This window comes from Mustelus asterias, chromosome 4, assembly GCF_964213995.1.
Source record: "Mustelus asterias chromosome 4, sMusAst1.hap1.1, whole genome shotgun sequence".
NCBI classification, from domain to species: domain Eukaryota; kingdom Metazoa; phylum Chordata; class Chondrichthyes; order Carcharhiniformes; family Triakidae; genus Mustelus; species Mustelus asterias.
Window position 1 is genome coordinate 17,009,182 of NC_135804.1, and position 144,179 is coordinate 17,153,360.

General features: G+C 44.8%; 1 protein-coding gene across 1 annotated transcript; it reads right to left on the reverse strand.

Moving 5' to 3' along the window:
• Positions 1 to 10,171: 10,171 nt before the first annotated feature.
• LOC144492511 (hepatocyte nuclear factor 4-beta-like) lies at positions 10,172 to 72,639 on the reverse strand. Its single transcript, XM_078210605.1, has 10 exons — positions 72,274 to 72,639; positions 47,448 to 47,622; positions 35,866 to 35,960; positions 32,105 to 32,211; positions 29,171 to 29,326; positions 26,005 to 26,092; positions 23,213 to 23,365; positions 20,044 to 20,280; positions 14,266 to 14,388; positions 10,172 to 13,293 (listed from the first exon to the last, which is right to left on the reverse strand). The coding sequence occupies exons 1-10, from the start codon at positions 72,386 to 72,388 to the stop codon at positions 13,154 to 13,156; spliced, it is 1,389 nt and encodes a 462-aa protein (XP_078066731.1). The 5' UTR covers positions 72,389 to 72,639; the 3' UTR covers positions 10,172 to 13,153.
• Between the last annotated feature and the right edge of the window lie 71,540 nt (positions 72,640 to 144,179).

The window sequence follows — 144,179 nt, forward strand, 5'->3', positions numbered from 1 at the left end:
TCGGGAGACATTGTGTTGCTTAAGTACTGCAGCCCAGCACAGTCATCAGAGTGGGAATTGGAATTTATTCTATTGTCCCCGCGATGCAGTTCCTGAAATAACGTTGTTATGTTGATGGGAACCGAGATAGTCAGCCTTTCAAAAATATGACAAGTTTAGGTTTTAATATTTGTTATTTACTTTCGGATATTCCTGGATGGAAGAGGGTATTTTAATGAGAAGATGCTGCACTGATTCTTCTTCAATTCTGAAATACTATGGCCGGAATTCTCCCAAAACAAAACTAAGTGTCCACCAGGCAGGAAAACAAGAGTTAATCCTGCCTGTTTTTTGGATGTGCTTACCAGAGTGAATCTCTGACACTCTGAGCAATGCAGAGTGCCTCCGCGTGATTCACTCTGGAAAGCTGGGGACAGGGCCTATTCCCGTTGGAGAGGCCGGCAGCATAGCGCTGAGCAAGCCACTGCGCAAGTGCCGATCTGTCAGTGGAGAGATAGGCACATGCGCACTGCCGCCCCCCGCCCACCCCCCCACCCCCCCCCCCCCCCTCCCCCCCCCACCACCTCCTGAATCGCTGGCCGCCCAATGTCCCCAGAATGTCCCCCCCCCCCTCAATTGCTGGCCTTCCTGACCCCTTCACCCCCCCCTCCCCCGATCGCTTCCATACCGGACCACTTCTCCCATCACCCTGCCCGAGCCAGTCCCAAATCTCCCCCCTCTGATGAACAGCCCCAATCAACCCCCCACCCCACCTCTGATGGCCAGCCCCAATCTACCCCCCTCCTCCAATGACCAGTCCTGACCGCTCCCCACCCCGACTCCCAGACCCAAGCCCCTCCCCCCCCCTCTCAAGTAAAGTAAAGTTTATTTATTCGTCACAAGTAAGGCTTACATTAACGATGAGCTGGTGGGAACCACTCCCGGCTGGGGGAGGGGGTGTTGGTGGCGAGTAGGTGATAGCGGGCCTGGAGAATACCGTCCCAGGCCTGCCAATTATCTGGAAATGTGAATTTCAGTGACATTTCCATATGATGCACAGCTCCGCACCGATTTTCAGCGCGGAGATGACGGCGCAAAAAAAAACGTGCCAGGGAAACTCGCGGCCGGTTGGCTGCTGATTGCAGACCTCACAAAATGGCCCCTGCTGGTGTCTCCCAGCGTGCGCGCTTCTCGAGCGGACCGGGAGAATCCCGGCCTACATCTCAGCTTTAGTGTTAAATCAGGAAAGCCCAATCGTAAATTGCTCTTAAATGTCAGTGCTGACCCTGAATTCACTTGCAATTATATCTCGTTTCATTTACATTTACATCATAAAACACAACTGATTAAGTCTGCATGTATTGGCATACCTAGAATTGAAAATCTGTTGCAAATTAAACTCAGCTTCTCTAATAATATAATGTTATATCAGTTACAATGGACTCAGATGCAGATTTGATTTATAATTAAATTGCACACTCATGGCCTTAATTACAATCCTAATTATTAGCTTTATGTTGGCTGCAGTAACTGTTCAGTATCCTATGATTAAAGGGGCTGTTTACGCAACTTTCTGTCACACGATCATGATCCCTTTGCAAAGCAGCTACTGTGAGAGTAGTTCAACCGACCAGGGCAATTAGGGCAGATTATTCATAGATCATAGAATCAGAGATCCCTACAGTGCAGAAGCAGGCCATTCGGCCCGTCGAGCCTGCACTGACAATAATCACACCCAGCCCCTCTCCCCGCAACCCCACATATCCACCCTGCTGGTCCCCCTGACATGAAGGACCCTATTTTACCATTTTGATTCTAAGTGCTGGGCAGACTTGAATCTGGGAGTGTTTCAGATCTAAAGTTTAGACCATTTCTGAGGCGCCCCCGTACGCACTCTGCCTGCAAAAAATATCAGCGAGTTCGAATCGCGCTGCACAAGCCTGTGGGCGGGGCTTAACGCGCCCAAAAAACTGCAGCTTCCATCGGCGCCTCCAACTGCACAGTAAAAACATGATAGAACGCTGCTCCCCTGCCACATCCCTCCCGGGCTGGATAATGCCTCCCCCGGCCCCACAGACATTGCCCCACCTCCTCAGCATTACTGACCCCATTATCCCCCCAGCCCCTCTGCCACCCAGACCGATTGCAGGCCTCTTCCCCCCCACTGATCTCAGACAGAGTGCAGTGGTCCCCCCTCCCCCCCACTGATCTCAAGCAGAGTGATCCACCCTCCCCCTTCCCCCCCCCCCCCCCACCGATCTCAGGCAGAGAGAATCTGCCCTCCCCCCTCACCCCCACCCCGGACCCTCCCGTACAAGGCCCCCATCTCTTCCGGACTCTGATGGCTGTGTGACACCTTCCTCTCTCTCCCCATCCCCAATCATTGAGGCACTGATCCACCCCCCCTCCCCATCAGCACACCTGCATGTGCTCACTTGCCTTCCCCTCAATGCTAACAAGGAAACTGCATGGAACTTGCTGGAATGCTCTGTCAAACTTCCTGCATCGCAAAAGCCATCTCGTCACTCTGAAGGTAGGGGGGGAGATGGGTTGGAGAGGGAGAGAAACACATATATAGGTTAAGGAATGCTGCTTGCCTCTTGCCCATCGATAGTCACTGTCCATACTGCCCATTCCCCCACTCACATGCTCCCCAGAATCATAGCTCCTTGCAAAGTTGAGAGGCTGCAGCAGTGCAATTTGGAAGGGCTTAGTGCACATCCTTCAGCTGGCAGAGTGCAGAGTGCACTAGGATCCAGCAGCACCGCAAGACCCGAAGTCAGTGCTGAGACCCGGGTCCGTGCTGCAAGTCGGACTTCGGAGACCCTGCTGAGCAACAGACCTCCCCCCACCCCCCAACACACTTACAGCCGCCACCGACCTGAGAAAGAAAATGGCCACAACGAAAGGACGTCCGTAAGCAGCAGAGAGCCGCCAGACGCGGGGCACTTACCTCCTCACTAACCCTCACTGATGGAGCGCCCGAATCGGACTTCTATGGAGCATGTCTGTTTTGCGCCGATTCCGGATTGGCGAACGCAGTGGTAAAGGGGGAAGTGCCGCTAAAGTTGGGCGTCCAGTCAATGAACTTAATTTAAATGCATGCAAATGGCCGTCATGTCCATTTCGGGCACGGTCCCAATCACGGCCATTTTCAGGCCTTGGTAAAGGGGGAAGCGGCGCAGAGGCGGGCGCGGATCACGCTACTTGTCTTACACCCAACTTTATCAAGATTTCACGCCCAAAAACAGGCGCAACTCGATGGTAAATTCGGGCCCTAAGTGTCAATTTAGTGTGGCCAATCATCCTAACCCAATCATCTTTGGAGTGTGAGAGAAAACCTGAGCAACCAGAGGAATCCCACGCACACGGGTAGAACGTGCAAACTCTACACACACAGTCAACCGAGGAAATATTGAACCCAGGTTCCTGGCACTGCGAAGCAAAAGTGCGAACCATTGTGCCACCATGCCTCATTAATTCATCCCTTGATCTGAACACTGTGCTCAGTAATATTCAGAACATGTGGGAAAACGGAGCACTTTTTCCATTCTGTTGACCAGCATCAGCATCAAGCTATTTTTGGTAAGATCAAGCTGATTTTAGTTCTGAACTAGCTCCCAACCAGCCTCAGCGAAAGAACGGAGCCCAACTGCTCGAGACTGCCCCCTGCTGCCCCGGTGTGATGTTGGCAACAGCCTGATGTGAACTTAATACTGCATCTTTTTGAGATATTAATGATGACGCCAGTTCAAGATGTGTGTAGTTCAGGAGGTCTCATGAGGAGGTTTTGTCTTGTCAAGTTTAAGAGTAAGTGTTCTTACTGGTGGCACGGTGGCACAGTGGTTAGCACCGCTGCCTCACAGTGCCAGGGACATGGGTTTGATTCCCGGCTTGGGTCGCTGTTTGTGTGAAGTCCGCACATTCTCCCCATGTCTGTGTGGATTTTCTTCAGATTCTCTGGTTTCTTCCCACAATCCGAAGACGTGGTGGTTAGGTGGATTGGCCATGTTAAAACCTCCTCAGTGTACCCGAACAAGTGCCTGGAGTATGGCGACTAGGGGATTAACCCAGTAACTTCATTGCAGTGTGAATGTAAGCCTAATTGTGACTAATAAATAAACTTTAAACTTTTGAATATTTCCACTTCATATTGAGACTGCTTTGTGTGTGGAATTTCTGTTGAGTTGGAAAGCCAGAGGAAATTCCGCACAATCTTGATTGGGGAAAGCTAGGTGGCATTAAAAGCCCCTTCAGGGATTTCCCCCAGGATTAGGACCTTCCACCCCTCCCCCCACCTTGCTCCCACTGCCCCCTGCCCCCCCTTCGCGGAGCTAACCAGAGTCCTGCAGTTGTTCGTTGCCCGCCGTGCCACCCTGTGAGTGGGATTGCCAGTTTTGTCTTGTAACTCCATGACCATTAGTAGCGGGGATAAGATTGCTAAACATCTTTCACCGTAATATACTTATAACCAACAGAAGAGACTTACGTGGGAAGCATAGAAACTATGTAAATACATGGGGTTATGGGGATAGGACCTGGGTGGGATTGTGATCGATAGGCCGAATGGCCTCCTTCTGCACTGTGAATCCCTGTGGCATGGAGGTCCCCCTTCCCGATGTCAGTTTGAATTTGGTGGCAGGTCAAGACAATCTCCAGGCAGAGGTAGCGATGCATCAAGCAAGTTAAGCAACCGTTCACATTGAAGTATCCTCACAGTCAAATGCATTGATATTTTCACTTCAATTAAAAAGTTTACAGACAGCAAAATAAATAACTGGGCCATAGACTTGGGATTCAGGTAGAAAATATTATTTGATATGTTCTTCCTATCATTATGGAGAAATTTTCCATTCCACAAATTAATATCAGCTTTTCAGGGTGAAAGAAGCTTTTCAGCAATAATTTTGCGCTGTACATCGGTAATTTCATCTCATTTAACAAGTGTAACTTGTGCAAGAGTTTTTATAGTGAGACTAATTACATAAAAGAGCAAGTTTGATCTGCTCAGTGATTCCTACGTGATTGTGATCTGGAGGCAACAACTTCAACAGGACGTGCGTCCAATGAGAAGGTATATGGTCACTGACAGCAATTTCTGGATTTCCATGTTTAACTGCACACCTATAGACTCCAGAACATTCCATCAGTTTCAGAGGAGTAATAACGGTAAGCGCTGGCAGTTTTCCATTATTACATTGGCAAAATCTAGACAGAATCCATGCTACACTGGAGATAAAAGGTAGCCAATTACATCACCCTGTTATTCAATGATTTGGTTTGAAGTGATTTTCGAATCATAGAATCGTTGAATCCTTCCAGTGCAGAAAAATTGTTCATTTATTAGTCACAAGGAGGCCATTCGGCCCATTGAGTCTGCACTGACTCTCTGACAGGGCGACCGGAATTTTACGGCATTCTCCGTTGGCCTCCGGCGGGAGCTTCCGGCGGGCAAGATGGTAAACTTCCGGCAAGCATCTTGCCAAGGCCCAACCCCCTTCCTATCCCCGTAACCTCACTAATCCCCAAACCTACACATCTTGGGACCCGCAATTTACCATGGCCAATCCTTCTGACCTGGAGTGTGTGAGGAAACTGGAGCAGCCGGAGGAAACCCACGCAAACACGGGGAAAACATGCAAACTCCACACTGACTCACCCAAGTCTGGAATCAACCCTGGGTCCCTGGCGCTGTGAGGCGGCAGTGCTAATCACTGTGCCACCCCTGATGTTTTGTTCTGCATGTACTTTATAATGTGCTTTATTCTTTGTGTGCGATATCACACAAATTGAATTCACATACTGAGCTATGTGGTTGACTATTAACTTCCCTCTGAACGGGCCGAGCAAGCCATTCAGTTCAAGGGCAGCGAGTGATAGGCAACGAATGCTGGCCTTTGCACTGACACCCACATCCCATGAAAGAAAAAGAAACTGTTTTCGCCGGGTCTGAGACAGACAGACCTTGAGTGGGTAACAGCGAGATGAGAACTTGTGGTCTCTCTCTCTCTCTATCCATTCTGCAATCACATGCCCTGCCTGTATCTGACCAGCCAAACACCATAAACAGCATCTTCAATGTAAAGTAAATAGTTGCTGACTTCAGAGGAAAGGACAGAGATTGTCCATCAAGATTTTAAATCATAGAAACCCTACAGTACAGAAAGAGGCCATTCAGCCCATCGAGTCTGCACTGACCACAATCCCACCCAGGCCCTACTCCTATATCCCTATATATTTACCCGCTAATCCCTCTAACCGACATATCTCAGGGCACTAAGGGCAATTTTTAGCATGACCAATCAACCTAACCCGCACATCTTTGGACTGTGGGAGGAAACCAGAGCACCCGGAGGAAACCCACGCAGACACGAGGAGAATGTGCAAACTCCACACAGACAGTGACCCAAGCCGGGAATCGAACCCAGGTCCCTGGAGCTGTGAAATCGTCTCCGTGTAGAATCTGGAAAAATCATTGGCTGAAATCAACATATCAACTGAACAGGATTTGTATAAACTATATTAGATATTTCTATTTATACTACTTTTAGTGGGATTTGTATTTGCTTTGGACACTCATAAGCGATTTAATGTATTCCCCCCTCAGAATGTATGTGTGAGTTGGGGCATTTCTATTATTTTCTACCTACCAGTGTTAAGGACAATCAACACTATTTCCTTCAGTTGTGGTTAGAACATAGAATAGTACAGCACAGTACAGGCCCTTCGGCCCTCGATGTTGTGCCGTGCTTTGTCCGAAACCAAGATCAAGCTATTCCACTCCCTATCATTCTGGTGTGCTCCATGTGCCTATCCAATAACCGCTTGAAAGTTCCTAAAGTGTCCGACTCCACTATCACAGCAGGCAGTCTATTCCACACCCCAACCACTCTCTGAGTAAAGAACCTACCTCGGACATCCCTCCTATATCTCCCACCATGAACCTTATAGTTATGCCCCCTAGTAACAGCTACATCAACCCGAGGAAATAGTCTCTGAACGTCCACTCTATCTATCCCGCTCATCATTTTATAAACCTCTATTAAGTCACCTCTCATCCTCCTCCGCTCTAAAGAGAAAAGCCCTAGCTCCCTCAACCTTTCCTCATAAGACCTACCCTCCAAACCAGGCAGCATTCTGGTAAATCTCCTTTGCACTCTTTCCAATGCTTCCATGTCCTTCTTATAGTGATGTGACCAGAACTGCACACAATATTCCAAATGTGGTCTCACCAAGGTCCTGTACAGTTGCAGCATAACCCCATGGCTCTTAAACTCAAACCCTCTGTTAATAATGCTAACACACTATAGGCCTTCTTCACGGCTCTATCTACTTGAGTGGCAACCTTCAGAGATCTGTGGATATGAACCCCAAGATCTCTCTGTTCCTCCACATTCCTCAGAACCCTGCCGTTAACCCTGTAATCCGCATTCAAATTCGTCCTCCCAAAATGAATCACCTCGCACTTATCAGGGTTAAACTCCATCTGCCATTTTTCGGCCCAGCTCTGCATCCTATCAATGCCTCTTTGCAGCCTACAACAGCCCTCCACCTCATCCTCTACTCCACCAATCTTGGTGTCATCAGCAAATTTACTGATCCACCCTTCAGCCCCCTCCTCCAAGTCATTGATAAAAATCACAAAAAGCAGAGGACCCAGCACTGATCCCTGTGGTACACCGCTGGTAACTGGTCTCCAGTCTGAAAATTTTCCATCCACCGCCACCCTCTGTCTTCTATGAGATATGATGTGGAGATGCCGGCGTTGGACTGGGGTAAACACAGTAAGAAGTTTAACAACACCAGGTTAAAGTCCAACAGGTTTATTTGGTAGCAAAAGCCACACAAGCTTTCGAGGCTCTGAGCCCCTTCTTCAGGTGAGTGGGAATTCTGTTCACAAACAGAACTTAAAGACACAGACTCAATTTACATGAATAATGGTTGGAATGCGAATACTTACAACTAATCCAGTCTTTAAGAAACAAAACAATGGGAGTGGAGAGAGCATCAAGACAGGCTAAAAAGATGTGTATTGTCTCCAGACAAGACAGCCAGTGAAACTCTGCAGGTCCACGCAACTGTGGGAGTTACAAATAGTGTGACATAAACCCAATATCCCGGAATGGGCCTCAACCGGGATATTGGGTTTATGTCACACTATTTGTAACTCCCACAGTTGCGTGGACCTGCAGAGTTTCACTGGCTGTCTTGTCTGGAGACAATACACATCTTTTTAGCCTGTCTTGATGCTCTCTCCACTCCCATTGTTTTGTTTCTTAAAGACTGGATTAGTTGTAAGTATTCGCATTCCAACCATTATTCATGTAAATTGAGTCTGTGTCTTTAAGTTCTGTTTGTGAACAGAATTCCCACTCACCTGAAGAAGGGGCTCAGAGCCTCGAAAGCTTGTGTGGCTTTTGCTACCAAATAAACCTGTTGGACTTTAACCTGGTGTTGTTAAACTTCTTTCTATGAGATAGCCAGTTACTTATCCAATCGGCCAAATTTCCCTCTATCCCACACCTCCTTACTTTCTTCATGAGCCGACCATGGGGAGCCTTATCAAACGCCTTACTAAAATCCATGTATACGACACCAACTGCTCTACCTTAATCTACACACTTAGTTACCTCCTCAAAGAATTCAATCAAATTTGTGAGGCAAGACTTCCCCTTCACGAATCCATGTTGACTATCCCGGATTAAGCTGCATCTTTCCAAATGGTCATAAATCCTATCCCTCAGGACCTTTTCCATTAACCTACCGACCACCTAAGTAAGACTAACTGGCCTATAATTGTCAGGGTCATTCCTATTTCCTTTCTTGAACAGAGGAACAACATTCGCCACTCTCCAGTCCTCTGGCACTATCCCCGTGTAAGAAGTTTAACAACACCAGGTTAAAGTCCAACAGGTTTATTTGGTAGCAAAAGCTACCTTCAATGTGAATGTGGTGTGGGGGCTTTTGCTACCAAATAAACCTGTTGGACTTTAACCTGGTGTTGTTAAACTTCTTACTGTGTTTACCCCAGTCCAACGCTGGCATCTCCACATCATGACTATCCTCGTGGACAGTGAGGACCCAAAGATCAAAGCCAAAGGCTCTGCAATCTCATCCCTTGCCTCCCAAAGAATCCTAGGAGATATCCCATCTGGCCCAGGGGACTTATCGACCCTCAGGTTTTTCAAAATTGCTAATACATCTTCCCTCAGAACATCTACCTCTTCCAGCCTATCAGCCTGTGTCTCACACTCCTCCTCAAAAACATGGCCCCTCTCCTTGGTGAACACTGAAGAAAAGTATTAATTCATCGCCTCTCCTATCTCTTCTGACTCCATGCACAAGTTCCCACTACTGTCCTTGACCGACCCTAACCTCACCCTGGTCATTCTTTTATTTCTCACATCAGAGTAAAAAGCCTTGGGGTTTTCCTTGATCTGACCCGCCAAGGACTTCTCATGTCCCCTCCTAGCTCTCCTAAGCCCTTTTTTTTAGCTCATTCCTTGCTAACTTGTACCCCTCAAGCGACCCAACTGAACCTTGTTTTCTCATCCTTACATACGCTTCCTTTTTCCTCTTGACAAGACATTCAACCTCTTTTGTGAACCATGGTTAACAGAGAAGAGGAAAGAGATGGGGAGCTGTTCTATCATATATCACCTGGCCACAACTTCAGGAATGTTTCAATTCAGAGTTTGCTCGGTCAAGATTTAAATAAAGATTTTATCCTGTGACTCTTGCACTATTTTGTTTTCCTCGCAATACTTGGGGCAGTGAGACTATTACTTAAGTAGTGAGCGGCAGGGTGAATTCAAGGCCCTGATCTCAGTGAGAATTTAGATAATACACACTGTGTGTAACACTAAATGGAAACTTCAAGTGAGCTGTATTTTTTTTGTTTAATGACAGATACTTCGTTACCAACTCAAGATATTCTTTTCTGCTCTTGAACCGGGACTCTTTAACTTGGGGGCAGAGCCAGTTTTATGGATGGACATGTATTCAGGTGGAGAGATCAAAGGACAGCTTACAAATTGAGGAAATTTGAATGTATTCTAGTTCTGAACATAACTCACACCCAAAATTCAGTTTAAAGTTTTTTTAAAAGTTTATTCATTAGTCACAAGCAAGGCTTACATTAACAATGCAATGAAGTTACTGTGAAATTCCCCTAGTCACCACACTACTGTTCGGGTCAATATACCTAACTAACACGTCTTTCAGATTGTGGGAGGAAACTGGAGCACCCAAAGGAAACCCACACAGATACGGGGAGATTGTGCAAACTCCACACAGACAGTCACCCAAGCCGGGAATTGAATCTCTGGCGCTGTGAGGCAGCAGTGTTAACCACTGTGCTGCCCATTCTGTAATCAAGCCAGATTATGGCCAAAATTTTCCAGCCTACGTATCTCTCAGTGCAAGTATATAGGGAATTCAAGGCAAATAGTGTGTAAATGTATTCAGCTTTGTTGCATACTTTTGACTTATAAACATCCAGACTAAAAATTGTGATAAAGTCACTGCAAGTTTATTTAAAAATTACAGCTGCTTGCTGGAAAACAGCATGATACAAACAGTCCCTCGCTGTCGGTTCAATACAAAGTAAGTTCGATACACCGTCTCTGAAGATTGCCTTTGAACTAGGCAACTCAATTTACTAATTAGAGAGGGTTTTTCTTCCCCATTTCTTAATTCTTTATCTTCTTTCGCTATCTGATTTTCTTTGTATTTTTCCTGTATGCTCTGACATCTTGCTGACGTAATATTTCGTGGATGCTCTTCATTGTCCAATGACCTGCCCCAGTGAGCTAAGCAATGCCATCTGATCATAAGGTGTTCCTCATCCATGAAACTGTGCTACTCACATCCTTAAGTAACTTGGCCATCTAGAAAGTCCAAGGAAGTCCCTAATGAAATTGTTAAGTACAGGCCCTGTGTACTGTAATGCAGTGTTTTTTAAATGCATTCATGGGATGTGGACATCGCTGTCTTGGCTAGCATTTATTGCCCATCCCTGACTGATCTTGAGAAGGTAGTGATGAGCCTTCTTGAACCGCTACAGTTCATGCGGTGGAGATAGGCCCACAGTGCTGAGCAGTTTGATACAACTGAGTGGCTTTCTGGGCCATTTCAGAAGGTACTTAAGAGTCAACCACATTGCTGTGGATCTGGAGTCTTGTGTAGTCTGGACCAGGTGAAGATTTCAGATTTCCTTCCCTGAAGAGCATTAGTGAACCAGATGAGTTTTAACCACAATCGACAATGATTTCATGATGACCGTTGAGTTTTAATTCCAGATATTTATTGAATTCAAGTTCCACCATCTACTGCAGTGGCATTTGAACATGATTTATGTACAAAATGTTTTTCAATTTTCATTTTAATTAACAGATCACTGAAATATGTTACTGATGAGACATACAATTTCTGCAAACTCTTGGGCAAATTGAACAGTAACGATGACGCGATGCACCACACTCATTCTTACATAGTATAGAAACCCTCGAGTTTTAGATTTCTTGAACAATACAGTATAATGGCCTGGAATTTACTCCATGATCACCATCCAGAAGTTTGACCCAAAAAGGCACCCATTCTGCAATGCTAATTTGCATGCAACTCTCCTGCCAATCCCATTAGAAAATGCCCAAAAGTGAAAATGGGTATAAATTGGCGTAAGCCATCAGCAGCCAGGGAAAGTGTAGAACTCGCACTATAGATTCCTTCCACATTTGAAGATTGAAGTTGCAACTCATTTAAGCATTGGTCATGCACATTCATCACATAGGGTGGGATTTTCCGGCTGCGCTCGCCACAAGACTGGAAAATCCCGCCCAAGGGCAACGGACAATTGCATGGCGCGTGTCCCGCCTGCAATGATTCCAGTGGTGGGCGGGACAGGAAAATTCCGCCCAGGGAATTGTAGCGGGCGGGTGGGGTGGGGGGGGGGAGGGGATTGCGGACCATGCAAAGGTCCATTGACCTTGGGTGGGATTTTCCGATTTTGGAGCCAGCACGGCCGGAAAATCCCGCCCATGGGATTAGGAACATGCAACCGGGAAAGCTTGAGAATTTTTCATGTGGCTTGCCATAAAAATGTATGGAAACAGTAGAAAAATGAAGCTGATCTCAGTGATGATATATTTCGAAACTCTCAAACAATTGCAACAAAAAAACCTAAGTTTCCTGCTGGACCTCAGGAAATCTAGTTGCAGTTGTGAAGGATCTTTTGAATGCAAATATAGAAAACTCACAGACGAAACTCTTTAACTTTAGGGCAGAGCTAATTTTATGGATGGACATTTATTCACAGTACAGTGGCACAGTGGTTGGCACTGCTGCCTCACAGCGCCAGGGACCCGGGTTCAATTCCCAGCTTGGGGCACTGTCTGTGTGGAGTTTGCACATTCTCCCTGTGTCGGCGTGGGTTTCCTCCGGGTGCCCCAGTTTCCTCCCACAGTCCAAAAATATGCGGGTTAAGTGGATTGGCCATGCTAAATTGCCCCTTGGTATCAGGGAGACTAGCTAGGGTAAATGCATGGGGTTATGGGGATAGGGCCTGCATGGGATTGTGGTCAGTGCAGTCTTGATGGGCTGAGTAGCCTCTTTCTGTAGGATTCTATGATTCAAGTGGAGAGATCAAAGGACAGCTGTACAAATTGAGGAGATTTGAGTGGATTCTAGTTCTGAACATAACTCACACCCAAAATTCTGTAATCAAGCCAGGTTATGGCCAAAATGTTCCAGCCTATGTGTCTCTCAGTGCAAGTATAGAGGGAATTCAAGGCAAATAGTGTATAAATGTATTCTGCTTTGTTGCATACTTTTGACTTATAAACATATTTATTGACATAATGTGGATATTAATACCCGACTCTTGATCATTCTCTTTGCAATCACTGCATACGACAGCTCAAACAGCATATTCCTAAGATCATTGTGAGTGTATCTGAACCACTGCAACGGTTCAAGGAGGCAGCTTGCCACTACCTTCTCAAGGTTAATTTTGTACAGGCAACAAATGCTGGCCAAGCGATTTCTATTTCGCTTTGACATGTTAAATGGCAGTAGTGTTTTGCAGAAGTGCTTGCAGCAAATTGTTTGTCTTTTCTGCACAGGGACATAATGGAATTACATTGATTTTCTTTACAATATCTCCCGCTTGAGAATTTTACAATATCTCCTGCTTGGGAACGATGTTTTGAGGCAGCATATGTGCAGAAGGCATCTGGATTTGGGTGGCGGGATGCAGTTTATATTCCTCATTTCCAGAGCCAGAAGATGGAGATGAAAGCGGAGTCTCTGGGGACGCTGCAAGAAACATGAACATTTTCAGATTACAGTGTCATCAAAAACCATGAAATCTACATAGCATTGACCATCCTCAAGCAGCTGTGTTTGCAAGACCCAGAATATAGGTCGGGATCTTACGGCTTCACTCGTCCCAAAACCGTAAAATCCCACCCGAGGTCAATGGACCTTTCCATAGTCCACCCTCACTTGTTCCAATTCCCGTGGCGGATGGGCTGGAAAAGTTCCAGCCATTGTGTCTAATGTTAGATGGACAGCACATGTGGAACAGTCCTGGGTGCACTGAAAATTACACTAACAACCAATTTAAGATAATCAGTCAAGCTCACACTGTAGCTCACTTATGCCTGCTTCTATTCATATGCAGGGGACTTTCCTCTGTAAGCAAAAGGAACATGTCTTGGCATTGCATTTTTAAAAATTAAACAAAAGTTCGGTGAGTCGCTCCCTGGTGTATTCACCATGCCAATGCCTTGACCAATCAGAATCAACTGGCCAACCAATCAGTAACTGCTTCTCATGCTGTACAAAATGTTGCTTCCTTTGAAATTTTGTGTTCTTGCATCTGTCCTGATAAGTGGAAAATGATCAGCTTCAACAGCATGCCTCTTTTTTCCAGCAATACTCATGTTCTGGACTAACAAGTGACTATCAAATAGAAAACAAAGTGTTCAAGTATCGAAAATCTTCAACACAGGTAAAAATATTAGCAGTCATCTACTAATAGCAGCCACTGGAACCCGAGAAAATATTTCAGGTGATGAGCATGGTCACCTTTTCCTCGAAGGAAAAAAACTCGACAAAAGTAGAATTAAAATCTGCCCCAAATTATTAATAAAACGGAACTGCAACATCATTTAAAATAAGCATTAGTGTTCCAGGAAAGAGTTCTTGGCATGCTTAAAATAGGACTTTTAAAAGCAGTTTTCTGGTAAAGTGTGGTTTCAGTCAAACTCAGGTTAGGTAACTTACAGATTTGAACATGATGGATTGTTGAGGACACACCAGCTGGCATCAGTGCATGGCCACTTAAAGGACTGTGGACTAGACCAGAATGTCCAGAATGCGGGTACTGCGTTAACTCGGTTGAGGGTCCTATGACAAGATGAAGGGTATAGAGCAAAATCTGAACTAAAGGCTTAGGTAACATAATGAGACGATAAAACAAAAGTCGATTTTTTAAAGAGCTTGTTCCCAAGAAAACATGAAACGGCTCTCAGTGAGACTGTCTTTTAAAACCCTAAAACAATTGCAATAAAACTTTAGACATGTTAGTGTCTGCTGCACCTCAGAAAATCTAGTCGGATTTTTGGAGCTTTGTGTGTAAATATAGAAAATTCATAGACAAGGTTCTTTAACTTGGGGACAGAGCCAATTTTATGGGGGTGTATTCAGGTGAAGACATCAAAAGACAATTGAGGAAATGAGTGTGTACTGGCCACATTTGTTTTACATTAGTATTTGTCCATTATGAATTTAAGAAAATGAAGTGAAAAGTCTATAGCCCTGAAACTAGACTCAATACTTGAGCTCATTCGGAGTAGCATCAGGTTTAAATGACCTGAGCTGCCATGTGCCGCCAGAGTAGGGTTAGTTTCAATAATATGAAGGAGAGAGGCAGCTGCTGCCTCAGTAGGGTAACCATGTGGACATGCCGGCATTGGACTGGGGTGGGCACAGTAAGAAGTCTCACAACACCAGGTTAAAGTCTAACAGGTTTATTTGGAATCAGAGGCTTTCGAAGCATTGCTCCTTCATCAGGTGAGTGCCTGATGAAGGAGCAGCACTCCGAAAGCTCGTGATTCAAAATGAACCTGTTGGACTTTAACCTGGTGTTTTGAGACTTCAGTAGGGTAAGCGAGTGTGTGTAACTGAGTCACACAGATCAAAAACATCTTGGGTTGGATCTCTAATCTGCATTGAGTTAGTTTGATCTCAGCTGTGATCACCGTAGATACATGACAATTGGATTGAGTAGACACAGGGTAGAAAACGAAATTAGGCAAGATCTGTTGATCCTTGGTAATTCCCATTGGAATGAGAGTGCGTGTGGATATCAAGTGACACAATCTTGACCGTAATATCCTCTACAGCTAATTAGATTGTGCAAGATGCGTGGGGACCAAATTGGTGAGGTATCGGATAGTGGGTGGTGTCACTGGAAACATACCAGTTCGTGAGAAGAGAAAAGAAATTTTTTTAAAAAGAGGCAAAGGGAAGAAAAAGAACTGTAAGAGGAAGAACTGCAACATCTGAAAGATACGTGATAAATAACTCTGGAACCACGAAGGAAAATGTGCAACAACTTCATCCACTGCTTAACATTACTGTTGCTCATATCTTTATTTATATCTAAACGAAACTGCTCATTGCATGAAGGAATGAGATTTTGGGAGGGGAGATCAGCCAAGTTACAACAGCAAGCTTTTTAAAAATTATTTTCATGGGATGTGGGTGTCGCTGGCTGGGCCAGCATTTAAAGCCCATCCCTAATCACCCTTGAATTGAGTGTCTCGTTCGGCCATTTGACAGGGCATTTTAAGAGTCAACCACATTGTTGTGGGTCTGGAGTCACACAAAGGTCAGACCAGGTAAGGACAGCAGATTCCCTTCCCTAAAGGACATTTGTGAAACTGGGCTGCACATCCAGAATGTCCTGGCGTATGAACTCAGGAAATGCCCAGTAGCCTGTCTAAATTGATGGTCTATATTTCATTAGTTAAATGCACATTGCAATTACTCGCCAATAAAAGTCCAATTCAAAGCAAATCAAATTATCTGCCTGACAATTTGCCTGGAATTAAGCAAACTTAGAACTAGAGTGACTATCGAATGTGTCTTTAAACTACTGCTCTCTATATCCACCTAGTCAGGAGGGTATGGTAGCAATTTAATGGCACTGCAATGATGTTAAGCTAATGTGCCTACATTTCTCAGCACTTTAGCTCTGCTGCAGGTACTTGGACTGGTTTATGTATAGATGGATCTACTAGATGGACATAATGCTAGGAATTTTCCTGTCCTGCCCACCACGAGAATCGTACCATGCGGGACAGAACCATGCAAAGGTCCGTTGGCCTCGGACGGGATTTTCCAGTCTTGGGGCGAGCACGGCCGGAAAATCCCACCCAATTTGTTGACAAGAAAAAGAGAAAATGATGAAAAATCTCAGCGGCCCTGACAACATCTGTGGAGAGAGAATAGAGACAACGTTTAATCTGGATAACCCTTCGTCAGACCTGCTGAGATTTTCCAGCGTTTTCTGTTTGTGTTTCAGATTCCAGCATCCGCAGTATTATGCTTTTATCATAATCTGTTTACAGTGCTTTACTTGTACAAATATTTCTGGGTGATTAGTTTTGTGCCTATCAGGTTTAGAGGTGCCAGAGAAGAGAAACAAAACTTGTGTTTTTACTGCTATCGCGCAGCCTTAGTACCAAAGATTCGCACATCAGGTACGCTGCAAAAAAGACACATGGAGCAATCTGACAGATTGATACCATCTGAACACCAAACTATAAATAAACCTATTGCATTGAGATAAGGCAAATCAGCAGTGGGGATAGTAAGTGGCCAATTAGTGGCTGAAAAACTACAAAAGGAAACTTTTCTCTGTACTTTTGGGTGTATAAACATCAGTTGTCATTTTAATTTCCAACTTTTATGCAACTAAAATAAACACGAAATACCGCGGATGCTGGAATCTGAAACAAAAACAGAAAGATGCTGGAAAATCTCAGCAGGTCTGACAGCATCTGTGGAGGGAGAATAGAGCAAACGTTTCAAGTCTGGATGACCCTTGGTTAGAGCTCTGATGAAGGGTCATCCAGACTCGAAAGGTTGGTTCTATTCTCTCTCCACAGATGTTGCCAGACCTGCTGAGATTTTCCAGCATTTTTTCTGTTTTTGTGTTCTATATAACTAAGTCCATTTACCTCCCTAATACTGGTGTTTCATGAACTTTTTCTGATGAGGTTGTGAATAACATGTGACTAAATTTTACAGACACCCCTCAGTATTTTTGAAGGCTGGGTGGGGGTGGGGAACATGTGAAATAAATCAATTTGCCAGCCCTCTGTCCTCCCACTCACCACTGACCTGTCCCCCATATTACAGCAAGGCATCAGATAGCCTGCCCATCCTTAGGCTGATGAGGCCACTTAAATGGACAATTAACTGCCACAGCTTCAAGTGGTAACATTTTGCAGACAGGGAATGCAGACGCAAGGTTGTGAATCTACTGAAAATTAAAACAGATGCTTTATTTTGTCTCCCAGTCTGAACAATCTTCAAGTTGTACAGCTACTGCATTAGATTTACTCAAAAATAAAAATCAGAACTATTACAGCTTATTTTATCCTTATGATACAGTGTTTGCAGTAAATGTGCTGAGAATTGATGTTCTGGTAAATGCAGCGGATGTTGTTTATTTCACAATATTAATAAGATGACATTTCTGTCTGACTTTAACCTTTATGACAGGAATCCTGCTTCAGTATTCATTTGCTAAGGAGGCAAGGTAAACAATACTGTCCCAAGATACAACTTCGGGACTGGTAATGATGACTCATTCTCAGCAATTTATGCTGATATTGATGGGACTGCATCACACTTGTAAAATAATTGCGATTTGACTATATGTGCAAAAAATATATGATTTTCTCTGCCCAGGCATTCATACTGTATGAATAAGTGAAAGTAAGGTCATACGATTTAATTCAGAAAAAAGTTTTGTGGGTCTCATTCCTTCCTTCAATTTAATCTCTGTTTATTTTTTCATTTTGAGTTTTGGTACTGTACAACATTCTCTCTGTACGGGAAAAGCTGTACCATTTTTCATAGAACCGATTATCCTCCATCGCAGGAATTGTTTTTCATTCTTCTTTGATACTTTGTTCAATATACTCTGACCAAATACAGGAAAGAGCCAATAATTGTACTGAGGAATGTGTCAATAGTGTCATCTTAAATTTGCTTAAGGGAACTTGAGATACATTTTGCAACATTATCATATCATACCCATCTTAAGAAAGATGTCTCAAAGCTGTTCCTGATTAAAATTTCATTTCAGTTATATCTAACAGATGGTTTTGATCACAATTTATTCCCATCTTGTGTAACAGGCTTTGCGGATATGAAATCACCCAGAAATTATGTGTCACACAATCTAGTGAGTATCTGAAATAGCCCGGGGGGTGGGAATCTATGCAAGGAGTCAGAGGAGGGGGGGCATCAAGGACAAGAACAAAATATAGAGAGAGGAATAAGAAAAGGCAGAGAGAAATCAAGGGGCAGAATCAAATAGGGTCACTGTGAAAGATAGTGGGAATGGGACAAGTAATGTTAAAAGGTGAGCCTTAAGGCTTTGTGCCTTAACGCACAGAGCATTCACAATAATGTGGATGTATGTTATACTTGGGATTACAGAAACGTGGCTGCAGGATGACTGGGGATGGGAATTGAATATCCAGGAGTATTCAGTATTTAGGAGGGATGGACAAAAAGGAAAAGGCGGTGGAGTTGCTGGTTAAAGAGGACATTAACGCAATACTGAGGAAAGATATTAGCTCCACAATGTGGAATCTGTATGGTAGAGCTGAGGGCAAAAAATGTCAGAGAGGAGGGTCCTGAATCTTAATAAAGGAGACTGTGATTGTATGAGGCGCCATTGGCTATGATAGATTGAGAAATGTTATTTAAAGGGATGATGGTGGATAGACAATGGCAAACATTCAAAGAGCACATGGGTGAACTGCAATGATTATTATATTCCTGTCTGGCGCAAAAGTAAAACAGGAAAAATGGCCAAACCATGGCTTACAAGGGAAAATAGAGACAGTATTAGATCCAAGGAAGAGGTATACAAATTGGGAAGAAAAAGCAACAGACCTGAGGATTGGGAGCAGTTTAAAATTCAGAAAAGAGGACCAAGGGATTGATTAAGAAGAGGAAAAAGAGAGTATGAGAGTAAGCTTGCAGAGAACATAAAACCTGACTGTAAACGTTTCTATAGATATGTGAAGAGAAAAAGATTGATGAAGACAAATGTAGGTCCCTTGCAGTCAGAAACAGGGGAACAAAGAAATGGCTGAACAACTAATTACATACTTCTGTTTTGTCTGTTGAATTTGCTGCCACAGAAAGCAGTTGAGGCCAATACATTGTATGTTTTCAAAAAAACAGTTAGATATAGCTCTCGGGTCGAAGGGTATCAAAGGATATGGGGGAGAAAGCAGGATCAGGCTGTAGAGTTGGATGATCAGCCATGATCGTAATGAATAGTGGAGTAGACTTGAAGCGCCGAATAGCCTACCCCTGCTCCTATTTTCGATGTAATTCCAGTCTCTGGTATTATTTAAAATTCAGAATTTTGGACTGCTGAATTGCTCTTAAAAAGGGGAGGTGGCTCACATTCCATCAGTCCGGGCTGGATTTAAAACCAGGTCTCAGAAGTAAAAAGTTTAACTTTGATGCAGCCACTGCGAATATACCTCTTTTTCATCTTATCGCAGTCTATCTTCTAAATTAAAGTTCTTATGCATTAACCCATTTTCACCAGCTTCCTGGTGTCACAAATTCCGGTCACATTTTCATATTAACATTTAAAATTGAAGAGACTTATCTAATCAGCTATACGGGAATGGAAATCAAACAGACTTTCGTGACCTCAAGTCACAGCAGCAATTAGCTGAACCTGCAGTTTAGTCTTGGCAACAGGCTGTAACTAAAAATAAAAAACCTGTTTCTCACCTCCCAGCAACATTTCCTGCAACAGATTATCAATTCTTGCCACTCCAAAGAGTCTGGCAAACTGAATCTGTTCAATCATCTGCCACGTGATGCTCTGCAGTGATGGAAGAAGCAGCAGAATGTCACCAAATCGTCCACGTGAGTCATATTGCCGATCATTGATATAATCCTCCAGGTTGACCTGCACTTGGAATCGCATGTTTTTGATCTTTGCCGAATCGCTTACACCTCTGCAATCTATGATGGAAAAGTCACAGTAAATGAATGTTTCTATATAAAACATCACACGTTCGATTGTCATGGCACAGAAGGAGGCCACTTGGCCCATCGTTTCTGCACTGGCTCTCCGAACGAGCATCATGACTTAGTGCCATTCGCCCGTACATTTTTTCCATTCAAGTAATCATCTAATACTCTCTTGAATGCCTCGATTGAATCTGCTGTGAACACACTTCCAGATTTGTCTGTATGGCGCGCAAGAAACAATACTTTTTACTGTATACTTATACAGGTGACAATAATAAATCAAATCCAGACCCAACCACTCGCTGTGTGATTTTTCTCATTACCTTCACACGTCGCTTTATATCTGTGCCCTCTCGTTCTTGATCTTTTTACGAGCGGGAACAGTTTCTCCCTATCTGCTCTGTCCAGCCCCCTCATGATTTTGAATAACTCTATTAAATTTCCTCTTAGCTTTTCTCTCTCCAAGGAGAACAGCCCCAACCTCTCCCATCTATCCTCATAACTATCCCTGGTGCCATTCTTATGAACCTCTTTTGCACTCTCTCCTATGAAATCATAGAAACCCTACAGTACAGAAAGTCCATTCGGCCCATCGAGTCTGCACCGACCACAATCCCACCCAGGCCCCACCCCCATATCCCTACATATTTTACCCACTAATCCCTCTAACCTACGCATCTCAGGACACCACGGGGCAATTTTAGCATGGCCAATCAACCTAACCCGCACATCTTTGGACTGTGGGAGGAAACCGGAGCACCCGGAGGAAACCCACGCAGACACGAGGAGAATGTGCAAACTCCACACAGACAGTGACCCCAGCTGGGAATTGAACCCAGGTCCCTGGAGCTGTGAAGCAGCAGTGCTAACCACTGTGCTACCGTGCTATGTGCTGTGTTCATATCCTTCTTATAGTGTGGCTTTTAGATTCTGATGGAAAAGCCAAAGCGTGTAGGGGCTAAAAAAATTATATTTGATGAAGGTCACAATTAAAGAAATAAAGAAAAAGCCAATTGCAAAGGCCAAGTTCAGCTCTCAATCTAACACACTGCTTCTCCTGGCCCAATGCCCAGTTGCAGTATAAAGTTAATTGCATCCATTACAGTGTCTGGCAGCTGATTGTAGCTGCATATTTTTGCATGAAGAAAATCATTCCGAATATCTGATTTAAATTTATTGGTGAATTTTTTTTGTTCATACATTTGTAGTGAATAGATGAAAACTGCGTAAGGGAGCTTTCCATCTATTAACTTGAATGAAGTATTAAATTATGCCAACTGTCAGGTGTGGAATCCTCCCCTCTGTTTGCTGTGTGAATGTTTGCCAATACATGATTGATCCAGTACATTGCTTTTCATTGAAAGTTCAGGGTGCAACAAGATTGATTTCACTGAAATGGTCCAAGTATTTAGTTGATGGGGCCCATGATTGATTGTTTACGAGGGCCTCCATCTCCACAGATTCTCTCAGATTCACTGTTCACAAGTTCAGCTCACCATCTCTCTATACTACCCTGGCAGTTAGGCGGGGGGGGGAGAAGGTGGAGATGGAAAGCCAATAGGTTAAAAGGTCACTTAGTCTAGCCTCATCAACTTGTTGGATTCTTAAAGATAAGCTACACGAGCAGGGAAATCCCTATTTACCTTCTTGGATAGAGAATAATTTGTGGTAGAGGCATCTGAAAATGGGAAGTGTGAAAATGTACCAATATAGTCAACACAAGTAGATGCATTGCACGCAGTCATCAATAAAATATCACCATCACGGGATTGCTAGCTACAACTGACAATATTTTATAAAATAATAGCAATATTAATGGTGTGACTATAGGACTGTAAGATGATGGAGCAAAAGGAGGCTATTCGGTCCATCGTGTCTGCTCTGCCATTCAATGACTTATTTGATATGGTAATCCTCAAATCCACTTTTCTGATTTATCCCCATAACCCTTGATTCGCTTACCAATTAAAAATCAGTCCATCTCAGTCTTGAACATAGTTGACAATCCAGCCTCAACAGCTCTCTGCGGTAAAGAATTCCACAGATCCATTACCCTCAAAGAAGAAATTCCTCCTCATCTCTGTCTTAAATGGGTGACCCCTTATTCTGAGATTATGCCTTCTGGTTCTAGACTCTCCCACAAGGGGAAAACAAGCTCTCAGCATCTATTCTGTCAAGCTCCTTGAACATCCTAACTGTCTCAATAAGGTCGCCCCTCATTCTTCTAAACTCCAATGAGTACAGACCCTACCTACTCAACCTCCCCTCATAAGAAAATCCTTCCATATCAGTCATGTCCTTGTGATTGTTCTCCCTCCAGAAATAGAATCCCTACAGTGCAGAAGGAGGCCATTCAGCCCATCGAGTCTGCATGACAACAATCCCATCCAGGCCCTATCCCCAAAACGCCACATATTTACGCCACCAATCCCTCTAACCTACTCATCCTGGGACACTAAGAGGCAATTTAGCATGGCCAATGCATCTAACCTGTACATCTTTGGTCTTGGGAGGAAACCTGAGCACCCGGAGGAAACCCACGCAGACACAGGTAGAACTTGCAAACTTCACACAGACAGTGACCCAAGCCGGGATCCAACCCAGGTCCCTGGAGCTGTGAGGCAGCGGTGCTAACCACTGTGCCACTGTGTCTCCCCTGGTGAGGTACATTGCAGATGATTATCAACAAGTGTAAAAGACCCATTGTCAGAGGATTGCTCAGTTGTCTCTTAAGTCCATTTAAACTGTTTAACTAAATGAACTTATCTGGATGAACAGGAGCTGTCTACTGCCATTCTTTCTCCTCATGTTTAGTTTGACTGTCTGGAATCTGAGCCTTCACCGTCAATGTCTTAACTTCCAACCTGTCTCAGGCATTACTGAACTATGTTACTGAACAAACGCTAATCACAAAGACACTTGCCTGGATCAAAAAATACCACAGCTTTGAGGCAAGCAAATTCATTTTCATCTATCTGGAGGTCAAGTAGTGGCTTCACCAGCTCATCCAGAATCCTGTTTGCAACACGCATAATCTCTAACTCTGGGCAATGCCGGGGAATGATGAAATCATTTCCTGTTGAAAAAGGATGGATTTTTGTTAGAGTTGTATCTCCAGTTCAACAAACTGCTAGAGTTAAACATCTCCTAACATCCCTGAAAATTATTGAAAGCTCAAAATCTACTTTAGCGTTAGATATTGTTTAGGAGAGGTGATGGCCAAGTGGTATTATCGCTAGACTATTAATCCAGAAACTCAACTAATGTTCTGGAGACCCAGGTTCGAATCCCACCAGAGCAGATGGTGGAATTTGAATTCAATAAAAAAGATCTGGAATTAAGAATCTACTGATGACCATGAAACCATAAGGTTTTTCACAGTAACATCATTGCAGTGTTACTGGAAGCCTACTTGTGACTAATAAATAAACTTTAAACCATTGTCGATTGTCAGAAAAACCCATCTGGTTCACTAATGTCCTTTAGGGAAGGAAATCTGCCGTCCTTACCTGGTCTGACTTACATGTGACCCCAGAGCCACACAATGTGGTTGATTCTCAACTGCCCTGGGACAACTAGGGATGGGCAATAAATGCTGGCCAACTCCTTGAAGTTGTTAAATGAAGAGGGGGGAAGGGGGGTCATTGTTAAACACTCAGAGCCTGAGGGACCGGGCATTGGGAAGAGGAATGCACTGAGAGCCATCCTTGCCCACGACACCTCTCTCCTGCCATCACTCAACGATGTTCTGGGTCCCTTGTGAATCTTGGGCCTCTGATGGATGGATGCATTACCACCAGCAGCCACCATCGCCACCGTGGCTCTGCTGAGCAATGCATAGCTACCAGCCTCTGATTGGTCAGTAGCTCTGGGGTGTGTATGGGTGGGCGTGTTGGGTGAGGTTGGGGGGAGGGGGGAGGGGGGGGGGGGGGGAGGGGTTGGATTTCTGCTCCAGGGTCTTTAATCCCTGGAAAGGCCTACTGCAGCCCAGTTAAGTGTCTGACTGGCACTTAGTTTGAATGAACCAGCCCAGAAGTAGGCAACATGGTGATTTCATTGCTCTCCAACTGGCGGGTGAGCACTTGGTGTCTACATTAAATATACTTACATTTTGAAAATCAAGCACATGGTATTTGCGTTTACTCTGCTCCCATTAACTGAACAGTTATCGTTTTCTGAAAACCCTAACATCCAGGGACAAACATCCATCACAAACAAATGCACAGATTCTCAGAATGTGGGGAAGGCCTCTGACCAATCATTAAGATACTCAAAATAGACTTGTGAATTAACAAGATACTGTGATATATGTATGTTGGGGGTTTGGGGTGCATACTGCCACTTTAAGAGTGTGGGTCATGTGACCCCTGAGGTGGGGTTAGCTCCTCCCAGGGTTAAGCAGTCAGGGATCTGACTGTGAGACAGTGCACGCCTGTAATAGAGTTTCCCAGTGTTTAAGTTACAACGCCTATATCGTGGTTCTCCTTGCACCATACTTCGATAAATACATACATAAAAACAACAGGGGAACATGCAATCTACACCTGCAATGAGCGAATAGCTAAAATTTACAAAGCTTCAGTTGAACCATCTTTAACATTGAACTTTGAAATTAGTGTCATAAAAGGGTGGTGGGGAAAATTTCACAAGCCATTGAAGTTCAGTGAGTAGGACTACATGAGCTGTTTTATTTATCAACCATTCATAGAATCCCTACTGTACAGAAGGACGTCATTCGGCCCATTGAGTCTGTACTGACAATAATCCCACCCAGGCTCTATTCCCGTAACCCCACACATTTACCCCGCTAATCCCCCTGACACTAGGGTCAATTTAGCATGGCCAATCTACCTAACCCACACGTCTTTGGGACTGTGGGAGGAAATTGGAGCACCCGGAGGAAACCCACGCAGACACGGGGAGAACGTGCAAACTCCACACAGACAGTGACCCGAGGCCGGAATTGAACATGGGTCGCTGGTGCTGTGAGGCAGCAATGCTAACCATTGTGCTGCCATGCCACCCCAAAGTCTTTGGAGTGTGAGGGGACACAAACTACATTTGTATGTTTAAGACAGATGTGAGCTTTCTCTAATAGAGTATGGTGTGCATTTGTTCTTGGGTCCCCTCAAACTCCGAAGACATTGATGCTTTACAAATGGCCGAGCAGTACAATTGCTTTATTGACTCATTTATGAATGGTTGACAGCTCATCACAATGCCTGGAAGTGTCACTGCAATTAATGGCAGAATTAAAATCATGGGAGTAAATAAATATACAAAAGCAGTAATTTCTAGGATAGAGATCTCTGACATCTAATTAAACGGATAACCCCAATTATGTGTAATTACGTTGCAACATATGCCAGCTGAAATCCATTGCAACTTGCTAAAAAGTAGTCATCCTGTTAGTCTGATATTTTCTAAATGAGTCCTGTAAACCCAATGGGCGATACACTGCACACACTGGGATATAACTCCAGTTTTTGCACACTTGGATGAAGTCTAACCATAGCCCATTTGAATCAGTAAAGTTATATACAGGACAACAGCGAGAAACTACAGTTGATTAAATGTTCCTCAAGCGAAGTCCGCAGGTCACAATGAGGAGCTGGAACTTAAAAAGAAGACATCTTGACCACCCTTGTTAACAGAAAATCAAAGCAATTTGAAAACTGAAAAGCCACTCATGACATCCAAGAGGACAATTCTTACCGAGCAAGAGGATGTCCTTGTAGGGAATCGAACGTCTGGCCAGACCCAGCAGCAAGTGCTCCCCTGCATGAGCTCTAAGCAGTGCAACCTAGACCGACAATGAGAAGATCACAGGACTATTTCAGCACCTTGAAGCTATTCTGAAATATTGCATCTGATTTGTCTCTCAAACTTACTCACCATTATTCCGAATCCTTTGACATCCACAGCTCATAAAACTGTTAATCTCAGTTTAGAAATATTCAATTGACGCATAGTCTCTTGGGGGAGAGAATTCCTCATTTCCATTGCCTTTGTTAATGGAACATTTCTCCCTGATTTCAGCTTCAGTTAGTCTAGCTCAATTTTAAGATTATGCCCCTCAATCTGGATTTCACCACCAGAAGAAATTACTTCCTTGTATCGACTTCATTAAATCATTTTAAACACACCAAAGGGATTACCCCTTAAACATTCAAACTCAAGGAAATGCAAGCTAGGTTCATGCAACCTGTCCTCACTATTTAGTCTTCTAAGCTCTGATAACAAGTTTGGTGATGCTACACTATGGGGCGGATTTTCCCGTTCTGCCCGCCACAGGAATTGTAGCGAGGGGCGGACCATGGAAAGGTCCATTGATCACGGGCGGGATTTTCCGGTTTTGGTACAAGTTTGGGGATGAGAAAAATATCAGCCATGATTGAATTGCGGAGCAGACTCGATGGACCGAGTGGCCTAATTCTGACCAATGTCTTATGGTCTAAGTGCGGCCTGAAGGTCCTGCCCTATATCTCCTCCATGATTAATTATACCCCTCTAGAGGATCAGTGCCCAAAACTGAATGGATTCTGATCAAAGACGAAACATCACTTTCCCCCTTGATTTAAATGCCAGCATTCCATCTTCCTTCTGGATTGCATGTTGTACTTGTGTTTTAAGGATTAATGTACCCAGATGTCGAAACCAGTTTGATCCAGCATGGTTCCTAGTCCCTCGCCCACCATTATAAACATACTTTAATTTGTTTTTTCAGGGTCCAAAGTGGATTGTCCCACATCAATTTGCTTCCTGACTTAATTTCTCCATGTCCCATTGCAACATCCTGCTCCAATCTACACAGCTTACTATGTCTCCTCATACCATCTGGGGGAGTGCATATCACAAACCTCACACCCTGCTATCAAAATGTTTAAAAGCAATCAGCTTTATCAAACCTAACATTTTATTGTGTATAGAATCAATGCACACGTAGTTTAAATATTATCAATACATTGTTCAAAACAGTTCTTGTACTACCTGGTTCTTGGTTAACACTACTTCAGGGGAAGAATTCCCTCCCCCCGGGGGGTTGTTCTGAGGCAGGTAGGAATGATGGTGGGTTGGGTGGCAGGGGGGCGGGGCGGGGGGGGCGGGGCGGGGGTGCGGGGCGGGGGGGGGTGCGGTGGGAGGTGGTGGTGCGAGCATGAGATTGCAGGATGGGATTCCCTCTGGCTTCCCACTTCCCACCAGCAGCCCCTCCCTCGCTGATTTGAGGTTGGGTTGGGCAAGGCTCCACTCAGGAAGTCTACCCTTGCTCCAATTGAAGCTTTTTTAAAAGTTTATTTATTAGTGTCACAAGTTGGCTTACATTAACACTGCAACAAAGTTACAGTGAAAATCCCCTCGTCGCCACACTCCGGTGCCTGTTTGGGTACACGGAGGGAGAATTTAGCATGGCCAGTGCACCTAAACAGTACATCTTTCGGACTGTGGGAGGAAACCAGAGCACCCGGAGGAAACCCACGCAGACACGGGGAGAATGTGCAAACTCCACACAGACAGTGACCCAAGGCCGGGAATTGAACCCGGGTCCCTGGCACTGTGAGGCAGCAGGGCTAACCATTGCACCACCATGTCGTCCTGACCAATTAATGGCTATTTCCCACCCAGCCTTGAATTTTAGTCTGGCAGGGGGCTGACAGTTCAGAGGGAAGAAACCCAAAAATAGAAGAAAGGTTGACCTCGGATGAGAAAGGAGAGTGGGGGGGGGGGGGGGTGGGGGCGCCAGCATCAGGAGCTCCCTTCTGACTGGAAACAGCCTTTACTTAAGGCCGGGTGACCTCTGGACCTTTCTCCCCATTGTCCTATCCTCTGAGATCCTGATTTGCCCCCAAGGCCTTCCCTACCCTCCCTGCCCTGGGACCCCTGACATTTTCCTCGGTCTCTGGCTCCTGGGAATTTGACTCTGGCAGCTCTGTGCAGATCCTCTTCCAGCCATTGGGGCGCTGTTACTGGAGTGACTGGAGAGCTGCTGGTTGGCAGTTCTCCAAAGTGGGACATCCCCTAATGGCTATGGGGTAGTAGTCCTGCTTTATGCCAATCAACACTCATTGGAGTGTTAAATGGCAGCAGGGCTCTCGAGTTGGTGGGCTTGGGGGGGCTCGGTTCCCATCATTCCAAAAATGTAGGGCCAGATCTTAAATGAATGGACTGTGCTTCTCAGATATCATATAACATAGGACAGTACAGCAGAGGAACAGGCCCTTCAGACCACGATGTTGTCCTGAACATGACGCCAAATTAAACTAATTCAATTCAGTTCAACTTTATTGTCATTTTATAGTCCACAAATACAACAGAAGGAGGCCATTCGGCCCATTGCGGCTGCACCGACTCTCTGACAGAGTATCTTACCCAGCCCCTATGCCCATAACCCCACACACTCACCCCGCTAATCCCCCTAACCTACACATTTTAGGACACTATGGAGAAATTTAGCCATTGTTTTAAATAGGCGACATGGTGACACAACGGTTAGCACTGCTGCCTCACTGTGCCAGGGACCCGGGTTTGATTCCCTGGAGACAATAAGCTTTAGAAAGTTAAAGCAGGCAGGGAGAAGTGGAAACTTGTTATTACTTGAAATACAACATGATTGAGGATCTAGTGCCGCAATCCTCATAGAATCCCTATAGTGTAGAATGAGGCCGTTCAGCCTACCGTGTCTGTGCCAACTCTCCAACAGAAAATCTTACCAGGCCCACCCCAGCCCTACCTCCCTAACCCCACACATTTAATCCCCCTAACCTACACATCTTGGTACACTAGCCAAAGACAGGGACAGGATTGTGCAACACCACCCAGGGTAACATAAAAATATATTCTTTTAAACAAGAGTACATTTCTATTTTGTGTGGCTTTCACTGACCTGGTCATCCAGTAGTAATTCACAGAATGCCGGGACAGCTTTTGCCCATTCTACCAGGACAAGTAGCTGCTGCTTCATGGACTCACTGACATCGTTGATAGTGGCCACCTTCTTCAACGCAATGTCGGCATGGTGAACAGGATTTAAAGCAGACATCTATCAAAGGAGAAAATTCTTCAATCATTACAAGAGGTACTTGAGAGTCTGTGATAATGAGATGTGACTTCTGAAGTGAGGTACCGAGAATGGAAAAGGCAGTGTTACATCGTCAGGGAGAGTTAATTAGATCAGCTCATTGGAGAATTGTAAGTGGTAGGTGAGCTTTTTTAATTAAAGATATCAAGCGAACTAATTACAGCTGAAGAAGGCAGACATTCAAATGAAACTGTTTGCATGGAATAATATTCATGGGCACCACAAGGGCCAAATCTATTTCAGTAATGACACAAACCATTAAAAGTTTATTTATTAGTCACAAGTAAGGCTTACATTAACACTGCAATGAAGTTACTGTGAAATTCCCCGAGTCACCACACTCCGGCGCCTGTTCGGGTACACTGAGGGAGAATTTAGCATGGCCAATGTACCCTAACCGGCATGTCTTTGGGAGGAAACCAGAGCACCCGGAGGAAACCCATGCAGACATGGGGAGAACGTGCAGACTCCGCACAGATAGTGACCCAAACTGGGAATCGAACCCGGGTCCCTGGCGCTGTGAGGCAGCAGTGCTAACCACTGTGCCACCGTGCCGCCCCATTAATAATTAGTGCAATAATGCATTCCAGCATGATTAGTGTTTGTGAAGATCTGAAAGGAAATGTAGTCGGTGCCCTTTATTCAATTCAATGTGTATAAGAACTGTTACTGAACATCTCCAGCAGATGGCGTCACGGTGATGCACTCCAAACAGAGAAGATATGGATAACCCTGAGTAATGAACGATTGTTACAGATGGTTGTCAAGTTGCACACTTTTAATGTAGGAATTACTTTCCAATGGTTATGAAACAGATTAGAACAATAACTGTCTGGAGACAATAAGCTTTAGAAAGTTAAAACAGGCAGGGAGAAGTGGAAAGGCCAACTCGTTATTTCACCAATTGAAATACAACATGACGAGGACCTCATAGAATCCCTATAGTGCAGAATGAGGCCATTCAGCCCATCGTGTCTACACCGACTCTCCAACAGAACATCTTACCCAGGCCCACCCCAGCCCTACACCCCTAACCCCACACATTTAATCCCCCTAATCTGCACACCTTGGTACACTAAGCGGCAATTTAGGATGGCCAATCCACCTAAACTACACATCTTTGGACTGTGGAAGGAAACCGGAACACCCGAAGAAAACCTATGCAGACATGGGGAGAACGCGCAAACTCCTCACAGACAGACACCCAAGGTTGGAATCAAACCGAGGTCCCTGGCACTGCGGTGCAGCAGTGCTAACCACTGTGCCACCGTGCCACCCATTTAAAACAGCTAAATTTCCCCATAGTGTCCCAAAATGTGTAGGTTAGGAGGATTAGCGGGGTGAGTGCATGGGGTTATGAGTATAGAGCCTGGGTAAGATGCTCTGTCAGTACAGCCTCAATGGGCTGAATGGGCTCCTTCTGCACTGTAGGATTCTATGAATCTATATAGGTCTGCATCAGTGGAACTCCTCTCAAGACATGATTTAATCCATGCATTTTGCCAGTTCAACTATTGTATCTTACATCATATTTTCACTCCATAAAAAACTTCCCATAATTTTCAGCAATCCACCAAGACAGGTTGTTGGTGAGTCGGTAACTCCATGGCTGTTGCTAGCTTTACAGTACTGTAACCACTTGTAAATACAAATGCAACCCAACAGCTAGACACATCATAAATTAGATTAAATCGTGACAAAATTTTAAGATTCAGTTGGGAAAGAAAGATTCACATCGATACAGCATCTTTCATGATCTCAGGATGCCTCAAAATGTTTTACAGTCAAAGAATTGCTTTTCTAGTCTAGGATCGCACGGTGGCGCAGTGGTTAGCACTGCTGCCTCACAGCTCCAGGGACCCAGGTTCAGTTCCGGCCTCGGGTGACTGTGTGGTTTTCAGTCCAAAGTCCCACACTCCAAAGATGTTCAGGTTAGGTGGATTGGCCATGCTAAATTGCCCCTTAATGTCCCAAAATGTGTAGATTAGATGGATTAGCTTTGGTAAATGGGTGGGGTTATGGGGATCGGGCGGGGAGAAGGCCTGGGTAAGATATTCTGCTAAAGAGGCAGTGCAGGCTTGATGGGATAAGTTGCCTCTTCCGGGATGTAGAGATTCTCGACAACACCTTCCAAACCCACGACCAATTCCATCTAGAAGGACAAGGGCAGCAGATACATGGGAACACCACCATCTCCAAGTCCCTCTCCAAGCCATTCACCATCCTGACTTGGAAATATATCGCCGTTCCTTTGCAGTCACTGGGTCAAAATCCTGGGATTCCCTCCCAATGGCATTGTGGGTCAACACACAGAACATGGACTGCAGCGGTTCAAGAAGGTGGCTCACCATCACCTTCTCAAGGGCAACTAGGGATGGGCAATAAATGCTGGCCAGCCAGCGACACCCATGTCCCACAAATGTATTAAAAAAAATTCTGTGAGGACTTAAACCCACAACCTTGCACTCAGATAAGGTGATATTTACAAACTGCCTGGACTCCATTTACACAGTTTATGAAAGCACATAACCTAATTAATTTGATCAGACACATCATACAGAGCAGAAAAGACCCTTCGGCCCATCGAGTCTGCACCGACCATAATTACATTAAAGGCGTGCCAGTCCCATTTTCCTGGTGTGAAATTAATTATTGAATTCCATTTTTCATTGAGAAATAATTTGCAAGATATTTCATAGCATTGAGCATCATGATGTTCAGTTGTTTGGGTAAAGTTACCTGCCTAGCCATTGCTTCCGCTTGTACCAATGTAGCAATCGAAAGAGATCCAATATCTTCATAGCTGCTTCTGCGGATGCTGATTCTGTCTCTTTCATTCTGTACAGCTTTGCAAAAGAAAAAGTTACATTTTAAATTAATGTTCAAAAATTAGACTGTACATCTCTCCCTGAAACATTTTGCCTTCAGTAACTTAGTGACAAGTAATAACTTGCATTTTTATAGCACCTTTCATGATCCCAAGAACTCCCAAATTATTTTACACCCATGTAATTGCATTTGAAGTGTAGCCACTAATGGCAACCAATTTCCACACTGGGTCCCCCAATGGGGATATAGGACCAGAAAGTTTGCAGTTTGAGGTAACATCTGAGCTCCCCAACATCATGTTGTGGGCAGTGGAGGGTGGATAGTGGGGGGGGGAGGTGGTGGGGAGTGGGAGGGAGGGAGGGGGTGCAGGGGAGGGAGAGAGGGGGAGGGGGAAGGGGGAAGGGGAAGGGGAGGAGGAGGGGGAGGAGGAGAGGGATGGGGTAAGAGGGTGAGGGGGAGGGAAGGGGGGAGGGACGGGGAGAGAGGGAGGGGGAGAGGGAGAAGGGAAGAGGGAGAGAGGGTGAAGGGGAGGGGGAGAGAGGTGGGTGGTGGGAAGGGGGAGGGAGGTAGGGGGAGAGGGGGACCCCCAAAGATGCGCTGGGGTACCACACTCAGACCTTCACAGGTAGGGTTTCCATACCAGTTGTCTGGAAATGGAAACTTTTCCTGGTCAATTGCCCTGCACCAAGAACCATCCAAAAATGTGAGTTAAATCGCAAACTTTGGATGGTTCTGAGCTTGCTACGCTAACAGTTACCCAGAAAATGATAGAACAATGTAAATGGCTTCCAACTTCTGGGTAACTGTTGCACAGACCCAGAGCAAGGCCCCCAGGGGATTGCCCCCACTTCCCCCCCCTCACGGAATACTCCCACCCCTGACATCCCAGGACTTACCCCCATGACCCCCTGACCATTTCCCCCATGGGATTACCCCAACCGCAGGGGACTCCTCCACATCCCCCTCCACCACCCCCCTGCCCCACCTCTTCCCAAAACCCGAGTGGATCCAACCCAAGTCCCAGACCTTTGTCTCCGAGCTTCAGTTTAATATCTCACCCAAAAGGCATCTCCATGATCTAGCAACCCTGTTAGCTCCGGGTTCAAATCCCATAATGGCTGCTACATCTCGCAAGTGGCTAAAAACAGAATTTACACCAGTGGGGAGAGGGGAGGGGGGATGGGGGTTGGGGAGGAAATGAATTATTGTTACTGTCCCCAGGGTCCTAGAGCCTGAGAAGATCTAACGCTGGCCAGTTAAGTGTCTGATGGGCATTTAATTCCGGTAGGTCTTCCCAAGAGAGGCGATCTGGGGCTCATGCCCGTAGGCACCACCCCATCGCCAACATTGAACCCCTCCACCCCCACACCCCCTCCACCTAGTTCCACCAAATGCCAGCGCTATTTACTTAAGATAATGTATGGAAAATTGTACAGAGCACAAGTTCACAAGACACTCCTGGAGGGTTGAACGTCTGCTGAGATTACAATTTGCCACTTCAGTACTCTGGGCAGTTCTGTACTGCATGTATTCACCAGCAGATGGCAATCTGCTGCTACATTTTGTTCCGTGTATTTCTTATGAACTCCAATTACTGGAAAGAAGAAATGTGAATCGCCTTAAGTATTCTGCAGATTTGGTTCACTTCTCACCATTTCTTTACTGTTTTAGATGAAAAGAATTTCACAAGGCTCATACACAGATTGACAATAGTATCTTACAGTGGGAGAAGACTTCCTGCATGGACTAGCTGTAAGAAAAGCAGAAATCTGTTCTTTAGAAGCATCTAACAGACAGAATATCTTCCTCCATTTTTGATGGGGACAAACTACAATTATATGGTTCTAAAATAACAAATGAATCGGTGAAGTTAACTGCAGATTTGTAGAATTTGCATTCTCCAGCACAATAGCAACTTAGTCTGGACATTAAAAAATATTATTTTCTCCATAGTTTTTCGAGAATTGTTTAGTGCGTCAGGTTCCAAGTTGTATATGATGACTGACTTCAATTTTACTTTAGTTTAGAGGGTTAGCATATGAGGAGAGATTGAATAGATTGGGACTATACTCATTGGAATTCAGAAGAATGAGGGGGGATCTTATAGAAACATATAAGATTATGAAGGGAATAGATAAGATAGAAGTAGGGAGGTTGTTTCCGCTGGTGGGTGAAGCTAGAACGAGGGGGTATAGCCTCAAAATAAGGGGGGGCAGATTTAGGACTGAGTTGAGGAGGAACTTCTTCACACAAAGGGTTGTGAATCTGTGGAATTCCCTGCCCAGTGAAGCAGTTGAGGGTACCTCATTGAATGTTTTTAAGGCAAAGATAGATTTTTGAACAGTAAAGGAATTAAGGGTTAAGGTGAGTGGGCGGGTAAGTGGAGCTGAGTCCACGAAAAGATCAGCCATGATCTTACTGAATGGCGGGGCAGGCTCGAGGGGCCAGATGGCCTACTCCTGCTCCTAGTTCTTATATTCTGACACATGCTAGGCAAGTAGAAAGAAAATGTACAAAACAGTTTGGGGGTAGAAGTGGATCTGGTTTATGGGAGCAAAATAGGTGCAATGAAGCTGTATCTCTTGGACAAATGTCCTGCCCTCTCCCCTTCAAGATTGTTGTAAATCATCCAACGTGAAACTGGGTGCAGCATTTTTCAGGCATCTGGGGCGACCGCCTACAACAAGTGTTGAGCCTCTTGCAGATACCAGTGAAGAGCCTAAGGGCCAGATTCTCCGATATCCATTCCCGCCGTGCTGCAGTGAGAACGGAGAATTTGGAGCTCAGCCAAAACTTCATTCACCATCGCGGCACTGGAGAAACCCAGCCGCGGGCAAGGTCAGAGGATTTTTTGGCATAAATGTCTGTTTGAGGATCCCGCAAGGAAATTTGCCCGGCACATAGTTATTAAAGACAGAAGATAAAGGTAAGAAGAAAATGAGTGAGAGATAGGAAAGATGATGGTGACAAATCCCCCAAAGAGTGGTCAGCCATACTTGATGCAGACTGGCACCCTTCAAGTATTAAGCCTCTAGAAACCTGTTCGGGGATTTACTAGACAAAAGTCTTCCTTAGTGTACCACTAGATACGGGAGGAGAATTGGAATTCCTACAGGAGCGTGAGTATGTTTTTGAAAGAGAGTGAGATCGGGAGAAGGTAAATTTGACTTTATCCAGTTTTCCTGTATTTAGCAAAATCCTAGATATATAAGTTACAAATCTTCTTCATTCATTCAGTCAACACTTGGTCCTCTACAACATTGATTTGCTCAGGCAGGTTAATAGATTAGCTGAGGCATGGTTCACCGTGGTTGTAACGCCAAGCTTTGACAAGATACATGGGCAGCCAAGTGATGGTTAAACTGTAATGGTCGTGTTTGGAGTTCCCAGTAATATTTTATTGTGTCTTTTCAACAAATTAAGATTAACAGTGGTATTTGTAATGTGTTGTAAGATTTGAACAGATGTGAGATTTCAGTGTCAGTGTGCAGGATTAATGGAACCTTCTCTTAACACAACACTAGAAGATAAGGAATTATTATACCATTAAGCCTTTATGGATGACAGTGGTAGCAAGAATTATTCTGTATCAGGTCTGATCCTACATGACAAAATGGGAACTTTACGTAGAACTAACCGGAGAATGCAACAGAATGGATGAATGTCCCTACCTTCTTTTCTCATCCCAGCTCTGAAGCATTTCTTGAGTCTGCAGTACCTGCACTGGTTTCTTTTATCTTTGTCAACCACGCACTGCCTGTTAAACCTGTGGACAGGAAAGATAATATTGATCATTTCACTTGTTGAAATGATTTTTTCATTGTTGTACCTTTCAGCCTTCTCCAAAACATAGCACATGTTTTGATATAGCATTTATTTATTAGTCACAAGTAGGCTTACATTCACACTGCAATGAAATTACTTTGAAAAGCCCCCATCGCCACACTCCGGCGCTTGTTCGGGTACATTGAGGGAGAATTAAGCGTGGCCAATGCACCTAACCAGCACATCTTTGGACTTTGGGAGGGAACCGGAGCACCCGGAGGAAACCCAGGCAGACACAGCGAGAATGTGCAAACTCCACACAGTCAGTGACTCAAGCTGAGAATCGAACCCGGGTTCCTGGCGCTGTGAGACAGCAGTGCTAACCACTGTGCTACCGTGCCGCCCCAACTCAGACTGCCAATATGCAGTATACAAAAAGGATTAAGCTCATAGAATCATAGAATCCCACCAGTGCAGAAGAGGCCATTCTGCCCATCAAGTCTGCACTGATTCTCTGGCAGACTATCTTATCCAGGCCCACTACTGTATTCCATTGCCCCACACATTTACCATGGCTAATCCATCTAACCTAGACACCTAAGGGGTAATATAGCATGGCCAAACCACCTAATCTGCACATCTTTGAAGTATGGGAGGAAACCCACGCAGAAACAGAGCGAAAGTACAAACTCCACACAGGCAGTTACCCGAGGCCGGAATTGAACCCGGGTCCCTGGTGCTGTGAGGCAGCAGTGCTAACCATTGTGTCATTGTGCCACCAGAATATAATTTCTTGCAGGAAAGATCACTTCAGTTTTTGAATGCAATGTGCTTGGGGACATCACTGGTGAACCTCAGACTTATGATTGGTTGCATTTTAGAGTAATTCTGAAAAAAAATAATTAAGATGCAAGCAAAACCTTTGAGATCCTGAGGGGTATGGACAGAGTGGAGGTAGAGGGGATGTTTCCCCTTGTGGGAGAATCTAGAAATTTTTAAAATAAGGGGTCGTCCATTTAAGATAAAGATGAGGAGAATTTTGTTCTCTAAGGGACGTGAGTGTCTGGAATTCTCTTCCTCAAAAGGCAGTGGAAGCAGAGTCTTTGAATATTTTTAAGGCAGAGCGAGTTAGATTCTTGATTAACAAGGGGATAAAAGGACATTGGGGGCTAGGTGTGATCTGATTGAATGATGGAGCAGGCTCGAGGGGCTGAGTGGCCTACTCATGCACCTAATTTGTCTGTTCCTACCAGCAGCAGACCGGCACTGTGCAATGCAGCAGACTGAATAACCCACTAGAAGACTCTGCTTTGTGTGACTGAATTGAGGGGCTGAATGGCTCATTATTCCAATGTTCTTTTTTTTACATTAGGATGATGAAGACAACATATCTTCAACATGTCGGGGCGGCATGGTGGCGCAGTGGTTAGCACTGCTGCCTCACAGCGCCAGGAACTTAGGTTCAATTCCGGCCTCGGGTTACTGTCTGTGTGGAGTTTGGACGTTCTCCCCGTGTCTGCCTGGGTTCCCTCCGGGTGCTCCAGTTTCCTCCCACAGTCCAAAGATGTGTGGGTTAGGTCACTGGCCACGGTAAATTGACCCTAGTGTGAGGGGGATTAGCAGAGTAAATGTGCGGGGTTACAGGAATAGGGCCTGGGATGGGACTGTGGTCGGTACAGACTCGATGGGCCAAATGGCCTCCTTCTGTACTGTAGGGATTCTATGATTCTATGTTCCAGGTTGTTCAAGCCGCTTTCCATATGATAATGTCCCGCCCACCTCATCGAATACCATCTACCAAACCTGTGGCAGAGTCTGCGGTTCCAGGATTTGACTATTCAGCGACCGCTGAACCCACCTCCCCGGAGTGGAAGCAAGTAATCCTCGACCCTGAGGGATTGCCAAAAAAGACAACAATACTCCCAGGCATTCGATGCTTCACTCCCGCCGCTTGCGGGACTGCTCTCGATCACTGAGTCTCTTGCTGGGTCTGCTTGCACTCTTCTGATGACACTTCCCGAGGCTTTGGTAAGGATGAGCAGCTCGAGAGGTGTGAGTTGAAGGAAGGCGTGAGGTCCCAACAAAAGATTTGATGACTGGGTGGTCAGGAAGCAGCAGGAGAGGGATGTCATTTTTGGTGAATGGGTGAGAGGCAGCCTTTACTGGGCAATAGGAGAGAGCCAGCGCAGGCAAGCTTGAGGAGAACCCCGCACCACACCCTGAAATGGCCCGTTTTAGTTAAAACCACTATCTGACAATCGGCAAAATGTGTTCAAACCCCTGCAGTGTTGCATTGTGGGCGAAGGAGGGAAAATTTGTTAGAATAGAATCCCTGCAGTGCACAAGGAGGCCATTCAGCCCATTGAGCCTGTACCAACAACAGTCCCACTCAAGCCCTATTCCCGTAACCCCACAGGGAGGATTTGCCCACCATGGGAGTTGTAACGGGCGGGATTGGGGGTCAGTGGGGTGGGGGGGAGGGGGGTGGCGGGGAGGTGGACCATGCAAAGGTCTGTTGACCTCGGGCAGGATTTTCCGGTTTTGGGGTGAGCGTGGAAAAAATGTTTACTCCTCTAATCCCCCTGACACTAAGGGGCAATTTAGCATGGCCAATCCACACATCTTTGGATTGTGGGAGGAAACCAGAGCACCCAGCGAAAACCCACGTAGACACGGGGAGAATGTGCAAACTCTACACAGACAGTGACCCACGGCCGGAATTGAACCCGGGACCCTAGCGCTGTGAGGCAGCAGTGCTAACCACTGTGCTGCCCCTGTTGATTTGAATTTTCTCAGAGAAGAGAAAACGAGGATTTGACAGTTTTACTGGAGTTAGATCTAAGGTTACAGAACTGTTTTAATATCATTTCTTTAAACATTTAAGTAACATCTTTGCTCTTTTTTCACAGGTAGATTTCTATTTTAACTCAATTCTTTAATGCCTGTCAGAGTTTTCCTTAATTAATTCCTCGATTGATAGCACATTCGTCAAATTGCACATCATTCCATGAGCAACATAAATGCCTGTTTGGTGCAATGGATCCATCAAACACCGGAGGATTATAAGAGAAAGTGGATTTTTGAGTTCTAAGATCATGCAACCAATAGTTAATTCTTCTTAGAGTTTCAATAAATACTTTAGCAAGACAGCTTAGTGACTTTGGATAATGATTGATAGAATGATTAGAGGGGAGAGGAAGAAAACATTTTTCACCCAGCAGAATGTGGGGGTCTAGAACCCACTGCCTGGGTCAAAATCCCTCACCTTGTTTAAAAGTTGTCCGGATGTGCGCCTCAAGTGCCGCAGCCTGCAGGGCCATGGACCAAATGTTGGAAGGTAGGACTAGGCTGGCTGGTTCATTTCTCAACTGAAGCAGACACAAGTGGCCTCTTTCTGTGCTGTAAATTTGCTATGATCCTCACAGGTAGATTCCAAAGACACCGGGATGGCACGGTGGCACAGTGGTTAGCACTGCTGCCTCGCAGCACCAGGGACCCGGGTTCGATTCCCGGCTTGGGTCACTGTCTGCGTGGAGTTTGCACTTCTCCCCGTGTCAGCGTGGGTTTCCTCCGGGTGCTCCGATTTCCTCCCACAGTCCAAAGTTGTGCTGATTAGATGCATTGGCCATGCTAAATAGCCCCTTAATGTCAGGGGGATTAGGAGGTTTAATACATGGGGTTGCGGGGATAGGGCCTGGGTGGGATTGTTGTAAATGTCCTACTTCTGTACTGTAGGAATTCTATGATATAAGAAAACTTTCCCTTCGTTAAAATGGGTGAAGAGGTTCATGAATCTTGGAAAACATTCACTTGATATAATGCCCCAAACGCATACCCCAAATGTGCCATGTAATGATATTAAATTGTTCTTGATCCAGGAAGGTACAAAGTAGCCCAATGTTCAGAGTACCTGAGATTGTGAACAGTGCTGTCCCAGACAACAGCAGTGTTCCACCTGCACGGGAGCGCTTATGCAGCTGAGATAAATATCTTCTCATTGATTTTCATTGCAACTGGTTTATGAGATCACAGATGAAAGCTAAATGTTTCCAAAAATACCTTCTCTCTGTCAGAATTAAGGAGAAGTCTGTCTGCAACAAAGGCCTGAGAGCAACACTGGAAGAGAGAACGGCTGCCAGGAAGTTTCGATAAGACCAACCCTCCAGTCCAGGAAAAAGCAGCTGGAGACAATGGACCACAAGCTTTTTTTTGTTCATTTTTCTTTCTGGGATGTGAGCATCGCAGACTGGACCAGCATTTATTGCCCATCTTGTAGGGCATTTAAGTGTGAACCACGTTGCTGTGGCTCTGGAGTTACATGTAGGCCAGACCAGGTAAGGATGGCAAATTTCCTGCCCTAAAGGACATTAGTGAACCAGATGGGTGTTTCCGACAATTGGCAATGGTTTCATGGTTATCAGTAGATTCTTAATTCCAGATTTTTAAAAAATTCAAATTAAATCATCTGCCATGGCAAGATTCGAATCCAGGTTCCCAGAACATGAGCTGAGTTTCTGGATGAATAGTCTAGCAACAATACAACTAGGCCATCGCGGAACGGTCAACAATAGGTGAGATACAACTGCTATTTGAATGTTACATAGCACACCTCTTTCCGTGACTAACACAGCTCTATCCAGTTAGAAACAGATGATAGAGTGAACTGGGTTTGTGCAATGACCTCCCAACACTGATGTATGAATGATGCTGATGGCTTTTCATCATGTTGTTAGGTGAGTTGATGCACTAGCACCACTCAAGCAGAGTATTGGAGATGCCTACACCCCTCCAAGGCAGAGTCAGCAACTTCCCTATGTAGAACGCAAAGAGCAGTTGTAAATCGCAATTAATGATAAGCTAACGATTCTTAGAATTAACTTGCAAATCATTTGATAATCAATGTTGGTTCTTCAAAAAAGTGACGGATCATCATGATGGTAGGTGCAGTGTACAACTAGCCTCCCTCAGTAATGACTCGTCATGCATAGAATCCTACAGTGCAGAAGGAGGTCATTCGGCCCATCGAGTCTGCACTGAACACAATCCCACCCAGGCCCTATCCCCATAACCCCATGCATTTGTCTTAGCTGGTCCCCCTGACAGTAAGAGGCAATTTAGCATGTCAAATCATCTAACCCGCATATCTTTAGACTGTGGGAGGAAACCGGAGCACCCGGAGGAAACCCGCACAGACATGGGGAGAAAGTGCGAACTTCACACAGACAGTGACCCAAGCCAGGAATCGTGCCCAGATCGCTGGCACTGTGAGGCAGCAATGCTAACCACTGTGCCACCATGCCGCCCCTCATTTCATTGAGTCTGAAATGTTGAGTAACCACTTGTAGGGGCTGTAGTTTATCTATTTCTATTTAGGACACTGAATGTGCCCCTGATTTTCCTGACAGATTTAACTGCCAGGTAGTATTGAGATACCTGAGGGAATGTGGATTAACACACATAGCCAAAGGTCGAATTTGTCATTTACCAAGACTTTAGCTGTGAGTCCGTTTGTTGAATTGACTGCTATTTTATTGCAGGCAACATAGAGGAGGCTGGCTTGGAGACCTTTTATCGTCTGTCTTGGAAGTCCCAACTAATTTCAAACTTAAACCTTTTCTTTAGGTTTACAGCATGTTTCACCCATGACTCTAGATCCAGGGGAGGAGGTTTTCAAGACCGGTGGTACAGTGGTTAGCACTGCTGCCTCACAGCGCCAGGGACCCAGGTTCGATTCCCGGCTTCGGTCACTGTCTGTGCGGAGTTTGCATGTTTTCCCCGTGTCTGGATGGGTTTCTTCCGGGTGCTGTGGTTTCCTCCCACTCTCCAAAGATGTATGGGTTAGGTGAATTGGCCATGCTAAATTGCCCTTAGTATCAAGGGACTTGCTGGGGTAAATACATGGGGTTATGGGGAAAGGGTCTGGGTGGGATTGTGGTCGGTGCAGGCTCGATGGGCCAAATGGCCTCCATCTGCACTGTATGATTCTATGAATTATATCACATGTCCTATGAATTATAGCAGGTGGTCATTCAGGACCTCAATAAGAGACAATAATCCAGCGAAGCATCCAATGTGGAAGCTTAAGTCCAGTATTTTGATTAACTGCAGCGATTTATTATTCATGTACTTTAACTGTATTGTTTTTTTTGGTTCCTGCACTGTTTAATTGGTTCTTGCATCATGTGTTTTGTATATTTATCCATCACAATAACATTTGAAACTTACAGTGCAGTCCAGTCCAGTCAGATTTCACTACATCGCACACACAAACAAAAAACAGTAGCTTTTAAAAAATTGTATTATTGGTATTTATATATTCCAATCCTATCAGATTATATCAGACCTGAGGTACTGATAGAACATCTACAGTGCAGAAGGTGGCCATTCAGCCCATCGAGTCTGCACTGACAACAATTCTACCTGGGCCCTATCCCCGGAACCCCACATATTTACCTCGCTAATCGCTCTAACCTACGCATCCTGGAACACTAAGGGGCAATTTAGCATGGCCAATGCACCTATCCCACATATCTTTGGATTGTGGGAGGAAACCAGAGTACGCGGAGGAAACCTACACAGACACAGGGGAGAATGTGCAAACTCCACACAGACAGTGACCCAAGCTGGGAATTGAACCCAGGTTCCTGGCGCTATGAGGCTGCAGTGCTAACCACTGCCATGCTCATAAACTGCTTGAAAGTGTGTCCATGAGACAGCAATTATCACATCTCCAAAAATATTTGGTTGTAAGGGGCCTTGGGCTGCCCAGAGGTTCTGGAAGACACTATTAGAGTAACAGTGGCTCCAATTCTGAATTATGCATGAATGACCTCCTGGTATAATCGATCCTTGAACTACTCCAAATGTTTGGCTTTTGAACAGATGCTTTCATGTTTTCTCTGTCGCACAGCATCAAATCTAAATATCGTTCCCTGGCAAGTTATTGGATAGAAACAAAAGTGCATGGTTGATTAGAAATAGATAAACTGAAATGAGAGAAGCAAGTTTGAACTGAAAGGCTCCTCTCAACTGCTCACAATCTCATATTTTATTTGGCAATCGCCCCGAGAGTCATAATCCATAAAACTGCACCTTGGCAAAAAATCTGCAATGAGTCAACTTGAACTTAACATCCTGGGAACTGATAACAGAAAGGGAATAGGTCAGTGTAAAGTTCAGAGCTCATGCTATCCTTTTCCTGTTATTCTTCCTTTGCGAACTCACTCATTCTCCCACTGGCATTCCCTTAAGTTGGGGATTGGAAGTTGGCAAATGTTGCACTGCATTTCAATAAATGAGGGAGAGAGGAAGCAAGGACTGCAAGCCACGTAGCCCAATGTCAGTCACTGGAAAAATGTTGGATTCTATTACTCAGGAGGCCTTAACAAATGTGGAAAAGTACTTTATGAGTCAACTTGGTTTTACAAAAGGGAAATCCTGTTTAATAACTTAAGAGTGTTTTGTGGATATAACTAGTTGGGTAGGATAAAGGGGAACCTGTAGATGTAGTATACCTGGATTTCCAAAAGGCATTCAATAAGGTGTCACACATAGGTTTATTGCAGAAAATAAGGATTCTTGAGGTTGGGGATGATATATTAGCATGGTTAGAGGATTGGTTAATTGGTAGGATACAAAGCGTGGGTATAATTAGCATTTTCCTGTCAGCAGGCTGTGACTAGTGAAATACCACAAGGATCAGTGCTGGGTCCTTAATTATTTATATTATGTGTGCACCTATCGACTTATGATACCTAAAGAACCATGAGGTAGGCTTGGTAACTTGAACACTGGAAGGTCTTTATTGTAGGTGTGCACTGAACAAAGAACAAAGAAAATTACAGCACAGGAACAGGCCCTTCAGCACTCCAACCCTGCACCGACCATGCTGCCCGGCTGAACGAAAAACCCCTACTCTTCTGGGGACCATATCCCTCCATTCCCATCTTATTCATGTACTTGTCAAGACGCCCCTTAAAAGCCACTATCGTATCTGCTTCCACTACCTCCCCCAGCAGCGAGTTCTCGGCACTCCATCCTCTGTGTAAAAAACATGCCTCGTACTTCTCCTTTAAATCTTGCCCCTCGCACCTTAAACCTAGTAATTGACTCTTCAACCCTGAGAAAAATCTTCTGACTATCCACTCTGTCCATGCCCCTCATAATTTTGTAGACTTCTATCAGGTCACCCCTCAACCTCCGTTGTTCCAGTGAGAACAAATCAAGTTTCTCCAACCTCTCCTCATAGCTAATGCCCTCCATACCAGGCAACATCCTGGTAAATCTTTTCTGTACCCTCTCCAAAGCCTCTATATCCTTCTAGTAATGTGGCGACCGGAATTGAACACTATATTCCAAATGCGGCCAAACTAAGGTTCTATAAAGCTGCAACATGATCTGCCAATTTTTAAACTCAATGCCCTGGCCGATGAAGGCAAGCATGCCGTATGCCTCTTTGACTACTTTCTCCACCTGCATTGCCACTTTCAGTGACCTGTGTACCTGTACACCCAGATCCTTCTGCCTATCAATACTCTTAAGGGTTCTGCCATTTACTATATATTTCCTATCTGTTTTAGACCTTCCAAAAAGCATTACCTCACATTTGTCCGGATTAAACTCCATCTGCCATCTCTCCGCCCAAGTCTCCAACCGATCTATATCCTGCTGTATCCTCTGATGGTCCGCATCGCTATCTGCAAATCCACCAACCTTTGTGTCGTCCGCAAACTTACTAATCACTGTTTCACAGTCAGATCTAAGACTGCCTAACTGGGTCCCACACTGGGAGGAGTTAATCCCCCAGGGGTCTCCTGACCCACAATCTTAAAGGGGCAGTTCGCACCCTAAACGCCAACATACATTATATACATATATTACAACCATCTCCAAGAGTTCTCAGTTGCAGATTCCTGTGACCAGACTTCTGTGACCAGATTCCTGAAATCAGATTCCTGCAACCTGACTACTGCTTCCATGCTACCTGCCAGCCAGGTAGAGAAACCTTGATTTGATTTGATTTCTAATTGTCACATATATTGGGATACAGTGAAAAATATCGTTTCTTGTGCACTAAACAAACAAAACATACCGTTCATAGAGTATATAGGGGAGAAGGAATCTGAGATGTTTTATTCAAATGAGGCCCCGCCATTAAGATTAGCAAGGCCTATACAACCCGAACCTTTTCATGTATGCAATCCCTTCCCATCCTGTTAAAATTTGAGCCGAATGTGTGTGCATGATGCTAATGCCCCAAATTAGGTCCACTCCTGGTTTTCTTTCGATAGAGGTCTACAAAATTATGAGAGGCATAGATAGGGTGGATAATCAGAGGCTTTTTTTCAGGATGGAAGGGTTGGCTACAAGAGGGCACAGATTCAAGGTGAGAGGTGGTAAGTTTAGGGGAAACATGCAGGGGTAGGTTTTCACACAGAGGATGGTGAGTAGTTGGAACGTGCTGCCGTTGGGGGTGATGGAAACAGGCACGTTAGCAACGTTCAAGGTGTATTTTGATAGACACTTGAACAGGAGATGAACAGAGGGATAGAAACCACGTATTTGCGCAGGCTTGGTGGGCCAAAGGGCCTGTTCCTGTGCTGTATAGTTCTTTGTTCTTTTCTCATGAGAAGAAAACAATTTTGGAAATTGAGTGGCAGTCTTTAGATCCAACTACTGAGCCACCTTTTATTTAATCTCAAAGTATCCTATGTATTTCTCATCATGTTGCTCAATCCCTGCTCAAAAGAAAACAAGTTTGGTTCTTGCAGGCTCACAGGAAATAAGTAATCTGTAATAATCATCACAAAGATTCCCAAACACGATAATCTATGAGCTTTCTGCTCTTCATATGTTCCACTCTTATTAATCCTGAGTGGCATTTTCACAATCGATGTACTACCAGATCCTAACGTAACCAAAGTAAGTCTCTCTCTCGGGGGTCCGCATGACATTCAGTAACAGCCTTGTGTTTGCTATGCATTTTAATGAAAATGAAAGCTGCCAAATGAAATACAGATTGTATTTTCTGGGAAAAGCTGCAAAAGCATGATGTGATCTGTTTTGAAAATACTGCAAAAGATGTGACTGAACCATCTGCATAAATCATTATTTCAACACAGAGAAAATGGCAAAGAAATGGAAAGGCGATTCGGTTGATAAAGTGGATTTCACCAGATTTCTAAGTTACTCAGATGACTATTCCTCCAGTACTTCAACCATCCTGTCTAATATCTATTCAACACACCCAGTTTAGCATTTATCCAGTACCATATCCTAGAACCATCCAGTACTCCAATCACCAGACCTAGCGTCCAATGGCATTTAGAACTTCTCAATTCTCATTCCCTGCATTATTTCACCTGATAAACTGCTCCTTTTGTGTGAGATTTTTTTAAAAGACCTGTCTTAAATTCATTTAACTTCACGTCCACTGGCCCTATTGATCTTGAGGTAATATTCTGAGTTCGCTCAGATTGAAATATTATGTGGAATTTACCTTATTTATGCAACATAATCCTTCATATATCTGAGTAAGTGTCTGCTCAACAGTCTCTCTGAGCGAGAGTCATAGAGTCATAGAGGTTTACAGCATTGAAACAGGCCCTTAGTCCCAACTTGTCCATGCCGCCCTTTTTTTAACTACTAAGCTTGTCCCAATTGCCCACGTTTGGCCCACATCCCTCTGTACCCATCTTACCCATGTAACTGTTTAAAGGCTTTTTAAAAGACAAAATTGTACCCACCTCTACTACTACCTCTGACAGCTTGTTCCAGACACTCACCACCCTCTGTGTGAAAAAATTGCCCCTCTGGACCCTTTTGTATCTCTCCTCTTTCACCTTAACCTATAGAACATAGAACAGTACAGCACAGAACAGGCCCTTCGGCCCACGATGTTGTGCCGAGCTTTATCTGAAACCAAGATCAAGCTATCCCCCTCCCTATCATCCTGGTGTGCTCCATGTGCCTATCCAATAGCCGCTTAAATGTTCCTAAAGTGTCTGACTCCACTATCACTGCAGGCAGTCCATTCCACACCCCAACCACTCTCTGCGTAAAGAACCTACCTCTGATATCCTTCCTATTTCTCCCACCATGAACCCTATAGTTATGCCCCCTTGTAATAGCTCCATCCACCAGAGGAAATAGTCTTTTTGCCATCTAGATTTAGACTCCCCTACCTTTGGGAAAAGATGTTGACTATCTAGCTGATCTATGCCCCTCATTATTGTATAGACCTCTATAAGATCACCCCTAAGTCTCCTACGCTCCAGGGAAAAAAGTCCCAGTCTATTCAGCCTCTCCTCATAACTCAAACCATCAAGTCCCGGTAGCATCCTAGTAAATTTTTTCTGCACTTTTTCTAGTTTAATAATATTCTTTCTATAATAGCTGTTACAGCACCACCTCGACAGCTGTTGAATTTAAGTATTGTCCACCTTAATCATGGCTCCAATCACTTGAAGTCCAAATATATGAAGCTTACCTGCATGAGTAGACATGATTTTTCCGAACGCTTCTCCTGAAGAAACCTTTGCATCCATCGCAGCTGGAAGCACCATAATGTTTCCCTGTTGCGCGATCGCCACAGATTGAGCACATGGGACTGATACCATTGTTCATCAACATATTAATATTGCCAGCTTCTGATGGAATGTTCTCTATGAAGCAAAAAAATAAACACAGTGCAGACATTAGATTTTCAACACCAAAGTGTTCCGTTTACAGCGTGGAGTCTCTCTGAAAGAGCATCCCACCCAAGCCCACCACCCGCCCCCCTGCCCTATCCCTGTAACCCCACACATTTACCATGGCTAACCCACCTAACCTACACATCCTGGCACACTAAGGGGTAATTTACCATGACAAATCCACCTAACCTGCACATCTTTGGAGTGTGGGAGGAAACCGGAGCACCCGGAGGAAACCCATGCAGACATGGAGAGAACGTACAAACTTCGCAAAGTCGCCCGAGGTCAGAATTGAACCTGGGTTCCTGGCACTGTGAGGCAGCAATGCTAACCACTGTGCGTGTTTATGACCAGAACACAAGACCTGCTACAGCTGCACCTTAAATGTTCTGCATCAATCCAGAACATTTGGCACGGAGATTGAACTTTCTGAGGGTGTGCCAGAACAAGGAACCTCACCCACAGACAGCACATGTTTTAATGGCGAGGAAAAGGTCACTTTGGACAGAATCCCGTTCACAGAAAACTGCATGTCCATATAAAATGGCTGTATCTATTTGAAGGCAGAAGTAGAGAGGATTTGCTCTCACACAGCAACTTTTGCGACCACAAGATGTTCCCAAATATAGAGGCAACAAATACTTTTGAAGTTGAGTTGCTGTTATATGAATTGTGGCAGCCAATCCAGCAAGCAGTATTGAGGGGCGGAATTCTCTGATCTCGTTCGTCCTCCACCACTGCCAGCCAGAATGGGCAATTTGACACTCATCCAAAACTCACAGCAGCTGCACTGGAGAATCCCAGCTGGAGGCCAGATCAGAGGTTTCCTGCGCCACTAATTACTAAATTTGTCTTTTATTCATTCATGGGACATGGGCGTCGCTGGCTGGCCAGCATGTATTGCCCATCCCTGGTTGTCCAAGGGCAGTTGAGAGTCAACTACAATGCTGTGGCTCTGGAGTCACATGTAGGCCAGACCAGGTAAGGACGGCAGATTTCCTTCCCTAAAGGATATTAGTGAACCAGATGGGTTTTTCTGACAATCGGCTCATGGTCATCAGTAGATTCTTAATTCCAGATATTTTTAATTGTATTCATGGTGGGATTCGAACCTAGACCCCCACAACATTAGCTGAGTTTCTGGATTAATAGTCTAGCGATAATACCACTTGGCCATCGCCTCCCCAAGTAACCTGTTTGATGATGGAATTAATATTGAGCAGGACAATGGGGGGAAAACCCCAACTTCTCTGAAAAATAATGCCATGGGATCTTTTGTGTTCCTGCAAGGGTAGACAGTGCCCAGATCTAACATCTCATTTGAAAGGCAGCACCTTCAGCAGTCTAACATGTTGCACATGTTGAGTACTTGTGAATCCTCCAGTTACATATCGAGAGCTGCACTGTTGACCGTGCCAGTACATTCTCACATAAATTGCCTTAACAATTCAAATAATCACTTAATCATTTGAAGTATTGTATTTATTACATTTGCATAACTCTTTCTTCTTCATATTTATTTTCATACAATAACATGTTTCTCCTAATCTCTGTTCTTTTCACAGTTATAGAATCAAAGAATTCTACAGTGCAGAAGGAGGCCATTTGGCCCATCGAGCCTGCACTGACAACAATCCCACTCAGGCCCTATCCCTGTAACCCCACATATTTACCCTGCTAATCCCCCTTACACTAAGGGGCAATTTAACGTGGACAATCAACCTAACCCGCACATCTTTGGAGTGTGGGAGGAAACCAGAGCACCCGGAGGAAGCCCATGCAGACACAGGGAGAACGTGCAAACGCCACACAGACAGACACCCGAGGTCAGAATTTAACCCAGGTCCCTGATGCTGTGAGGCAGCAGTGCTCAGCACTGTGCCACCATGCTGCCCCCCCCCCTCCCCCCCCCGCAACACTCTGCCACTGTGCTGCCCCCTATCTATCGTTCTTCACTGGTGTTAATTTTTCTAATTCCAGAAACTTTATATTAAGATTCACTTGGTCAGGAAACTGGTTGTGTGAAGAGTGTTCTACCAAGATGAAATCTGGTTTAGTCCTCCTGGGACATGTGATAAAAATAATTTTTGGGCCTATTGAAATTTCCTTTCATGGCTTGTAGCACTTGTACCTACAATAGTTTTCGACAGTGTTCTGTGATGTGAAACTGAAAATTGTGTGAGATTTCGCAACTAATCATTTAAATTATTATTTGGCATGAAAGGAAGGTTTGTATAACTTGCACTGTAAATGTTGAATAAATAGGGACATATCCAGGCAGCGTATTTGAAAGCCTTCTGATTTTTAAAACGTTAAACCTGACTAAACTCAGTAATTGACCTCCACAGTTAAAAATTATTGTTTAGCACCAGAGAGATTTAGCAGACTGAAGTTCTGGTTAAAGAACACAGCAGTTCTGCTTATTGGGCACATGGAGCATTGGTGCATAAAGTGCCTTCAATGAGCAATGTTATCTTAGATGGATGTGCAAAGCACCACTGGGGAGGTGATGTCAAAGATGAGGTTAATGATGTACACAAACTCCTTTCACATTACACTCGGTAAAGACTGATTAGTCTTGTGCTCGTTCCCTCAGAAATACCAAGATAAACAACAGAAGATTAAATAACTAAAATATCTAAAGGTCAGAAATGTTACCAGTGGTTTACAGTACTCCATTCTTTGAATTGTCATTTAACTTGGAATCATGTGACAAATATCGTTCCAATAAGAAACCAGTAGTTTATTGAAAATTAACCGACTCAAAAAAATTAAGTAAAGTTTAACTTATTTATTAGTGTCACAAGTAGGCTTACATCAACACTACAATGAAGTTACTGTGAAAATCCCCTAGTTGCCACATTCCGGTGTTTGTTTGGGTACACTGAGGGAGAATTTAGCATGGCCAATGTACCTAGCCAGCACGTCTTTCGGACTGTGGGAGAAAACCGGAGCACCCAGAGAAAACCCATGCAAACAACATGCAGACTCCATACAGACAGTGACCAAAGCTTGGAATTGAACTCTGGTCCCTGGTGTTTTGAGGCAGCAGTATTAACCATTGTGCCACCGTGCCACCCAAGGAATTTCCCCAGTATGGCTAAAGGGAAAATGCAAACCCAATGATGATGCAATAAAAAAATCTGTTTGGTTGAAAAAAATGCACCATGATTTACTCTTGTTAGTTTTTAAGCAGAAATGTGATTCTACATGTGATCTCACTCCTCACCCACACATAAATAGACAGATTTTTAGTCAGTAAGGGAATCAAGGGTTATGGGCCGAGAGGTGGCGGATGGAGTTTAATGCGGAGAAGTGTGAGGTAATTCACTTTGGTAGGAATAACAGATGTGTTGAGTATAGGGCTAACGGGAGGACTTTGAATAGTGTGGAGGAGCAGAGGGATCTAGGTGTATGTGTGCATAGATCCCTGAAAGTTGGGAATCAAGTAGATAAGGTTGTTAAGAAGGCATATGGTGTCTTGGCGTTTATTGGTAGGGGGATTGAATTTAGGAGTCGTAGCGTTATGTTGCAACTGTACACAACTCTGGTGCGGCCGCACTTGGAGTACTGTGTGCAGTTCTGGTCCCCACATTACAGGAAGGATGTGGAGGCTTTGGAGAGGGTGCAGAGGAGGTTTACCAGGATGTTGCCTGGTATGGAGGGGAGATCCTATGAGGAGAGGCTGAGGGATTTGGGATTGTTTTCGCTGGAAAGGCGGCGGCTAAGAGGGGATCTTATTGAAACATATAAGATGATTAGAGGTTTAGATAGGGTGGATAGTGATAGCCTTTTTCCTCTGATGGAGAAATCCAGCACGAGGGGGCATGGCTTTAAATTGAGGGGGGGTAGTTATAGAACCGATGTCAGGGGTAGGTTCTTTACCCAGAGGGTGGTGAGGGATTGGAATGCCCTGCCAGCATCAGTTGTAAATGCGCCTAGTTTGGGGGCGTTTAAGAGATCCGTAGATAGGTTCATGGACGAAAAGAAATTGGTTTAGGTTGGAGGGTCACAGTTTTTTTTTTTAACTGGTCGGTGCAACATCGTGGGCCGAAGGGCCTGTTCTGCGCTGTAATGTTCTATGTTCTATGTTCTATGGGGATAAGGCGGGAAAGTAGAGTTGAGGATTATCACATCAGATCAGTCATAATCTCATTGAATGGCAGAGCAGACTCAATGGGCCGAATGGCCTATTTCTACTCTTAAGTCTTCTGGTTTTATGAATCCTTCTGCTGTCAGTGGCCATCTTATTTGGCAGGAGTGTACAAAAATATTTTCACTTTGTTTTTGATTTGAAAGGAACACATTTCCTGGCAGTTAATTGTAACTACATTTTCTTATCAATTATTCATTATTATTCATTATTATTCATTGTCTGTGTACATATTCTATGAACAGTCCTGAAATTGCTAAGATTCATATCGAATGTACTGCACAGAAGCTTGCGATCTACTCTGACAGGTCTATATCCAGCAGTAAGGTTGTTTATGTTTATGCTGCATACAAGCCTCTTCCTATCCCTCTTCACTTATCAAACCCTGTTAGCATAATGGTCAATGAATTTGAAAGAGACCTCGGGATCATGGTGGATGAGCTGGATTTACATGTCAGATGCTGATGGTGGGAGTTGGGAAACTTCCTTCCCTGGTGCACCTGTCTCTGCAAACCATGCCTCAAAAGGTGTAACTTTTATTCTGGGTGGACAAGTGGGTGCTGGAGTCAACTTGCCACCCCTGGAAACAGTTCAGAGGCAGTCATAAGGACAGCTGGTGTTCAGGCTGGCTGGTTAAAAGGCTCTTCTCGGATCTCTGGAACTTCAACACCCCTCACATCCCATCACCCCCCCATTCACCATGCCCCATCCATACCAACTCATGCCAGCCATAGCCCCCAACCACTCCCAAGGCCCCTCCATTCCAACCCATGCCCCTCCATTCATCTCAATGGCCCCTCATATTCTCCATGTGAATGCAAAGCTCTTCCATCTCCATTCACCCAATGGACAGAATTAACCCCGTAGGAACAATGGCATGTGTGGGAAAGCTTAAAATTACAGTAATTCACAATTTTTTCAAAAAACACTGCTGTTACTATAACCTTATAAAAGTGTCAATCAACTAAACCTTTGAAGTATCAATAGCAGGACTATAAGCACTTGACACCTCTTTATCTTGTGTAAATCAACATTGAGCCATCTGCGAAGCAGATCTAATAGAAAAAACTGTCAATTAAGCCATATTTTCCCTTGTGTCCATGTGTTTCAACAGACTAATAGGGAGCTAGGCTCTTAACCGAGCAAGCATTTAGATCTGGGTGGGGGGTCATGTGTTGGCATGGAGGATATGAGAGTCCATTCGGGAGGGGAGGTGGGTGGTGGCATGACTTGATATGGAGACGATACAGGGAGCAAGTGAGCCTAAATGGCCTAAAATATAAGCAAACAACTGGGATGAAGTTCCAGAGAACCGGGGTGGGCCTTTTAAATAGCCCACCTCAGCACTCGGCCACTCTGATCTGCTTCCGGAGGCAGCGGGCATGACCCCATCCCACACCAACCCCCCTGCCCACACCCCACCACACCCATTCAGAGTGAAAATTGGTTTTGATGGCGCACTTTCCATCAAGGTGGGTCTAACAAGTGACTCCAGCTGCCCAACTTGAAGATGAAAATTTGCCTCGGGATCTCTGACAGTGCAACGCGTCCTCATGAATTAGTGGAGTGTCTACATGGATCGTATGTTTGAGTCTTGAGCTTGAACCCACAAACTTTTCATTCAAAAGCTTTGATATTTTTCAAGATTTCTTTCTCCTAAATATTATTTTCGAACGCAAATCCACGGTGATTTACTTCTAAACCAAACTAAGATTACTGTTCTACTAATAATACTTTATTATTGCTTGCCGAAGAACTTAATGAGGTGTATAAAATCATGATAGATAGGATGAACACACATACTTCGGAATTCTACCACCCTGCCCACCACAGGAATCGGAGCGGCCAAGAGGCAGACAAGGTCCACTGACCTCGGGCGGGATTTTCCAGTCTCGGGTCGAGCGAGGCCATAAAACCCCACCCACAGTTTTTTTTCCCAGGGAAGGGGAATTGAAAACTAGAGGGCGTAGGTTTAAGGTGAGAAGGGAAAGATTTAAAAAGGGACCTGAGGGGGCAACTTCTTCACACAGAGGGTGGTGCGTATATGGAATGAGTTGCCAGAGGCAGGTTCAATAGCAATATTTAAAAAGCATTTGGATAAATACATGGATGGGAAAGAGTTAGAGGAATATGGGCCAAATACGGGCAATTGAGACTAGCTGGGCGGGCACCATGGTTGGCATGGACCGGTTGGGCCGAAGGACCTGTTTCCGTGCTACATTGCTCTGACTCTATGGGCAGAATTTTACAGCTGCGCCCATGCCAAAACCATAAAATCCCTCCCGAGGTCAATGGACCTTTCCAATTCCTGGTAAAATGTTTGCCGAAATGGTAAAATTCGCCCCTATGATTAATTCAATGACTCTCGTAAATTTTCTGTTTTTGTTTGATAAGATAATGCAAGCTTTGTTTGATCCATGTAAACTTAAGATACTGCAAAGCCACAAATGCTATTAATTTGGCATTTCATTCAATCTATCCTCATTCTATCTAACAAGACAGTGTGCACAGACACACAAACATATACGTGAGTAGCCCAGCTTAATCCTGATAAGTATTTAACCAGTTTGCCAACAACAGTTACATTTGGATCAGCAGTTCTGTACATTGCAAACAAAACAAAGTGATTTCTACCACAGCTCCTACAATCATTCAATTCAGCTTAGATGAAAAAAAAACAAAAGATGCCATGAAACATGCAACCAACGCCCAGGGTGATTAGATTATCAAAGTGCCTTGGCTCACACAGTTTAGATTTCAACATAGAAAATTGGACACTGAAAATTAATCATTTATGCTTGGATCAGAACATTGTTGTAAATTGTTTTGGGCAGATCAATAGTTCTACGTTGTTGGAGTGAGCAAGAAGTGATTTGGTCGACTAATATTCAATGAGATATGTCTTTATTTTGAGCCAAGTGTCTCATAACTGGCAACGCAAGCTTGGAGCAAAGAAACATGAAGATACGATTTTAACTTGTCACTGAATTTTCCATCTGAGGTGTCTTTCTGTCAGAATATATCTTAAAGACCACCTGCAGTGGAAGATATGAATTACATACCAGTAATAGTGGATGAGCAAGGGGCTAAGCAGAGTGAGGTGCTTAAACGTCATCAATATCAGCAGAGAAAACTATTGGAGAAACATAAACTAAACTTACAGCTGACAAATCCTAAGGACCCTGATAGTCTATGTCATAGTGATCTACAAGAAGTAGCTAATGGGTTTATGATTTTTAAATATTTCCTAGATTCTAGAACGGCTCCAGTTGTTAGTGAGTGTGAAAGTGCTATTCAAGAAAGGAAGGAGAGAGGAAACAGGAAACTACAGAACAATTAGCCTAATAATCTAGGCAAAATACTGCAGACGCTGGAATCTGAAACAAAAACAGAAAATGCTGGAAAAACACAACAGTTCTAATGAAAGGGCATCCTGACTCGAAACTTTGGCTCTATTCTCTCTCCATAGATGCTGTTAAACCTGCTGAGTTTTCCCAGCACTTTCTGTTTTATAGTCCAATAGTCAGTCGTCTGGAAATGCTAGTCTATTATGAAGCAAGTCGTAACAATGCACTTAGAAAATCATAGTATGATCGGTCAACATGATTTTGTGAAAGGGCGATTCAACAGAATCTTTTTGAGGATGCAACTAATATGGTTGATAAAGGAGAATCAGTAGATGTAGTCTATTTAATTTTCCAAAAAAACATTCAATAAAGTGTCACACAAAAGGTTCATACACAAGATAAAGGGCTCATGCATTAGTATGGATTGAGAGTTGGTTAGTGGACTGGAAGCAGAGTACGGAAAATGTGGCATTTTTCAAGTTAGCAGGCTATAACTAGCATTGTGCCGCAAGAATCAGTCTTAGGGCCTCAGCTATTTATACCCTATATTAATGACAAACAAAACAACCAAGAATAATGTGTCCAAGTTTGTTGATGATACAAAGTTCAGTGGAAATGCAAGCTGTGAGGAGGACACAAAGAGGCTGAAAAGAAATAGAATGGCAACAAGGTGGTAAAATATGCTTAAGTGCGAGGTTATTCATTTTGGTAATATGAATAGCAAAGCAGAATATTTTTTAAAAGGCATGAAACTTGTAAATGTGGATGACCAGAGAAACTTGTGTGTCCCTGCACAGGGTACATAGAAAGTTAGCATGCACGTACAGCAAGGAATTAGGAAGGCAAATGGCATGTTATCCTTTATTGCAAGGGAATTAGTTTTACAGAACAAGGATGTCTTGCTACATTTGTACTGGGCTTTTGTGATGTTACATCTTGCATTAGATGTGGTACAAAGAAAGTTCACTGGACCAGTTCCTGGGATGACCAAGTTGTCCTGTGATATAAGGCTGAGTGAATTGGGCCTATATCCTCTGGAGTTTAGAATAGCAAGAGGTGATCACATTGAAATAAAAAGATTTAGGAGAGGTTTAGAAGAGGTAGATACTGAGAGGTTGTTTCATTTGGCTGGAGAATCTCGAACACATGGGCACAGTGTCAAGATAAGGGCCAGAATTCTCCAGTCCCTGCCATGGGAATTGTAGTGGGCAAGACAGAAAATGTGGCAGACCATCTAAATGTCCGTTGAGGTTGGGCGGGAATTTCCGGTCTTAGGGAGCATGCAGCCGGAGAAACCCGCCCAAAGGGTCAATTATTTAGAACTAAGATGAAAATAATTTTTTTCCTCTCAGAAGGTTGTGAATCTTTGGAATTCTTTACCTCAGAGGGATATGGATGCTCTATCGTTGAATATATTTAAGTTTGAGATTGACAGACTTTTGGCCTATCAAGGAATTAAATGATATGGGGAAGGGGTGAGGAAGTGGAGGAGAGGCAGAAGGACATCCATGACATAGAGGCCCTGTGGTCTGCGTCTGCTCCTTCCTGTTCATTATTTTCTTCTTCCCCAAGAGTCAGAGGACGTAAGTGTTGAGGCAAGGAAAATGTATTGTAACAAGCGCATTTCAATTCTGCTTGAGATCAGTAGGAAGAGGGGGAGGGGGGGGGAAGATGGGTCCGCTGCCACTCTGCCTGAGATCGGTGGGGGTGAAAGGGGGGGTCCATTGCCAATCTGCCTGTGGTCAGTGGGGAGCAAGAGGGGGAGGGGCCCGCAATTGGTCTGGGTGGCAAGGGGTGGGGGGAATAAGGGGTCAGTAATGTTGTGGGGGGTGGGTCAATGTCTGTGGGGGCCAGGGGGAGGCATTATCCAGCCAGGGAGAGATGTAGCAGGGGAGCAGCATTCTATCAGTTTTTGTCTGCGCACGCGCAGTTGGAGGAGCTGAATGGAGTTGCAGGATTTCGGGTGCATTAAGCCCCGCCCACAGGCTTGTACAGCGCGATTCAGAATGGCTGATATTTTTGCAGGCAGAGTGCGTATGGGGGCACCTGAGAACTGGTCTAAAAGTCTGATCTGAAACATTCCCAGTTTCAAGTCCACCCAGCATTTAGAATCAAAATGGTAAAATAATGCCCTATGACTCAATGTGGATGCTTTCATGGCTGTCCATGATTCTCCTCCCACCTGCCCTTCATATCTTTGAGCTCCTATCAGAGATCACTGAACAGTGACCCAGAAGAGGAATACCTCAACAAAATACCTTCTCATTTTTAGACACAAAATGAGAAGAGATTACTCGTTGAAATAAGCAAGACAGTTCGGGCTGCAGAGAAGGATAATACTATAGGTCATAAATTTAGTGATTTTCTAACAATTAACACTCTCCTTGAGCTACTGTGATTACTTCGTGAATCAGTGTGTTCTGTGGTAAGTTTGAGGATCTTGGCTGGGCCTGCAGTAGGAGATCTACAATTAGATTCGGAATTCATAGACAAAACAAGAGAAAAATTGGGAGGCATTCCTTTTCTGTTGCGTTTACTGCAGGTGTTGGAAATCCAAAATAAAAACAGAAAATGCTAGAAATACCCAGAGGTCTAGCTGTGAGGAGAACCAGAGATAGTGGGAGGAATTTTCCAGCCCCATTGCATCAGGGGACAGGGCCTGAAAATGCAGGAGCAATTCAAATCCAGTTACTTGGGCGGGACTGGAAGATCGCACCAATGGGTAGGGTCGTAAAATTCCGCTGAATGTTTCAGGTCAATGAAACTTCATCAAAACGCAACAGAAAAGGAATGCCTCCCAATTTTTCTCTTGTTTTGTCTATGAATTCCGAATCTAATTGTAGATCTCCTACTGCAGGCCCAGCCAAGATCCTCAAACTTACCACAGAACACACTGATTCACGAAGTAATCACAGTAGCTCAAGGAGAGTGTTAATTGTTAGAAAATCACTAAATTTATGACCTATAGTATTATCCTTCTCTGCAGCCCGAACTGTCTTGCTTATTTCAATGAGTAATCTGCTTCTCCTGTTGTGTCTAAAAATAATTGGATTTACAATTGAAGTTATTCCTTTTTGCAAAAATGACTTCAATGTGTCCAATCATCTAGTTAATGAGAATGAAGCAGAAGTATTCTCTACGTAGTCAGATACAGCGAATGTTTCTAGAAACCATTGAGACGGCTTGTGAATTACTCTGGAACAAAACTCAGTTTTAAAATTCTTTAGTCAATCATCCGATTTATAAGACCATAAGACATAGAAGCAGAATTAGGCCACTCAGCCTATCGAGTCTGCTCCGCCATTCAACCATGGCTGATATTTTTCTCATCCCCATTCTCCTGCCTTTCCCCCATAACCCCTGATGCCCTTGTTAATGTTATTCCTTTATGTAAACTCAAGATGAGCTTTCCATTTGCCAAACTTTCTGGTCAGTGCTTTGATATTAAGCTTCTCATCAGTTAGAATTCAGTAATTCATCGAGTGTACATTCATGCGGGTGTATTATTTTGCATGGATGTAATCTCACCTTCATTATACTGACTATTGAAATTCTTCCATCATTTTGCCAGCTCCCCGAATCCCTTCACATTTAGTGAAGGAGATTTCATGTGGTTTTTTCTTTCATTTTTAAATGAATTTGTCCCTTCCCTCGGCCTTACCTCCTACATTTCATCCTTCTTTCTAGAAAAGATATTCCTAGTGGAGCTTTGGTCCAATGTAAATGTGAAATTCATTAAATTCAATCGCTTAAGACAAATCGTATAGTCTACTGTTGCAAAAGGTTTGATGCAATTTGACACAAGGGTTTTTTACAATTATTTTATGGTATTTAAGATGAGTACACTTATGATATAAATGTTAGCTGTACACTAGCAAGGCATCATTACTGGGGTACTAGAGCTATTGCTGTTTATAGACCATAAGACATTGGAGCAAAAGTAGATCATTCGGCCCTTTGAGTCTGTTACACCATTCAATGAGATCATTGCTGATCTGATCTAATTCTCAACTCCACTTTCTTGCCTTATCCCCATAACCCTTTATTCCCTTCCTGATGAAAAACCTGTCTATCTCAGCCTTGAACATACTTAACGACCCAGCCTCGACAGCCCTCTGCAGTAAAAAAGTTCCACAAATTCATCAACCTATGAGAGAAGAAATTCCTCCTCATCTCTGTCTTAAATGAGTGACCCCTTACTCTGAGATTATGCCCTCTGGTCTTAGACTCTCCCTTATGGGGAAACAACCTCCCAGCATCTGCCCTGTCAAGCCCCCTGAGAATCTTATATGTCTCGATAAAGTTGCCTCTCATTCTTCTAAACTCCATTGAGTACAGATCCAACCTACTCAACTTCTCCTCATAAGAAAATTCCTCCATACCCCGGATCAGCCTAGTGAACCTTCACTGGACTGCCTCCAATGCCAGCATAACTTTCCTTAGATAAGGGGACCAAAACTTTCAGGCCAATATTCCATTTGTTTTCCCTATTACCTACTGAATTTGCATGCTAGCTTTTTGTGACTTATGCACAAGGACCGCCAAATCCCTCCATGCTGCAGCTTTCTGCTCTCTTTCTCCATTTAAATAACACTCAGCTCCCTTATTCTTCCTACCAAGTGCATAACTTCACATCATATTCCTACATCATATTCCGCCCGCCATGTTTTTGCTCACTCGCTTAACCTGTCTATAATTCCTCTGTAGACTCTTTGGCCGATATTTTACGACCTCGCCCGCTCGAAGCCCGTACGATCCCACCCGAGGCCAATGGAGAATTCCGTTCTCATATTTCAGTAATATTCCAGCTTTTGTGACAACCTCACCACTTGCTTTCCTACCAATTTTTATGTCACCTTAAACTTGGCAACAGAACATCTTATGAGTTTTCAAATGATTTGAAACTGGGGACAGAAACAAATTTATGCTTGTGGATGATTCCAAGCATGGGGATTTTTAACTTGAGGGAAGTTGATGGATGAGTGATTTCTAACTTTTCTTATTTATTCTTTCTTGGGATATGGGCATTACTGACAAGGCCCCACAGATTTATTACCCATCCCCAACTGCCTTTGAAGTATTACAAACTTTTCAAGTCCAGCTTATTAATGGACTTTAAATTCCACCAGCTGCCATAGTGGGATTTGAACCTTTGGCCCCAGAGCAGTTGCCTGAGGCTCTGGATTATTAGTCCAGTGTTATTACCACTACACCATCATCTCCTCACATAATTGCTGCCTGAAATAAGCCTTTTGCAAACATAGAAAATAGAAACAGGAGTAGGTTGTTTGGCCTTTGAGCCTGCTCCGCCATTTATTATGATCATGGCTGATCACCAAATTCAATATTCTGATCCTGCTTTCCCCCCATATCCCTTGATCCCTTTAGCCCCTAAAGCTATATCTAATTTATTCTTGAAATCACACAATGTTTTGGCCTCAACTACTTTCTGTGTTATAGAATCACAGAATCCCTACAACGCAGAAGGAAGGCATTCGGCCCAGCAATACTGCACCAACCACAATCCCACCCAGGCCCTATTCCTGTAACCCCACATATTTACCCTGCTAATGCTAATCCCCTGACACTAGGCTCAATTTAGCATGGCGAATCAACCTGTTGTAGTGAATTCCAACACATTCACCACTCTCTGAGTGAAGATATTACTCCTGGAAACAGGACTAGATTTAGAAAGCCTCTCCCTATGCTAGTTGCTTGAAGGAGAGAACTTTTCCCTTGAGAATTTTCGGGTCAGGCAATTAACAAACCCCTTGAACACTCGACATTCCATTTTCCAATCTCCTATTCTTTATTCCTGCCCTTCAATGATCTCCAAAACTCCTCTTTCTGTTCCGTGTAGCTGTATTGAGACATTAAGTAATTAAATGGGAAACTACAGGCCTTGGGAATAATTACAGGCCTGAGTATATTTGTCGGAACATTATTGAGCAATAGATAAATGATGTAACAAGTGGGATGCCTGCAGACGGCACATGATTGTGTCTGAAAGTGAAGTATCTTGTTGATAAAACTGCCACGTATTTGTTTTCTGATGAAAGGTCAGAGACCTGAAACCTGACTCTATTCCATATTCCACGTATGCTGCCAAACCTGCTGAATATTTCCAGCCCTTTTTCTGTTTTGATTTCAGGTTTCCAGCATTCACAGTACTTTGCTTTTGTGTAACTGCATACTTGTGTTTAAATTCATCTTTTTTTAACTCATTCACAGGCTCAAGTGTCGCTGGCAAAGCCAATATTTACTACCCATTGCTAATTGTCCTTGAGAACATGGGGGCTTCTTACTGTTTCCTGTTAATGGAAACATGGCTTCAATGGGGCCTTTAAGTTTGCTATGGCAACCGTGTATGTCTGATAGACAACTGGTTTCACAATTATCTTCCTCACTCACTTCCTCCATACCAGATTTTACCGTTTCATTGTTGATCAACACAAGATGAAACTTGCTTTCTGTACAGGTTTATCATTCTTTTCTCCGATGCTTGGAAAACTGAACCCTACTTTCACAATTTCATCCAATTATTTGTTGACGCTCTTATTTCCTAATTATTTTCCAAGCTTATTAATCATTTTTTTCAGCCTTTGACAGCTCAGTTGTCTTTGCATCAGAGTCACCTCCTGAATCTGGGTGCAACCTTAACAATTTCACACGGCCATTAAGTTCATTTTGGAATCTTTCTTCCATGGTCACTGACTGCTCCTTAGAATCTTCCGAACTACTCATTAGATCATAGAAACCCTACAGTGCAGAAGGATGCCATTCAGCCTACTGAGTCTGCACTGACAACAATCCCACCCAGGCCTTATCCCCATAACCCCACATACTTACCCCTCTAATCCCTCTAACCTACGCATCCCAGGACACTAAGGGGCAATTTAGCATGGCCAATGGACCTAACCTGAACATCTTTAGACTATGGGAGGAAACCGGAGCACCCGGAGGAAACCCATGCAGACACAGGGAGAATGTGCAGACTCCACCCAGACAGTAACCCAAGCTGGGAAGTGAACACAGGTCCCTGGAGCTGTGAAGCAGCAGTGCTCACCACTTTGCTACCGTGCCGCCCTGAACAGATCCTTGATTTGCTTCTTAAAATTTTCAGTATCTGCTTTTAAAGCTTAAATTTGCCCTTCCGTGCTGCACATCTCAGCCGCGATATTCCATTCCTGTTCTTCTCGGAGTTTGGTGATGGGAGTGGAAAATCTTGCGAGAGGCCCAAATCGCATTTTATGTCGGAAGGAGGTCTCACCGCAACCACCCACCCCACCAGTGATGTAACGGGAATCCTGACGTTAAACATCAGGAGCATCATTATAATAAATTTGAATTTCATTATCAGGCCCCTACGCCTGATTATCCCGAGTTGGTGAGATTGGAAGGACTGATGCAGTCATCACGTTAATAGATGTGTGGTTACAGTCACCAAGGCATCTGTGTGAAGCAAGAAGCAGCCAAAAGCTTTCCAAATGCCTTCACTGCCTCCTTACTCCAACAGGAGTTACCCTCAACCATTCTCAATCTCAACCCTCCTTTTACAGATCCATTAAAACAATGGTAGACAGAGGATGAGGAAGATATGATACTGTGGAGGAGTGGCAGAAATTATTTCTAATGCACTATGAAAATGATAATGAGGACAGGGCTAAACAGAAGTCCCAAATTTCAAGATCCCAATTGTTGCTCCTCTCCCCCAACCTTTGACCTTTCACCCCATATGTCACCTTTTTTCGGACTCCAACACACTATTTCAGGCATGAACCCTAGAAAATTAGATATTGTCAGTTGGCACCAGGTGACTTACAGAGAACAAAGAGGCGGGAGGACTGGGGAGAATGTGGAGATGTTCCACTATCCTAGTTGAGACTGAGGAGAAGGCAGCCCCTAGCTTTTTCATTTTATCCGCTCCCTGTACTCCACTAAAAAGAAGGGAGGGGCTACTGGAAGTTCCATACCAGTTACTAGAACTTTTTGTAGTGTGCGGAAGGAAACATTTCCCGGTATTTTTAATCAGCTCAATCCATCGCTCTCATTTGTGTAATTTCCAAGCACTGTTTGCCAATCCAAGAGCTGCCCACGACCGAGTGTTTGGAAACTGGCATATTCCAAGGTGCAGGACTACGTGCTGAGGGATGCATTAAAGCTTGGGGCAGCTGCTGCTCAGGGAAAGGACATTGTCTAAGTTTGCCTGCCAGAGTGTACCAAGAGGAAGGAAACTCTGCAAAGCCTCTCAGAAGGTATCTCCAAAATGAAACTTTGATTGTAAATATTACTTGTAAGTCCAATTGTATTGCAGCATTTCACAGTGCCGCATGCTACATGGAAAGAACTTTAACTGATTACAGTGTCAATAATGTCCCATTTGAAGTATTATGGAATATAAGTCTACACCATTTTATGAATAAAGTATGTTTATGGGACAAATAAATTCTTTGTTTGGCTGCATGGTCTAACCAGCATTCCTTAGCAGGACTGTTGCAGACCACCCAAAAAATACCCCAACCCAGGAATGCCAACCCTCCAGAATTAGCCTCAAGTCTCCAGGAATTGAACATCAGCCAGAGATCGAGAAAAATCAAATCATCTGGCATAAGCTGTAAATACAAAGGATCATTGTACAATGAGCCCCAACAGTCATCAATGGGATCATCAGATTGTTAGCAAGATTTCCCTGCTCTTAAATATCTTGCAATTCAAAGCAGGCACACAGTGATGATTCCATACATGGGTCCATGCGTGGCTGATGCATGATGTTCCCTCTAAGCTGTCAGGTCATGGGGCCACAGAGTAACCTGGAGTATATTGCACAGTGCAGTGCAATAAATAGGCGATGCACATCAAAGCACAATCCGGGGGGGGGGATGCTGTGTGCAACCCTGGAGAAAAATCATTTGGACATTAAAAAAGATTGTTTCTTTTGTCATTTTCTTTGAATATTTCTCTTTATCAGATATAAAAATGTTGAAAATGGGGAGGGGAGGAGGAAAAGTTGTTTGGCTGATAGTCAAACATCATCCAATTGGACGATGAGTCTTTTTGCTTTCCAATTGGCATAAGAAGCCAATGCTTTGCTAGGATGGGTGTGTTGGCTGATTAATGGTTGGAGTGTAGGGGCAAGTCATGTGATGAAACCTCCAGGATTAATCACAGTTGGCAACCCTATCCTAACTGAGATTCCTTCATCTTCCTCCAGACTCAACCTCCTGACTGACTCAATATAGCAGCTGTCTGATTCCCTGTCCTTTCTGCCCAGGGGATACCCAATCCAAGAAGGGAACAAGAAAAAAGATGGAAAATTATAGGCCAATTAGCCTAACCTCAGTTGTTGGCAAAATTCTAGAATCCATCGTTAAGGATGAGATTTCTAAATTCTTGGAAGTGCAGGGTCGGATTAAGACAAGTCAGCATGGATTTAGTAAGGGGAGGTCGTGCCTGACAAACCTGTTAGAGTTCTTTGAAGAGATAACAAATAGGTTAGACCAAGGAGAGCCAATGGATGTTATCTATCTTGACTTCCAAAAGGCCTTTGACAAGGTGCCTCACGGGAGACTGCTGAGTAAAATAAGGGCCCATGGTATTCGAGGCAAGGTACTAACATGGATTGACGATTGGCTGTCAGACAGAAGGCAGAGAGTTGGGATAAAAGGTTCTTTCTCAGAATGGCAACCGGTGACAAGTGGTGTCCCGCAGGGTTCAGTGTTGGTGCCACAGCTGTTCTCTTTATATATTAACGATCTAGATGACGGGACTGGGAGCATTCTGGCCAAGTTTGCCGATGATACAAAGATAGGTGGAGGGGTAGGTAGTATTGAGGAGGTGGGGAGGCTGCAGAAAGATTTAGACAGTTTAGGAGAGTGGTCCAAGAAGTGGCTGATGAAATTCAACGTGGGCAAGTGCGAGGTCGTACACTTTGGAAAAAAGAATAGAGGCATGGACTATTTTCTAAACGGTGACAAAATTCATAATGCTAAAGTGCAAAGGGACTTGGGAGTCCTAGTCCAGGATTCTCTAAAGGTAAACTTGCAGGTTGAGTCCGTAATTGGGAAAGCAAATGTAATGTTGTCATTTATCTCAAGAGGCTTGGAATACAAAAGCAGGGATGTACTTCTGAGGCTTTATAAAGCACTGGTTAGGCCCCATTTGGAGTACTGTGAGCAATTTTGGGCCCCACACCTCAGGAAGGACATACTGGCACTGGAGCGGGTCCAGCGGAGATTCACACGGATGATCCCAGGAATGGTAGGCCTGACATACGATGAACGTCTGAGGATCGTGGGATTATATTCATTGGAGTTTAGGAGGTTGAGGGGAGATCTGATAGAAACTTACAAGATAATGAACGGCTTAGATAGGATGGACGTAGGGAAGTTGTTTCCATTAACAGGGGAGACTAGGACGCGGGGGCACAGCCTTAGAATAAAAGGGAGTCACTTTAGAACAGAGATGAGGAGAAATTTCTTCAGCCAGAGAGTGGTGGGTCTGTGGAATTCATTGCCACAGAGGGCTGTGGAGGCCGAGACGTTGAGCGTCTTCAAGACAGAAATTGATAAATTCTTGATTTCTCGAGGAATTAAGGGCTATGGGGAGAGAGCGGGTAAATGGAGTTGAAATCAACCATGATTGAATGGTGGAGTGGACTCGATGGGCCGAATGGCCTTACTTCCGCTCCTATGTCTTATGGTCTTATGGTCTTAAGGTACTCAATTTGTTCCTGCAGCTTGATGGTAGAATAAAAATGAGGCACAAGGCAAATTTAACTTGAGCTTCAAATAATCCCTCCTCTGATCTTTCTTTGCTGTGCATCCCCTTTATTGTTCTGCGCTCTGCAGTACTTTGCAGCCACTCACTCGCACAGCTTAGAGGGAGTATTGGTCTCCAGATGATGCATGGACCAAAATGTGGAATCAGCACTGCCAAAGGCAAGCCTGCTTTGAATTGCATGATTTTAATGACCAGGTAAGTCTAGTTAATAATGCAACATATCCCATTAATGACTGAGGCAGTTCAGAGAAGGTTCACTAGCATGATCCCTGGTATGGAAGGATTGCCTTATGAGGGAAAGTTAAATAGGTTGGGACTTAGAAGAATGAGAGGTGATTTCAATGAAACGTATAGAATTCTTAAGGAGCCTGACAGGGTAAATGCTGAGAGGATGTTTCCCCTCATGGGAGAGTCTAGGACCAGAGGGCACAGTCTCAGAATAAAGAGGCACCAATTTAAGACTGAGATGAGGAGGAATTTCTTCTCTCAAAGGATTCTGAGTCTTTGGAAATCGTTGCCACAGAGAGCTATGGGTGCAGATCTAAGGCTTGGATAGATTGATTTTTGATTAGTAAGGGACTCAAGGGTTGGACCATAAGGCCACAAGAAACAGGTACAGGAGTAGGCAGTTTGGCCCCTCGAGCCTGCTCCGCCAAACAGGATCATGGCTGTTGCAACATTCCTCATGCCCACTTTCCTGCCCTTTCCCCTTAACCTTGATTCCGGTTATGGCAAAAAGGCAGGAAAGTGGACGTGAGGAATGTGTCAGATTTGCCATGAACCTGTTGGATGACGAAACAGGCTCGAGGGGCTGAATGGCCTACTCCTGTTCCAATTGCTTCTGGCCTTAATGTATACTACTCCATTGTATTTGTAATTTATGCCAGGTGATTTGTTTTGTCTCAAACAGAAAGCAGTACTTTATAAAAAAAAGTCTCTAAATTTTCCATAATCTATAAACCAGACCAGAGTAGAGCAGAAAGCGATATAAAGAATTGAGCAATTTGATTGCTCAGATTTTATGGTACACTTTACACTTTTATGATGAAGGAAATAATCAGAGGCACAGTTACACATGGGGTTGAGCTTTGGCAATAGTATCGCTCATATTCAGGCAAGAGGACAGCAAGGTGGCACAGTGGTTAGCATGCTGCCTCACAGCGTCAGGGACCTGGGTTCAATTCTGGCCTCGGGTCACTATCTATGTGGAGTTTTCACATTCTCCCCGTGTCTGCGTGGGTTTCCTCCCACAGTCCAAAGATGTGCGAGTTAGGTTGATTGGCCATGCTAATTTGACCCTAGTGTCAGGGGGATTAGCGAGGGTAAATGAGGGTTACGGGGATAGGGCCCGGATGGGATTGCGGTAGGTTCAGACTCGATGGACCAAATAGCCTCCTTCTTCACTGGAGGGATTCTATTCTAAGAGAATGGATTCAAAGAGCCTGTCAGATTTACTTGTTCCAGTTAAACATGTGTCATTTTTAAGTTCAGTTGGGAATAATATTTAGCACCAAGTGACACAAAAATAAAAGCCATTTATCTCAATTTTTTGCAATTTAATTGTAAGTGGAACACAATGGACTAATCAACAGCAGCAGCAATTATTTTAAAACTGTGTCTCTAATGCATTAAAATGTCCCAAAGCATTTTAAAGGAGAACCAGAAGGTAAAATACTACTCCAGGCCACATAAAAAAATATCAAAGCAATAGCTTGGCCAAATAGGTAGGCTTTAAGGAATTCTAAAGGAGGAAAGTGAAATGCATCAACAAAAAGGTTTAGTTCCAGAGCTAAGGGTCCAAGCAGCTGAAGGCACAGCCTCCAATGATGGAGCCCTCAGGAATGCCCAAGAGGCCAGAATTGGATGAATGTAGAGGGCGATGTAACTGGAAGCGATTTCAGAACTAGGGAGAGTGTTGGATTGGTCAAGTCTCAAGGAAGAGGGAGGAAATCAGCAGCAGGCAAGCTGAGGCAGGGGTGGACTTGGGCAAGGGTGGTGGTGGAAAATGGAGGTAGAGATAGCACAGGTATGTGGTCAGAAGCTCATCTCGGGATCAGATATAACACCCAAGTTGTGAACAGTCTTGTTCAGCCTCAGTGCAAGGGTGAGAGATCAGGGAGACCGTCAGTGGCTCGGGAATCAGAGAATCATAGAATCCCTACAGTGTAGAAGGAGGCCATTCGGCCTATCAAGTCTGCACTGACCACAGGTGCACCCAGCCCCTATCCCCTTAGCCCCATGTATTTACCCTACTAGTCCCCCTGACACTAAGTGGCAATCTAGCATGACCAATCCACCTAACTGTGGGAGGAAACCAGTGTACCCGGACATGGGGAGAACATGCAAATTCCACACCAACAATGACTTAAGCTGGGAATCGAACCCAGGTCCCAGGCACTGTGAGGCAGCAGTGCTAACCACTGTGCCACCGGAACTGAGTCTTTCACAGGGGACCAAAGGGCCAGAACTTCTGAGGACTGGCATTCACAGTCGGATTGTCACTCTGAACATTTTCACTTCCCTTAGTTGCTGCACATTTTGTGCCCAATCGCCTGACTCTGGCCCAATGAGAAAAGCCGTAGTGCAGCAGCTTCCTGAAGTCTTCGGTCTAGGGCAGCAGAGTTAGAGCAAAGCAGTTCGGTTTAAAAGTCCCAGTCACTTTGAGAAGCCAGGGATTAGGTAGGTAAGCATGGGAGGTAAGTGGGTAGGATGGGGAGAAAGGGGTGGTGGGGTCAGGTGGTTGGCTCCGATGGCAGTCGAAGGTAGGTGGGGTATTGAGAGAGTGGTCAAGGGGGTAGGGATAGTTGGGAAGTTGGAAGAGTAGTTGGGATGTGTTGGGAGATAGTCGGAGTGTCAGGAGAGTGTTTGACAGGTGTCATTACTCAGGAGTTAGAAGTGGTTTTCATTCTTTTATTTTTCCTGAATAACTATTCAGAGAAGACAATCAGAACCATCTGAATTCCCTGGTATAAATTGGAGTTCCCAGTGCGGGAAAATTGCCCATTGGAAGTTTGAACTTCCCAGGCAATTTCCATGCAATCCTTGCTTGGAAACCATGGGGTGGAATGTGGGTTGGAACTCCCCAACACATCTTCTGAGGTAACTACCAGATGAAGCCTCCGCCCTGGAGGTTGGCGAAGATTGGAAGCTTGGGGCCAATTTATTTGGAGGAAATTTTTCTCAGTGTTGGATGTTGGACAAAAATTCTGATAATTTAGCACCAGTGAAAGGGTCAAGAGAAGTGGTGATAGGAGAGGTTGTGGAGACTGAGCTTATATTTTCTAGCATTTAGAAGAATGAGTGATCTCATTGGAGCATAGAAAATTCTCCCCTGGCAAGGGTGTCGAGAATCAGGGGACACAGTCTCAGAATAAGAGGTAGGCCATTTAGGTCTGAAATGAGGAAGAATCTCTTTATTCAGAGAATGGTGAATCCTTGGAATGTTCTATCCCAGAGGCTGTGGGGACTCATTCATTGAGTACATTAAAGACGGTGTTCGATTGAAAGGAAAATACATGAAGAATAGAATCCCTACAGTGCAGAAGGAGGCCATTTGGCCCATCGAGTCTGCACCGACCACAATTCCACCTAGGCCCTATCCCCATAGCCCCACATATTTACCCTGTTAATCCCCCTGACACTAAGGAGCAATTTGCCATGGCCAATCCACCTAACCCGCACGTTGTTGGACTGTGGGAGGAAACCGGATCATCCAGAGGAAACCCACGCAGACACAGGAAGAAAGTGGACCTCCTTACCCTTACAGGAACCTCCTTACCCTTAAAGATGTGCTGATGCCTGAGTGACTACAGAAAATCAAATTCCAAAGATTTGCACCAACAGCCTTTACATTTCTAAGGCAGAGCTCTAACCAATGGAGATGGTATGTCTGCAAGTGGCGACCTGACTCCTCTATTAAACCTCCCAAGATTCCAGACCTGAAAAAGCACATCTTTTGCCCAAAACTCAGGAGAAGAAGTGGGAGGAATGTCCTCCAAGCTGCTAGAACCCATAATATTGTCATGTGGAACTGAACACAGGCTGTCTACCATTTTACACCCAACAGGTGGCAGCAGCATAAGATCTGTCCAGGTAAATGGCCCGGCCCTGAATCAAACTGTGAATTATTGGACACATCACAACTCCTGCAAATGTGCCTATAAGACTAAGTCATCTCTGTGCGCCTTCTTCCATCATGGAAGTTCTCGACTCTGGAAAGACCAATCACCCTGTAAAAGTTTCAGCCTGCTAACCTCTGAAGCAATGAACCATTGGACTTCTGATTCTGGACTCTGGACTCACATCAAACCATAACTCTTAAATTATCGTAGTTTTTCCCTGTACCCCTTGCTTTCCCTTATTCCTCTCCTTTTGGATGAGGGCAAAAAGAGCAGATATCGCAAAACCCACTTCCGCATTTTGTAAACCATTCGAAGTGATTAAGGACCCCACGCACCCCAGACACACTCTCTTCCACCTTCTTTTGTCGGGAAAACGATACAGAATTCTGAGGTCACGTACCAACCGACTCAAGAACAGCTTCTTCCCTGCTGCCATCAGACTTTTGAATGGACCTACCTCGCATTAAGTTGATCTTTCTCTGCACCCTAACTATGACTGTAACACCACATTCTGCACTCTATCGTTTCCTTCTCTATGAACGGTATGCTTTGTCTGTATAGTGCACAAGAAGCAATACTAATACACGTGACAGTAATAAATCAAATCAAATCAAATCACATTTTGTATATGTGTGAAATAATCCAACTATTTTCCAATAATCCAATCCAATTATTTTACTTCAGTTCGAGTTTGTTGTGGGATTATTAATAGAGGATTGGACCATTCCAAGCTGAAGGGTTGGGGAAAATACACCACCAGTTATAAAGGGGGAAATCAAAAATCAAAAACACCTTTCTGTTTATGGATGGGTGGTGATAGGAGGAATCTTTGAATTAATCCCCCTCCTGTCTGTAACAACATTAAAGATATGATAGTATAAGGGGCTAATGCGGGAAAATGTCATTGAGGTAGAAGATTAGCCATGATCTAACTGAATGGCGAAGCAGGCTCAAGGGGCCGAATGGCCTTCATCTGCTCCAATTTCCTATGAACTGGGTCTGGTACTGTATTTTTGGATGGTACCACCAAGGGGTAGCATGTGGATAACAGATAGGAGGGGAGCCTTGGGGGCCACCAAAGGTAACGTTTTGGGCAGTAGAAAGAGAAACAATTCTAAATGATTCTGCTAGGATTAGATAACTAAACATGGAATCAAATGACTGCGGTCCCATACCCAACTGGACGATCGAAGAGAGGTGTTGGAGGATGATGGTGTGAGCAACTGCATTAATGGCTGCAGAGGGGTCGAGGAGGATGAGGAGGGATTGTGTACATGTGTCATAAAATGTCATTTGTGACTTTGGTAAGAGCCATTTTGGAACTGCGGCAAGGCAGAAACCTGATTGGAGGATTCAGACTTGGAGTTCCGGGTCAGATGGCCACAGATTTGAGAGGTGACGATGTGTTCAGGACGTTGGAGAGGAAAATGTAGGAAGGGGCCAGGGGTTGATGTTTTTGAGGGGAGGCACAACGCTAGATTATATAGAAAAAACAGTTGAGTAATAAATGTCCTTTTACTCTTTTGACAGAGTTCCAATTATTCATAGTCATGATATGATGTTAGAGTATGAAATGATACATCAAACAATCTGGTTTCAACATAGATACCGTGGCTAAAACCTAGTTAAACTTTAACTACAAGTCAAATAGTCTTTTAATGACCCAGATACCATTAGCCTCCAAAACTAGACTGCGAATTCCTATAAATTTAACACTTTATTCAAAATTCTTCAATGTTTTTATGTTTTACTAAAAAAGGAAATATAGAAGTAAAACATCGTTTTGATAAACATGTATTTTGATACAATCTTTTTTTACCATGTAACTTTCTGTTATCCCAAAACCAATAGACCGACATAAGTATAAACCGTCTGACAACTCGTTGACAGCTGAGGGTTTAACAGCTTATATTCCTGATTATTTTAGTGCACCCAATGTAAGGCATTTCATATGCTCGATGCAAATTGTTAGCGAGAATTATGAAGTTTAAACTTACTAATTGTGTGGCAAAATTGAAATATTGAAATTCTCAAAAGTATCGCAATTCATTTTCATTTTGTTGCTGTCTTTCCAATTGGATTTGTGACCGACAATTTACATTGTTTTCCTAATGCTGAATGGCTTATTTTTAAGGTAGTAGGACTCTCGTTCAAACCCAACTTGAAACATATCAAAACTCTTCCATTAAGCAGCCAAACGCACTTACCCATCAGAACTCACCGTTATTTGATGGCAGTACTCTCAAGCTATCAAACTCCAGCATGGTATAGGATGAATCCAGTGTTTCTGTGTAATCGGGCATATTCATATCCATCATGGGTTCACAAAGCTTCATTATTATGAGCTGGCCAATATAAGTAATAAGCTGGTCGTTACAGCTTCAAATGGTTATGGAAGGAACGACAAGCCTTCCGCCTGCCTACTCCTCACCAATCGCAGAGGACGCCCCCTCCCAAAAAGAAAAATCCCTACATATTCATGTTGAACATTGAGGTTCTGGAAGCTGAACCCAAGTTCTGTCCCGGCACTCCCGACACCGTCTTTCTCATAATATGAGCATATGACACTGATAAGGCCTTGAATGTAACTAGATAACTAACATCCCTGTTTTCATGCAATCCGCTTATCTGCGCTGCTGTGTACATAACATAAAAGGTGTAATACCTTATTGGTTTTTGTGGAGCCACCCGTGCAATTTATTCCTAAACAACCAGTAACATTCTGGACTAAGGCAGTTGAGTAGAACATGCAAATTTTTAACTGCCAGTACATAATTTGAAATGTTGTTTGCGCCCCCACAGCATAGTCCCTTAGATCTAGTAAAATAACAACAGAGTGGATTTTCTCCAACAGTTAATGTTAGGACTTAAAGGAGTGATCTGAGTGAGGTACAGATTACTGTGTAGGGTGGGGTACAAATGCTTATCATGAGCAGAAAAGAAAATCAGACAGTCAAGTATAATGTTCTGTCCAATAGTTGGCTCATGTGGCCAGGGATATGAAAAACTGTTGTCCTCTCCATCAGAGAATCTTTATCATTCAAACAAATTCCACTTGCTCAGCCTCCAGACAGTTTGTGGCCACAGGCCACACATCATATACGTTTGAACCCAACATCTTGGCTGCACTCACAATTCATTTGTCTTCTGCCCTTGTGCCAGTTAGGTTGTCAAGTTGCAGGCTGAATATTTTTTTTTATTCATTCAAAGGATGTGGGCATTGCTGGCTCGTGGGCATTTATTGCCCATCTCTAGTTGCCCTTGAGTAGGTGGTGGTGATCTGCTTTCTTGAACCGCTGCAGTCCATGTGGGGTAGATACACTCACAGTGCTGTGAGGGAGGGAGTTCCAGAATTTTGACCCAGCGACAGTGAAGGAACGGCGATATATTTCCAAATCAGGATGATGAGCGGCTTGGAGGAGAACTTCCCAGTGGTGGTGTTCCCATATATCTGCTGCTCTTGTCCTTCTAGATTATAGCAGTCATGGATTTGGGAGGTGCTGTCTAAGGAGGCTTAGTGAGTTCCTGCAGTGCATCTTGTAGGTGGTACACACTGCTGCCACTGTGTGATGATAGTAGAGGGAGTAAATGTTTGTGGATGTGGTGACAATCAGACGGACTGCTTTGGCCTGGATGGTGTTGAGCTTATTGATGCCGCAATCATTCAGGCAAGTGGAGAGTATTCCATCACACTCCTAATTTGGGCTTCATTGATTGTGGACAGGCTTTGGGGAGTCAGGAGGTGAGTTACTCATTGCAGGATTCCTGTCCTTTGACCTTCTTTGTAGCCATCATCTTTATATGGCTAGTCCAGTTGAGTTTTTGGTCGATGGTAACCCCCAGAGTGCTGCTAGTGGGGGATTCAGTGATGGTAATGCCAATGAATGTCATGGATAGATTCTCTCTTGTTGGAGATGGTTATTGCCTGGGGTGTGGTGTGAATATTACTTGACAATTGTCAGCCCAAGGCTTAGTACACTACCCTGAGAAATTCCCGTAGTAATGTCCAGAACTGAGATATTTAAATTCCAACAACCACAATCATCTTGCTTTGTGCCAGAATAATTGTGCAGTAATGCATTTGAGCAGGGCAAGTAAGACAAGATACTTATTACACAACAAATGGTAGATTTGTGACGATACTGTGCCTTTAAGAAATATATTTTAATGATGTTTCTCCAAACGTTTTTCAAGTGCGTCCAAGCATTTTATTGGCACTGTGAAGTCTGTAACTGGTGTCCTCTAATAATTACTGAAGCAATATAATGGATATCATGGGGGCGATTCTCCCATCCCGCCATGTTAATTTTTTAGTGTGGTGGGTCGGGAGAATCGCATGTCGGCCGATTCGCGAGATTTGCGCAGACGTTCCCGACGCGCGCCCATCTCCCAGCGCTGGATATCCGCCGCAGTTGGGATCACGCTGGAAACTGGCGAGAATAGCAGGTAAGTCATTTTAATCTATTCTTAATCTTATTTAAATGTGATTATCGGGCTCGGGACTGAAATCTCCAGGCCCGCTACGATCTCCCACCCCACCAGCACAATTTCACTCCGGCAGGGTTCAGACTAGCTCCCTACTTTCAGTAATCTAGCAGCCCGAACCTGCTGGAGTGAAGGCGGGGGAAATAGGGTCCCCTAGGAAGTCGGGCAGCGGGGATGTGATGCCCCCTGGGCATGGGCACCCTGGCAATGCCAGCCTGTGCCCCTGGCACTGTCAGAGGGGCAAAGTGCCCATGCCCAGGGGGTGCCTTGGCACTGCCCATCAGGCATGGGGCAGTGCCAAGGAGGCAGTGCCAAGGGGGTGGGTCCTAGGGGGTAGGCCAGCTGGGGGTAGAGCCTAAGGTATGATTGGGAGGGGTAGAGGGAGCCTAGTGATTGAGGCAGGCTGGGGGTTGGTGTCTGCTGGGGGGGGGGGGGGGTCTGCCTCCCATGGGGGCTGGGCGTCTGCTGGGGGTGGGGGGGGGGGGCATCGTCATTGTTGGCCCTGCAGGTGTTGGGAATGGCAGCACTGTGGGGGTCCCGGGCTGGCCAGCGATCGAGTTGGCCAGCAAAGTGCAGGCTGAGAGTTTGGGGCCACTGCGCCTGCGCAAGGTTCTGGAGCTGTCAGACTCTGGCATGAATAGGCCCCACCCCCAAGCTTTTAATGATATTCCTGATTGTGACCTCTGCATTGCACAGAGTGTGGGAGATTCGAGTGTGAACTCCCACCCACTGAAAAAAACAATCCTGATTTACACCAGTTTCCTGCAAATTCAGCACTTAGAACGTTTTTGGGAGAATAGCACCCCCCATGTTTATTTTTAATATGGCCTAATGCAGGGTCCTGGGGTTTGTGGTCCTTTGGGGATTGCTGAGTGGAGCTTGATTTGAGGATGATTGACAGGTCAGGTGATGCTTGGGAACAGTTTCTTTCCACAGAAAAACCCAGGTTTTTAGTTTTGGTTCAGTTGCTGTTAGAAGCTGGTGGAAGCAGGCAGTGTCTCTGTCACTCTCTCTCTTCAAAGGCCTTTTTGGAAAGTTCCAGGACTGGGGAGCCTCAGAGATTTAATCCAACATTCAAAGGACCAATTCACAGCAGGTGTTAAAAAGCTCCAAAATCCAGCATCACATGAGCATACTTGTTTTTGTGCCAAGTCTAGCAGAGGGTGTATGTTTGTGGGACACTTGGAACAACATAGATAGCTAGCTGTTAAGTCTTATATTGTATCAGGTTTGATTTTTGTAATTGGTAAAATTTATGCTAAATCTTTTTATTATATTTTAACCGCGTTCTTAAATAAACTTTGCTATACCCTCTGTTGTATAGTTTGCTGTCTTAGAGAAATCTGTAAAGTTGTTTCTTCCTGGTTTAAAACTGAAAATCTCAAGGTTCAAAAGATATTTTCCTCGACTCATTGCTTTGTGTCAAGGGATCAAGTTGTTCAATTTAGTTAGCACTAGCTTGCCAATCCCTGATCAACCTGTCTGCCAAATGGGCTAGCTCAAAGGCAAACATAATTTGGAATTGGGCCTCATTTAAATAAAGCCAGCGAAGTGGATTTATAATGATGGGTCTCCGATATGTCCCGCGAGGGAGAGGACGTGAATAGGAGATTGTCAAAGGAGGACAGTGGAGCTGAAAAAAGAGACATTTCTTGTTGAAGCTTTTCACCTTAGACTCATCAGGACAATTCACCTGAAAATACCAATGCCAGGTGACTGTGGTAGATTGCCACTCCATAGCAATGTACCTGTGCTTGAAAGGAAAAGCTCCTGTCTTGCCTGACCTTCCTGATTCAGGCTGAATAAGCAAAGCGCATTCCCGGCTCCAAAGTGCCATCATGAGTTTTCTTGATATACAGCACAAAATGATCTGATCAGAGTCGCCATTATCCCACAAGATGTCTTTGATGTGCCCTATTGCAGCATCAAGCTTGCATGGTGAGCAACAGGCTTGAGCCCTATTTATGAGGTTGCTAATGCAGCCAATCATATAACTGTAAGAATCCCAACACGTATATAGACCAGTGAAGGTTGGTTGTGGTTAACCATGATAGAGAACCCCCAGTAGCTTTCTCAACTAGTACATCAAGGAAAGGGAGTTTGTTTGACTGTTCCATTTCAAGGGAGAACAGGATGAAGCCCATTAAGACATAAAAGGAAACTCTTACATGCAGATTTAAACATAGCAAACATATTTTCCACATATTGGAAATCTGCAGGAGATGGGTGTTATTCAATTGGAGACACGTTTTCATGGAACCCAATAAAGTTATTTGCAAGAGTTGGGCCTGGAGGGGATTCCATGGCAACACCAATTATTTGGGCATGCATGATGCTGTTAAAGCTGAGCTCAACTGTGCGAATTGTCAAGTTCATACACTCAATGAATACTGATTCTTGCAGTAGTGGCAGATCTAAATCACCATGATATGGCCTGCAGCACAAATATCTACGACTTCCTTAAAGTGGGACACTGGTGAATAAGCTTATAATGACCATTGGGCAGATGAATACAGTGTTGTTATTGATAGCCATGTGCTGTATGATCTTCACAAACGTGAAGGAATCTTTCACTGCGTAAGTGGAAAACTTGTTCAAAACTGGTTGCAACAATTTGCCCAGCCATTTGGCCAATTCATATTGTGCAGATTCAGTTTTGGATACAATAGGGCATAAAAGGGATATCAATCTTGTGTGGTCTTGGGCAGCCCTTACATACATGGATGCAGCGTGCCGTGAGGACGAGCCCTGTCATATATGTCACGCCGCAGCTCATGGCTCTTACGCAAGTCCAGCAAACTGGAGCTGGGGGTGTTGTCAGGAGCTCCCATGTCCTTTAAAACCTTCGACATGTTGTAACTGCTTCCAGTTTTTCCTTTAAGGCCCACTGGTTAGATTCACACATACATTTGTTTATCCTCATGTTGACTATGTTCAGGGCAGCCCAGTTTCAGGAAGGGAGCCTGCAGCAGGCTTTACATCAACTACTTGGATATCAGGCATCAGCTCATTATACCTAGAGCTTTACCAATATGGAAGGTGTCACACTTTGGGTTTGGAATGCACCATATTAAACCAATAGGCCAACAGTTTACACCTATAAAATGGGAGCAGAGTCGACACATTTCTAGACCAATGCCTCTTGTCTGCACTCTGCCTTCAGCAACTTTGGTCAGCTTTTTGACAGAGGAATCAATGCTAGGCACAGTATCAAAGTCGCTGTTATATTTTTGCAGTTGATGTTCTCTTGGTTGACTGGCTTTCCAGTAGCTTGACCCTGCAACCCTTATGATCAGGTAGTTAGCTTTACTGCCCAATATCCCATGGTGCAATGGCAGGATATATGGATGGAAACAGACCATTTGACCCAACCAGTCCAATCCAGACATGGCCCAGGAGACTGCTAAACATTCTCTGAAGGCAAGCCCAATAATGTTGATCAGCAGGTTAATTTGTTGTACATTGAATATGCAACGGGCTGTGCTGTTAGTATTGGGAGCTGATACTAACACTTGGTAACTGAGGAGATTTATTTTCACCTGCACTAATATCCGTCACCATGGTAAGGACAAAGAGAAAGCAATGATTTTAATGAATGGTTAGCCAGCCACTCCAAGGATGGTCATTTTCCGGATCCCTCTGGATAAATGCCTGGTCCAAATTGAGGGCTGGGTCCTCTTTAACGTTCCACCAACGAATTGTACGCCCAAATGGGCATCTCGCTAGCTTTGCAACTGGCAGAAAATTTGGCAACTCATCATGGCATAGATCAGTGAGGCTGCTTCCTAATTCTGGCAATCACATGTGCTGCCCAGTGGAGGATCCCAGGAAAGGAGCTGTAAGTCAGGCACCTTCGTTTCAACTTTGGTACCTCCCTACTTTACAGCAATACAAACCTGCCCTGATATGTTAATAATTGAGTCCAGTATTAGCTCTGAGCTTCTATCTCTGGCTGCACAATCTTTCTTCCATTGTTCAACTTCTTTTACTCAGTGACATCGGAGTCAGCTGCTGCTGTTTTGCCCATTGCCTGGATTTGATAACTTTTCCATTTGCCAATTAGACTCACTGATTGATGAAAGTCTTGAGTTTGGTTTACGCTTTGCCCAGTGAACGTAAATGCGATTAAATCCCATTCTCAGATTCCCAACCTGTGATTGCAAACTGTGCATAGAACCATTGAATGCCTACAGTGCAGAAGGAGGCCATTCAGCCCATCGAGCCTGCGCCAACAATAATCCCACCCAGGCCCTATCCCCATAAACCTATGTATTTAACCTGCCAGTCCCACTGACACCAAGGGGCAATTTAGCATGGCCAATCAACCTAACCTAACCTAACCTAACCAATCAATCTTTGGAGTGTGGGAGGAAACCGGGACACCCGGAGGAAACCCAGGCAGACAAAGAACAAAGAACAAAGAAAATTACAGCACAGGAACAGGCCTTTCAGCCCTCCAAGCCTGTACCGACCATGCTGCCCGACTTAACTAAAACCCACTACCCTTCTGGGGATCATATCCCTCTATTCCCATCCTATTCATGTACTTGTCAAGATGCCCCTTAAAAGTCACTACTTTATCCCCTTCCACTACCTCCCCTGGCAACGAGTTCCAGGCACCCACTACTCTCTGTGTAAAAAAACTGCCTCATACATCTCCTTTAAACCTTGCCCCTCACACCTTAAACCTATGCCCCCTAGTAACTGACTCTTCCACCCTGGGAAAAAGCTTCTGGCAATCCAGAGAATGTGCAAACTCCACACAGACAGTGACCCGAGTCGGGACTCGAACCTGGCTGCAGGGTTTGCTGCGTAGGCCTCTGGAGGAGTCTCAATGTCCACTGGTGTAGTGGGCCTATGTTGTAGACTGATTGGCTGAGGTACTGTGGCCCATCTGCTGGTGCTGGTTCCCTTAACTGTAGTAGGTGACAACAGTTCCATACATAGTGGGCATTGTCTGTGGCTAGCTTCAGTTGCGGGACATGGCTGTATACCACAGCCAACTTGTCATGGCCGAGTGTGGTCTGGATCCTGATTGTTTGACCAGGTATTACAGGGCCGGGTCTGTGGGCATTATGACAATAGTGCATTTTGCTTCTTAATTGGTGCTCCATGAGTATACATCACATGACGCTGTGAGGCAGCACTGCTAACCATTGGCCAAAGAGAGGAAAGTCAAGCATTGTATTATTTTATACCAAACTGCACATGCAATTTGTACAATACATTTTAGAAAAGGATTTTTTTTCTCTGGTATGACCTCATCAATTGATATCAGTTCAAAGTGTATCAGGCATAAACATACTCCACTGATGTTCCAGCTATCTTATCACAAGCTCAATTTCAATGTTCACAATTGCCTTTACACAAGACCTTAGTACAAGTTTTACAGTGACAATATGATGTACATCAACTTGAAGATAAAGTTTCATTAACAATGTTACCTTGAGAGTCTGACAAAAAAGCAAACTGACCGTAAGAATCTTAAAATGTGTTTAATGCTATGTGTTTTATCACCGCTGTGCCGTTTGGAGGGATTAGACTTCAAATAGATGTGAAAAGAATGTACATCTATTGAATATTCCATTGTACGGCGCCAGCACTTAAAGAGGCAAATAGTTTTTAATATGACAGAGATCAAGTTGAATATTTCTGTACGAACCTGTTTTTAGTTTGTTATTAAAATCCTGTTCCTATCTTTTAGAATCATAGAATCCCGACAGTGCATATAATCGCAGAGTGGTTAGCCGTGCCGTCTCACAGCGCCAGGGACCTGGGTTCGATTCCCGGCTTGGGTCACTGTCTGTGTGGAGTCGGCACATTCTCCCCGTGTCTGCGTGGGTTTCCTCCGGGTGCTCCGGCTTCCTCCCACAGTCCAAAAGACATGCTGATTAGATGCATTCGCCATGCTAAAGTGTACCTGAACAGGTGCCGGAGTGCGGCAACTAGGGGATTTTCACAGTAACTCCATTGCAGTGTTAATGTAAGCCTACTTATAACACTAATAAATAAACTTTAAACAGAAGAAGGTTGTTAGACCCATTGAGCCTGCGCTGACAACAATCTCACCCAGGCCCTTTCCCGTAACCCTACGTATTTATCCTGCTCATCTCCCTGACACTCGCAACATTCACCTTTGGAACTTTTCCAAATTTAGACTCCTCAGATCCAAGCTGTCAATTCTAAAGTTCCAGTTTGCAAAAGAAAATGTCAACTGTTCTATACTTGTTGAAACATTTCAAAAGTTTCAGAATAATCTTCTCTGTATTTTGGTTATGAGTAGGAGTTGACAGCTGCTGGGAATTTCCTGAGCTGCCACAACTTCAGCAAATAAGAGTCTTCATCAAATTTATGCCTATTGGCTGGGAGATAAACCCAAATAAATCTCTGGTAAATGTTTTGTCCTGTGCACTATGTGTTGTATGATTGTATCATCATTTTAAAACATTCCAACTTCTATCATACCTTAAGCCAGTCACTTTTGAGCAGATACGACAGGTTAGCAATATATTGCTATTTACATATGGTGAAACACGGATTAAGCTGTTGCAGCTGATGCATAGCCCATCATGTCTCCTTTCTCCCTGCCTTTTTCTTGTGTAAAGATGAGAGATGAAGGCCAGTTGCAAACTATTTGGTTACGTACTCCTGGAACCTTGTGTTTGGTTTGGTCACACATACTGAGTGTGTGATTGCGACATTGGCTGTGATGTAGTTTTTCTCAGGCTGGAGTCCTCAATGTGATGACCTGGGATGTTCTGTCAATGTATCTGTGGCTGCAGGGCTTGCTGCGTAGGCCTCTGGAGGAGCCTCCGTGTCCACTGGTGTAGTGGGCCTATGTTGTAGACTGATTGGCTGAGGTACTGTGGCATCTGCTGGTGCTGGTTCCCTTAACTGTAGTAGGTGACAACAGTTCCATACATAGTGGGCATTGTCTGTGGCTAGCTTCAGTTGCGGGACATGGCTGTATACCACAGCCAACTTGTCATGGCCGAGTGTGGTCTGGATCCTGATTGTTTGACCAGGTATTACAGGGCCGGGTCTGTGGGCATTATGACAATAGTGCATTTTGCTTCTTAATCGGTGCTCCATGAGTATACCACTCACATTGGTTTCAGGATTGGGTTGCAGCAGAGCCCCGGCATTAGGAATTGTGCTCCTGGTGCACCTGGAAAAGAGTCACTGTGCTGACGAGGGCAGGCCCTGTTGTGGTAGATTTCACAAGCTGAGGAGTGCAGAACAGTAATCTGTGCGATCCCGGACACATTACTCTCGAAGATGCTTCGCTGAGCGTACTGCCCCAATTTTAAGTGTGTTGCAAACCCCATCGCCCCTGGGTTCTTCTCTCCACAGCCTCCAACCTCACAGTTCCCCAACCCTGCAAAGCTCGCTTCTATTTGCTTTCCAAAATCCAAAAACAGGAATGCCCAGGTAGACCCATCATGTCGGCCTGTTCCTGCCACATTGAACTCATTTATTCCTATCTTGATTCCATTCTCAATCCCCCTGCCCATTTCTGCCAACTCCAGCATGATGCCATCACTAAACACATCTTCCCTTCCCTCCACCTCCCCCACCCTGTCACCATTCCACAGAGACCAGTCCCTCTGTTGTTACTATCTGGCCCACTCCTCCATCACCCCCAACCCTTCGACCCCTTCCCACAGTACCTTCCCATGCAATCACCTGGTTTTCAGGTGAAGAAACGTTTCACTTGCGCTTACTTCAATTTGATCTACTGTATTCACTGCTCCCAATGTGGTCTCCTCTACACTGGGGAGACTAAATGTGGAAGCAATGTCCTGGTGGTATTATCACTAGACTACTAATCCAGAATTTCAACTAATGTTCTGGGGACCCGGGTTTGAATCCCACCACGGCAGATGATGGAATTTGAATTCAATAAAAATATCTGGAATTAAGAATCTACTGATGCCCATGAAACCATTGTTGATTGTCAGAAAAACCCATCTGGTTCACTAATGTCCTTTAGGGAAGGAAATCTGCCGTCCTTATCTGGTCTGGACTACATGTGACTCCAGATCCACAGCAATGTGGTTGACTCTTGACTGCCCTCAGGCAACTGGAGATGGGCAATAAATGCTGGCTAGCCAGTGACGCCCATGTCCCACGAATGAATAAATAAGAACACAGGTTGTGTGATTGCTTTGCAGAACACTTTGCTCCGTCCACAATCATGATCCCAACTGATCCCGGTCGCTTGCAATTTCCACTCATCATCCTGCTCTCATGCCACATGTCTATTCTCGGCAATGCTCCAGTGAAGTCCAACGCAAACTGGGCGAGCAGCATGTCATCTTCTATTTAGGCTCGTTTCAGCCCTCCGGACCCAACATTGAGTTTAGACTGTGAACAACTTTAGATTGTGAACTTTCCCCTTCATCTTGACACACTCCCCCTTTTTATATTTTGTTTTTCAGTTCCCTTGGCTTGCCCCAACACAGTTTTACCTCTCCCTCACATGGCCACCTGTGCCATTCGTTTAATTCTGCTTCCACAGAGCACTAATCTTTCTTCTCCTGTTGACACATTCTGTTATGTGCCTTTTGTCACTATTAACACTCCTCAGTTCTTAATGGCAGCATTAACAACCCCCTTTGTCTTATTACCATGACATCTCCTTTGTTCTGACCTATCCTTGTCCTGTACGCTGTGGTATACAGCCATGTCCCGCACCTGAAGCTAGCCACAGACAATGCGTACAATGCCCACTATGTATACATGTATACTATGTACGCATTATAGGAAAGATGTGGAAGTGTTGGAAAGGGTGCAGAGGAGATTTACCAGGATGTTGCCTGGTATGGTGGGAAAATCGTATGAGGAAAGGCTGAGGGGCTTGAGGTTGTTTTCGTTAGAGAGAAGAAGGTTAAGAGGTGACTTAATAGAGGCATACAAGATGATCAGAGGATTAGATAGGGTAGATAGTGCGAGCCTTTTTCCTCGGATGGTGTTGGCTAGCACGAGGGGACATGGCTTTAAATTGAGGGGTGAGAGATACAGGACAGATGTTAGAGGTAGGTTCTTTACTCAGAGAGTAATAAGGGCGTGGAATGCCCTGCCTGCAGCAGTAGTGGACCCGTCAACGTTGAGAGCGTTCAAGTGGTTATTGGATAAACATATGGATGATATTGGAATAGTGTAGATTAGAGGGGCTTTAGATTGGTACCACTGGTCGGCGCAACATCGAGGGCCGAAGGGCCTGTACTGCGCTGTAATGTTCTATGTTCTATATTCTATTCTGCCCCGCCTCTTCCACCCTCCTCTCCAACTATCTAATTCATCACATTTCTACCTCTCTTCAGTTCTATAGAGAGGTCATATGGACCCAAAATGTTAACACTGTTTCACTCTCCACAGATGCTGCCAGATCTTCCGGGTTTATCCAGCATTTTCTATTGTTATTTCAGATTTCCCGTATTTTGTAGTATCGTGCTTTTATTAGGCCCCAAGTCTAGATCAGCCAGAACAGGGATCGATCCTTGTGCTGTTGGCATTAAACTGATCGGATTAGCCAACTGAGCTAAATACTCCCACATTCCACCCTTACCTCCCCCATAATTAACATAACATGACCAAAAGCAGAGCAAACAAAATGCAATTTTTATAGTGAATTGAATTAGTACGTTGAATATATTGAACCTGTTACTTTACGGGCTCATTCGAGCACAATTCAAATATTCCATTGTTTCGCCAAGAGGTAGCAAATATTTGGCACTTTTTGGAAATCACCAACATAAATGCATGACTGGTGCCTTATAAATATTATAACCCCAAGAAAACCTTAACCTTGGACTCTGCTCTGCAATATCAATCTCACCGAGATCTCTATCTGATTACAAGTCATACTTTCTTACACAATAAGGTTGTTAGCTGGTTATTTAGTGAATGTGGGTGCTCCTGATGAAATATGGGGGTGGGCTAGTGCTATATATAGAGCATGCCAGAATAACTTATCTTGGACTGAATCTACAGTGCTTCAGCATGTCAATAGGCCAATGGTCAGTTCGCATTGTGTGTGTTTGGGTTTCGGAAATGCAATCCTGCACAGACTACCTGGCTTGCCATAGAAATGTGACTCAGCCAGGAGGCACCCTGCCACTGGAGGCAGCGACCTTAAGATCTCTCACTGAGCACATACTGAAGAAGACTGCTGTCCTTATAATTGAAACATGGGAAGGAATTTTCCTGTTCCACCTGCCACGGGAATGGTAGCAGGCAGGGGGGGGCGGCCCATGCAAAGGTCCATTGACCTCGGGCGAGAATTTCTGGCCTTGGGGCAAACATGGCTGGAAAATTCTGCCCATGTTGTCAGAACGCTATGCTCAGATTGAGAAAGAGTGCTCGAATGTCGTTTTTACCTGTGAGTATTTTTGTCAGTTCCTGCTTGGGAGAGACAAAGTAAAAGTGGAATCTGACCACAAGCCCATTCAAGGCAATTTTCGCAAACCACTGCTACCTGCTCTAAAGTGACTGTGAAGGATGTTACTTGGTTTATAAACATGTCATCTGGACGTGACATACAAGCAATGGAACAGATGTAGAATGCAGACATGCTGTTGAAAGCAGCGCTCCCCATGAAGAAAGTTGAGGATGCTACAACAAATGTGACATCTTTCAGATTCAACATGGAGCAACTGCTCGACATGATCTGGAAGCCATCATTGCAGGAGGAACATTTAATCTGACAGGCAGCTCATATCAAATGAACTACCCAACAAGATGCAACTCTACAAACACTATAAGAACACTGCCCGAGAGTACCGAGGACACTCCTGTGATCACAGAGCATGTTGGGCACGTCGACGTGAATTGACAGCTCAAGATGACATCTTCTATGAAGGTGATAGAGTCATCATCGCTCAGGAGATGAGAGGAGAGATGCTGAAGCATACCCATGCAGGTCATCAGGAAACTGAATTGACTCTGAGAAAGGCAAGAGATGTGCTTTACTAGCCAGGCATGAGCAATGAAATTAAAGACCCCAGTGGCCAATGTGGTGCTTGCTGTGAGCACCGAGCTAAACAAGCTAGAGAACCATTGATGACACATGACATCCCAGACAGGTCATGGATGAAGCTGTGAGTAGATCTTTTCGCTTTGACAGGAACTGATTATCTCATCACTGGAGACTACTATTCTCACTATTGAGAATTAGCCCATCAGATTTCAAAGATGGTGAGAGAAATAGTTAAATGCCTGAAAGCCCACTGCAGTCGGTACATCTTTCCAGACATTGTGATGAGTGACAATGGTCCTCAGTTCACAAGTGGGAAATTCAGGTGATTCACAAAGGATTGGGAAAGTCAACATTACACATCATCTCCATACTATCCCCAGTCAAATGGAAAGGTTGAGGCAGCAGTGAAAATTTCTAAATAACCCACCAAGAAACCATGTGAGTGTGTCACTGATGTATACAAGTTAACCCTTGAATGGAGAAACACACTGACTGAGGCATGGAAAGTTGTCCTGAGCAAAGACTGATGTCAAGCCACATGCAAACTACTCTTCCAATAGCAAAATAGCTACTAAAACCAGAAGTAGTTTCGGGCATGAGGGAAAAGATCAAAATGAAACAGCAGAAAGACAAATTTCATTTTGACAAGACTACCAAACCATTACCAGAACTGAGTATCGGAGAATCAGTCAGGATGTAAACCTTCACCCCTCCCAACAGGAGTCAGCCCACATGGAAACTTGGCATGTGTGTAAAGAAATTGTCAACTAGATTATATGTAGTGGAAGTGAATGTCCAAATTTATCAGTGCATCAGTAGGCACATCCAATCAATGAGTGAAGCTGTTCCTTTGCAGCAATTGGCCAGTTGGGGAGGAAGGATCTCACCAGCTGTACTGAGTACAGAACCATCATGGATCCCAGAGGTCCACGAATCCTCAACAACCACAAGGGAACAACAGAGAACAACTCTGTACAAAGAACACCACCCAGAAGAACAGTCAACCCACATCCATTAAGAGACCTGCACGGTTTAAAAACAGGAGAACGACCTGTCCTTCCAAATAGTTTCATCGGATCTTTAATATCCACAATCCACCTGAACTAGGTAGGCTCTTAACTCAATGGGTAGGATTTTCCGCCACGCTCACCTCAAAACCGGAAAACCGCGACCAAGGTCAGCGGATCTTTGCACGGTCTGCCCACCCCCACCGCCTGCTATGATTCCCATGACGGGTGGGACAGAAAAACTCCCCCCTCTTTCTCAACCCTGGACAGCATATCGGACAATACAATACACCCTCAATACCACGCTGTCAACCCAAATTATGTGCACAACCCTTCAAGTGGATCTTGACTTTCTAACTATATTAATCCAAGACTTTCTTAATGACGTACTTATCAGGGTTTTGGGGTTAGCCAGTGTGGTGAACCATCGTTGGTTCCCACTGGATAGTACTGAGCCAGGGTCTGGCCAGTACTACAAGGATGTACATATGTTACTGTTGGGTTGTGCTACTTGTTGCTGTTGGGGTTAGGGTGGGGTTGTTACACCTTTGTACTGTAGTGTTGTGGTACATCCCAGTTGGGCTCCGCCTCCTGGGAGAGGTATAAAAGTCCCTGCTCTGGCTGGGACCCCTTCAGTCTGGGATAGTGTATATAATTATTGGCTGCTTCATTACAGTAAATAAAAGCCTTTTATTTCCCGAGCATCTGGCCTCGTGTTTGAGAAGCGCATCAATTTTATTTACTGTTGTTAAACTCTCGTCGAAGAGAAAAAAAAAGAGAGTATGGAGCAGATCCTGAAGCCGGAACGCCTTACACTAGATCCACGTGCGGTGGGCGCTTCTAACACCTTCGACCACTGGCTGAAGTGCTTCGAAGACTACCTGGCAGCCTCCGCAGCGGTCACCACAGATGATGACAGACCCCGGGTCCTCCATGCGAGGGTAAGCGACACTGTCTACCTCGCGATCCATGCGGCCACCGATTATACTAAGGCCCTCGAGCTTCTGAAGAAGCGTTATATCAAACCACCCAATGAAATACACGCTCGTTACCTCCTAGCCACTCGACGGCGGCAGTCTGGCGAAACGATGGAGGACTATGCGAACGAGTCCTACAGCTAGCCAGGGGCTGTAACTGCAAAGCTGTGTCGGCTGAGCAGAGCATGAACGACCTCGCCCGAGATGCGTTTGTGGCGGGAGTCGGATCGTCGTAAATTCGACTTAAACTATTGGAGAAGGGTAACCTTAACCTTACCCAGGCAATCGAGCCAGCGGAGATGCTCGAGACGGCCTCCAAAAGCTTAGTATTATATCCGGAGGACCATGTGGAGACAACGTGGCAGAAGCAGTCGCCAATCCCTCCTCGTCCCTCGGGTTCGAAATGCTGCGTAATGGCGTGCTCACACTCAGGCCAGACGACAGCAGCAGCTCCGGGCGGCCCGCGGTGCTACTTCTGTGGGGGAGCGAAGCATGCTCGGCAACGGTGTCCCGCTAAGGCTGTGTTGTGCACCGCATGCGGTAAGAAAGGGCACTATTCGAAAGTGTGCCGATCTAAACCTAGGAACGGCAGTGCGGCCTGCGATTCTTCAGAGCTCGGGTCTTCGTCGTCGAAGTCATCGAGGGGTTCATCCACGTGCAAGGCCAGGACGACGCCATTACAGTCGACGGAGTCGGAGGTGTGTGACCACCAGGGGTCGCTGAGTTTGGCGCCATCACCCACGTGCGACTCATGGGAGCGGCCATGTTGGTCGGCACTGACCGCGAACGACCAGCAGGGGTCCTCCTCATCGATTTCAGCTGCCTGCAGTGGCGCTCATGAACCAACGGTGGCGTCGATCATCCTGGACCAGGCCAAGCCTCATAGACTTGACAAATCTATGATGAATATCCAGGTAAATGACCACGTGATTTATTGTCTGTTTGACAGCGGGAGCACTGAGAGCTTTATCCACCCAGACACTGTGAAGCGGTGTGGACTCCAGATTCAACCTGCCAAACAGACAATCTCTATGGCATCGAGGTCCCGGTCTGTCACCATGCTAGGGAGTTGCGTGGTAACTTTGAAGGTGCAAGGCACAGTTTACGAGCGTTTTAAGCTCCTCGTGTTGCCGTATCTTTGCGCGCCAAGACTTCTCGGACTAAACTTCATGGTCCACTTGAGGAGTGTAACCCTACAGTACGGTGGGCCACTCCCTTCACTGGCAGTGGGAAAACAGCAGCAGTCTCCAAATTGCCCAACGCGCCCCGCCTGTAGCCTCTCGACGCTGAAGATCACCACACCCTCCTTGTTCCAGAATCTTGTGCCAAGCTGCAAGCCCATCGCGACTAAAAGTAGGTGTTACAGCGCTGAGGATCGGATCTTCATTAGATCTGAGGTTCAGCAGCTCCTCAAAGAAAGGATCATACAACCCAGCGCTAGTCCGTGGAGAGCGCAGGTCGTGGTGGTCAAGAGCGGGAACAAACCCCGGAAGGTCATTGACTACAGTCAGACCATTAATCGATATACGCAGCTGGATGCGTATCCTCTCCCGCGCATATCTGATATGGTCAATCAGATTGCGCAGTACCGGGTGTTCTCCACCATAGACCTCAAGTCTGCCTACCACCAACTCCCCATTCGCCCAGAGGACCGACAATACACGGCTTTTGAGCCGGATGGTCGCTTGCATCACTTTCTCAGGGTTCCCTTTGGTGTCACCAATGGGGTCTCGGTCTTCCAGCGTGCTATGGACCGAATGGTGGACCAGAACGGGCTGCGGGCTACCTTCCCGTACCTGGATAATATCACCATCTGCGGCCATGACCAGCAGGACCACGACACGAATCTCCTGAACTTCCTACGCACTGCATCTCGCCTGAACTTGACCGACAACAGGGAGAAGTGTGTGTTTCGTATGCGCCGTTTAGCCATCCTAGGATACGTGGTGGAAAACGGAGTCATTGGCCCTGATCCAGACCGTATGCGCCCCCTTTCTGAACTTCCCTTGCCTGCTAGTGCAAAAGCACTGAGAAGATGCTTAGGCTTCTTCTCTTATTATGCGCAGTGGGTTCCCAATTACGCGGACAAAGCCCGTCCGCTCATTAAGTCCACGACTTTTCCCCTAACGCCAGAGACCCGATTGGCCTTCGATAAATTGAAAGCCGACATCGCGAAAGCTACGATGCACGCTGTTGACGAGTCCATCCCCTTTCAGGTGGAGAGCGATGCATCTGATTTCGCCCTGGCCGCCACACTTAACCAGGCGGGCAGGCTCGTCGCCTTTTTTTCCCGCACCCTCCAAGGCCCCGAAATTCGGCATTCAGCGGTGGAAAAGGAGGCCCAGGCCATTGTGGAGGCCGTCAGGCACTGGCGCCATTACTTGGCGGGAAAACGCTTCACCCTGATCACGGACCAGCGGTCCGTGGCGTTCATGTTTAACAACACGCAGAGGGGCAAGATCAAGAATGACAAGATCTTGCGGTGGAGAATTGAACTCTCCACCTATAACTACGATATCATGTACCGTCCAGGGAAACTCAATGAGCCCTCGGATGCCCTCTCGCGTGGAACATGCGGCAGTATACAGGAGGACCGTTTGCAGGCTCTCCATAATGACCTATGCCATCCTGGGGTCACTCGGCTCTACCACTTTATAAAAGCCCGCAACCTGCCCTACTCGGTGGAGGACGTCAGGTCAGTAACAAGAAGCTGTCGGGTTTGCGCGGAATGCAAACCGCACTTTTACCGACCTGACCGGGCACATTTAGTCAAGGCCACTCGTCCCTTCGAGAGACTGAGTGTCGATTTTAAGGGCCCCCTTCCCTCAACAGATCGGAATGTGTACTTCCTCAATATCATTGACGAGTACTCTCGGTTCCCTTTTGTTGTTCCCTGCTCTGATACATCCGCTGCCACGGTTATCAAGGCATTCCGTGATCTCTTTACCCTGTTCGGGTACCCCGGCTACATCCATAGCGACAGGGGCTCGTCGTTCAAGAGCGATGACTTGAGGCAATTCCTGCTCTCATACGGGATTGCCTCTAGTAGGACCACGAGCTACAACCCTAGGGGTAACGGACAGGTGGAACGTGAGAATGCTATAGTCTGGAAGGCTGTCTTGCTGGCGTTGAAGTCAAAAAGTCTTCCAGTCTCCCGTTGGCAAGAGGTGCTCCCTGATGCGCTCCATTCTATTCGCTCCCTCCTGTGTACGGCAACCAATGCTACTCCCCACGAGAGGATGTTCTCTTTCCCTCGGAAGTCTTCCTCGTAGACCTCATTACCGTCTTGGTTGACGTACTCAGGACCTGTCCTCCTGCGGTGACATGTAAGGGCCCGCAAGTCCGACCCATTGGTCGAACAGGTCCATCTCCTCCACGCCAACCCTCAGTATGCCTATGTGGCATACCCTGACGGGCGAGAGGACACGGTCTCGATCCGAGACCTGGCGCCAGCAGGGGACGTAGCAACCCCTGTCGCTCCCATACCCCCTGTTACAAACCCCTTAACTCTTGTTTCTCCCCCGGACACGGCGCGGGCAGCATCGGGACCATTGCTTAACCCTTTTACTCCCGTGTACAGCTTGCCTGAGCCCAGGAGATGGTCGCCACTGCAGGGCGTGTCAGGACCCCATGGACTACCGTCACCTCAGGGTCAACCGGCCTGTGAGTCCGTGGAAGAACAGCTGGACGCCACCTTGGGGAGAATGCCACCGCAAGTGCCTACTCCGGTGTCACCGCCGGTATTGAGGAGGTCACAACGACGGTGCGGTCCCCCTGACCGTCTGAACTTATAGATTAATGACACTTTATTCTGTTTTGTACCCCGCTGGCCTTTGTTCTCAAAGGAGGGGTGAATGTGGTGAACCATCGTTGGTTCCCACTGGATAGTACTGAGCCAGGGTCTGGCCAGTACTACAAGGATGTACATATGTTACTGTTGGGTTGTGCTACTTGTTGCTGTTGGGGTTAGTGTGGGGTTGTTACACCTTTGTACTGTAGTGTTGTGGTACATCCTAGTCGGGCTCCGCCTCCTGGGAGAGGTATAAAAGTCCCTGCTCTGGCTGGGACCCCTTCAGTCTGGGATAGTGTATATAATTATTGGCTGCTTCATTACAGTAAATAAAAGCCTTTTATTTCCCGAGCATCTGGCCTCGTGTTTGAAAAGCGCATCAGCCAGTTTATATAAAATTCATAACAATCTAAAGACTGACTTTGATTTAAAATATGGAGGTAGATTTTCCTAAACTTGCATCTATATGTAATAGATCTCCTGGGAGCAGTTTAGAGAAAATCAGACGGGCCTCCTCAAGTTGTGTAGTCCTTCCCACCTGATTTTCCTGGCTTCATGATGCACAGGGATTCAATCCATCCAGGCACAAGATCATGAAAACCTAACTCATGGGTTTTGAGAAGGGTGAGACCAGTGTGAAATTCCTGCTGTAACCCTTGTCATAAATCACAGAAAAACAATGCCATAATATATGTGGAGAAAAGGTTAACAAGAACAGCGTTACTGTTATTGATTCTCAGCCTGAGATAGTGGTAAGCCACCCACACAGATAAGACAAGATTTGAAATGTTTATTTTTGCTTACACTGTAATTTTACAAGCAATAAAATCAGTTACTCATTAAGTATAACGCAGCTTTGGATGAAGAAAAACAGTGAGTATTTGAAAGCATTGCCACGGATATTAATGTAGAAATCCCAGGCATGTGTGCTAATGGAAGGCTAAACTAAAACAACTGTGTAGTTAATTACTTTTGTCAGTGTTTTTAATGTTAATGATTATGTAAGGTAAATGGCTGATGTAGCAGCCTCAGTGAATATTTGATTCAATTGGATATATTTGCCTTGGAGGCAGCACAGCGACTGTTCATCAGATTGGTTCCAGGGTTGCCCTCTGATGAGAGGCTGAGTAAGTTGGTCCCACGCTCTCTGGTGTTCAGAGAAATGAGTCAAGAGAAGTAAAAAGTAAAGTTTATTTATTAGTCACAAGTAGGCTTACATTAACATTACCATGAAAATCCCCTAGTCACCACGCTCCGGCGGCTGTTCGGGTACAGTGAGGGAGAATTTTGCATGGTCAATCCACCTAACGTGCACATCTTTGGACTGCGGGAGGAATGATGTGGAGATGCCGGCGTTGGACTGGGGTAAACACAGTAAGAAGTTTCACAACACCAGGTTAAAGTCCAACAGGTTTATTTGGCAGCATAAACTTTCGGAGTCTCGCTCCTTCATCAGGTGAGTGAGGAGTTGTGCTCCTCACTCACCTGATACAGACACAAACTCTCATTATCTTGTAAATTGAGTTTGTGTCTGTATATGCCCTGTTTGTGAACACAACTCCTCACTCACCTGAAGAAGGAGCGAGACTCCGAAAGCTCGTGCTACCAAATAAACCTGTTGGACTTTAACCTGGTGTTGTGAGACTTCTTACTGTGGGAGGAAACCAGAGCACCAGAAGGAACCCACGCAAACACAGGGAGAATGTGCAGACTCCACACAGATGTGACCCAGGCCGGGAATTGAACCCAGGTCCCTGGTGCTATGAGGCAGCAGTTCAAACCACTGTGCCACCGTGAACGCATTGAAATAGGCAAGATTCTGAAGGGGCTTGACAGGGTAAACTCTGAGAGGTTGGCTCCCCTGGCTGGGGAAACCAGAAAACTTGGGACACAGCCTCAGGATACAGGGCTGATTATTTAGAACTGAAATGTGGAGAAATACCTTCACTCAAATATTTGGAATTCTTCTAGATCAGTGGCTTGTGGATGCTTTATTGTTGAATATATTTAAGGCTAAGATAAACAGATTTTGATCTCTCTGGGAATCAAAGGATATGGGGGAGAAAGCGGGAAAGTGGAGGCAAAACTGATGATCAGTTATGATTGTATTTTATGGCAGTTCAGGCTTAAGGGTTCATATAGCCTACTCCAGCTCACACTTCTTGGGATCTTATTTTCTGATCAATATGCCATTAAAAATTGTGGGAAGCCACAGCAGGCTTTGAGCCCAACAATTGCCTTCCCCTTCTTGCCCCAGTCCCAACTTCCTGGGTCATTGTCCTCCATGAGATAGAAACCAGCCCCATCCTTCAATATTCATTGTATTCCTAACAAGTTACTATGGCTGTAGGTGGTGCTGGGTTTATCATGTTATGGGTGGGCCTCATTAATCACAATATCGTGTGAACCCCACTATGAGTCAATCCTATTGAACTGATTCTCTGGAATTATGTGCCACATTCAACTGAGCTCAGTTTATCTTCCCCGCTGCTCATCCCACATCAGTATTTATGCTTCATACATATAGTCCCTCTTATCCACACACTGAAATAGAGCAGTGCAAAAGAAGAAACATTTCCCCAGCCCCAAGCGCTAAACCCCTGTCCACATGAGAAATAAGCACATTTTCAGGCGATGAAAAGGAAAACAAGGAGACTGGCAGAAAATTATCAGAGATTCGCAAAAACCATGGAATGCAATGGTGAAGCATTAACTCCCTCGGCGTCATGTGCCAGCTAATGGATATCAATTTGGTGTGCCCAATGACTAGTGGTGAGTCTATGCCTGAGAAGTGCAGAGCAGGACTCAAGCTCTTTCAAGGTCAGTAGCACAATGTATGATTGAGAAACATATCTAATATACCAGCGTTTCTGTTGCAGGACTTTTCAGAAAACTCCTGTCCCCATGGGACACAAAAAACCCTCCTTTCCCAAACAGCAAAACTGTCCCAAACCCCAATACTCCCTTTGCAACACCAGGAACCACTGAACTGTCATTACCTGGTTGGCTGTAGAGATTTGCATTCTAATCAGTATTCTGTAACTTGATTTTGTGTCTCTGTGCCCTGTTTGAGAGCAGATTTCCACTCCATCTGACGAAGGAGCAGCGCTCTGAAAGCTAATGGTATTTGCTACCAAATAAACCTGTTGGACTTTAACCTGGTGTTGTTAAAACTCTTACTGTGATTACTACCACCCCCATAGAACAATGTGGTATCCCCACTACTTATTGAGTTACAGGGTGGATCTTGTAACCATCCCCCAATACTCCCTTTACAAAACCAGCAACCACTGAGCTGTTATTACTACCACCTTCATAGAACAATTAGATATCCCCACTGCTTACTGAGTTACTTTGAGAAAAGTGCCCCATTTTTCTCACAGGATACAATACCGAGACCTATCCCCCCTCCCTGACATATTCACAACCTTAATCCCAAGCTTTCATACACCCCCCATTCTTAGCTTTTATCCTCCTCTTCTGTAGATCGAGCCAGAAATGAGAGACTGTCTCCACCTCAGCGAAAGCAGACTGCAGCTCTGATTGCAATGCAAGAATAAACTGTGAACAACCTGGATTGCAGCTTGCAGACCATGGAAGTCAGGGTACGTACAGCTGCCTCTCAGGGCTGTCAGAATCTGATAGATGCTATTCTGCTAATGAGCGGAGACCAGAGTCCAGAGACATGCAGACAACAGGAATTTCAAAAGATAAATGTTAGAATGTAACCGGTGATAACATTGGATCTGTTGTAATGTTACCAATGGTAACAAGCTGTAAGGGTCAGCTGACTCAGTAAACCACATAACCAATGACAGAATGATATGATGATCAGCTGGCTCAGTACAAATTAGAACATGTTGGGAATTGTGGGGAACTTGGAATGGCCCTGGGTGAGGCCTCAAGTTTGGAGTAATGAAGTTTCTTTATTAAAACTTTTCTTTGGCGTGTGGTGGTAGTGGGGAGACAGGGGGAATGGGAAGAAGGGGTCATTGATTGGGGGAGAGTAGAGAAGTACCAACACCGATTGGCAGTAGGGAGGGGGGGCTCATGAGACCTCTGTGGTGGGCTGGGGGGGGAGATTTACTCAAGTTATGATCGGGGCACCCTATAAAAATGGCACCCCGATCTCTATGCAGCCGGCTGTTGCCGGTGTGTTGAGCTTCCTCCTCCCCCCCCCCGCCCCCCCCCCAACCGTATGATGGTGTGAAACACGCTCCTTTAATTCTTTTGGAAGAGTATCGTAAAATCTGGAGAGAAAACCGATTTGTTTCTCTGGAGAGAAACACGCCGGTTTTCTCACTGGAAACAGCACTGCCATTGTTTTGGTAAGATTACGCCCTACGACTCATCTTTTTCAGGGTAATTTTATCTGATTGCACCAGGTCTCTGCTAGCACTGCTCAAGAAACTGATATTATATTGATCTTATCACGAGAAATTATTGTCACTAACTGTGCAAGTATTTTAGGGCATGTTTCCACTTTTGCTTCTGGTAAGGTTATTTTTTAGTGTTATTCACACTTGTGAAAACCCTCCCGTTTTACCACAACATTGCTAATTTCCTCTCACAATATTGGTTCATTGTTCTGAAGTAGCTTCCAGCTCTGTGACCCGTACTGTGCCTGCCAAAGGCAAACTTGATGTTCAGAACATGATTCCAGAGCAACTTTTTCTCAGTTTCACTTTATGGACAGGGCTTTGACTGAACTTGCAATGGAGTGTGAAGCGCTATCAATTAGGCAAAAGACTACTTGTGTGCCAATACAACTGTAGGCTTTTATTCATTACAGAACTAGGAGCATATCCTAACAGATAACCGACCCGAACTGAACAAGGGGGAGGAAACAGCCACCTTTATACTAGGTGACAAGGGGAGGAGCCGGCAGGGGATGTGTCCAGGCATGACAAACACACAACGGTGGTCCAGACAGGACAAAGGCGCAACTGTAGTCCACCACAGAGTGTTCACCCAAAAGTGATGCAAAATGGGTCAAGAAAGACTTGCCAGGTTGATGCTGGGGGTGGGGGGGATAAGGGAGCAAGTTGCTGCCAAGCTCCTTGAGCCCCAGTATCACTAATGAGATCATAAATGAGTCGGAGGCAGAAGCATATAGGTAAGCCAATATTAATATGTAAATGCAGCAATGAAGGATCTATAGGTTTATGGGGCAATTTACAAGAAGCTGCTGCAATGTAAGCATTCTGCTTTATTATGACATGGGCCTCGTGACATGACAGTTGAAATGAATGTGGAAATAGACTGCAAATAGTGCAGTCTGCCACAATTTGGGAAATCTCAAATGGGCTGTTATTTATAAGAAAGAATTCATTAACTCCAAAGATAGGGGCGGCACGGTAGCACAGTGGTTAGCACTGCTGCCTCACAGCTCCAGGGACCTGGGTTCGATTCCCGGCTTGGGTCACTGTCTGTGTGGAGTTTGCACATTCTCCTCGTGTCTGCGTGGGTTTCCTCCGGGAGCTCCGGTTTCCTCCCACAGTCCAAAGATGTGCGGATTAGGTTGATTGGCCATGCTAAAAATTGCCCTTAGTGTCCTGAGATGCGTAGGTTAGAGGGATTAGAACATAGAACATAGAACATTACAGCGCAGAACAGGCCCTTCGGCCCACGATGTTGCACCGACCAGTTAAAAAAAAACTGTGACCCTCCAACCTAAACCAATTTCTTTTCGTCCATGAACCTATCTACGGATCTCTTAAACGCCCCCAAACTAGGCGCATTTACAACTGATGCTGGCAGGGCATTCCAATCCCTCACCACCCTCTGGGTAAAGAACCTACCCCTGACATCGGTTCTATAACTACCCCCCCTCAATTTAAAGCCATGCCCCCTCGTGCTGGATTTCTCCATCAGAGGAAAAAGGCTATCACTATCCACCCTATCTAAACCTCTAATCATCTTATATGTTTCAATAAGATCCCCTCTTAGCCGCCGCCTTTCCAGCGAAAACAATCCCAAATCCCTCAGCCTCTCCTCATAGGATTTCCCCTCCATACCAGGCAACATCCTGGTAAACCTCCTCTGCACCCTCTCCAAAGCCTCCACATCCTTCCTGTAATGTGGGGACCAGAACTGCACACAGTACTCCAAGTGCGGCCGCACCAGAGTTGTGTACAGTTGCAACATAACGCTACGACTCCTAAATTCAATCCCCCTACCAATAAACGCCAAGACACCATATGCCTTCTTAACAACCTTATCTACTTGATTCCCAACTTTCAGGGATCTATGCACACATACACCTAGATCCCTCTGCTCCTCCACACTATTCAAAGTCCTCCCGTTAGCCCTATACTCAACACATCTGTTATTCCTACCAAAGTGAATTACCTCACACTTCTCCGCATTAAACTCCATCCGCCACCTCTCGGCCCAACTTTGCAACCTGTCTAAGTCTTCCTGCAAACTACGACACCCTTCCTCACTGTCTACCACACCACCGACTTTGGTGTCATCAGCAAATTTGCTAATCCACCCAACTATACCCTCATCCAGATCATTAATAAATATTACAAACAGCAGTGGCCCCAAAACAGATCCCTGAGGTACACCACTTGTAACCGCACTCCATGATGAATATTTACTATCAACCACCACCCTCTGTTTCCTATCCGCTAGCCAATTCCTGATCCAATTTCCTAGATCACCCCCAATCCCATACATCTGCATTTTCTGTAGAAGCCTACCATGGTGAACCTTATCAAACGCCTTACTAAAATCCATATATACCACGTCCACTGCCTTGCCCCCATCCACCTCCTTGGTCACTTTCTCAAAAAACTCAATAAGGTTAGTAAGGCACGACCTACCTGCCACAAAACCATGCTGACTATCACCTATCAATTCATTACTCTCCAAATAACTATAAATCCTATCCCTTATAATTTTTTCCAACATCTTGCCGACAACAGAAGTGAGACTCACCGGTCTATAATTCCCGGGGAAGTCTCTGTTCCCCTTCTTAAACAATGGGACAACATTCGCTAACCTCCAATCTTCTGGTACTATACCAGAGGCCAACGACGACCTGAAGATCAGAGCCAGAGGCTCTGCAATCACTTCTCTTGCCTCCCAGAGAATCCTTGGATAAATCCCATCCGGACCAGGGGATTTATCTATTTTCAGACCCTCCAGAATATCCTGCACATCCTCCTTATCAACTGTAATACTGTCTATTCTACTCCCCTGCAACCCAGTGTCCTCCTCAGCTATATTCATGTCCCCTTGCGTGAACACCGAAGAGAAATATTGGTTCAATGCTTCACCAATCTCCTCCGGTTCCACACATAACTTCCCTCTGCCACCTATAACTGGCCCTAAACTTGCCCTAACCAACCTTCTGTTCTTGACATACCTATAGAACGCCTTAGGATTCTCTTTAACCCTATCCGCCAAAGTCTTCTCATGTCCCCTTTTAGCCCTTCTAAGCTCGCTCTTCAACTCCCTCTTAGCCAATCTAAAGCTTTCTAGTGCACTACCCGAGTGCTCACGTCTCATCCGAACATAAGCCTCCTTTTTCTTTTTAACCAACAAAGAAACTTTTTTGGTGCACCACGGTTCCCTAGCCCTACCAATTCCTCCTTGCCTGACAGGGACATACCTATCACAGACTCGCAGTAGCTGCTCCTTGAAAAAACTCCACATGTCGGACGTTCCCAGTCCCTGTAATCTCCTAGTCCAACCTATGTTTCCTAATTCTCTCCTAATAGCCTCATAATTACCCTTCCCCCAGCTAAAACCACTGGCCCGAGGTTCATGCCTATCCCTTTCCATCACTAAGGTGAACGTAACCGAATTGTGGTCACTATCACCAAAATGCACACCAACTTCCAAGTCTAGCACCTGGTCTGGCTCATTTCCCAGCACCAGATCCAATATAGCCTCACCTCTAGTTGGCCTGTCTACATACTGAGTCAAAAAACCTTCCTGCACGCTTTGAACAAAAACTGACCCCTCTAACGAGCTAGAGCTATAACAATTCCAGTCAATATTAGTCAAGTTAAAATCCCCCATAACAATTGCCCTATTACTTTCACTCCTAAGCAGGATTGACTCCGCAATCCTTTCCTCAACCTCTCTAGAACTTTTAGGAGGTCTATAAAAGACTCCCAACAGGGTGACCTCTCCTCTCCTATTTCTAATCTCCGCCCATACTACCTCAACAGATAAGTCCTCATCAAACCTCCTCTCTGACACTGTGATACAATCTCTGACCAATAATGCTACCCCTCCCCCTCTTCTACCTCCTTCCCTACTTCGACTAAAACATTTGAACCCCGGGACCTGCAGCATCCATTCCTGCCCCTGCTCTATCCATGTCTCTGAAATAGCCACAACATCGAAGTCCCAGGTACTGATCCACGCTGCAAGTTCACCCACTTTATTGCGAATACTCCTGGCATTGAAGTATACACATTTCAAACCCTGCTCCACCCCACCTCTGCAATGCCGTGCATTGCAGTCCCCATCCATGCATCCCTCACTTTCAGCCCCACTACTCAGGATCCCTCCCCCCCCCCGAATCAGTTTAAACCTCCCTGCATGGCCTTAGCAAATTTACCCCCCAGGATATTGGTCCCCTTCTGATTAAGGTGTAGACCATCCTTCTCATAGAGGTCACACCTTCCCCAGTACGAGCCCCAATTGCTTAAGTACCTGAACCCCTCCCTCCTGCACCATCCCCTCAGCCATGAATTCAAACCTTCCCTCTCCCTATTCCTCTCTAAACTATCCCGTGGTACAGGCAAGAGTCCAGAGATAACCACTCTGTCAGTCTTGGCCTTTAGTTTCCACCCCAACTCCATAAATCCCTGCCTAATATCCCCTTCCCCTATCCTCCCTATGTCGTGTGTCCCCACATGTACAATAACTTGTGGTTTATCTCCCTCCCCCCTAAGAGTCCTGAATACCCTGTCAGACACATCCCGGACCCCAGCCCCTGGTAGGCAACACACCAACCCTGAGTCCCTACCTTTAGTTCCGACCCTCCTATCTGTCCCCTTAATTGTGGAGTCCCCAATCACAAGGCCCAGTCTTTTACAGCCCCTAACCACCTGAGCTTTCTCACTCGGCTCACCCCCAGAGATCTGCTCTCTATGCTCAGTTGATTCCTCCTCAACTGTAGCCTCCAGCACCGAAAACCTATTATGGAGGGGAACCGCCCCAGGGGATTGTCTTCCCGATTGCTTCTTACCCCTCCTCCTGGCATTGACCCAAGCCTCATTTCTAGGAGTTACTATTTCTCTATAACTCCTATCAACTTCCACCTCCGCCTCCCGAATTATGCGGAGTTCCTCTAACTCCCCCTCCATCTCCTTTACACGCTCCTCCAGAAGCTGCAATCTAATGCACTTCTTACAACTAAAATCTCCTGAAACACTACTGGATTTCCTCACCACATACATCCCACAGGAGATGCAGCATACTGCCTGAACTGCCATCCCTGAAGCCATTACCAGCAAGAAAAAAAGAAAACAAAAAACTTCCCCACACTTATAATTAGGTTAGAGGAGGATGGAAGGGTGGGATCCTCTACCAGTGTAGAGGATCGGGTATCTCCTCTGCACCAATTTATAGGGCTAGGGGCCCGAGAGAAAAAAAAAACTACAGCTACCGGCAGGCTTCGCGATGCGGCCTTCCGGTTTCCGTTAATTACAAAAAACCTCCCGAAAATTAGACAAAAAAAAAACCCAGAATTTACTCACAGTCCGCGCTCTCTCTCTCACCGCTCACAGTCTCCACCCCGCAGGTCCGCTCCCAGAGGAACACTGAGGATTAGTGGGTCAATATGTAGGGATATGAGAGTAGGGCCTGGGTGGGATTGTGGTCGGTGCAGACTCGATGGGCCGAATGGCCTCTTTCTGTACTGTAGGGTTTCTATGATTTCTATGATTTCTATGATACGCAGGTTAGGTGGGTTGGCCATGCTAAATTGCCCATTAGTGTCCCAAGATGTGTAAGTTAGGGGGATTGGGGAGTAAATACACCCTGGCACGGTGGCACAGTGGTTAGCACTGCTGCCTCACAGCGCCAGAGACCCAGGTTCAATTCCCAGCTTGGGTCACTGTCTGTGCGGAATCTGTACGTTCTCCCCGTGTCTGCGTGGGTTTTCTCCGGGTGCTCCGGTTTCCCCTCACAGTCTGAAAGACGTGCTGGTTAGGTACATTGACCCAAACAGTCACCGGAATGTGGCAACTAGAGGAATTTCACAGTAACTTCATTGCAGTGTTAATGTAAGCCTTACTTGTGACTAATAAATAAACTTTTAAAAAAATACAGAGTTATGGGGATAGGACCTGGGTAAGATGATCTGTCAGACACAATGGGCTGAATGGCCTCCTCCTGCACTGTAGGGATTCTATGATTCTAATTAAGAAAGAGAGGCCACTCAGAGAAACCAAAAATGATGACATGACACAGACAAGAAAGATATACACCAGTTGATATTCACTGCATTTGAAATGGAAAGTTTACAGTATCCTGTGGTAAACAGCACTAATGGACATTGATAACAAGCTCTTGATTGACATGGCCCTGAACACAATGGCTGTAAAATTTATTGTGGTCTTGAAGCAGACAGTTGGATGTTAGAAGGATTGTCTTCTGTTTCGCCTCTATGTTCACCACTCTCACCGGGTATTAACAAGTAAAACAATGCCCTCCTTGGGAAAGTGCCACACCTGAAGATGACTAACAGGTAAAATGCTGCAAAGAGTTCCCTGACAAATGAGATAAATGTCACCGGATTATAAATGCTTTACCATCATATAAGTTTAGTCATTGCAATTATAAATTAATAAATCATAAATGCGTCAGAGCCAATTCTATGAAAAGGATATTTATATGTAACTTATAAAGAGACAGCAAGATGAAAATTTATTGCAGTAAAAAAGGTTTCCTGTATAAATGATGATTCACTCTGGGGTACGCCAGAAGATGGCACTATACCGATCACAATCCTCTCAGACCATGGCCCAGGATTTGACGTCATAACAACAATAAAATTATCAGAGATTGCTGGTATTACTCCCCTGAAACTGTCAGCAACTTTTGGAGGCCACACAAGGCTGCTAAATATGGAGATCCAGAAGTTGCTATCATTGATTTTATAGTTCCCCATCGGACATGCTGTTGAAGTTTGCCCAAACTTGTTATCGTGAAAATCATTGTAGTAACGGGAACTTGCCATTTTATGCTATTAGATTCACTGTAAAAAGCCTTGAGAAAGTTAAACTTTGTTTAATGAGGTGCAATGGGTTTCTAATGGCATGCTGACTGTATAATTACGACTGAAACATCTCTCTAGCTTTTGAAAACTAATTATTTGTGGAATGTCAGATTTTTCCATTATGATAACATTTCACTTTTTTTTTAAGTTTAAAGTTTAAAATATCTCAGCTTTTACCTTTGGCCCCTGCCATAGAATCCCCACAGTGCAGAAGGAGGCCATTCGGCCTATTGTGTTAGCATCAACTCTCCGACAGACAGAGCATCTTACCCAGGTTCTATCCCTGTAACCCTGTATATTTTCTGCAAATTCATAGGATCCCTACAGTGTAGAAGGAGGCCATTCGGCCCATCAAGTCTGCACCGACCACAATTCCACCCAGGCCCTATCCCCGTGATCCCACATATTTACCCTGCTTATCGCCCTAACACTAGGGCCAATTTATCGTGGCCAATCAACCTAACCTTCACATCTTTGGACTGTGGCAGGGAACCAGAGCACCCGGAAGAAACCCAAGCAGACATGGGGAGAATGTGCAAACTCCACACAGTGACCTGAGGCCGGAATTGAACTTGGGTCCCTGGCACTGTGAGGCAGCAGTGCTAACTCACTGTGCCACCGTGCAGATCTTGGGACACCAAGGGGTAATTTAGCATGGCCAATCCACCTAACCAGCACATCTTTGGACTGTGGGAGGAAACCAGAGCACCCAGAAGAAACCCATGCAGACACGGGGAGAACGTGCAAACTCCACACAGTCTCCCAAGGCCGGAATTGAACCCAGGTTCCCTGACACTGTGAGATAGCAGTGCTAACCACTGTGCCACCGTGTCACCCCATGTATGCTCCAGTCATCTATTTTGCTCTCCGCAAAACCTAAATGAAGGATATATTTCCTGGTTTCTCAAAAGCCTTGAGAAAGTTAAACTTTGTTTAATGAGGTGTAATGGGTTTCTAATGGCATGCTGAGTGAATAATTACTGCTGAAACATCTCTCCAGCTTTTGAAAACTATTTTTTTATTTGTGGAATGACAGATTTTTCCATTATGATAACATTTCACATTTTTAAAATTTTTTAAAGTTTAAATGCTTCAACGTGATTGGCAGCTTACATTGTTTGATGACATCGCTGCTGCTGGACACCTGGAGATTCCCTTGACTTGGTTCCAGATTCGAACTGACTTTGGGAAAGGGAAGACCAGAGTGGACAGCTTTCTTTGAGATCAGCTATGGGCACAGGCACTTCGCCAATGATCGCACAACCTGGGCCCACCTTGGCAGCAACTGCAAAACAACATGGTTAACATTGAAATTTCTGTATTAGAATCATAGAATCCTTACAGTGCAGAAGGAGGCCATTCAGCCCATCGAGCCTGCACCGACCACAGTCCCACCCAGGCCCTATCCCCATATCCCCATACAGTTACCCTAGCTAGTCCCCCTGACACTAGTGCAATTTAGCATGGCCAATCCACTTAACCCACACATCTTTCGACTGTGGGAGGAAACTGGAGGGCCCGAAGGATACGCACGCAGACACGGGAAGAACGTGCAGACTCCACACACACAGACAGTGATCCAAGCTGGGAATTGAACCCGGGTCCCTGGTGCTGTGAGGCAGCAGTGCTAACCAATGTGCTACCATGCCGCCTGAAAGTTTATTTATATATCACAAGTAAGGCTTACAATAAAACGGCAATGAAGTTACTGTGAAATTCCCCTAGTCGCCACAGTCCGGCGCCTGTTTGGGTCAATGCACCTAATCAGCACTTTTTTCAGAATGTGGGAGGAAACCCACGCAGACACGGGGAGAATGTGCGAACTCCACACAGACAGTGACCCAAGCCAGGAATCGAGCCCAGGTCCCTGGCGCTGTGAGGCAGCAGTGCCGCCCAGTGATTTTCTTCTAGTGATTTACTAACCGATTATAAGTCAAGCTGATTGAAGGAAAGTTGCAGATATCAAAAGTGTGTTTATGAGCTAAACCAAGTCTTAAGGTGAGTGTTTAAGTATGAAAATAATACTTTTATTTTAGGGAACTGACAAATCCCCAGGGCCTGATGGAATCTATCCAAGGCTGCTCAGGGAGACGAGAGATGAAATCGCTGGGCCTCTGATGCAAATCTTTGTCTCGTCACTGGACACAGGTGAGGTCCCAGAGGATTGGAGGATAGCTAATGTGGTCCCGTTATTTAAGAAGGGTAGGAAGGATAACCCGGGAAATTATAGGCCGGTGAGCTTGACGTCCGTGGTGGGGAAGTTGTTGGAGAGGATTCTTAGAGATAGGATGTATGCGCATTTAGAAAGGAATAAACTCATTAACGATAGTCAGCATGGTTTTGTGAGAGGGAGGTCATGCCTCACTAATCTGGTGGAGTTTTTTGAAGAAGTGACTAAAATGGTTGACGAGGGAAGAGCCGTGGATGTCGTCTATATGGACTTTAGTAAAGCGTTTGACAAAGTCCCTCATGGTAGGTTGGTGCAAAAGGTTGGATCTCATGGGATAAATGGGGAGGTGGCTAGATGGGTGGAGAACTGGCTTGGTCACAGAAGACAGAGGGTGGTAGTGGAAGGGTCTTTTTCCGGCTGGATGCCTGTGACTAGTGGTGTTCCGCAGGGCTCTGTATTGGGACCTCTGCTGTTTGTGATTTATATAAACGATCTGGAAGAAGGTGTAACGGGTGATCAGTAAGTTTGCGGATGACACGAAAATGGCTGGACTTGCAGATAGTGAGGAACATTGTCAGAGGCTACAGAAGGATATAGATAGGCTGGAAATTTGGGCAAAGAAATGGCAGATTGAGTTCAATCTAGATAAGTGCGAAGTGATGCATTTTGGTAGAACTAACATAGGGGGGAACTATACGATAAATGGCAGAACCATAAAGGGTGTAGATACACAGAGGGATCTGGGTGTGCAAGTCCACAGATCCTTGAAGGTGACGTCACAGGTGGAGAAGATAGTGAATAAGGCATATGGCATGCTTGCCTTTATAGGATGGGGCATAGAGTATAAAAGTTGGGGTCTGATGTTGCAGTTGTATAGAACGTTGGTTCAGCCGCATTTGGAATACTGCGTCCAGTTCTGGTCGCCACACTACCAGAAGGACGTGGAGGCTTGAGAGAGAGTGCAGAGGAGGTTTACCAGGATGTTGCCTGGTATGGAAGGGCTTAGTTATGAGGAGAGACTGGGTAAACTGGGGTTGTTCTCACTGGAAAGACGGAGGATGAGGGGTGACCTAATAGAGGTGTATAAAATTATGAAAGGCATAGATAGGGTGAATGGTGGGAAGCTTTTTCCCAGATCGGTGGTGACGTTCACGAGGGGTCATAGGTTCAAGGTGAAGGGAGGGAGGTTTAACACGGATATCAGAAGGACGTATTTTACACAGAGGGTGGTGTGGGCCTGGAATGCGCTGCTGGGCAAGGTGGTGGAGGCGGACACACTGGGAACGTTTAAGACTTAGTTAGATAGCCATATGAACGGAGTGGGAATGGAGGGATACAAAAGAATGGTCTAGTTTGGACCAGGGAGTGGCACGGGCTTGGAGGGCCGAAGGGCCTATTCCTGTGCTGTATTGTTCTTTGTTCTTTGTTGTTCTTTGTGCTTTTGGATCAGGTAATTGTGAGAATTAAAGACAGCTGCTTGGAAAATGGTTACAATATCCTGAAACATAAAAATGGTAATGAAAGTAAATGGAGCCATTGACATTTTCCAATATTCCATATAATATATAGTGGCTGTCTATTATGTATAGAGAACCTGCAATTCTTCATTTTAAAAGTCCCTTAAATGCAAGATAGGTGGGGGTTCCAATCTGCCCAGCTGTGCACCCAACCCCAATGTATGCACACAACTTTGATTTGAAGTTGCTGAGGTTTCCCAGTCGGCTGAAATCATTGAAAACTCTCCATTGCACTTGAAGCCTTTGATCTGCAACAAGTTCAATGTGCAGTGCCTCGTTAAAGATTCAGCTGTCAGCTCAGTGGATTTCTATCACCTTCTAGCCACCTGTGTTTGTTTTTATCTCCCTTCACGGTTGAATACAACTCAAGTACCCCATTGGTCCTGACCACAATATTGACTGAGTCTAATCCAGGTTGACAGCCCAAAGCTTGTTTCTGTGTTGTGCAATGTATGTCATTCTATGTGATCGCTCCATTGTTCTCCAGCGTCTTCCCTTTCCAGGCCGATGTCTTTCCCAATTCTCTCTCAGCTGACTCACTGTTGCCAACAGACTATCCTCCTGCACTCGCACGCACACCTCTGGTGTAATTCAAGGGTTTATCTTCAAGTCCCCTCTTCATTATCCATAGGTTACTCTCACCAACGTTATCTGGAAACATGAGATCAGTTTCCAAATATATGGTGGTGGCATCCAGTTCCACTTTGGTTACTATACTGTTGCCCCAAAGATTGGCATCACATGCTCTCAGATTGCCTTTTTGATGCCAAGACCTGGAAGAGCCAAAACTGCTTTCAGCTAAATGTCAATAAGACCGAGGCCATTTTCCAAGGCTGCCATTAACACCTCCAATTTCCTGGTCTTGAGTCCAGTAACCGTGCTGGCTACCATCCCACGCTGAGGCAGGAAATGCAGAATCTTGGCATCCCGACTCAAATCTAAGCTCAGCTTTTTTCCTCCACATCGGTTTAGCTATCAAATACATTTTGGCTTCTGCAACAAACCCCACCTCCATCTTTTGTCTCTCATTCTTCAACCAGCCCTTTATGTCTCAATGTTTCAATATGCCCCCATCATGATGCTGCAGTGGCATTTGAAAAATGTAGGCAATAACAACACAAGACAGTTCTCAAAACAGAAGTGGCTTAAAGTAAGCCAGCTGAATAAATCTAATTGCAGATTGTACAAAGATCGCAAAGTAAAGACTTGCATTTGCGTAGAACTTCTCATTACTTCAGAGTAGATCCACTCCATGGATCCTTATCAAGGAGGGTCTATTGACACAAAAGCAAAATACTGTAGATGCTGGAAATCTGAAATAAAAACAGTAAACACTGGAAATGCTCAGCAGAACCTGACAGAATCTGTGGAGAGAGAAAGTATGTGCATCAGAGCTTTTGAGGTATAATCAGTCGCCGTTGTAATGTAAATAATGCAGCAACCAATTTGCACACAGTAAGTTCAGACAAACAGCAATGCAATTTTGACCACGTAATCCATTTTCTAGGGATGTTGGGTAAGGGTGAATATTGGTCATGGCAACGTAGAGAACACTGCTGTTCTTCTTCAAACTGTTTCACAGGATCTTCAGTGTTGACCTGGGAGTGTAGACAGTTTAGCATCTCATCCAAAATATGACACTTGCGACTTTGCAGCACCCGCTCATCAGAGCACTTGAATGTTCCTTGGATCTTGTGCACAAGTTTCTGAACCCACAAACTTTGGACTCAGAGGCAAGTGTTCTACCTACTGAGTCACAACTGACAAGAAATAACAACGCTAGCATTGTCGAAAAGTAGAGCATCAACCAAGAAATCTTAACACGGAATATTCTCATCTCAGTGATAAATAAGTTCATTCGCAGAATTCTGCCACAAAGAATTTTGCCAAATGTTCTGAAAAATAGCTAGATTAGTGACAGTTCATCAGTAACAACCTTAATGCAAAAGTGGTTCTTCATCTTTTGAGTTGAAACCAAAAGGATTGAGTGTTTATGACATAACTGGCAGAAGAATAAAGAAGCCCTACAGTATTATATCCATAAAGACTTCTACATACATTATATTGCATGAAGTTGTGATAATCTAAGTGGCCTCTAAGCCTCATAGCAGTTGATATGACAGATTGATCTTAATAAGAGGCCACATCGTACAAAAAGGGAGAAGAAGGTTAACTTTTAAACAATATTATACTTTATTTTATTCTTGCACACGATACCGGCGTTCCTGGCTCAACCAGCAATTGTTGCCCATCCCTAATTGCCTTTGAGAGAATGGTGGTCTTGAACGACTGCAGAGCATGTGTAGGTACACCCACAGTGCATTAAGAAGGGAGTTTGAGGATTTTGACCCAGTGACAGTGAAGAAATGATGATATAGTTCCCAAGTCAAGATATTTTGTCACTTGGAGGGGAGCTTTCAGGTGGTGGTGTCCTTGTCCTTCTAGGTGGTAGAAGTCACAGGTTTGGAAGTTACTGATGAAAGAGCCTTGGCAAGTTGTTGCAACGCACTGCTGCCATTGTGCATTGGTGGTGGAGGGAGTGAATGTTGAAAGTGATGGATGGGCTACCAGTCAAGTGGGCTTCTTTGTCCTGGATAGTGTCGCGCTTCTTGAGTGTTGTTAAGCTACACTCATCCAGAGGAGACTAAATGGTGAACAGACTTTGTGGTGTCAGGAGATGAGTTACTCATCACAGTGACACAAAAATAGGTTGGAAGGCAAATGGTGAGGGTGACACAAAGGGCAGAATTTTCCTGCCCTGCCCACCATGGGAATCATAGCAGGCGGGATAAGGACTATGCAAAGGTCCGTTGATCTTGGGACAAGCGTGGTCGGAAAATCCCGTCCAAAGATTCTACAGAGGAAAATAGGTTAGGTGAGTGGGCAAAAACGTGGCAGATCATAGAATCATAGAATCCTACAGAGCAGAAAGAGACCATTCAGCCCATTGATTCTGCATGGATCACAATCCCAGCCAGCCCCTATCCCTATAACCCCATGCATTTACCGTAGCAAGTCCCCCTGACACTAAGGGGCAATTTAGCATGGCCAATCCATCTAAGCTGCACATCTTTGGACTGATGGAATATAACATAGGAAAATGTGAAGTTATGCACTTTGCTAGGAAGAATAAAGGAACTGAATATTATTTAAATGGAGAAAGACTGCAGAAAGCTTCAGCACAGAGGGATTTGGGGGTCCTCATGCATAATCACAAAAGCTACCATGCAAGTTCAACAGGGAATGGAATATAAAAATAGGGACATCTTGCTAAAACTATACGCGGCACTCGTTAGACCATACCTGGAATACTGTGAGCAGTTTTGGTCTCCTTATCTAAGGAAAGATATGCTGTCCAGTGAAGGTTCACTAGGCTGATCCTGAGTATGGAGGGATTTTCTTATGAGGAGAGGTTAAGTAGGTAGGGTCTGTACTCATTGGAGTTTAGAAGAATAAACTTTTTTTTATTATTCATTCGTGGGACATGCGCATCGCTGACTGGCCAACACATTTTGCCCATCCCTACTTGCCCTTGGAGGGCAGTTGAGAGCCAACCAAGTTAATGCTAATAAAAAAAGCAAGGAGAGAGCATGAAAAGAGCCAGGCAGCTAATATAAAAGGTAACACCAAGGTCTTCCATAAGCATATAAACAATAAAAGGGTGGTAATAAAAAGAATAGTGCTGATTGGGTTTAAGAATGATTTGCACATGGAGGCAGGAGAAATTGTAGAGGAATTAAATGAATATTTTTCATTTGTCTTCACAAAGGAAGAAAATGTTATCCAGGCCGAGGTGAGAGAGGAGGTAACTGGTACATTAAAAAAAATTATAATTGAGAAGGTAGAGATGCTGGACAGGCAACCATTACTCCAAATTGATAAGGTGTCAGGAACGGATGAGAAACATCCCAGGGGACTGCGGGAAGTGAGTAGAAATTTCAGAGGCACTGGTGATAATATTCGAGTCTTCCTTTGACACCGGGATGGTGCCAGAGGAGCGGAGAATTGCGAATGTTACACTCTTGTTCAAAAAGGGGTGCAAGGATAAAGCTGACAACTACAGACCAGTCAGTTTGACTTCAACTATACCTTGGGACAAAATCACTAGCCACTGAGATAAGTGCAGGATAATGAAGGAAAGCCAGCATGGATTAATTGGTGGAAATCATGGTTAACTAACTTGCTGGAGTTTTTTGAGGAGGGAACAGAGAAGGTTGATAAGGGCAACATTGTTTTTGTGTATGTGGATAAACAAGATCTAGAGGGTATAAATTCAAAATGATTGGTAAAAGGAGTAAAAGTGAAACAAGGAAAGGTTTGTTCACTCAGAGGGTGGTTGGAGTCTGGAAGAAACTTCCTGAGAGGGTGGTGGAGGCAGGTTTGATTGAGGTACTTGTCGTGGGGAATTTTGATTTGGTGGCCGGATATCTTTAGAAAGACTGAAGTATTTCTGAAAATGCAAACTTCGCAAAGGTAAAGTGACTCAATTTAAAAGTGTCACAAAATTATTTTAAAACTAGTTTATTAAAACATAGAAAAAACAAACATGACATATGAAAAGACAGAACAATAACTTTGGCCGAAGGGAGACCTCAGATATACCTCAGGCAGCACAACAGTGCCACAGGGCTTTCTCAAAAGATCCCGTCTTTCTTGCCAAAATGCAAGTCAATTATACTCTTTCATTATCGATAGTTCAACCCATTAATTAGCTAAGTATGATTTCATTTATAATTCAAGATGTCAATCTAATCATGGCACATTTTAAATCAATTGAAATCTAATACCTTAAATAATGGTATTTCATTAGTTCATTCTGATTAGCGGAAGTTCACCTCTTGGCATAGTTGCCATAGTATCCAAGAAACCTTATTTTGCTTAAGTTAGCACTAGCTAAATGCCAAGACTTGGTCTCATGCCGAATGAGAGCCTATCACTCGGCATCATTCCAGGCCTGGGTAGTTTGAATCCTATAAAATGTATCTTAAAATGTTCCTTCATACAGATATATTTTGAATATATTTGTTTGCGCCCATTGTTTTTTTAATGCCAGTTACTCAATTTTATATCAAAATATTGCGGAATCTTGTATTCTTTCATTAAAGTTGCTGATATCTTTAGTCAAGGAGCTGACGAACTGCACGCTTTTGCTTTACAAGCCTAATTAATACAATTAATACAACAGATTATTTCAAAATCATCATTATTGATTTCATTTATATAAAGCACATAGATCATAATTCAATTCCATTTCAAATCCTTTCACATATAATCAATTGTTCATAATCCTTATGTTGGGTAAGATTGATTATAAGTCTCTCTCCATTCTATCTGTTAACTGCTAATGTCTAGTAACCCCTTGTACAGTATTCAAAAAGAAATTAGATTGCTGTCTGAAAAGAAAGAATGTGCAAGATTACGGGAGTAAGGCAGGAAAGTGGGACTGGGTAGAATGTTCTTCCAGATTGCCAGTGCAGACTCGATGGGCCAAATGATCTCCTTCTGCACTGTAAAGATTCTGTGATTCTGTGATCTGCCTGTTTGACTGGAGGTGAGATTTGTGCAGCATAATTTTTTGAAGATGAATTTCTGCAGAGTCCTCTGGATCTCTACGACAACGGATGAATGAACACCGCTCGACAATCACCAGGCAAGGCTGTTCTCTTCCTGTGGGGGAGCACTTCAGCAGTCACGGGCATTCAGCCTTGGATCTTCAGGTAAGCGTTCTCCAAGGCGGCCTTCACGACACACGACAGCGCAGAGTTGCTGAGCAGAAACTGATAGCCAAGTTCCGCACACATGAGGACGGCCTAAACCGGGATGTTGGATTTATGTCACATTATCAGTAACCCCCACAGCTTGCCTCCTGGGCTTGCAGAATTTCACCAGCTGTTCTGTCTGGAGACAATACACATCTCTTTAACCTGTGTTGAATGCTCCCTCCACCCACATTGTCTGTACATTTAAGACCTGGCTGGCTGTAGAGATTTGCATTCTAATCAGTATTCTGTAATTTGATTTCTGTGTCTGTTTGCACTGTTTGAGAACAGATAACCACTCCATCTGACGAAGGAGCATTGCTCCGAAAGCTTATGGTATTTGCTACCAAATAAACCTGTTGGACTTTAACCTGGTGTTGTGAGACTTCTCAATGGAATATCAGTGAGCACCCTGGAGAAACACCATAAATAGGGGTTGCATTGGGAAATCTGCAGCATCCTTGCAGCAGTTTCAGACTGCAGATTTACCAATGTAACCTCCATTTATTGTGTTTCTCCAGGGTGCTCTCTGATATTCCATTGAGATCCAGAGGCCTCCGCATAAATTAGACAGCAAAAAAGTGACCTCCAGTCAAACCCACAGATCACAGAAACACAGAACCTTTACAGTGAAGGAGGCCATTATGGTAAATTTGATTGTCATGTCAGTTACTATGTGCACCTCACTGTGGTACTGATTGTCTAAATGTCTGACAATTATCATTATCCATGTCTCTGAAAGACTTTGTGACTTAAACAATGTATGTACTGTGGTTGCTGAAGGAATTATACCTCCTTACAGCTCATCTAAACACAAGAGTTGTGGACAGCTGTCAGGAATGTTGTATCTATGACACTCTGGAAATCATGTCTTGTAAAGAAACCCAAACTGCTGTGAAGGTGCTACCGATTGCCTTTGAAGACAGAAATCATAGGGTATCTTTTAATGATGTATATCAGCCACTTGGTGTGGATGCCTGTGTGTTTCACATTGGCAGTTGTGGTTGATAACTCCTGTGGATGCCCACAAGAGACCTAACATGTTAATTTGCCATAACTGAATGGGAGCACAGTTTCTGGTCTGCTTTGGATATACTCGGCAATTCTGTCATGGCCTCTGTTCTGTTGAGCAGTGTTCTGAGCCACCATTCCCCTGATACACTACGGCACTGTTGCTTCACCTTGGTGAGTGGCTACTAATATGGAAAGTGCCCTGTAATCTGACCTCCTGGGCATCTCTCCTTCACTCATCCTCCCTTAGCCCAGGTTAACAAATACAAGAGGATGTCTTGAGGCTGGTTCTTTCAAAGTTAGAGCAAATGCATAGGTACAAAATGCACACTGGGCCCTAGCAAAGTTTCTGAATTGATTGATTGATTGATTTATTATTGTTACATATATTATATTATACGGTGAAAAGTACTGTTTCTTGCGAGCTGTACAAAGCATACCATTCATAGAGAAGGAAAGGCGAGGGTACAGAATGTGATGTTATAGTCAAAGGTAGGATGCAGAGAAAGATCAACTTAATACAAGGTAGGTCCATTCAAAAATCTGATGGTAGCAGGGGAGAAGCTGTTTTTGGGTTGGTTGGTACGTGACCTCGGACTTTTGTTTCTTTTTCCCGGAAGAAGGTGGAAAAGAGTATGCCTGGGGTGTGTGGGGTCCCTGATTATGCTGGCTGCTTTTCTGAGGCAGTGGGAAGTGTAGACAGAGTCAATGAATGGGAGGCTGGTTTGCGTGGTGGACTGAGCTTCATCCACATGAATAGGCAGGGAATAGAGGGCTATGGACCACAAGAGGCAAGAAAATATTAGATTAGAGAGGCACCTGTGTGGGCACAGACTTGGTGGGCTGAAGGGCCTGTTCCTGTGCTCCACTGTTCTTTGTTCTCTTTATAAATAATGTTGGGAAAGAAGCCTAAACAGTAACCGCTTTAATAGGTAAAGTCACCAGTTGAAATAAATGACCACTTTATCAAGATCAAACCAGGTGGAATAATTGCTTTCAACGCATGAGGTTTATCAATAACAAAACTATCGGCAGATAATGCAAAAACTATAAAACCATAAGACATATGAGCAGAAATAGACCATTCAGCCCATCGAGTCAGCTCCGCCATTTAATGAGGTTATGACTGATCTCAAATAATCCTAATACACTTCTCTGCCTTTTCTCCATAACCCTTGATACCCTTTCAGCCTTGAATATACTTAATGACCCAGCCTCCACTGATCTTTGCAGTAAGGAATTCCACAGATTCACCACCCTCTGAGAGAATAAATTCCTCTGTCTGAAATGGGTGACCCCTCACTCTGAGATTATGCCCTCTGGTCCTGAACTTTCCCACAAGGGGAAATAACCACACAGCATTTACTATGTTAAGCCCCGCAAGAATCTGTCTCAGTAATATGGGGGAGGCAATGGCCCAGTGGTATTATCACTAGATTATTAATCCAGAAACTCAGTTAATGTCCACACCGTTCTTGTGTGGCTTGGTTACCTTGGGGACAGCGAGGCTCAGGTTGATTCTTACTGGGAGCAGGGTGTAAAATGTTGACATCTGAAAACAAAAGCAAGAGCAGCTGGGCTAACAGTGGACAGACTTATAAGGGGCGATCTTACCTTCTCCTCCTGCCATTTGATGGGTGGGACGAGCCAGTAAGATCACGAGATAGGCGCTAAATCAGGTTTGTGCCCGAACTCTTGCCTATCACAATCTCACCGGTCCCAGATATCCGGCAAGGCTGATTTCAATATTTAAATCAATTTAAACTGTGATTTAAATATTATTAGTGAGCCTGGGACTGAATCGTCCGGGCTCACTTGCCCCTACGGTGAAGGGCCTCACTGGCAAAGGGCCTCACTGGCGAGGATCACGAATGATCCCCATCTGCGGGGACCTGTCGTGATGGCCTCACCGGTAGGACCGGAGGCCACTGAAGCCCTCCTGGAGGTTGGGAGTGGGGGTGGGCATTACTCCTTGTGCCGTGCCAGCTTGGCACTGTCAGCCTGGCATCCTGGCAGTGCCAACCTGGCACTACCCACCGGGCACTGGTCTCCTCTCTAGTCTCCTACCTTCTACCTTCCTTAATCTTCAAAACACTGCTGTCCATGTCTTAAATTGCACTGAGTCTGATTTAACCTTCAGCCCATTGCTCACTGACTTACTTTGGCTTCCAGTTGAGCAATACCTTGATTTTAAAATTCTCAGCCTTTTTTTCAAATCCCTCTAGGACCTTTGCCCTCTTCCAGCCGCATGACCCTCCGAGATATCTCCATTCATTCAATTCTAGTCTCGTTCAGTTGCTCAATTTCAATTGCATTCCAATTGGTGACTGTGCTTTCAGCTTAGGCTCTAAGCTCTGGAATTCCCTCCCCAGATCTATTTGACTCTCTAACTCTCTTTCCTCTTTTAAGATCTGTGTGGAGTTTGCACGTTCTCCCCGTGTCTGCGTGAGTTTCCTCCGGGTGCTCCGATTTCCTCCCACACTCCAAAGATGCACAGGTTAGATGGATTGGCCATGCTAAATTTCCCCTCAGTGTCCAAAGATGTCTGGGTTAGGGGATTTAGCGGGGTAAATACATGAGGTTACGGGGATAGGACCCGGGTGGGATGATCTGTCGAAGAGTCAGTGCAGACCCGATGGGCCGAATGGACATGACAGAAATTCTTTTTAAATAAATGCCCTGTTCTGGCAGGTTTCCAGAGTGGTTGAAGTGCAAGTGAAAGTAAAGATGTTCACAAAGTGTTTCCAAGTAACTTTTCCACTGGTTGACCCACTGCGGGAGAAAAACATGACACATTTTAGCCCAAATTCAGGTATGAACCAACTTGCAACATTTCTCCCAACAAGCAATTAGTAGTTCATGAATGGCAACTTCAGGACTTACAATCCAAAACACTGCCGAAAGCAGTAACTTGTTAAGTTATGGAATGAGATAAAGAAGGGTGTAAGGGCGGCACAGTGGCACAATGGTTAGCACTGTTGCTTCAGAGCCCCAGGGACCCAGATTCAATTCTGTTTTGGGTATGTTCTCCCCATGTCTGCGTTGGTTTCCTCCGGGTGCTCCGATTTCCTCCCACAGTCCAAAGATGTGTGAGTTAGGTTGATTGGCCATGATAAATTGCCCCTTAGTGTCAGGGGGATTAAGAGGGTAAATATGTGGCGTTACAGGGATAGGGCCTGGATGGGATTGTTGTCGGTGTAGGCTCGATGGGCCAAATGGCCTCCTTCTGCACTGTAGATTCCATGATTCTATGGTTAGGTGCATTGGCCATGCTAAATTCTCCCTTAGTGTACCCGAACAGACGTCAGAGTGTGGTGACTAGGGGATTTTCATTGCAGTGTTAATGTAAGCCTACCTTGTGACACTAATAAATAAACATTAATTCTGGTAATAATTGTCCATAGGATGTGTTTTTATCTGTAATTTAGCATCAGGTTTGTTTAAACACGCTCCCTTGCTTTGTCCCAAAATGATCCGCAGCATTCAAACCCACAATAAACAGATTTTCAAAATATTCCAACATGCGTTTTCTCAGTGGAAACAATCATCGGATTTTTCCATTTGTGTCGTATGCTTGGTTACTCTTAATGGGTTGATAACAGGGTTCACAATTCGTTCCAATTCTTCTACAATTCAACTCAACAACAACACTCTTTAATAGAAATAACTTTAATCACTGCTTTTTTTAGTTTAATTAATGTATCCCGAGTGCTCATTAGCTAGAGTAGTCATCTAGCCATCAGCCATTTGGTTATCAGCCATTTGGCTCAACATAAAGTGGGTGGTCTTAACTGATCCTTCGAGCTGAATTGAAGCCAGTTCCAAATTATAGAACCCCCCAGCATCAATAGCTTAAATTCTTGTCAAAGATATCTTGGAAAGATACACCAGATTTAGCAACCAAAACCAAAATGAAGTGCCTGCATGTGCTTTTAATAAGTTGAGTATTTCTCTAATTATGAGTTTTTTTGAATATGATTTATTAATCTGTGTGCAAAGCTCACTGGACAATTGACAGAAAGAATAGATTGATGTGGTTTCTATAAATACCTGGATTGAGTTTTCTAGGAACTGGCTACAGAAGCTAAGTGAATTACCAGCACATTAATGCTCACAGATTGACTTCTTTTAGAAGAACCATTAGGAAAATGGGTGCTATCAGTGGAATAATGTTTAACAGTGCATCAAGTTTGCAACGATATAAAAGCAAAATATTGCACACACTGGAAATTTGAAGCAGAAAGTGCTGGGAAAACTCAGCAGGTTTGGCAGCGTCTGTGGAGACAGAAACAGAGTGAATGTTTCACACATACAATACAATACATACAATTCCTATAGTGCAGAAGGAGGCCATTTGGCCCATCGAGCCTGCACTGACCACAATCCCACCCAGGCCCTATTCCCATAACCCCACATATTTATCCTGCTAATCCTCCTAACACTAGGGTCAATTTATCATGGCCAATCAACCTAACCCGCACATCTTTGGATTGTGGGAGGAAACCGGAGCACCCAGAGGAAACCCACGCAGACACGGGGAGAATGTGCAAACTCCACTCAGATAATGACCCGAGGCCAGAATTGAACCCAGGTCCCTGGTGCTGTGGGGCAACGGTGCTAACCACTGTGCCACCGTGCTGCCCAAATGGCTCAAGAGTCAAATGGCTCTGCTTCTGTTCCCAATAAGAGTCATATTGGACTCGGAGGGCGGGAGATTCTGGCCGCACTCGCCCCAAAACCAGAAAATCCCGCCCGAGGTTCCAGATTATCTAGCTGCAAAAAGTCACTCCCACAAATTACTTGCCTCCCCATAAATTGTAGAATATAAGTATAAAAAATTGACAGCACTGCAGGAGGCCATTCAGCCCATTGAGCGATCAGCCTAATTCTATTGTCCAGCTCTTAGTCCGTACCTCAGTAGGTTACACAATTCCAATGCATATCCAGTTATTTTTTTAAGTGTGATAATACTTTCTGTCTTTAGCACCCTTGCAGACAATGAGTTCCAGAACCCCATCACCCTCTGAGTGGAAAGGAAAATTCTCAACAACCTTCTTCTACTTATTTTACCAATCACTTGAAATCTACACCCCTTTGGTTTATTGTTCCCTCTGCTGAAAGAAACAAGGTCCTTATTATCCACTTTATTCTGGCCCCGCATTTTTGTGCACGTCAATTAAATCTCCCCACAGTCGCCTCAAACAAAATATTTGAGAAGTGGCTGCCCAACATGAGAAGAAAAGTCTTTGGCACAAGGTAAGTGTTCCAGGAGAACAATGACAGTCAGGAGCAAAGGGTGGAAATGCCAGGCAATAAGGGGCTTCACAGTTGCCACTGTGGCAATAAAACCTGCCTTTTGGCCTTGGTTGCTGTTCCTGAAAGATTTGGTCTTTTGGAGAAGGTACAGAAAAGATTTACCAGGATGTTGCCTGGTATGGAGGACATTAGCTATGAGGAGAGGTTGGAGAAACTTGGTTTGTTTTCACTAGACCGACGGAGGTTGAGGGGACGACCTGATAGAAGTCTACAAGATTATGAGGGGCATGGACAGAGTGGATAGTCAGAAGCTTTTTCCCAAGGTAGAAGAGTCAATTACTCGGGGGCATAGGTTTAAGGTGCAAGGGGCAAGGTTTAAAGGAGATGTACGAAGCAAGTTTTTTACACAGAGGGTGGTGGGTGCCTGGAACTTGCTGCCAGGGGAGGTAGTGGAAGCAGATACGATAGTGACTTTTAAGGGGCATCATGACAAATACATGAATAGGATGGGAATAGAGGGATATGGTTCCCAGAAGGGTAGGGGGTTTTAGTTCAGCCTGGGGCAGCATGGTCGGTGCAGGCTTGGAGGGCAGAAGGGCCTGTTCCTCTGCTGTAATTTTCTTTGTTCCTTGGATTAAATTGGGTTAAAGTAGCAGAATGGGAATGTATATTCATAGACAACCCTGCTGAGCAACCTCACTATCCACAACTTAAAATTGCAGTCAATTAAATATGGACAGAAAAAGAGTGAGTAAATTCTCCTCTCCATTTTACCTGCCTCCCTGCCTGTTTCTTCCATTGGTAGTGGGGCGTGGCAGCAAGGAGTTCAAATTGACTCCCATAACGTCAAGTGAGACCATTTGTCATTTATTTTCCTTATTTACTATCATTTGGGGCACCTCTACCTTTTCAAAAAAAACATAAAAGCTGGTGAAACTTGAAAGAAAAACCTGCTTCTTATTTGCAACCTGCTTGTGGGTCTCACTTGTGATGATCTGGCGCAGAATTCCAAATAAAAGTCAAGCAGAAAAGTGATTTGTTACAATTCACATCAGATCGAGCAACTTGACGACAGTGATTTCCCACCAATCATCACAACAGTCAGTGATGCAGAGGAGCTCTCAGTCTAAGAGTATTGGACGTAGCGGCCACTGGCTTATGTATCACAGTGGTGGAGAAGACAGCAGCCTCGGAAAGTGTATAGATGATAAGAGATATAGAAACCACTATCTCAGGCAGAAAGTGTAGCACAAAAGAGTGAGCTGCTGATGTGTCTAAAAGCTTTGCTTCCTTCCATCAGTCTGAGTGGAATTGGAAAGCAGATTTATATTCCAATCCATTATACTGCAATGTTATCTGTATTTTTGCGGATTGGAGATAAATATATAACCTTGCAATGCCCAAAACAAAGAAAGCTCAATTCTCTGTGAATAATCATGGAATCATTCAGTGCAGAAGAGGCCGCTCGGCCCATCGAGTCTGCACCGACACATTAGAAACACCTGAATTCCCACCTGATCCCATTTGCCAGCACTTGGCCCATAGCCCTGAATGTTATTACGTGCCAAGTGCTCCTCCAGGTATTTTTTAAAGGATGCGAGCCAACCTGCCTCCACCACCCTCCTTGGCAGTGCATTCCAGGCCAAGACTACCCTCTGGGCAAAATAGTTTTCCCTCACATCCCCCCTAAACCTCCTGCCCCTCACCTTGAACCTATGTCCCCTCATGATTGACCCTTCAATTGAGAGAAACAGCTGCACCTTATCCACTCTGTCCATGTCTCTCATAATCTTGTACACCTCATAGCATTCTCATTTTCTGAATAAAACTCTTCCCAGTTTTGTATCTGGACAAAAAGTCAATGAAAATGAGTCTGTTTAATTTTTGAATGGAAGCCTGCGAGTTTTCAAGAATTAGGTTATCAATATTAGCAAACTCAGTTAGTGTAAAGTATATAAGTTTCATGAGGATTTAAACTCAAACATGTCTTGTGATACCATAATGTCCCCATTTCAATGCCCCCATAATTTTATGGGTGCTTTATTATGTTTATTGATTTTTAATAGCACTGCGAGCAAATCCCAAGTGTGTGGCCAATGAAATGTACATCTGTTGTATCATATGTTACCATTCCAGTCATAATAAAGACTATGTTCTCTGACTAACAATAGGCAACACTGAGGATGAATGCAACATAATACTGCAATTGCCAGAAGGCACTTTAGAGCAAATTGGTTAGAAATATAAGTTGCAGCAAAGTTCAATCATGTGTATCGCATTAGCAAACTTCAGGTCATTCATAGGCCAGAACATTGTCGGTAAATTATGCTTCTAATCTGATGATAGCCTCTAGAGGTTCAGCTCTGTAGTGTCGATGGAGTTGGTGTTACAGCAGTCGAAGTCCCTCAGAGTCGGACCCACAGATCTTCCAGCTGCCATGACCTGCACAATGTCCAAAGCTGGGAAGGGCACCCGTGCAGGCGTGCTGTACCCGGGACCTTCCCGGCTGCCTGGATTGTGATGTTAAACAGACATTTGCTGATTTGGTACGCATATTCCCATCCTGGACTGCAGGGATCCCCTGAAAACATTCATCTGTCAATCATCGAAGAACATGGGCCGAATGGCCTACTTCTGCTCTGTAAGATTCTATGATTTTATGAATAAGTGAGCCTTGCTATATTAGGAAAGGGCTTTGGTGAGGTCACACCTGTAGCTAGTATTTCGGGTCTTCCAGACTCGAAACGTTAGCTCTATTCTCTCTCGAAAGATGCTGTCAGACCTGCTGAGAGTTTCCAGCATTTCCCGTTTTTGTATCTGGAAGATTGGTGTTCTATTAGCTCGCTTTAAAGCATCAGACATCCAAATTGGAGATAAGATGATTTAGACCAACTTCTCAGTCTTAAATATATTCAGTAAGGAGCATCCACAATCCTCTGAGATAATTCCAGAGATGTGCAGGTTAGGTTGATTGGCCATGCTAAAATTGCCCTTAGTGTCCTGAGATGCGTCGGTTAGAGGGATTAGTGGGTAAATATGTAGGGATACGGAGGTAGGGCCTGGGTGGGATTGTGGTCGGTGCAGACTCGATGGGCCGAATGGCCTCTTTCTGTACTGTAGGGATTCTATGATTCTATGATTCTATGACTCACAATCCACTAATGAAGAAATTTTGCCTCATCTCAGTCCTAAATGACCCAGCCCCTTATTTTGAGGCTGTGTCTGCAGGTTCTCGATTCCCCTACCTGTTAGTGTCGACATAGCCAAGCTCCTTCAAAATCTTTTATATTTTCACCAAATCACCTTATTCTTCTAAACTCCAGGGAGTAGAGGCCCAATTTACTTCAGCTCTCACCAGAAGTCAAAACTCTCAACCCAGCAAGCAGTCTAGTGAACCTTCACTGCCCTGTCTCCAAGGCAATTATATCCTTCCTAATAGATGGAGATGGAAACTGCAAACAGCACTCCAGGTGTGACCTCACTAACGCCCTTTACCAATATAGAAAGACTTACTTATTCCTGAACTCTAATCCCTTGCAGTGGAGGCCAACATGCCACTTACCTTCCTAATTGCATGCTGTAAGTATATGCTAATTTTGTGCATTTCTGGTATGAATACATCCAGGTCTCTCTGCAAATCACCATTTAAAAGGTTAATGCCCCTTGAAAACATTCACCGGAATTCTTCGGCCGTTCACGCCGGCAGGATTCTCCAGTCCCGCTGGGAACGCAATCCCCCCGCGGGTTTCGTGCTGGCGTGGGGTGACATCAATGGGAATTCCCATTGACAGCGGCAGGCCCAGAGAAAACAACACGCCACCTCCCACCAGCGGGAAACACACGGCTGGGAGGCCGGAGAATCTCGCCCATTCTGTTTTTCTCTCCTTATCACCAAACTGAACAACCTCACACATTCCCACATTATATTCCATCTGTTGCCTATTCACTTAACCTATCTATATCTCTTTGTAGCCTCTCTGTCTCCCCCTCACAGTTTACGTTCCCATCTAACTTTGTATCATCAACTAACTCTTGCATTATGTTATCTCTTCTGCTATGTAAAGTTTATGGAAGGACAATGGAGTGGCTTTTTGCAGGTGCTGTGGTTGGATATTAAAGTTTATTAAAGTTTGGGCAGACAAGTGGCAGATGGTCTTCAACCCAGATAAATGCGTCGTGGTCCATTTTGGTAGGTCAAATGGGATGAAGGAGTACAATATAAAGGGAAAGACTCTTAGTACTGTAGAGGATCAGAAGGACCTTGGGGTCCGGGTCCATAGGACTCTGAAATCGGCCCCGCAGGTGGAGGAGGTGGTTAAGAAGGCGTATGGTGTGCTGGCCTTTATCAATCGAGGGATTGAGTTTAGGAGTCCGGGGATAATGATGCAGCTATATAAGACCCTCGTCAGACCCCACTTGGAGTACTGTGCTCAGTTCTTGTCGCCTCACTATAGGAAGGATGTGGAAAAGATTGAAAGGGTGCAGAGGAGATTTACAAGGATGTTGCCTGGATTGAGTGGCATGCCTTATGAGGGAGCTCGGTCTTTTCTCCTTGGAGAGACGAAGGATGAGAGGAGACCTAATAGAGGTGTATAAGATGTTGAGAGGCATAGATCGGGTGGACTCTCACAGGCTTTTTCCCAGGGTGGAAATGTCTGCTACGAGAGGACACAGGTTTAAGGTGCTGGGGGGTAGGTACAGGGGAGATGTTAGGGGTAAGTTTTTCACACAGAGGGTGGTGGGCGAGTGGAATCGGCTGCCGTCAGTGGTGGTGGAGGTGAACTCAATAGGGTCTTTTAAGAGACTCCTGGATGAGTACATGGAGCTTAATAGGATGGAGGGTCTAGAAGGTAGGGATGTGTTCGGCACAACGTGTGGGCCGAAGGGCCTGTTTGTGCTGCAGTTTTTCTATGTTTCTATGTTTATTTATTAGTCACAAGTAAGGCTTACATTAACTCTGCAATGAAGTTACTGTGAAATTACTGTAAAGTTGCTGTGAAATGGATTGGATTGTGGTCGCTGGATTCAGGAGCAAGTGTTTTATTCCAGAAAGTTGGGGGTGCAGGACAGAACTAGAGTTCAATCTTTATCTTTTTAAAAGTTTTACAGTAATGCACAGTACAAACAAAACCCAACCACCAATGTTTCAAACCGTTCCTATTTACACTATTTTAGGTTGAACCAATTAAACCTTCTCCCATTTATAGAAACACCAGTTCATGAATCCCCAGTTCATGCCACCATCCGAATACAATTCAACGCTCAATATACAATTCAGATAGTGTTGCTGGGAAGCAGTGGCAGATTGGTATTGCCCCTAGTAATCCAGAGACCCAGGGTTAAGCTCTGGGGTCCTGAGTTCAAATCCCACCATGGCAGATGGTCAAATTCTGTAAACGTTTGAATTACGTTTAGCCAACTTACCTGGTGGTCTAGTGGTTCAGATTCAGTACCCTCACCACCGAGTGGCGGGTTCGATTTCCGGTCAGGGAATAATGGTTTATTGCTATGAGACAAGCCTAACAGTGGATAATCTACTGATCTGCCCAGGCAGAGGCTGCAATGGATAAGAGGGCTGCAGTTGCCCTGCCTCTGGATTTACAACAAGGAGTTGGAGCAGGGGCAGCAGCAAGGGGAAACTTGAGGGGGTTCTGAGTGCCAGAGACAACTTAGGGGTGAGTGATGGAGGTGTGGCACACGGAGCAGCAGGAGAGGTGGGTGGCGCAGTGGGTAGGAGAACCTTTGAAGATTCATTCACTGAATTGCATCATCCACATTGAGTCATAGATGTTTACAGCATGGAAACAGGCCCTTTGGCCCAATTTGTCCATGCCACCCAGTTTTTACCATTAAGTTAGTCCCAATTGTTCTCACGTGACCAATATCCCTCTGTACCCATGTAACTGTTTAAATGCTTTTTAAAAGGCTCTACTACTATGTCTGGCAGCCTGTTCCAGACACTCATCACCCTCTGTGTGAAAAAATTGCCCCTCTGGACCCTTTTGTATCTCTCCCCTCTCACCTTAAACCTATGCCCTCTACTTTTAGACTCCTCTACCTTTGGGAAAAGATGTTGACTCTCCCCTCTCACCTTAGCTATGCCCCTCATTATTTTATAGACCTCTATAAGATCACCCCTAATCCTCCTACAGTCCAGGGAAAAAAGTCCCAGTCTACCCAGCCTCTCCTTATAAGTCAAGCCATCAAGTCACAGTAGCATCCTAGTAAATCTTTTCTGCATTCTTTCTAGTTTAATAATGTCCTTTCTATAGTAGGGTGACCAGAACTGTACACAGTATTCCAAGTGTGGCCTTACCAATGTCTTGTACAACTTCAACAAGACGTCCCAACTCCTGTATTCGATGTTCTGACCGATGAACCACTGCTGCCAGCCTTGAGGCCAGACTTCTGGCATTAATCTCCATGGCCACCTGTTCCCATTCCCTTCTGAGGTTTTGCCTTGAGGGTCTCCAGGTCCATACATGGAACATCACCTCTATTCTGCTGTCCACCTCCACAATTGAGGCCACCAACACCACGTCCTTGAAGCTCGGAGCCATCACTCTTTATCCTACTTGCAGCCAGTGGCAATACGCTGAGTGTATTCCACCAGGTGCGAGCCCCCTTTAAGAGGGGCAGACTTTCTTTAAGAGGAGCAGGAGCACACACTGCTCCATCCCCTGCTGAGTGGTCAGGCAGCCAGCAGAGTGGGCCCCATTTGGACCAATGATGCCATCAGGTAAATGAGGAGACAGTACCAGGTCTGTGGAGTGCCTGTTTCAATTGGAACGAATGAGAGCAAGTTCCAAATCATGATTCATGTCCAATAATGGTGTCGACCTGAATGTGCTTTTAAATGTTTTATATTTGCAGCTATCCACTAGGTGGAGCCAAATAGACTTATTCCAAAATCTGTTTGTTCAAGTCCAAACATGTTAGAATTCACTTAGAGGCCACATTGGCCCAAATCTTTCAGTATAGGGGGAGGCCTCCAATTGATCTTGCATCCCTGTGCGAATCGGGACCCTGAGGAAGTTTCAATGTGCACACATCCGCAATGTGTGCAATCCTTACATAGGAAGTTTAAACTTCTGATTGCCAGTTCTACCCTGCCCGGATTGTTGCGTGATTCCAATGGCAGTGGGATCAGTTGGCCATATCCAGGCAGTTGGGCCAAAGCACTCCAGCAACCACAGCACTCCCTGGAAATGCCTCCCTTCCTCCCAGCAAGTGTTCCCTTCCCTTCCAATTCACATTTCTTCCCCCACCGCAGAGAGTGCTCAACCTCTCCTGCAACCCCCCCTGACTCACCTTCGATAATCTCTGCTGCCTGTCCGGGGAGTGTGTGGGGTCAGGGGGTGCTGTGCATTGTTGGGGGTGAGGGAAGGAGAGTGAACATTGTTAGAGGGTGGAGGAGGGGTGGACAGTGGGGGAAAGAGAGTGAACATTGTCAGGGGGTGGAGGAGGGGTGGGCAGTGAGGGAAGGAGAGTGAACATTGTCAGGGGGTGGAGGAGGGGTGGACAGTGAGGGAAGGAGAGTGAACATTGTCAGGGGGTGGGGCAGGGTTGGTAAGGGAGGTTGTGCAGTGTTGAGGTTGGCAGCTCCATTTAAAATGGTGCATGACAATGAACTGAGGACTGACCATAAGGGTGCACGTCTTCAGCTAATGACGAGAAGTTGGGGACAAGCCTGCATTGGAATCACACTCACCTCTTGGCTCTGTTTGTCCCAGCATCTCTGCTGGAATCGGCATGGCGTGGTGCAAAGGCTCCAGTGTAAAATGGTAAGTGGGCAGTTTAAATCACAGCCAGTGCCTGACACACTTGCCTGAATTTTACTGCCTTGCCTGCCCGAAGCTTGTAAGACCCCGCCCAAGGTCAACGGAGAATGCCACTCTGTGAGCCTTGCCCGCCCCAATTCTGGGGCGGGTGAGGTGATAAAATTCCAGCCACCCTCGCAAACACTGACCAGAATATCTCCGCCTGCTGGAAAACCTTGGGATAGACCTTCACCCCACTAGTGAATTAAAATCTTACTTCAATGGCTGAGGATCAATATCAATAACTTATATTTACATGGCGCTTATGAAATCATAGAATCCCTACAGTGCAGAAGGAGGCTGTTAGGCCCATCAAGTCTGCCCCAAACTCTCTGACAGAGCATTTTACCCAGATCCAACACCCAGCCTGTTCCCATAACCCCATGCATTTATCCCGCTAATCCCTCAACCTACATCTTTTTGGGACATGAAGGGACAATTTAGCATGGCTGCACACCTTTGGACTGTGGGAGGAAACCGGAATACCTGGAGGAAACCCAGGTAGACATGGGGAGAATGTAACATTCACGCCACACAAATGCCAGGCAATGACCATCACTGATAAGAGACACTCTAACCACTGCCCCATGACATTCAATGGTGTAACCATCACTGAATCCCCCGCTGTCAACATCATAGAAATCATAGAAACCCTACGGTGCAGAAAGAGGCCATTCAGCCCATTGAGTCTGCACCGACCACAATCCCACCCAGGCCCTACCCCCATATCCCTACATATTTTACCCGCTAATCCCTCTAACCTACGCATCTCAGGACACTAAGGGGCAATTTTTAGCATGGCCAATCAACCTAACCAGCACATCTTTGGACTGTGGGAGGAAACCGGAGTACCAGGAGGAAACCCACGCAGACACGAGGAGAATGTGCAAACTCCACACAGACAGTGACCCAAGCCGGGAATCGAACCCAGGTCCCTGGAGCTGTGAAGCAGCAGTGCTAACCACTGTGCTACCGTGCCGCCCATCCTTGGAGTTACCATTGACCAGAAACTCAAACTGGACTCACCACATAAACACAGTGGCTACAAGAGTGGGTCAGACGCTGGTAATACTGCGGCGAGTAACTCACCTCCTGACTCCCCAAAGCCTATCCACCATCTACAAGACACAAGTCAGGAGTGTGATGGAATACTCCCCACTTGCCTGGATGGGTGCAGCTCCGACAACACTCAAGAAGCTTGACACCATCCAGGACAAAGCAGCCCGCTTGATTGGCACCACATCTACAAACATCCACTCCCTCCGCCACTGACGCTCAGTAGCAGCAGTGTGTATTATCTACAAGATGCACTGCAGCAATTCACCAAAGATCCTTAAACAGCATCTTCCAAACCCTGACCACTTCCATCTAGAAGGATAAGGGCAGCAGATACATGGGAACACCACCACCTGCAAGTTCCCCTCCAAGCCACTCACCATCCTAACTTGGAAATATATCGCCGTTCCTTCGCAGTTGCTGGGTCAAAATCCTGGAATTCTCTACCTAACGGCATTGTGGGTCAATCCACAGAACATGGACTGCAGCGATTCAAGAAGGCATCTCACCACCACCTTCTCAAGGACAAGTGGGGATGGGCAATAAATGCTGGCCAGTCAGTGGTGCCCTTGTCCCACGAGTGAATAAAAAAATGTGCAAACTCCACACAGACAGAGACCCGAGGCCAGAATTGATTCCAGGTCCCTGGCACTGTGAGGCAGCAATGCTAACCACTATGCCGCCATATAATAATACAATATCCCAAGATGCTTCACAGGAGCATTATGAAACAAAATTTGACACACATCCATGAAAGGAAATATTGGGTCAGATGACCATAAGCTTAAAAGATAGGTTTTCAGGAGTATCGGAAAGAGGAAAGTGAGGTAGAAAGGGAATTCCAGAGCCTGGGGCCTACCCAACTAAAAATATTAGCATTAAAGTTGGAGGCCAGAAATAGGTAGGCACAGAATATTGGAGGATTGTTAGACTGGAGGAGATTACAGAGAGGTGCGGCCGTGGAGAGATTTGAAACAAGGATGAGAATTGTAAAATCATGACTCTCAGTAACAGGAACCAGTATAGTTCAGTGAGCACAGGGGTGAGAGGTGAAAAGGATTTGGTGCAGGTTAAATCAGGAGCAGCAGACTTTTGGATGACCTCAAGTTCACATAGGATGGAGACCACTCAGCAGTATGTTCCAATAGTCACATCTAAAGAAAGCAAAGAGACGAATGAGAGTTTCAGCAGCAGATGAGATCAGCGGAGGGGGTAAAATAAGGAAATGTTCGACAAAATACTTACCTCACTCTTAAATCAGCAGTCAGAGGTTGGAGACTAGGCCTTCTGCATATGAACTAGCCGGGAAAGGGCTGCACTTGCATGGTTAGTCTTTCTACATTCTTCAGGCCAGGAACTGGCCCTGCACACCGGCACAGAAGAAATGAAGTGAATCGGTGTAAAACTACAGGTCAGGTTACCTGGAATCAGAGCGCCATTCCAGTGAAGGTGTCTCAGGCAGCAAGTCACATGGAGGGGACAGGGAACCAGGAATAAGTCCCAGACCAAAGAGTGTGACAGAAAGAGTATCCAAAAGGAAGTCCCAGATATGAATAAAGACAGGAATCAGAGATAGATCCCACTGAGTCAGGACAAATGACAGGAGCAGGGAAAAAGATTCCACAACAAAGAGAAAGCTGCAAAGGTGCAGTGAACTGGAGTGGGTTTGAGAGAAGCCTTGATGAAGCACTAAAGATCCAAGAAAGCAGCCAAGTGTTGGTGATTTCTTACTACATGCCTTTTGGAGCAGTAGTGTTCTGCTTGGCATGGCCAAGATCTGATCGTGTGTTTGGAAGATGAAGCTTGTGTGTACTCAAAGATCCAGGAAAATAGAATCTCAGGAGGCAAGTTTGAAACCCTGGAGGCGGATCCTTGTGAAGCCGTACAAGTGGAAGCAACTTTGAGGAATTCCAGTGCAAGTTCTTTGAATGTGGAATTAGAAAACCTTGTGAAAAGGCAAAGTTTCAGTGAAACTGGTTGGCTCACAGTATGACTAGCACTTAGTGGATTGTTGAGAAATCCATGGAATCTGCTTTGGTCCCATATGTCATTTACTTTGGAGTATGGTGCATCTGACCACAGTTCAGTTGCTAATTTCCATGTACCTTATTCTTACCCTGAATATTAGAGTGTAAGATAAATATTGTAAATTGTTTTGTCTTTCCTAATTTATATTTGTCTGTAAAGGTATAGCTGGGGTAAAAGAAAATTGAGAAATTGAAGAATTTTCTTGTGTTTGTATTGAGATCTTTGCAAACTTTTTTTCTGGTGCAATATAGTTCACTTTTCTTGTTTAGTAAACATTTTTATTCTTTATATTAAAAGTTCAGCAGCAGATTGCTGTGAATCTGTTCAGTAACTGAGTTCCATGCTTTTCAAAAACCAAGTTAGGATCTATTGAGCCAGATTTCACCCTGAAATGGAACTTGACCACTATGAACAAGAGCTGGGACCATTACAAATGTCATTGAGGTGTAAATAGGTGGTCTTGCAAAATCAGCCTCCCATCTATTGACTCTGTCTACACTTCTCGCTGCTTCGGCAAAGCAACCAGCATAATTAAGGACCCCATGCACCCCGGACATTCTCTCTTCCACCTTCTTCCATCGGAAAAAAGATACAAAAGTCTGAGGTTATGTACCAACTGACTCAAGAACAGCTTCTTCCCTGCTGCTAACAGACTTTTGAATGGACTTACCTTGCATTAAGTTGATCTTTCTCTACACACTAGCTATGACTGTAACACTACATGCTGCACTCTCCTGTTTCCTTCTCTATAAATGATATGTTTTGTCTGTATAGCACACAAGAAACAATACTTTTCACTATGTTAATACATGTGACAATAATAAATCAAATCAAATCAAAGGTTAGAAGCCATATCAAGGTGACATATCAAGCCGAGGTTGCAAATTGTTCTGTTGAATCACAAAGGGTTTGGGGGGAGATGGAGGCATAGTTGTTACTATTGACTTAGGTAGAATGAGGAAACAGGTTCTGCATCGAGAGTTTGAAGAGCTCGGCACTAAATTAAACAGTAGAACCTCCAAGATTATTATCTGAGCCGTGTGCAAATTGGCAGGGGTACATAAAATTAGAGAGATGAATACGTGGCTCAAAGACTGGGGTGGACAAAATGGTTTCTGTTTGTGGGACATTGGCATCAGTACCAGGGAAGGAGGGGGCTGTACTGTTGGGACGGCCTACATCTGAACCATGCTGGGACCATCGCTCTTGCAATTCATATAACTAAGGAAGTAGAAAGGGTTTTAAACTAAATAAAGACACGTGGTTCTGGAGATGGGAAACATAGGCTTGCAAAGCAAAACGGTATGGCAGCATTGAAAGGTAGCTATTTAGTGTGACAGGAAGGGACAAAGTGTACAATATTTTAAAAAAGCAGCAAATGAGGTCAAAAAGGGGGGAAATCTCAAAAAGGCAAAATTAAGGGTCTTTACTTAAATGCATGTAGTATTCAGTACAAAATACATTAATTAATGGCACAAACTTGTGGTTAATGGGTATGTTCTTATGATGTGGAGATGCCAGCGTTGGACTGGGGTAAGCACAGTAAGAAGTTTCACAACATCAGGTTAAAGTCCAACAGATTTATTTGATAGCACAAGCTACAAGCTTTCGGAGCATTGCCCCTTCATCTGTTCACAAACAGGGCATATAAAGACACAAACTCAATTTACAAGATAATGGTTGGGATGCGAGTCTTTACAGGTAATCAAGTCTTAAAGGTACAGACAATGTGAGCAGAGAGACGGTTAAGCACAGGTTAAAGAGATGTGTATTGTCTCCAGCCAGGACAGTTAGTGAGATTTTGCAAGCCCAGGCAAGTTGTGGGGGTTACAGATAGTGTGACATGAACACAAGATCCTGGTTGAGACAGTCCTCATGTGTGCGGAACTTGGTTATCAGTTTCTGCTCAGCGATTCTGCGTTGTTGTGTGTCGTGAAGGCTGCCTTGGAGAATGCTTACCTGAAGGTCAGAGGCTGAATGCACGTGACTACTGAAGTGTTCCCCAACAGGAAGAGAACACTCCTGCCTGGTGATTGTCGAGCAGTGTTCATTCATCCGTTGTCGTAGCGTCTGCATGGTCTCCCCAGTGTACCATGCCTCGGGACATGCCGGCATTGGACTGGTAGAAACTGATAGCCAAGTTCCACACACATAAGTTCGGTCTCAACCGGGATCTTGGGTTGATGTCACACTATCTGTAACCCCCACGACTTGCCTGGGCTTGCAAAATCTCACTAACTGTCCTGGCTGGAGACAAATCACATCTCTTTAACCTGTGCTTAACCCTCTCTCTGCTCACATTGTCTGTACCTTTAAGACTTGATTACCTGTAAAGACTCGCATTCCAGCATTATTCTGTAAATTGAGTTTGTGTCTATATATGCCCTGTTTGTGAACACAACTCCCACTCACCTGATGAAGGGGCAGTGCTCCGAAAGCTTGTGGCTTGTGCTACCAAATAAACCTGTTGGACTTTAACCTGTGAGACTTCTTACTATGTTCTTATGGCCATTGCAAAGATGTAGTTACAAGGGGATCAAAGTTGGGAACAAAATATTAGGTGGTGTGTGACTTTTCGTACGGGCAGGAAGGAAAGAGTGGTGGGGCAACTTTGTTAGTACGAGATGGAATATATCTGATCGCAAGAAATGTTCTTGGATCAGAAAAAGTCGAATCCATATGGGTGGAGGTAAGAAGTAACAAGTGGAAGAAGATTCTGAGGGGAGTAGTCCATAGACCCCCTAACAGTAGCTATACTGTAGGATGAAGAATAGATCGGGAGGTAATGAGAGCATGTAAAAAAGGCAGTACATTAATCATGGGTGACTTTAATCTTCATGTGGGTTGGGAACATCAAGTTGGCAGAGGAAGCCAGGAGGAAGAATTCACAGCGTGTATTTGGGACAGTTTCCTAGAACAATAGGTTATGGATCCAACCAAGGATCAGGATATTTTGGACCTGGTGATGTGTAATGAGGCAGGTTGAATAAACAATCTCAGAATAATGGAACCCTTCGGAAACAATGACCGTAGTATTGTAGAATTTAGCATTGAGAGTGAGAAACTTGGGTCGGAAACGACTGTGTAAAACCTAAATAAAAGTAATGACAAAGGAATGAGGGCAGAATTGGCTGGAATGGACAGGGAAAGGAATTTAGCAGAAAAGACGATGATCAGCAATGGCAGACGTTTCTGAAAATAGTTCATGACTCACAGCAGAGATATATCCTACTGAAGATGAAGGATTCGAGGAAGGAGATAAAGCAGCCGTGGTTAACAAAATAAGTTAAGGATAGTATTAAACTGAAAGAAAAAATATACAATGTGACAAAGATTAGTGGTAAGCCAGAGGATTGAGAAAGTTTTAAAAACCAACAGAAGATGATCAAAAAAGTAATAAAGAGAGAGACGATAAACAATGAGGTTAAACTAGCAAGTCATATAAAAATGGACAATAAGAGCTTCTTTACATAGATAAAAAGGAAGAAGGAGGTCAAAGTGAATATAGGCCCCTTAGAAAATGAGTTTGGGAAAATAATAATGAAGAACCAGGAAATGGCAGTGGAATTAAACAAATACTTTAGTCTTCGCAGTAGAAGACACTAATAACATTCCAAAAATACTAAATAATTGGGGGCAAAAAGTGGGTCGAGGGAAATAAATGCAATAATTGACATGTTGCATGCTGGGATATTAAAAGAAATAGCTACAGATATAATGGGTGCACTGGTAGTAATCTTCCAAGAATCCTTAAATTCTGGAAAATTGCCAATGCAGCATCCTTATTCAAAAAGGGAGAGAGACAAAACACAGGTAACTAACAGGCCAGTCAGCTTAATGTTGAAGTAAGGGAGCTCATTTAAGACACAGATGGGGAGAAATTTCTTCCCTCAGAGGGTAGTGAATCTGTGCAATTCTTTACCGCAGAGGGCAATAGAGGCTGGGTCAAGACTGAGATAGACAGATTTTTAATCAGTAAGGGAATAAGGGTTATGGGGAAAAGGTGGGAAAGTGGAGTTGAGGATTATCAGATCAGATCAGTCATGGTCTCATTGAATGTTGGAGAAGACTTGATGGGCCAAATGGCCCACTCCTGCTTCTACGTCTTATGGTCATATGGTCTTATGTTAATGGACGAGTAATCCAGAGACTCAGATTAATGCTCTGGATGGGGGTTCAAATCTCACCAGCTGATGGAACTTAAATTCAATTAACAAAGAACTGAAGTTTAAAGCTTGTCTCAGTAATAATGACCATGAAAGAACTATTGATTGTCTCAAAAGTCCATCCTTTAGGGAAGGAAATCTGTCATCCTTACCTGGTCTGGCCGGCATGTGACCCCAGACCCACAGTAATGGAGCTGACTTTTCACTGCCCTCTGAAATGGCTTAGCAAGCCACTCAGTTCAAGGACAATTAGGGATGGGCAATCAATTCTGGCCTTACCAGCAACACCCACATTCCATGAAAGAATAAAACAAAAATGTAACCAGAGGGGAGGATGAAGTAAATATCAAGGGAACTGAGTTTGGAGGGGGACACCACAATTAATGGGTTCAGTCCACCCAATACTTAATTGGAAGAAATTTCTGTTGATCTATTACAGGATGTCTGATAAGAAATTTGATAAATCAACTGGAGTGAAGGAATCAGGCGAGGTGCTTGGAGAGTTGCGTGTTGATGATGTTGATAACAATTGTCCTTCGAGTATGAAGAAGATGATGGATGCGCAGCCTTATCAGCAATGAATATGGAGATAATTCTGTAGCCCCAATATGGACGCACATAGTCAGGGACAGTTGGGGAATTGAAACTCAGATCTTGTGAGATGGGCAGATGCTGCTCTATGATATTGTTCATGGGCAGCAATAAGACATCGATGTCAATTCTTTTAAAAAGTGACAGAAGCCCTATAGACCATGGCTCTCCAGTGAGTTCCTTCTCATGCTTATTCTTCCCGCTTGATCCCGCACCACTTCAGATTTCCCTGACCCATGTCTTTGTATCACTAGTGCAGCCGTCCTTAGTTTCTTTTACCAGATGCTATCTCTTCATGCAGCCGATGTCTCAGATTGCAATGATCCTCCAATCGAATCATATACCCTATTCAGCACAGTTGGCCTCTCAGGACCTTTGCCTCAATACTTGTTGTCTGAGCTCAATCTACGTTAAGAGGACAAAAACCTGCATGAGAATGTTTTTATTGTGGCTGAACCATAACACAGGAGCAATCGCACTCTCTCAGCTGCAGAAGCCTGGGTTCAATGGCACAGAGAACCATTAAACAGCTAGCACACTTGCTGCTGGCAAGACATGGCTTCCACAAAATTCACCAAAGCCCCCCCAGAGCATGGGTATATCCCACGATGGCATGCTCTGGGCACAGACATGCCCGCAAGTTCTCCAATCCAGCATGGCATTCAGTGACAGCGGTGGTCAGCGCTCATGTCCTGCAGAAGAGGACAGTCATCTAGTGCCACAAGAGGATGAATGTTATCCTGCATTCTGCCAGGGTCTGTCACACTCATCACTCTCAACTCACACACTCACAGATCCATCACACATCCACAAGGACATCATGTGATGCCAGCTCAAGGGACACCACCACTTGCTGTCCCACTCATACTTAGGGATACACAGGGACACTTGCCCTTATTAGCTAAGGCATAAACTATAAGAGCAAGGGGTTTGTGATGGAGCTGTATAAAACGCTGGTTAGGCCACAGCTAGAGTACTGTATGCAGTTCTGGTTGCCACACTATAGAAAGGATGTGAATCTCTTCTGCACTAGAGAGGGTGCAGAAGAGATCCACCAGGATGTTGCCTGGGCTGGACCATTTCAGCTATGAAGAGAGGCTGGTTAGGCTGAGGTTGTTCTCCTTAGAGTAGTGAAGGCTTCGGGGGGACCTGATTGAGGTGTACAAAATGATGAGGGACATGGATAGGGTAGATAAGAAGAAACTTTACCTCTTACTAGAAGGGTCAATAACCAGGGGGCATAGATTTAAGTTTAAAGTTTTATTTATTAGCCATAAGTAAGGCTTACATTAACAATGCAATGAAGTTACTGTGAAATTCCCCTAGTTGCCACACTACGGCGCCTGTTCGGGTCAATGCACCTAACCAGCATGTCTTTCAGACTGTGGGAGGAAACTGGAGCACCTGGAGGAAACCCATGCAGACACGGGGAGAACGTGCAAACTCTGCACTGACAGTGACCCAAGCCGGGAATCGAACGCGGGTCCCTGGCACAGTGAGACAGCAGTGCTAACCACTGTGCCACTGTGCCACACTTTAAGGTAAGGAGCAGGAGATTTAGCGGGCTTTTGAGGAAAACCTATTCATCTAGAGGGTGGTGGGAATCTGGAACTCACTGCCTGAAAGGGTGGTAGAGGCTGGAACCCTCACAACATTGAGCACATGAACATCAAAGCACACAAGGCTACTGACCAAGTACTGGAAAATGGGATTAGAATAGATAGATGCTGAATGGATGGGACAGACACAATGGGCTGAAGGGCCTCTTGCTGCGCTATGAAACTCCATGAGTGTGACACACATCCTCATCTCCCCTGCAGGTCATGTCCTCATCACCTCATTGGTCCTGCTCACCTTCCAGACATGCCACGCATCCTTACATCTGCCCTGGCACACCTCCTGCTTAGACTTTCTTCATCTGTATCCATGCAGGCCAAGCGGGCACGCAACTTGAGGCAGAGGTCCCAGATGGGTGAAGGGATGCCAGGTGTGACCTGGACATATGAAGTCTCTGGTGACACTGGTTCTCAGACATCTGAAGGTATGTTAGGTGTGGTCTGTGGACCATTGGACCATGGTACCTCTTCTTCTCTGCCTATAAAACAAGATGAATGACAGTGAGACCACTACTGTTCCATATATTCTCCTCATTGCAGTATCAAAGAGAGAGACTTGATGGTCAACATTTGTCTCCTAAGGACAACTCTTTGTCCATTCATCATCTGAAGCTACAACATTTATGCCCAGTATATAAGTATTTATAAATGAGTTGTCCAAATTCTATTCTATTTCTATTCCAATCTATTCTATTTTTCATTAAGGAAAACAATATTTGGGAATATTGATTATAATTCCTGTTATAGTCTCATTTTTTATGTTAGTAATAGAGAATTCCGAGCAAAGTCCTACCATATGCATTTGTCTAACAATTGCCTTTCTTAAGGTATATTGTACTTCTCAAAATCTGTAAAATGTTGTATAAGTTTATCTTTAAAATACAAGCTATGGCACTGAATCAAACACTAATAAGCCAAATGCGGCAGGAATTTCCCAGGGACAATCCACATTCTCAGCCATCAGCGCAATGGTATTAAAATTAGTCAAAGATTGAGAGTGGTGATGGAATATTTACACAGTTGGAAAAAGTGCTGCGTGGGCACTGGGTAAGGAGAGAATCAGGGTAAATTGTAGTGTTCCACAGTGGTGTACAGGGGATGGTTCATGTGGAAACATGCCACAATACAAGTCAGCACCTTCTGGGAAGGAGAAGATTGGAGGGGACGGAAAGGAAAACAATGACAAACTAGAGTTCCTGTTAATACTAGATCAGATTTCCCAGTGAGTCCATCCAGAAAGGAATTCACAAGTAAGAGAGATTTCACAGATATAAATCCTAGCCTCTGCTCCATTGGCTAATCTCAGTGAAAGGTCTGGGTCAAAGGAAAGGCCTTGATGTGGAGATGCCGGCGTTGGACTGGGGTAAGTGCAGTAAGAAGTTTCACAACACCAAGTTAAAGTCCAACAGGTTTATTTGGCAGCACAAGCTTTCGGAGTCTCAGGCTCCTTCATCAGGTGAGTGAAGAGCTGTGTTCACAAACAGGGCATATACAGACACAAACTCAATTTACAAGATAATGGTTGGAATGCGAGCCTTTACAGGTAATCAAATCTTAAAGGTACAGACAATGTGAGTGGAGAGAGGGTTAAGCACAGGTTAAAGAGATGTGTATTGTCTTCAGCCAGGACAGTTAGTGAGATTTTGCAAGCCCAGGCAAGTCGTGGGGGTTACAGATAGTGTGACATGAACCCAAGATCCCAGTTGAGGCCGTCCTCATGTGTGCGGAACTTGGCTATCAGTTTCTGCTCAGCGATTCTGCGCTGTCATGTGTTGCGAAGGCCGCTTTGGAGAACGCTTACCCAAAGGTCAGAGGCTGAATGCCCATGACTGCTGAAGTGTTCCCCGACTGGAAAGGAACACTCCTGCCTGGTGATTGTCGAGCGGTGTTCATTCATTCGTTGTCATAGCGTCTGCATGGTCTCCCCAATGTACCATGCCTCAGGACATCCTTTCCTGCAGTGTATCAGGTAGATAACGTTGGTCAAGTCCCAAGAGTATGTACCATGTACCTGGTGGATGGTGTTCTCACATGAGATGATGACATCCATGTCGATGATCCGGCACATCTTGCAGAGGTTGCTGTTGCAGGGTTGTGTGGTGTCGTGGTCACTGTTCTCCTGAAGGTAACCAGCCCAACCCCTTTCTGCCCAGGCTGTCCATGAAGAGCTAATTTGAATGCTATGCCATTGACAATAATTGAAGGAGGCCACTCGGCCCATCAAGTCTGAACAGACTCATTCCCTGGTTTATCCTGTAACCCCACATATTTACCCTGCTAATCCCCCTAACTTACACATCTTGGGGCACTAAGGGGCAGTTTTAGCTTGGCCAATCAACCTAACCAGCACAACTGTGGGAGGAAACCCACGCAGACATGGGGAGAATGTGCAAACTCCACATAGACAGTCACTCGAGGCCAGAATCGAATCTGGGCCCCGGCACAATGCAGCATGTATTCAGAGCACAGGCATTCATTTTGGACAATTGATTCCTATTGCGTCTGGGATTGGAAAAGACTTTGATTCGTAGGTATAGAAAATCATCAAGATATTTATTTGCAATCTTGTGTCTGAAAGTTCAAGTTTCAAAAGCAATTAAACGGATATTTACGCAAGGCAAGTGGAAGATCTGGAACTTGAAGATACAAAAAAGTATTTGTATTTATATTGTGCCTTTCATGTGTTAAGGGCATCCCAAAGCATGAACTATTTTTAAAGTGCAGTGTTTGCTGTACACCAGCCATTTTCTGCAGCCAATTTCTACATGGCAAGATCCAAGAAACAGTAAATGAGATCCTAGAATCGTCGCATCATAGAATGGTTACAGCACAGAAGGAGGTCGGTCACATCTCATGTTCCGGAGCGTGGCGACTTCTTGCGAACTGTACCCCAGCGTACCCTCTCGTTCAATGCATTTAAAACTCTACCACTTATAAACTCTCTAACAAGGCTCTATTTCAATAAGCTGATCTTTCTCTGCACCCTAGCTGTGACTGTAACATTACATTCTGCACCGTCTCCTTTCCTTCACCCCTATGTACTCCATGAATGGTATGTTTTGTCTGTAAAGTGCGCAAGAAACAATACTTTTCACTGTATCCCAATACATGCAACAAGAATAAGTCAAATGAAAATCAAAAGTCCTCTATTCTTTCTCATTTGTCAATCTAGCTGCCCCTTAAATTAACCTGTGCTACCTGAAAGAGTCCATGTACATCATCCCTTGGGCAGCACGGTGGCACAGTGGTTAGCACTGTTGCCTCACAGCGCCAGGGACCTGGGTTCGATTCCCGCCTCAGGTCACTGCCTGTGTGGAGTTTGCATGTTCTCCCCGTGCCTGCGTGGGTTTCCTCCGGGTGCTCTGGTTTCCTCCCACAGTCATGATGTGGAGATGCCGGCGTTGGACTGGGGTAAGCACAGTAAGAAGTCTCACAACACCAGGTTAAAGTCCAACAGGTTTATTTGGTAGCTTATGGTATTTGCTACCAAATAAACCTGTTGGACTTTAACCTGGTGTTGTGAGACTTCTTACTGTGCTTCCTCCCACAGCCCAAAGATGTGCGGGTTAAGTTCATTGACCACGCTAAATTGCCCCTTCGTGTCAAGCGAACCAGCTAGTAGGGTAAATACATGGAGTTGTGGGGATAGGGCCTGGCTGGGATTGTAGTCGGTGCAGATTAGATGGGCCGAATGGCCTCCTTCTGCACTGTAGGATTCTATGATTCTACTTGTAATCGTAGTCTGGTACCTACAGGGTCAATTATGGAACTGAAGGCAGCACTGCCCACACAGTGATGTCAAAAGGCACATGACCCAGAGCCAGGGTCAGTCAGAGGTGGACAGAGATGTGTGAAGACCTACGATAGAGTCAACTCCATTTCTGTACCCTCCACTGTATATGGTATTAACAAAGACTTGCTAATATATTCAAGACTGCAAAGTCTACTTTATAGTGTCCGAAGGAGGATTCTTCACTCTCACACTAAATATTCCTCATGGTAGAATTCCACATTCGAACCAAGTTATCAAATAGGCAGAAGGGAAAGGAAAGGAAAAGTGTGGCTTTATTTTTCACCGTGCCTGGAATATCTCCTGCTCATCTCCACCTCCTGCTGGAAGTGTCAAAATCTAACCAGCGCGTGTTGAGTTACATATTTAGCTTTGTGTTTCGGGCTGGAAGACAATCCCAGGCTACACATCAAGCGTGTTTTGTGGTCAAAATACTTATCCAGTTGTGTGTATTAACAGGAGAAGATTTATTCCTGTGGGAAAGTCTAATCCACTACAGGAATAGTAAGTGGCTAGATTAGAATTCGCTGAAAATAGGTACAATGAATCCCACGCAAAGATACACAAAGCACTGACTGTGGACTGGGTAAATATTGAACACTCAAGGGATAATGTACATGGACTCTTTCAAGTATGATTGATTGTCAGTGGCCTTTCCTTGAGGAAAACATAGCTATAAGTTTGTCAGAGTGGCGATCAGCGTTAGATTGCTACTCCATACCCACTTACGGCAGGGTGGCACAGTGGTTAGCACTGCTGCCTCACAGCACCAGGGACGGGTTCAATGCCCAGCTTCGGTCACTGTCTATTGGTGATGCTGTGGAGTTTGCACATTCTCTCCGTGTCTGCGTGGGTTTCTTCCAGATGCTCCGGTTTACTCCCACAGTCCAAAGATGTGCGGGTTAGGTTGATTCACCAGGCTAAATTGCTCCTTAGTGTCAGGGGGATTAGCTGGCGTAAATATGTAGGGTTATGGGATAGGGCCTGGGTGGGATTGTGGTCGGTGCGGACTCGATAGGCCGAATGGCCTTCCTCTGCACTGTAGGATTCTATGATTACCTGTGCTAGGTTTCTTCAGTGTCTGCCTCACCTGACCTCCATGTCTCAGGCGGGATCCAATCCAAGTAGCATAGCGGGTCCCTGGTTCAAGCTCTGGGGAGCCAAAAGCCTGTTGGACTTTAACCTGGTGTTGTTAAAACTCTTACTGTGTTTACCCCAGTCCAACGCTGGCATCTCCACATCATGAGCCAGAAGAATGGCAGTGAAGGAGGAAACGCCCTTTTTAACAGCACTAACTGGTGGCCCAGCTGGGCCGAGTTAAATCGGATCTATTTAGGTCAGAGCAAGGTGGGGGTCCAGTCAGTTTTGGGTGAGGGGGTCAGCCCCCCCCACAATAACATGCCGTCATCACCTGTTATCTCTGTTCTTCTCTGCTGGAAAAGTAGCTCTGACTTATCATATCACCATCCTTGTGTCACCATCTCCTTAACCTTTGAAACCATGAGGTCTCTTTCAGTCCAAGTTTTATATGTTGAGCGGAGAACAGTAAAGTCTCTATCAGTTGCACCGCCGGCACTCTTTCTTATGGAACTGGCGGTGAAGGGACTGTCAGTGGCAAAGCTAAACGAGGGCATCCGCACTTAATATTTGTGTCCCTGGTTGATGCTGGAACGAATAACTATACGCTGTTAGCAATAGAGCCCATCTCTCTACCCTCGCAGAGACAATTGGTGGCACAGGTTTCTCCTCTCAGAATAAACCCAACAACGGTTTGTGATCTGATGCTAGAGTGAAATATGTGGAGTTGCCGGCGTTGGACTGGGGTAGGCACAGTAAGTGGTCTCACAGTAAGCAGTCTCACAACACCAGGTTAAAGTCCAACAGGTTTACCAAATAAACCTGTTGGTCTTTAACCTGGTGTTGTGAGACTACTTACTGTGTCTATCATATATACATTGATGAAACGTCTTCTCTGCATGAATTACTTCCAGACTTGCTTTGACTATCAGGGAATACTTATTTATTGCATCTGATAAGGTTCTTGACACAAAGGCGTTTAGCCTTTCTACTCCATCAGACGTCCCACAGGACAGGACTGTTCCCACTCCATATGGTGATGCATCACCAATGGCTCGGTTGGCTCAAAGTCCACAAGCAGCACCGATGACTGCAAGGCCTGCTTTATTTAGTTAACACATTGTGTTCCTCTCCCCATTTCCAAAGCTGATCCTTCTTCAAAAGCTGGTGAAGTGGGACTAAATCTGTCGGCACATTTGTCGGAATCTACCATGATAATTCACCATTCCTTGGAATGATTCTGATTCTAATATGTTTTTCAGCTGTGGTACTTCTTTAATGGCTTTAACTTTGTCCACCCTGAAATCCAACTATGTTCGATTTGTATACAGTGAAAAGTATTGTTTCTTGTGCGCTATACAGACCAAGCCTATCGCTTATAGAGAAGGAAAGGAGAGAGTGCAGAATGTAGTGTAACAGTCATAGCTAGGATGTAGAGAAAGATCAATGAGGTAGATCTATTCAAAAGTCTGATGGCATCAGGGGAGAAGCAGTTCTTGAGTCGGTTGGTACATGATTTCAGACTTTTGTGTATTTTTCCCAATGGGGAAGGTGGAAGAGAGAATGTCGAGGGTGTGTGGAGTCCTTAATTATGCTGGCTGCTTTTCCAAGGCAGCGGGAAGTGGAAAGAGTCAATGGATGGGAGGCTGGTTTGTGTGATGGATTGGGTCACATTCACAACCTTTTGTAATTTTATCCACCTGAAAGTGCATTTCTCCTTATTTTAAATGGATACCTTCTTCAACCCCACAGTCCGGGACTTCAACGCTGTGCCTGGAGGACAACTGCGCCCACCTGGCTTGAGTCGGAAGGTTAGGCAAGACAGGAAGAAAATCTGGGCAAGTGGGCATGGAGTGGCAACCTGACACTAATTACCACTCCAAGGAAGTTATGGCCCAATATATTACATAAAAAGGAACAATGATCAGATGATGCAGACACTGGGATAGCTGTTTAATGGACAGATTGTCTGTGCAGATTGGCTGTCCATTAAGAAACCATTTGACTTTCATTTCTATTGAAGGTAATGATTAATAAAATAAGTTACCGAGTCAATTCATGAGTGGCTCAGGTGAATGATAGTGGCCTTAGATCTTTAAAGTTTATTCATTAGTCACAGGCAGGCTTACATTAACGCTGCAATGAAGTTACTGTGAAATTCCCTAGTAGCCACACTCCGGCGCCTGTTCGGGTACACTGAGGGAGAATTTAGTATTGACAATGCACCTAACCAGCACATCTTCGGTCTGTGGGAGGAAACTGGGAAACCCACGCAGATACGGGGAGAACGTGCAGACTCTGCACAAATAGTGACTCAAACTGGGAATCAAACCCAAGTCCCTGGCGCTGTGAGGCAGCAATGCTAACCACTGTGCCACCGTGCTGCCTCCATGGTGTGTTTGAATAGGAATAAGTGTGGAACCTTTTTTGTCCAAAGAGTGTTGAGAATGTGGAACTCGCGACCACAGGGAATTGTTCGGGCAAAGAGTATTAAGGGATGGCTCGATAGCATATCAGGGCGAAGAAAGTAGTGGACCTGGGCAGAGAGCTTGTTGATGAAGAGCCATCCAGACTGGAAACGTTGGCTCTATTCACTCTCCGCAGATGCTGTCAGACCTGTCGAGATTTTCCAGCATTTTCTGTTTTTGTTGCAGTCGAAAAGCAACCCTGCGACTAAACTTCCTGCAAAAATACACCTTGGATTTTGCCTCATGTTTTTGATATGCTTGTGCCTCCTTCTCAGACTGAAAAATCTGCCATTACTTAGCACAAATCGCCAGCGCGATTGGGTTTGTGGGTTTTAGGTTTTGGAAGGAATACAGCAGGTTGGTGAGATGCTGAGTATGCTTCACTGTTACAACAGGGATTCTTTTATATTCCAGTAGTTAGTCGGCAGACAAAGCCAGCCTTTGGCCAGTGGGATTCCTGCAAGGAGGCAGAAAGTGTTGGTTGCCATCCTAAGTTGGACAGAAACTCTTCTATTCATGTAATTCTTAATTGCACAGTTCAAAACAAAGTTAGTCATTGTCCATATTTTTCTTCTAGTTCTTTAAAATGTAACATGCTGGGTTTTCCATAAACAGTTTTCTCCCCTCCTCTCCAGAAGGCTGGACTATTGGTCAGGTACAGTTTTGAGGATGCCAGCAGGCCTCTGAAAACTTTCCCAAGTGACCTTCCTTCAAGTATTGACCTCATACAGCAAGGGCCTGGTTTAAACTTTTGCTGGTGGGGAATAAACAGAGAGCATTGCGGCCAAATCTGAGGATTTTGTCCTCACTCAGTGTTGACACATGTCCACTTTCCAACTTCAGTCACTTAAGATGGGTCAGAAATGGGTAGTTGAGCTGATTTCTCTCCCCCAGCAAACACACACCCTCAGAGTTGAGGCAACACTGCCTCTGTTGACATCTTCTATCTCAAAGCAAACTGGAATGCAATTTGGGACATCCCATCCTCAACTCTGATTTTTACAGCAATGATTTGATTTGATTTGATTTGATTTATTATTGTCACATGTATTACCATACAGTGAAAAGTATTGCTTCTTGCGTGCTATACAGATAGAGCATACCGTTCATAGAGAAGGAAATGAGAGAGTGCAGAATGTAGTGCTACAGTCATAGCTAGGGTGTAGAGAAAGATCAGTTTAATGCAAGGTAGGTCCATTCAAAAGTCTGACGGCAGCAGGGAAGAAGCTGTTCTTGAGTCGGCTGGTACGTGATTTCAGACTTTTGTATCTTTTTCCCGATGGAAGAAGGTGGAAGAGAGAATGTCTAAGATGC

What these genes read in the sequence shown, in the direction of transcription:
- LOC144492511 (XM_078210605.1), bottom strand. Translation starts at nt 72,388, where the DNA reads ATGAAGCTTTGTGAACCCATGATGGATATGAATATGCCCGATTACACA. An exon ending in CAAGGACATCCTCTTGCTCG is followed by an intron (nt 23,366 to 26,004) that starts GTAAGAATTGTC and finishes CTTTTTCAACAG; the next exon opens with GAAATGATTTCATCATTCCC. An exon ending in AATCCATCATGTTCAAATCT is followed by an intron (nt 13,294 to 14,265) that starts GTAAGTTACCTA and finishes TGTTTCTTGCAG; the next exon opens with CGTCCCCAGAGACTCCGCTT.